The sequence below is a fragment of the Carcharhinus amblyrhynchos genome, chromosome 22 (genome assembly GCF_965287045.1).
Source record: "Carcharhinus amblyrhynchos chromosome 22, sCarAmb.v2.hapA, whole genome shotgun sequence".
Taxonomy (NCBI): Eukaryota; Metazoa; Chordata; class Chondrichthyes; order Carcharhiniformes; family Carcharhinidae; genus Carcharhinus; species Carcharhinus amblyrhynchos.
This window is the reverse complement of record NC_137345.1, coordinates 8,112,986-8,257,164: the sequence shown is the minus strand read 5'-3', so window position 1 is coordinate 8,257,164 and position 144,179 is coordinate 8,112,986. Positions and strand designations below refer to the sequence as shown.

Here is a 144,179-nt window from a genome sequence, read left to right as displayed (position 1 = left end):
CTAACCACAGTGCTACCATGCCATCCCAAAGGTGGATCAGCCATGCTAAAGTACCCCTTAGTGTCAGGAGAACTAGCATGGGGTTGTGGGGATGAGGGCCTGGCTGCAGACTCAATGGGCCGAATGGCCTCCTTCTGCACTGTAGGGATTCTATGATTCTAAGAAAAAGAATGGCACGTAACCATTGATTGTACCCGAATTCAGTTCTAAATTGAATTCTGCTCCGTAGGGTTGCCAAGGCTTCAGAATTGACTTCAGGAATTGAAGGTCACTCTCCAAGTCATTGCGGTGTGCAACCCTGGAGAAAAATTACAGGGTAATCACTGAGCTGGGTAAGGTGATCTTTTGCAGAGTCAGTGCAGACTCGATGGGACGAATGGCCCTCTTCTGCACTGTAGGGATTCTATGATAATTGGCAGTGGGAAGGCAGTACATCACCAGGATGGATGTGTTGGCCAACTAACAACTGGAACGTGAGACAAGTTAGGTGATGAAACCTCCAGGAATGCATTTAATCAAAGTCGGCAACCCTACTGTTCAGCCAAGAAACTCCACAAATCTCTGGTTTAAAAAATACAGCATGAATGAATTAATTAACAAAACACAAACTGTCAACAATCCAAGTGCTGTTTAACAAGTGTAGCATCGACGCCCTGCATTTTTGGCTTTTCATACAAAACATTCTCTGCATTTTTATAGCACCCACGACTTGGAAACGATCATAGTGCAGGAGGCTGCCATTCAGCTCTTCAAGACCACACCGACCACAATCCTACAAAGGTCGTATCCCTGTAACCCCATGTATTTACCCAGCTAGTCTTCCTGACACTAAGGGATGATTTAGCATTGCCAATCCACCTGACCTGCACATCTTTGAACTGTGGGACAAAACCCGCACAGACACGGAGAGAATGTGCAAACGCCACACAGACAGCCACCCGAGGCCGGAATTGAACCTGGGTCCCTGGCGCTGTGAGGCAGCAGTGCTAACCACTGTGCCACCATGCCAATGTTCAAGTTGATTGAGAAGAAGGGAGTAGGAAGGATCTGTGGACTTCTAGACTGCAACTCTTGGAACTACACTTAAAGTTCACTGATTTAATCACATAATCTTGTGCCAATCATAGGTGTACTGTGGTTCTATACAAGCATGGGTTTCTTAATTGGGTGGGAGGGACAGTGAGTTCAAGGGACGCAGTAGATAGATTACAAAAAGTGGAACTACAGGCAGAAAAATATATTTTTAAAAAATCAATCGTAGTTTTGATTTTTCTATATACGGAACACAAAAGCAGAGAGAACATACATCGCTAAATGGAAAGCCCTCATCTGGAATACTGCCTACCAAGAAACTACAAAGGGCTGTGATCGAAGCCCAGTCCGTTACTCAAACTAGCCTCCCACCCATTGACTCTGTCAACACTTCCCATTGCCTCGGAAAAGTAGGCAGCATAATTAAGGATGCCACGCACCCTAAACGTACTCCCTTCCATCAGGAAAAAGATACACAAGTCTGAGTCAACCAACTCAAGAACAGCTTCTTCCCTGCTGCCATCAGACTTTTGAATAGATCTACCTCACATTACGTTGATCTTTCTCTATGACCGTAACACTACATTCCACGCTCTCTCTTTCTTTCTCTAGGAACGGTATGCTTTGTCTGTATAGTGCACAAGAAACAATACTTCTCACTGTACATTGATACATGTAACAATAATAAATCAAATCAAATTCTAGATTGTTGGGGCCCTGGAACTGGGACTGTGACCATTTTCCACAAAAATACAAAGACTGAAGGGTTATACGTGAAAAAAAAAGAGAGGTGGAAAAATTAAAAGCTTTTCCACCGGAACAGGAACGTATAAATGGTGTTTTCAAAAGAATGAACAGTTCTGACACAAAGAAGTGAAGGATTACTTCCCGTGGTCGATGAATCAGTAATAAGCAGATGTAAACTCAGAATTTGCTTTTTTTTTTGCACAGAGGATTACTGGAAGATGGAATGCTTTGCCAAAATGAATACTGACGCAAGTTAAAAGGAATGAATCAAGATTTTGAAAAGAAAGAGTAGTACCAGGAAAGGGCACACAAACAGAATCCCTACAATGGGGTTGGAATAGATGGCTCCAGTTGATGAGTTAACATCAGTACAAGGCAATGGGTCAAGTGTCTTCCCTTCATAATCTATTTTGTATAATTCAATGCTGTTGCAACAAGAGTTTCAGAAAAACAGAAATACATTTGAACTTCAGTGTTGCTTTGAGTACCAACCAAAATGAAGAAAGCAAGTGACTGGCACACCGGAGTAAGAGGAGATGGCAATTGTCACATCAATATTGAACCCGACTTAGCAATGCATACTTTTGGGGTATAGAATCATAGAATCCTACAGTGCAGAAGGAGGCCATTAGGCCCATTGAGACCACAATCCCCCCTCCACAACCCCATGCCTTTACTCTAGCTCGTCCCCCTGATATTAAGGGGCAATTTAGCATGGCCAATCCACCTACCTGCACATCTTTGGACTGTGGGAGGAAACCGGAGCACCCGGAGGAAACCCATGCAGACACGGGGAGAATGTGCAAACTCCACACAGACAGTCACCCAAGCTGGGAATCGAACTCGGGTCCCCGACACTGGAAGGCAGTAGTGCTAACCACCGCGCCCCTTTTAAGCGCGGTGGGCTTTATCTCTGATCCACAAATTAATAAATCTCTTCTGAGTTGTAGAAGAATCCAGCTGCCAATCTATTTTGCGATTGCTGGACTGGTTAGGTTAGACTATTTGCATTGTAAAGATTGCTCAGGGCACAATTCGGGTGTTCCGACATGTTAGCAATGTAGAAAAATACTTCCCTTTATAATGCTGAGCATTTGCAGTAAACCAACCAGTGACTGGAAAGGCAGCCAGTGGCACTGACACCTTCAGTTTCTAGCTCCTCCACAATGTACCATGCTACAGCCAAAATACACTCAGTTATCACTCTCATGAGAACTCACCCCTAAAGACCTGTGTGTCAATGAAAGGACTGTAGGTCTATTTTTACTGACTGAAAGCAGGGGTCAGCTGGTATTCTTCATAAAGTGACTATCTTCTCTGAAATTAGGCACAGTCGCTGCTGAGTCTGCATCTTCCTAACCACATACAATGCTATTCAAAACTGCTGCCCTTAATAAGGTTGGATAGCTCAGTTGGCTGGACGGCTGGTTGGTGATGCAAAGCGATGCCAACAGCACGGGTAGAATTCCTGACGTTGGCTGAGGTTATTCATGGAGGCCCAGCCTTCTCAACCTTGCCCCTTGCCCGAGGTGTGGTGGTCCTCAGATTAACTGACCAGTCAGCTCACTCCATCAAAGGGGGTAAGCAGCCTATGGTCATCTGAGGCTATGGTAACTTTTACCTCTAATATTTACGAAATCTTTTCCACCTCTTGTCTCCAGCACTTGAGGATAACGAACCGCTATTTTTATAGTTAGAGCTATCATTGTGAGCGAGGTGGAGAGGTGGGGGCGAGTAGAGGAGAGAGAGTGGGGGATAGAGGGGTGGGGAGGGGGTGGGGAGAGTCAGATGGGGGGGGAACCAGATTGAAGTGGGGGGGGGGGGGAGGAAGGAAGCCAGATTTTTAGGGAAGGGCTGGGGAGAAGCCAGATTGGAGGGGGGTAGCCAGAGCCAGGGAGTCAGGGAGAGAGAGAGAGAGAGAGAAAGAGACAGCGAGAGAGAATGCGAGAGACAGCGAGAGAATGAAAAGAGTAATACTGAAGCAGGGGCACGTGTCAGACATCTGCACTCCCTCACAAAGCCAGCGGTGCTGTTTGCTTGTTTGTTTTATTCTCCATTGACTCATCAGCTGTTTCCGCCTCTGGGTCTTTCCAAAAGAGAATCCTGTTCAACAATAACCTTCATCTGTGGTTATGTCCTGAAGCCGGAGGGACCAGGTCGGCTCACAGCCGAGCTGCTGCTGTTATTTCCCAGTTCAACCGGACAAAATGAAACCACTGGCCATTTTCTAGCTCTAGGACTGCCTGTCAGATGTACGATACTGTAGCAGTGGTGGAAAGAGAAAATAATATCGTGGCTGGGGAGGCGGGAGGGAAGGGAGAACTTGGCAGGGAGAGAGAGCTTGGTGATGAGAGAGAGAGAGAGGATAGCAGGGAAAGCGGTTGGTGGTGAAAGAAAGAAGGGGTACCGGGGAGAGCCAGAGGGGGGGAAAACAGGGTGGGCAGAGAGAGAGAGACGGCTATTAGAACATCCATTCATCAGAGTTTTTGCAAGTTGCTCGTAGTATCAATATATTGAGATTCCACTGTAGGTGCAGCTGAAAGAACAAAAATTATTCCTATCTGATCGGTAGGTGAAAATCACAAGAGGGCAGAGGTCCCATATTCTGTTGTTCAACACGAAAACAAATAATCCTCACCTAATTGGTATTGTGCTTAGATTCTGACGTTATTCATTGGAAGTCAGGAATAGAGAGATCACAGGCATGGACACAGTAAGTAATCTCACAACACCAGGTTAAAGCCCAACAGGGTTTATTTGGTAGCACGAGCTTTCGGAGTGCTGCCCCTTCCTCAGGCACTCACCTGATGAAGGAGCAGTGCTCTGAAAGCTCGTGCTACCAAATAAACCCTGTTGGGCTTTAACCTGGTGTTGTGAGATTACTTACTGTGCCCACCCCAGTCCAATGCCGGCAACCCCACATCACAGGCACAGGCCTGTGATAAGAAATTCAGTGTGACAATCTGAGCGAGTATTTGCTTGAAATTGTGGTTCTTTGTTAGGAAAAGGACTAAAAAAAAATCATGGAATCACCATTTGAAATTGGAAATCTAGATTTGTCTATTTTTCCAGCTGGCACGGGCAGAAGACACGATAGACAGTCTCCTGTTGTGGCGAGATCTGACTGCGAGCCGTGTTCAACTTCCAGTTCCGATCAGTCCCTCTGCTGCGAGCTGTCACTGATTCTTTCCCCCCACGACTCCCCGCCTCCTTTCCAGAAGCTGATAACCCCAATTTAGCAACTGGACCGCACGGTGGCACAGTGATTAAGCACTGCTGCCTCACAGCGCCAGAGACCCAGGTTCAATTCCTGGATCGGGTCACTGTCTGCGCGGAGTCTGCACTTTCTCCCCGCGTCCACGTGGATTTCCTCCGGGTGCTCCGGCTTCCTCCCACAGTCCGAAAGAGGTGCTGGTTAGGTGGATTGGCCATGCTAAATTCTCCCTCAGTGAGCCCAAACAGGCACCGGAGTGTGGCGACTAAAGATTTTCACAACAACTTAATTGCGGTATTAATGCAAGCCGACTTGTGACACTCATAAATAAAAAGAAACATTCTGCCTGGTATCCTTTCTTTATCCGTACAGGGGGAGATGCTTGTTAGTGATAACAATGATGGTTAATTTGAATCATTTATATGAATAATTTCTGGTCTTTTCTGTATGTTTATGAGGAATAATGATTATTTTGGACTGTAGTAGACTTTGGGGATTTGTGGTGTTTTGTAGAAAATATAAAATGAAAACTTTCAATAAAAATATTTTTAAAAATTCTCATCCTTGTTTTCAAATGCCTCCCTGGCCTCCTCCCTCTTAAACTCAGGAATTTTATCCCTCAACTCCCATCAAGTGGTGGAGAGGTTATTTTGCGCTGGGAAAAGAGACCAATAACTAATCTTGATATCGTGAGCTTTAAAAAAATATTTATTGAAGGGTGGCCCGACGTTCTGAGCACTGCCACCCCCGCCACAGAACTGCCTGAAACACAGGATGTCGCACCCTCCATCCCCGTGTGATTTACAGGCAAGTTCACACTTATCTCTCAGTGCCACGTATCCTGTCACGAGGAGGAAGCTTATTCTCACCGCTGGACTTGACCGCACACACTGGTCAAAGTGCCAGCATTTCAGGTCACACGTGCGAGCTCCACCCCTTTTGTACATTCAATACACAGCCTCAGCTGCACATTTCGCACAGTAACTCTCCGGTCTGCGAGTGAAACAACACTGATTGTATCAAACAGGTGGAGATAACAATGTATATTTTGAGAGAACACAGTACCGGAGAAACAGCACTGGGGCGACGTGGTGGTTCGCACTGCTGCCTCACAGGGACCTGGGTTCAATTCCCGGCTTGGGTCACTGTCTGTACAGAGACTGCACGCCCCCCCTCATGGCTGTGTGGGTTTCCTCCAGGTGCTCTGATTTCCACCCACAGTCCAAAAGATGTGTGGTTAGGTGCGTCGGCTGTGCTAAATTCCCCCTCGGCGTGCCCGAGTGAGGCGACTAGGGCAGTTTCACAGTAACTTCACTGCAGTGTTAATGTAAGCCTACTTGTGACATTAATAAATAAACTTAAACTTAAAAACTTGAGCACTTCAATGAGGCATCAGCCTCGATCATGGTTGTGTTGGAAAACACTTCTTCACACAAAGGTGTGGAGAACACTCTCTTACGTAAATCAGTATGATATTAGCTCAATTGACAATTTTAACTCTGAGGTTGATAATTCTTTTCCCAGCCAAATATATAAAACAATGCGGAGCTAAGGCAGGTGGATGGGAGCCAGGTCAGCCAGGATTATCATAGAATCCTACAGTGCAGAAGGAGGCCATTCGGCCCACTGAGTCTGCACCGACCATAATCCCACCCAGGCCCTAGCCCCGTAGCCCCACATATTTATCCTAGCTAGTCCCCCTGATGCTAAGTGGCAATTTAGCATGACCAATCAACCTAACCCACACATCTTTGGGAGGAAACCGGAACACCCGGAGGAAACCCACACAGACACGGGGGAAACATGCAGACTCCGCACAGACAGTGACCCAAGGCTGGAACTGAACCCAGGTCAACGGCGCTGAGAGGCAGCAGTGCTAACTACTGTGCCGCCCCAGGAGATCAATGAGAACTGACCTCACCGAAATTTTCAAATTCAAGTTATATGAGATGTGGGCTAATTGCCCTTGAACTGAGTGCCTTGCTCAGCCACCTCAAAGGGCATTTCAGAATCAACCATATTGCCTCGGGCTTTGAGTCACATGCTACATCAGATGGGTTTTAAAACAGTTAACAATAATTTCATGGTCATCGTTAATTCCAGACTTTTATTTATTGAATTCCCATTTGACCATCTGCCGTGTTGGGATTTGAACCTGAGTGATATCCTGGGTCTCTGGATTACTAGTCCAGTGACAATACCCACTGTGCCACCACCAACACTTCCCAGAAATGGTGAAACGTAAAAAGCACAAGGTTCTGAATTGAATCATAGAAATTTATAGCATAGAAACAAGCCAATTAGACCATCTGTGCCTGTGCCAGCTCCTAAACAGCAGTTGTGCTGAGTCCCACAACCTCACTTTTTGTCCATAGCCCTTTAATAGTTCATCAGCAAATACCTGCCCAACTCCCTTTCAAACGTGTTTATGGAATCAGCTTCCACCAGTTCCTGCTGTCTCAAGAGTGGGGGATTCGAATCCAGAGCCGCAACCCATATGCGTATTTAGAAATGCTTGACCTTGCAGTTTCCAAGATTTGAATCACGTCCTCTAGTGCCTGAAGTGATTCACACCAGGAGCTGGCTGAAGAACTGTAACTAAGGCCAGCCCAGGTATCTTTACTAGCGTCCCAGTGGTGGATCAGCTGAGTGGGCGGAGATCCCTTCCTGACCTCATTAAATCGCTGTATCAGTGACTGCTGTACAAGATCAACCATCACAGCCAAGTCTGTCCTTATCTCACATCCACGTGTGAATTTATCTTGGAGGGAGGGTGAGACAGCAATTAGGAATCATTTGTCCGCCCTTCCCCCTGGAGGGGGAGTCTAGGATGTCGATATTAGGCAGTATTTACAGTGCAGACACAGTTCGTTCAGTCCTCCTTCATCCAACCCCTATTATTTTCTTCTCCTTTGGCTGGCTAGAAGGTTTATCTAGCCTTCCCCATACACAGACATCCACACTATTCAACTCAAACAATAGATGGAGACGATTGAATTTTCTAAGACTAGAAAAATCAGCAGAGAGGGGCGGCATGGTAGCACAGTGGTTAGCACTGCTGCTTCACAGCTCCAGGGACCTGGGTTCGATTCCCAGCTTGGGTCACTGTCTGTGTGGAGTCTGCACATTCTCCTCGTGTCTGAGTGGGTTTGCTCAGGTTTCCTCCCGCAGGACAAAGATGTGCAGGTTAGGTTGATTGGCCATGCTAAAAAAAAACGCCCTTAGTGTCCAGAGATGCGAAGGTTAGAGGGATTAATGGGTAAATATAGGGACATGGGGGTGGAGCCTGGAGTGGGATTGTGGTCGGTGCAGACTCAATGGGCCAAAAGGCCTCTCTCTGTACTGTAAGGCTTCTATGATTAGTGAATATCCTGTCCTGGGTCGGTCAGACCAGGTTTCTGCACTAATAGGGATATGGAAGAAAAGTTCAAAGACCATTTTTCATTGAATAAATATATCCTCATTTCAGGAAGCTGATTGCGTGGATGGTTAGTGTTTGCAGAAAACCAAATGCCCCCATGCAAAATAGGTTTAAATGATACCTTTTTCTACCCACCAACCGTCAGGACTATATTGCTGCAGAAGCGATGACCTAATGGTATTACCACGAGGCTATTAATCCAGAAACTCAGACTAAAGTTTTGGGGACCTGGGTTCGAATCCTGCCATGGCAGATGGTCGAATTTGTATTCAATAAAAAATATCTGGAATCTACTGATGACCATGAAGCCATTGTTGATTGTCAGAAGAATCCATCTGGGGTTCACTAATTCCTTCTTTAGGGAAGGAAATCTGCCGTCCTTACCTGGTCTGGCCTACATGTAACTGCAGAGGCACAGCAATGTGGCTGACTCTCAACTGCCCCTCTGAACAAGGTGAACTAACGATGGGCAATAAGTGCTGGCGTGCCAGAGATGCCAATGTCCCACGAAGGAATAAAAAAAATTAACACGTTAAGATTCTTCCATGCTTAGGAATCAAATCAAAAATAAACCAGCTCCGCTAAACTAGTTAAATGACGATCTCCTTCTCTTCAGGGGAAAAAGAACACTTGGGGGAGCACATGCATGCACACATACACATGTATATACACACACACACACACACACACACACACACACACACACACACACACACACACACACACACACATATACACACACACTCAGAGGTGCAAAAGCACAGGCCAGTTGCCTGAAATTAAAACTAAAATTAGCAGCTGTACAGGTATTTGAGAGGTTCATAGAAACCCTACAGTGCCAAAGAAGGCCATTTGGCCCATTAAATCTGCACCAACAACAATCCCACACAGGCCCTATCCCTGCTTAGATACCCTGCTAATCCCTCTAACCTATCACATCCTGGGACACTAAGAGTTAATTTAGCATGTCCAAACAACCTAACCCGCACACCTTTGGACAGTGGGAGGAAACTGGAACACCTGGACGAAACCCACGTAGACACAGGGACAACGTGCAAACTCCACACAGACAGTGTTCCAAGTCGGGAATCGAACCCAGGTGCCTGGAGCTGTGAGGCAGCAGTGCTAACCACTGTGTCACCGTGCCGCCCATGATGTTATACCCTTGCATAAACTGGGGAAAGTTAAAAGCTACAAATAGAATCTAACATTTAAATATTTCATACTTTAAAAACAATCAAAAAGAGAAGTTGGTGCCCAAGCTTTATTAACAGAATAAAGTTTGCACAAAATACACTCAGACCGAAAGTAACATGAAGTGTGGAAGTCTGCAGATGTCTGCATATTAGATGCTGCATGTGCTTCATTTTGGAAGAAGAATCTAGTTTTTCCACTGAGCAGTCTAGACATTTTAAAATAAAGGCCGCTATCTAATTACCTAAGCGCTATCTAAAAGAAAGGTCAATTTGAAAGGTTGCGTTACATTTAAAATAATTCTCCTTCCAATATCGTCACAGCATTCACAACTTATTTCTGTGACGAATGATGCCAAGCAGTAATTGTTGAGTTTAGACAGATTGTCGCTCATCAGCAGGCCACAGCTCAGAGCGTTTAGCTACAGGTTCCTGTGCTGTGCCTCAAGGTGTCGTATTTAGCTAAAGGTGCTGCAATAATGCAAGTTGTTGTTGTACTCAATCCGTCCCGTCCGACTGGGGATTGGCATAAGTCTACTGCAGATGTGGTAGATAACTCAGAGTGTCAACTGACCTGCCATTACATCAATGTGGTCAGGCTGCTGGCATTCTGAAACTTCCACCAAGCTCTTAAAAGATGCTGATCGGTGGAAGAAATGAGGGAAAAGTTTCACAACAAGGTGTTTAATGTTCTTATAACCAAAGGGATTAGTCTCCAATGATCCATCGTCAGTCACACTCGCTTCAAATTGTGAATTGCAAACTCAAGAGTGGAAGATAGAACATAGAACATTACAGCGCAGTACAGGCCCTTCGGCCCTCGATGTTGCACCGACCAGTGGAACCAATCTAATGACCCTCTAACCTAAACTATTCCAATGTTATCCATATGCCTATCCACTGACCATTTGAACGCCCTTAAAGTTGGCGAGTCCACAACTGCTGCAGGCAGGGCATTCCACGACCTTATCACCCTGAGTAAAGAACCTACCTCTGACATCAGTCCTATAATTACCACCCCTTAATTTAAAGCTATGTCCCCTTGTGTTAGCCATCACCATCCAAGGTAAAAGGCTCTCACTGTCCACCCTATCCAATCCTTTGATCATCTTGTATGCCTCAATCAGGTCACCTCGTAACCTTCTTCTCTCCAATGAAAATAACCTCAAGTCCCTCAGCCTTTCCTCATAAGACCTTCCCACCATGCCAGGCAACATCCTGGTGAACCTCCTCTGCACCCTTTCCAATGCCTCCACATCCTTCTTATAATGCAGCGAACAGAACTGTGCACAATACTCCAAGTGCGGCCGCACCAGAGTTTTGTACAGTTGTAACATGATCCCACGGCTCCGAAATTCAATCCCTCTACCAATAAAAGCTAACACACTGTACGCCTTCTTAACAACCTTATCAACCTGGGTGCCAACTTTCAGGGAGCTATGCACATGTACCCCAAGATCCCTCTGCTCGTCCACACTACTAAGAGTCCTTCCATTAGCCCTATATTCTGAAATACCACCGTTATTGATGGGATAGCTCTAAGTACAAGGCTTTCTTCTCTTTTAACTTGCCTGGGCAGGTGCAGCCAAGAAGTTTGGTACCATCCGAGACAAACCTGTTCTCTTGGTAGGTGTCTGGACTCATTCCCTCTATCGCAAGCACATTCTGCTTGCAGAAACTTGCCAAGATTACTTCAATAGTGCACTCTGATCACATGACTTCTACTTCCAACAGGGGAACGCCAATGGCTACAAACATCTCTCTACGTCATGCAGCACCCAGAGCCAGACATATACTACCGTTCCTTCACTCCTACTGAAGCACCATCATCGTAAGATCCATAATCCATCACGCAAACCAGCCTCCCATCCATTGACACTATCTACACTTCCCGCTGCCTCGGCAAAGCAGCCAACATACTTAAGGTCCCCACGCACTCCGAACATTCTCTTTTCCACCTTCTTCTGTCGGGAAAAAGATACAAAAGTCCGAGGTCACGTATCAACTGACACAAGAACAACTTCTTCCCTGCTGCTGTCATTCTCTAGAATGGACTTACCTTGCATTATGTTGATCTTTCTCTACACCCTAGCTATGACTGTAACACTGCATTCTGCATTCTCTCCTTTCCTTCTCTATGAATGGTAATGCTTTGTTTGCATAGTGTGCAAGAAACAATACTATATGTTAACACACGTGACAGTAATAAATCAAATCATAGAACAGAATCGGTTCAGAGAGAAGGTCCAACTGGCACTGACAGATCTAACAGAGTGGCAAAGACAGGGTTACACTGAATGACATCAAAAGGTAGCTAAGCAAAAAGCTAAGGTTCTGTTCCTGACCACAGCACAGGAAAACCTCTAGTTCACCCAGTAGCGTGTGGTGAGTGACAGACCTCAGGAAAGGGCAGCTGTAGGGGCACATGAATGTGTTGTGGGCAGGGCGGTAAACTGAGCCAAGTGTTGTCTCCTGATCACAATCTAGTCGTTCCCCACCACTGTAGAGTGACACATTCTTGGAACATAAACAAAATGGTACAATATTGAGAGAGGGTGCAGGAAGCAGATACCCTTTGGCTGCCGTGTTCACAAACCGTCAGTGGTTACAGTCGACAAAGCACGCAACATCCACAGCTCTGTAAGCAGAGGAATAGAGTAAAAACGCAAGGAAGTTACTCTAAGCCTTTATAAAGCACTGTTTTGATCTCCTCTACTGAATTGTATTCAATTCTGGGCAACACACTCTAGAAAGGATGTCAAGATCTTGCAGTGGAGGGAATCGAACAGGTTTACTGGAATGATATCACAGAGACTTCAGTAATGTGGAGAGACTGGGGAAGCTGGGATTGTTTCCCTTAGAGAGAAGGGAATTAAGATTTGGTAAAGGTGTTCAAAATTATGAAGGATTTTGATAGGGTAAATAAAGAGAAACTTTCCACGGACAGGATGATCCTTAACCCGAGGAAACAGATTGAAGATAATTGGTAAAAAGGACTAGAGGGGAAACAAGCAGAGTTTTTTAAACACAGTGAGTGGTTGCGATCTGGAATGTACTGCCTGAAAGGGCAGTGGAAGTAGATACAATTCTCTGGCAGATGGAATTCTCCGCTCTCTCATGCCCCACTGCAACTACCAGTGAGAATGGAAAAGCTCAGCTGAATCTCCAGCTGCAGGCGAGGTCGGAGAATTCCGGCCAAATGTTAAATTTGAAAGGGAATTTGGGTGTATGCTTGAAAAGAAGAAAAGGCTGGGGAAAGAGTAGGAGAGTGAGCCTAATCGGATAGCTCATTCAAACACGTGGCACACAGGCATGACAGATTGAACAGTCCTGGTCAGTGCTGCATGAATCCATGACACCTGAGTGTCCACCAATTTAGAGATGGCTGGGTCACATAAAGTTGTGAAGTTACCTCCGCTCATTCCACAAAGATAGAGACTGAATCTGCTCACAAATGAGGAATAGTGACTTTGACAAAGTGTTGGGGAACGGCTGTAGTTACTCTGGGAAGAGACGATCTTTTCAGCAAAGGCAGATGAGAACTTCGAATGAAAAATCAATGTAAGAATCATAGAATCCATACGTAGAATCCTTAGAGTGCAGAAAGAGGCCATTCAGCCCATCAAGTCTGTACCGACTCTCTGACTGAGTATCTTATCCAGGCCCTTTCCCCGTGATCCATATATTTACTGTAGTTAATCCCCCTAATCTACACATCTTTTTCCCAGAAGGAAAAAAAAAGTATCATAGAATCCCTACAGTGCAGTAAAGGGCCATTCGGCCCATCAATTCGCACCAACTTGCTCTGACAGGGTACCTTACTCAGGTCCTCTCCCCCCATTCTATCCCCACAAACCCACGCATTTACCATAGTTGATCCATCTAACTGACATCTTTGGGCACTAAAGAGCAATTTAGCATGGCCAATCCACCTATCCTGCATATCTGTGGGAGGAAACCGGAGCACCCGGAGGGAATCCATGCGGACACGGGAATTGAACTCAGCACCCTGGCGTTGTGAGACAGCAGTGCTAACCACAGTGCCGCCCTTTAGGAGAGTGTGACATTGATAAAGAAGTTTAAAAAAATGCTTAAGATAAACCAGCCACTTTAACCGTTCTCCAATCAACACCTTTCGTGCTTCTGTACGTTCTCTTTTCTACCATAACAGCACGCCCACAGCTTTTTCATGCTTGCGTTAAGTTCTCCATGCCCACATACAAACCACTTGCTCATGCATTAAAACTTCAGCAAACAACTTACTTCTGTAGAAATTCTTCCAATCCACATATCTTCAGGACAAAGTTGTCAACATTTATGCCACGAAGGTCGTCATAAATGTAACACAGAGTCTGATAGATGATCAGATCCACCGTGGAGCCCCCTGGAAAACACGGCCACATCACAATCCGGCAAACAACAACTTGCATTTACGCAGCGCCTTTATCTTAATAAAAGACCCCTCATGCAGATTTTCAAACAGACATTGACTGCGAGCCAGAAGGATAAGAGAGAGCAGGTGACGAAAAGTCTGCTGAAAAGGGTGGATTTTAATGAGCATCTTAAAAAGGAGTGTAAGTGGAGCAGGAAGTGGAACTCTGAGGAAATTTAGGGGGTGAACTCCAGAGCCTCGGGGTCTTGGGCAGCTGAGGCCAGTGATGGAACCATTAAAGAAACTAGGATTGAGGACTGCAGAGTTTTCAAAGAAAGGGTGTAAGGGCTTAGAGAGATTACAAAATCTCAGCACGGTGGCACAGTGGTTAGCACTGCTGTTTCGCAGCGCCAGAGACCTGGGTTTCAATTATCAAGATTCCCAGCTCGGGTCACTGTCTGTGTGGAATTTGCATGTTCACCCAATGTCTGCGTGGATTTCATCCGGGTGCTCTGGTTTCCTCCCACATCCTGAAAGACGCGCTGGTTAGGGTGTATTGACCCAAACAGGCGCCGGACTCTGGCGACTAGGGGAATTTCACAGTAACTTCATTGCAGTGTTAATGTAAGCCTTACTTGTGACTAATAAATAAACTTTACAAAATAAATGAACTTTACAAAGAAGGGGATGTTCACAGTAACTTCATTGCAGTGTTAATAATGTAAGCCAACTTGCTATTTAATTAGGTCTATTCTAAAGCTGGAGTGTTTTTCAGAAGCTTTCTCTGTTTGCACTACTCAGAAACTGAATTATGTAAACTTTAAACTTAAACTTTGAAACTTTAAACTAGGAGGGAGCGAAGACATTGAGAGATATGAAAACAACAATCAGAATGTTCAAAATCCAGGTTTTGGGAGATGTGCTGAATCCAATATAGGTTGATTAGAGAGGTGAAAGGTGAATTGGGCTGGTTGCAAATTAGAATTTTGGAAAAGTTTATGCAGGGTACAAGATAGAAACCTAACCAGAAGAGTTTATAGGTGACAAAGGTTTGAGGGTCACAGCAGCAACAGATGATCGGAGGGGTGATGCTGCAGAGACGAAGCTAAGAAACCTTTGAAGAAGGCCAGCTTCATATGGGCTGTAGCAGGAAACAGGTGGCGAACAAGCTGGAACTTGGGTGACTTGCCTGTGTGGAGTTTGCACATTCTCCAGCTATGAGGAGAGGCTGAATAAACTAGGCTTGTACTCGTTAGAGTTTAGAAGAATGAGGGGAGATCTCATTGAGACGTATAAGATGATGAATGGGATGGATAGGATAGAGGTGGAAAGACTCTTCCCGCTCAAAAAAGACAGTAGGACTAGGGGGCACAGCCTCAAGATAAAGGGGGGGCGGTTCAGAACGGAGTTGAGGAGGAACTTCTTCACTCAAAGGGTGGTGAATCTCTGGAATTCTCTGCCCGTTGAAGTGGTGGAGGCTGCCTCGCTAAATATTTTTAAGAAGCGGGTTGATGGGTTTTTGATAAGAGAGGGGATTAAGGGTTATGGGGAGAGGGCGGGAAAGTGGAACTGAGCCACGACAGATCAGCCATGATCTTGTTGAATGGCGGGGCAGGCTCGAGGGGCCAGATGGCCTACTCCTGCTCCTATTTCTTATGTTCTTATGTTCTTATGTTCTTATGTTCTTATGTTCTTATGTTCTTATGTTCTTATGTTCTTATGTTCTGCGTGGGTTTCCTCTGGGTGCTCCGGTTTCCCCCCACACTCCAAAGGTGTGCGGATTAGGTGGATTGGCCACGCTAAATTTCCCCCTAGTGTCAGGAGGATTAGTAGACTTGTGGGGACAGGGCCTAGGTGGGATTGTTGTTGATGCAGACTTGGTGGGCCAAATGACCTCCTTATGTACTGTAGGGGTTCTATGATCAGCCATTCTATATCGCATGCCATTTCTCAGGGCGACGCTCCCAAGCTGCACAAACGGCCGGCATTAAGATAGCAGGTTTGTTTTCATTTCAAATGCTATAAACAAAAATTGTACCTAAGCTATTCCAGCATCAGATATTATCCTGCATTCTGTTATTAGCAACTGGTTTATAAAAAGTGCATAGTTTGTCCTACGTGACATGAGCAGAAACCGGGATGATTAAATACATAAACAGCAGCATACCTGATCCGCATTAACTGCCAGCCGAACAGCACACACTTTGCATTTGTTAACACACACACACACACACACACACACACACACACACACACACACACACACACACACACACACACACACACACACAATTAGAATGCAGAGGCAGGGAAAACCAGCAACTGTGTCGCACAGTGAATATTGGCCAGGTTGCATCAATACTGATGAATCAATTTAGATTAGGTGCATAATGAAATTTCCAATATGCACAAAATTATTCCTTGAAGACAATCTCCCTTTTTATAGGCCAATTCTCCTTCTAACGTCGTTAAGCTGACTAAATATGTGGTCAAATGATAGGTCTATTCAAAAATTCCAGTTTTGTGTCTATTTCCAGATGTTAATTTAGTTCCATCGCATTTAACAGATTCAGTAACTGCTTCTTTGCCAGCTCCCTGAGAAAGTCATTACCTCTTGATACTTGAAACAAATTAAAATGTTAATTCCTGGTGAGAGACTGATCCAAAAGGAACATTCATTGTAAAAAAAAAAATCCCTTCTCCAGTGTTTTCCATGCATTATGCTGGAAAGTTTAGATTGATGTCTCAGGAGGGTGTTTGAGTGGCAAGTTCTGGGATCAAGCCATATTCTATACTGATCTGATACCCACACACAGATACCTTTGAGTAGCAATCAAGATAAGAAATCTTAGCAGATTTTGCCACCCAAGCCCAGATGAGCAGAGACAAGTTTTGCTCACCCAACATTGAAGAGTAACAATTTGTCGATGGAAAGTGTCAGTAAGATGTTTCTTTCTTGACTTCATGGACTATAGAGACAATGTTAAGAACTTAGAACTTAAGAACTTGCTTAAGATGAGAGGGGAGAGATATTGAAGGGTCAAGAGGGACAGCTTCTTTCACTCGAGGGTGGTGGGTGTCTGGAACAAGCTGCCAGAGGCAGCGAGTACAATTTTGTCTTTTAAAAAGCATTTAGACATTTAGATAAGACGGGTCTCAAGGGACATGGGCCAAAAGTGGGCAGTTGGGACTAGCTTAGTGGTAAAAACTGGGCAGCAAGGGCAAGTTGGGCCGAAGAGCCTATTTCCATGCTATAAACCTTTATGATTCTCTCTACCAGCAGATCAGCTAAAGCCCTGAATAGTGATATCGTCACTGGACTAGTAATCCCAGGTTACTGCTCTGGGAACCCCAGTTCAAAACCCGTAATGGCAGATGGTGAAATTTTAATTCAGTAAAAATATGGAATTAATGAAACCATTGTCGATTGTTAATAAAAAAATCTGGTTCACTTACACAAGGAAATCTGACTATGGTCTGGCCTACATATGAACTAGCTTGACTCTTAAATGCCCCCTAAAATGCTTTCAATTCACCAATAATTAGGGAAGGACAATAATTGCTGGCCTAGTCAGTGACATCCACATCCCATGAACAAATAGAAAAAAAAAACAACACACAACAAAAATTAAACCGGGGACTTTTCAATCGTATGGTTCAGTCACTCGATGGATTTATTTACTGCGCGGCTGAAATCAACATCTTTAAGAGGATTGGGCCATTTAGCAAGATAGCGCCTGTGGCTAGATTATGGGGTAGCGTTTTAAAAGATGTAATAAATGAGAAATAATTGGTAGCTAATCTGTGCCAGCAATGGTTTGGGATCTTTGCCAATCTAAGCAGATGAATGCTATAATGCTGTTCCTGTCTTGGTTTTGGAGCTCTCCACATCAAATTCATCTGGGGAATGATTCCACTGCACGGCGGGGAAATGTCAAGTAAAGATTAGATGCTCACAATAGTGGAGAAAAAAATCATAGGGTCATAGAATCTCTACAGTGCAGAAAGAGCCCATTTAACCCATCGAATTTGCACCGAGGCCCTATTCCTGGAACACATATTTACCCTGCTAATACCCTGACACTAGGGTTCATTTAGCATGGCCACTCAACCTAACCTGCACATCTTTGGACTGTGGGAGGAAACTGGAGCATCTGGAGGAAACCCACATAGACACGGGGAGAACGTGCAAACTCAACACAGACAGTGATCCGAGGCCGGAATTGACCCGGGTCTCTGGCGCTGTGAGGCAACAGTGCTAACCGTTGTGCCACCGTGCCGCCCTTAGTTATTTGGAGTTATTATTGGCCAATGCTCATTTGTAGATTGCTCATCTCAGGAGAAATAACCTGAGCAAAAATCAGTGAGTGATATATAGAGAAATCAGATAAAAAAACCTAAGGGTGATCAAAAAGTCTTGAAGCAAAAGTAAGTAAATAAATAACATTTGTCATCGAGGGAAAGCAGAGAGATGCCGCATGAAAGTCATGCTCATGACTTAAATTTAAAAGAGAAAACAGTGAAGGAAATAGTTGATGCAATGGATTAATCGGAATCTGCAGAAAATGCTAGGCTGAAACACTTCATGGAGTCTCCCGTCAATAAGCTAGTGACTCAGCAGAAGAAACAGATTTTGCTGATTTATTTTATTGAGCCAGGCAAGAACCATTTCAGCAATAAGATAATTTAATTCAGCTTCTGATTATCTCAGAGAAAGCTTCTGAAAAAAAAACCCCACCTCTACAATAGGCCCAATTAAATAACACTTGCAGGCCTAGCAACATCGATTAGATGTTTTGCAACCGCTGTAATAGCTCTGGTGCCAAGTCCAAAACTCACCATCGCATGTGAATGTGAGTGGTTCTGAAAGACTGCTGGCAGACACAGTGACTTTCAGACTGATACCGTCTCCGTGTTGGTCATTCCGAATCACCACCGGACTCCAGATTAATCCCATGTTTTTTGGGCCGTCACAGGTGTAGCTGCTTCGCAGGCTGCAGCGAGAGAGAGAGAAAACGGTTAGAGATTTCATTTTTCTTCTCCACTGATATTCAACTTAATAAGATTCAATTTAGAGCTGGATTAGTCACCCCACAGTGCACAGACATAAACAACAAATTATTCTGCTATTTACACTATTGTTTAGACTATTGCTTTTTTAATCTAGACATGGGTAATGTGGATCGCGCAGTTATTGAGAAATTCCTTGGTGCAGGTTCCAAGGGTACCCAGATTTATTTTATTCATTTGTGGGACCTGGATGTCACTGGCTGGCCAGCATTTATTGCCCATCCCTAGTTGCCCTTGGTGGTGGTGAATTGCCTTCTTGAATCAATGCAGTCCAAGTGCTGTGAGTTGACCCACAATGTCGTCAGGGAGGGAATTCCAGGACTTTGACCCAGTGATTGCAAAGGAAGAGCAATATATTTCCAAGTCAGGATGGTGAGTGGCTTGGAAGGGAACCTATAGGCGGTGGTGCTCCCCCATGTATCTGCTGCCCTTATCCTTCTAGATGGAAGTGATCGTGGGTTTGGAAGTTCCCCTTTAACACTTCAAACAGAAGTTCGTTCTTCACATGTGGGCGTAGACAACAGGGTGTCACAAGGTTATCAAATCATAGAAAGATGCATCGTAACTGGGCCTAATTATTTCCCTATTACACATCCTTACAGGAACAGTCATGAGACAGCAATTAAGAGATGGAACTCCACCAATATTTCCCATTCATGGCTATAAAGGAAGCAAGAAGTCTCACATCAGGTTAAAGTCCAACAGGTTTATTTGGAATCATGAGCTTTTGGAGCACTGGTCCTTCATCAGGTGAGAGGAGGGAGGTTCACAATATATAGACATATCTTGACAAAGACGCAACGGCAAGTTAATTAGATTGGAATGTGAAGGATGGTTGGAATGCGAGTTTTTACAGGTGGTCAAGTCTTTGCAGATACAAAAAGAGGGTGCATGGAGAGGAGGATAATCACAGGTTAAAGAGGTGCGAATTGTCTCAAACCAGGACAGTCAGTAGGATTTTGACATCCCAGTCCAACACTGGCAAGTCCAACATAAGGAAGCTGAGACTAGTTAACTGAGCACAGTTCTGTAATCAACCTAGAACCAAGAGTGAATGATGATAGTTTCACGTTGTCTTTGCTAACTGAGTCAGAAAAGGAAACTTAAATTCTTGTCAAAAATAAATGGAACCACACACGGACCAGATAAAATGAAAACTCAGCATCTGCTGTTAATTTTATAATTTATAAAAAGCAACATAGATAAATACAATCTATTGTACTGCTGCATTTCCAAATTCAATTCTGAAGGTTACACGAATGAGAGTTGAAGGAACCTTCTGTGCAGCAAAAACAAATTGGATCCAATGGTCCATTTACATGAAATTTTACATAATTGTTCTAAATTTGACTTTGTGAACAGTTACTCTAACTTGCTCTTGATTTGATTGTGTATTTGATTTGATTTATTGTCAAAAGTATTAACATATAGTGAAAAGTATTGTTTCTTGCATGCTATACAGACAAAGCATACCGTTCATAGAGAAGGAAAGGAGAGAGTGGAGAACGTAGTGTTACGGTCACAGCTAGGGTGTAGAGAAAGATCAACTTAATGTAAGGTAGGTCCGTTCAAAAGTCTGCCGGCAGCACGGAAGAAGCTGCTCTTGAGTCGGTTGATACATGAACTCAGACTTTGTATCTTTCTCCCGACGGAAGAAGGTGGAAGAGAGAATGTCCATGATGCGTGAGGTCCTTAAGTACGCTGGCTGCTTTGCCAAGGCAGTGGAAGATGTAGACAGAACCAATGGATGGGAGGCAATGAAGAAGATTTTAAAGAGGGGCAATGGCCTAGTGGTATTATTGCTAAACTATTAATCCAGAAACATAGCTAATTTTTTGGGAACTCAATTTCAAATCCCGTCGTGGCAGACGGCGGAATTTGAATTCAATAAAAAAAAATCTGGAATTAAGAATTTACCATGAAACTATTGCCGATTGTCAGAAAAACCCATCTGGTTCACTAATGTCCTTTAGAGAAGGAAACCTGCCGTCCTTACCTGGTCTGACCTATAGACAAGGCTCCAGAGCCACAGCAATGTGGTTGGTATCAACTGCCCTCTAAGGGGAACTACAGGTGGGCAATAAATGCTGGCCAGACAGTGACGCCCACCCCCCCACAAAAAGTTTATTTATTTGTCACAAGTAAGGTTTACATTAATACTGCAATGAAGTTACTGTGAAATTCCTCTAGTCGCCACACTGTTCGAGCCAATGAACTCTAACCAGCATGTCTTTCAGACTGTGGGAGGAAACTGGAGCACCCGGAGGAATTTCATGCGGAGTTGGGGAGAACGTGCAGACTCCACACAGACAGTGACCCAAGCTGGGGATCGAACCTGGCACTGTGAAGGAACAGTGATAACCACTGTGCTACCGTGCCGCCTCTGTCTCATGAATGAATTTTAAAAAAACTCTCCTGTTACATTTTTAAAGTTAATTTATGGGATGTAGGTGTCATTGGCTTGGTCAGCAGTTTTTGCCCATCCCTAGTTGCCCTTGAGAAGATGGTGGGGAGCTGCCTTCTTGAATGGCTGCAGTCCCTGAGGTGTAGGTACACGCACAGTGCTATTATGAAGTGAATTCCAGGGTTTTGACCCAGCGACAATGAAAGAATGGCAATACATTTCCAAGTCAGGATGCTGAGTGACTTGGAGGGGAACCTCAAGATGGTGGCGTTCTCAAGCATCTGCTGCTCTTGCCCTTCAGGTTTGGAATGTGCTGCCCAAAGAACCTTGGAGTAGACTTGCAGTGCATCCTGTAGATGGTACACACTGAGGCCATTGTCCATTGATGGTAGAGAGATTGAATGTTTATGGAAGGAGTAGCAATCAAGTAGGCTGTTTCACCTCGGATGATGTCAAGCTTCTCGAGTATTGTTGGAGTTGCACTCATCCAGACCAGTGGAGAATATCCCATCACACCCCTAATGTGTACCTTGCAGCTGGTAAAGAGGCTTTGGAGAGTCAGGAGGTGACTTACACACTGCAGGATTCCTCGTCTTTGACCTGTTCTTATAGCTACAATATTTATATGGATAATCCGGTTTCCAGTCAATGGTAATTCCCCAAGGTGATGACACTAGGGGATTCAGTGATGGTAATGCCATTGAATATCAAGGGCCAATGGTCAGATCCTCCCTTCTTGGAGATGGTCATTGCCTGACACTGGTGTGGCATGAGTGTTATAAAATCCAATTTTGATTTCACTTAACCATCAGACTGGTTCTCAATTGCCCTCTCCAAGCCAAGTAGTCTCTGCATCATGGGTTTTGCTCTTCTTTACCTTGGCTTCTCAATAAATCAGAATAGGTCCACACTTAAAGTCAAATTCAATCACCAGCTCCGATCAGTGCCTTCATCTGAATTCCCACTTTGCGGTGTCCTTTACCCAGCTTAATCTGAATTCCTGCATAAGTCAACTTTGTTTTTAAACAAGAGCATGGTTTGAATTATTAAGTAGAATCATAGAATATCTACAAAGCGCAGGAGGTGGCCATTCAGCCCACCCAGTTTGCACCGACTCTCCGGCAGAGCATCTTACCCACTGCCCTATCCCCATAACCCGACATATTTACGCCACTAATCTGCCTAATTACACATCCTGGGACATTAAGGGGCAATTTAGCAAGGCCAATTCACCTACCCTGCACAGAGCATCTGGAGGAAACCCATGCAGACACAGGGAGAATGTGCAAACTCCACTCAGACGACACAGAGACCCAAAGCTGGAATTGAAACCCGGGTCCCTGGAGTTGTGAGGCATCAGTACTAACCACTGTGCCACCACGCTGCCCCTACATCATTGAGACATTTTTTACTCCGTTTAAAAAGGAGAAGCATACAAAAAGGCAGAAAATCTGTCAATATACTCGAGGCGAAAGTGTCTCAAATAAAAAAAATAGATAATTACACATCTAGCATGTGGCAGAATGCTGCAACCTCTTCATTCCGTTCTTCCGAAACCTCCAGTAGCTCGTAGTTCCATGATTCATAATTCTGCTGTAAGGACCCCTGTAACACAAGAAGGGCAATAGTACAGCAACTGACAGATAAATCGTAGCCAATTATAACTTTGCACGACAGCTCAAGAATAAACAGATAAGATGGACCAAGGTGCTCAATTATAAAACAAGTTGCCTTTATTTCTGCTTTGGATAAACTGCTATTTTATTTCTAAGAGTTTGGTGATGAGAGAGCTTTCCATATACCGTAGTATTAGAACCATGCAATTCCTACAGTGCAGAAGGCGGCAATTCAGCCAATCGAGTCTGTACTGACTCCCCGAAAGAGCATCCCACCTGGGCTCTATATCCGTGATCCACTAGGGCCAATCCACCTCATCAGTACATCTTGGGACACTAGTGGTCAATTTAGCATGGCCAGTCCTCTTCACGTGCACATCTTTAGACTGTGGGACGAAGCGGGAGCATCCGGAGGAAACCCACGCAGACACAGGGAGAATGTGCAAACTCCACACAGAGACAGTGACCCAAAGTCAGAAAAGAACTCGGATCCCTGGCGCTGTGAGACAGCAGTGCTAACCACTGTGCCACCATGCTGTCTGCATCACAAACATAACGTTACTCAAAACATGGAAAGGACTTCATGCTTGTCTCTGCTAAAGCAGACTTTATACAGGATAGAATGGCTCAAGAAATACTTAGAAATAAAAACTACAAGAGGTCCCCATCTCCTAAAGTAACTCTGGTGTCACAATAAAAACCACTTCGCTTAGTTCAATATCTGCACAGAAATATAATTCTGCATTTAACCATGAATCACTCTGGTACTTTCCGAACACTAAGAATACCCAGATAATATTTTATCAAGTCAAACCACAAGTGGAACTTTAAAACGTATGAGCGAATTTGGATCGATTGAAGATAAAAACTGCATACAGGCCTTTACATATTGTTCTGCACGTATAACACAACTGTCATCGCTTTTTAGAGCAGCTTTGGCTAGTGTTACATCTGTAACCTATCTCATAATTGATCAGGTACCACACAGGATAGCAAAGATTATGGTATATCAAATTATGGAGACCAAAATGGTTGGGGAGCAAGAAAAGAAACAATGGGTGGGTGACCAAGGAAATTTCTCCAAATGGAAAGGTGTAAATAGAGACGGTGTTCGACAAATTTAAAGTTCATTCTATTATTATCACAAGAAGGCTTACATCAATACTGCAATGCGGTTACTGTGAAAATCCCCTAGTGTCCATATGGAAGTCACGATTGGCCATCATGTTGATTGGCTATGCTAAATTGCCCCTTAGTGTCAGGAGGGTAAATGCCTGGGGTAATGGGGATAGGGCTTGGATGGGATTGTGGTCAGTGCAGACTCAATGAGCTGAATGGCCTCCTTCTGCACTATAGGGATTCTATGAAGCCACTTTATTTACAAAACATACACAAAAATGATCTGGAATTAGGAGTTAGGGAACAACATAGAAATTTTCTGAAGACACCAAATTGGAGGACACTCATAGAATCCCTTATGGTGCAGAAGGAAGCCATTCAGCCCATCGAGTCTGCACCGATTCACTGAAGAGCATCTTATCCAGGTCTACCTGTGCATTTACCATGGCTAGTCCACCTACCCTACAAATCTTTGGGCTGTGGGAGGAAACCAGAGCACCCAGAGGAAACCCACATAGACACGGGGAGAACTTGCAAACTCCACAATGTCCCAAACCAGAATCAAACTCGGATCCCTGGTGCTGTGAGGCAACAGTGCTAACCGCTGTGCCAAAGGTCATGAAAGATTGTTAGGTTTGTTAGCTGAGAAGCAAGATAGCAAATGAAGTTCAATAAAATAATTCAATTTGAAAGAATAGGGACCCTGGACTCCCTGCATCCCATCCCCCACCCCAGCCTTTGCTATAACAATAACAGCTTACTTTAGATAGTGCTTTTTGGGTGGGGAAATACTTAAAGGGCTCCTTCACAGGCATAAGAAATTACATGGGTGCTCACCCACAGAAGTAGATTCTAGGAAAAGTGGCCAAATATTATTTATTGGAGTCAAACAGCATAGGGACTTTGTAGTTTATCACTAAACAGTGAAGTACTGCTAACACTCTCACTATAGCCCAAGAAGAGCACTTAACAATGTGGCCAGTGCGTCAAGATCAGAGAGTCATAGAGGCTTACTGCGTGGAAACAGACCCTTTGGCCTAACTTGTCCACGCTGTCCAGTTTTTAACCACACGGCTAGTCCCAATTGCCTGCATTTGACCCATATCCCTCTATACCCATCTTACCCATGTAACTGTCTAAATGCTTTTTAAGAAGACAAAATTTTACTGGTCTCCACTACTGCCTCTGGCAGCTCATTCCAGACACTCACTACCCTCTGTGAAAAAAAAACAGTCCCTCTGGACACTTTTGTATCTCTCCCCTCTCACCTTAAACCAATGCCCTCTAGTTTTAGACTCCCCTACCTTTGGGAAAAGATGCTGACTATCTAGCTGATAAATGATTCTCATTATTTCACAGACCTCAAGGAACTGTTTAGAATGAGATTTACCAACAAAAGGAGACTCGATCGTAAATCATATAGACCTGTGTTTATTTTTGAAGAGTGAGATAAAAATTAATAACCATCCCATTTCCCCATCGAATTGTTCCAAGGTCTGTTGGTATATGCCTTTCAGCTAGGAGGCATCGCAATGAAGCTCAATTTTGTTCTCCACCAACTTATAGTAAGAGGGTGAACAGTGGCTTAATTTTCCTTTCATCAACTTGCCCCTGCAAGTTCTATGACTTCACTCAGACTAGAAATCAAATCTGTGATTTTTCAGGTCTGTAAATGATTTAAATACTTTGTCAAACAGGTCGTTCTTAGATAAAACACAAACAAGTTCACCACGTGCATCCAAATTTGAATTTTCTGCATTTACCTAAATATAAACAAACTCCCAGAAGGAAACAAAACAGTATCACAGAGTCCCTGCAGCGCATTAAGTCTGCACCAGCTCGCTCTGACAGCGTATCTTACCCAGGTCTTTCTGCTCCATCCTATCCCCGTAAACCGAGACATTTACCATGGATAATCCACATAACCTACACACCTTTGGACTGTGGTTGGAAACCGGAGCACCTGGTGGAAACCCACGCAGACATGGGGAGAACATGCAAACTCCACACAAACGGTCACCCGAGGCTGGAATTAAACCCGGATCCCCGGCGCTGTGAGGGAGCTGTGCTAACCACTGTGCCGCCCTGCTGCACTAAAGTTAAAGTTGATTTATTTGTCACAAGTAGGCTTACACTAACACTGCAATGAAGTTACTGTGAAAATCCCCTAGTCGCCACATTCCGGCACCTGTTTGGGTACACTGAGGGAAGATTTAGCATGGTCAACGCACCTAACCAGCACTGTGGAAGGAAAGCAGAGCACCCGGAGGAAACGCACATAGACGCAGGAAAACATGCTGACTCTGCACAGTGACCCAAGCTGGGAATTGAACCAGGTCCCTGACGTGAAGCAGAAGTGGTTATGTTCTATTTTCTTTCAGCTTGCAACAAAGATTAAAATCTATATTTTTTCTTGATGTAACCAGCAAATTTGCATTTTAAGTTGAATAGCAAAGTTCTAATGTAAACCTTGAAGGAAGAGAAAAATATGTCTCAGTAATGAAGTTAAAATTATGTAATAGAGCAGAGATGATTAAACAAAGGTTCAGAAATGGTTGATAAATCCCTGTTCAGAGATGATGATTAAAGCCCTGTTTTGGTTAGAGATTATTACTAAAACCCTGTTTTTGATTAGAGATTATTAATAAAGCACTGTTTTGGATGAGAGATGGTTAATAAAGCCCTGTTTTGGCTCAGAGATGTTTATTAAAACCCTGCTCAGGTTGAGATGATGAATAAAGCCCTGTTTAGGTTGAGATGATGAATAAAACCCTGTTCAGGTTGAGATGATGAATAAAGCCCTGTTTAGGTTGAGAGATGATTACTAAAGCCCGACTTTGATCAAGAAATGATTATTAAAGCCCTGTTTAGGTCGAGATGATGATTAAAGCCCGGTTAGGTTGAGTGGGACTGGGTTCAGGGTGGTGCGGCCTGCTTACTAGGCCTCACGGTTACCATGGTGCCGCCGGCCGCTTGCAGTCGGTAGAGGCCCAGCATGATCACGTTCAACATTACAGCCAAAGGTGGCCAGCTCCAGCACCACCCCCCCCCCCCGTCGGCCCGGTCCCCTAAGCTGACACCCGGGCACTGAACTGGGCCCACACACAGCGAAATCCCGCACCCCCGGAGAGAGACCCCAAGCCCGGGAGAGGGGGGGATGGGGGATGGGGGAGAATGAGGGGGGTATGGGGGGGGTGGGGTGGGGGAGAATGGGGAGGTGGTGGAAAGAATTGGAGAGTGGGGTGGGGGAATTGGGGGGGGGGAGAATTGGGGGACAAATTGGGAGGGTTCAGAGATGGAATTGGGAGTGGGTTCGGGGGAGAATTGGGGTTGGGGATAATGTGGAGGAGAGAATGGCAGGAAGAATGAACAGAGAAGGGGAGATGTGGGGAGAAGGAGAAGGGGCGAGGGGGAAGCATGTGGGTGCAACAGCAATCATTTGTTGTTCAGAGACAGAAAGAGGGAAGAAAATTTGGGAAACTGGTTTGGGGGTGTGTGCAGAAAAAGTGGTGTTCAGGAAGAAGGAGGAGGAGGGAAAAAGTGGTGGGTGAAGTTTAAGTTTATTTATTAGTGTCACAAGTCGGCTTACATTAACACCACAATGAAGTTACTGTGAAAATCCCCTAGTCGCCACACTCTGGTGCCTGTTCGGGTACACCGAGGGAGAATTTAACACGACCAATGCACCCTAACCAACACATCTTTCGGCCTGTGAGGGGAAACCGGAGCACCCAGAAGAAATCCACGCAGGCTTTGGGAGAACGTGTAAACTCCACAGAGACAGTGACCCAAGTCGGGAAATTGAACCCGGGTCCCTGGCGCTATGAGGCAGCAGTACTAACCACTGTGCCACCCAGTTCCTAAGTTGGACTTAGCAGCATCAGCTCCTGGGGAGGCAGAGGATGGCGAGGAAGGGGATTGGGAGTGAGGGGAAGGGAAGAGTCAAGGGAAAGAATCAGTGACAGCTCACAGCAAAGGGACTTGATCTGAACTGAAAGCTGAGCAAGGCGTGGGCATCGCAGGTGTGAAATGAATCATTACAGAGCTGCGGCACACACGGGCTGGCGAGAAGCAAGCGAGATTAGTGGCACAGTATGCGCCACATGCCTGGGTCGGTGGGAGATAATTCCACACAGCAGTGAAAGTGTGAGACAACCAGGGACACAGCGTAAATGATGGAATGAACAATCCAAATGGGAAATAATTGTCAGCAGAACAGTAACCAAAAGTAAATGCATGATCCGTAATCACGGAATGATGCACAATGCCAGACCCCTGGGCAGGTGGCAGCACTGTGTACACACATCTCTGGTCCACTCAGTGAAGTACTTCACACACACACACAAACGTTGAAAGCACAGCTGACTGGGCCCACAGTTGCGCGTTACAGTCACAGTCTATAAAATGCAACACTGGACCACTGATCTAATGCGGTTTGTCACGCTGGCCGTACATGATTCATTGGAGTCAACAAGCGTACAGAGGCTTCCCATAGTTTTCCATTAAGTAGCAGAGGGACACTAACACTCGCACTGTAGCCTAAGAATGCATTTGATGGGGTGGCCTGTGCACCACCCTCCCAAAAAATCAAGCCAGAGCTACGAACAGAAGCGGCGGAGACCTGATCACAAACCACATGGAGCAGAGTCGATTATTTAACGAACAAGTCCACAATCTAATTAGCTGCTGTCCAATTTCCACCCCCCCCCCCCCCGAGGAAATCCTCTTGAGGGAATTCAAAATCAAATCACGTTTCTTTTCTGTGTGTTGTGATGGTCTTCATTTTTGTGCCCAAGGGATTGCTTGTACTATTGTTACCAGCCCCAAAATTCGGGGATTTTCATGATCTGCCAGGGGAAACCTCCATTGTGGCAAATTACGAGATGTTGCATTGTGTATCAGAATAAACCAATTCTTTGAACCGAAATGAGTCACACTTGGCAGGCATGGCTGGGCATTCTTTTAACTGGTCGAAGGAATTCTATAGCACGGAGGTGTTTATGAGCCTAATGAATAGGCTGCTTCCCACTCACAAAGTCTGAGCTCACAGCGCCGTACGTGTGTGTTTGTGATTGTTGTGGTTGTCGTCCTTCCCCAACCCGTTCTCCTAATCAGGGTGACTTTTTCCCTGAGTACACAAGACCTGGGCATAATAAGACAGCTTATTCAAAGAACAGACGGAGCAGGAAGGAATCCGATCCAAGACTATAACGTTTGTAACTTCAGTATTTTCCAGATCGTGTATCTTTTTTAATCGCCCCAGTGTTGACTAATTAGCTTCCCCCCCACCACCTCACCCTTTAATCTACTAAAACTAACTCCAAATCTTTTATTCGAGTGGGAATCAGGCAGAACCTTGGACTGCAAGAATCACCTCTTCCCTTCAACAAAACCCTTTGGTTTCACTCTCCACAAATGGTACTTGTCCCATGTTGAGCGTTTCCTGCATATTCTGCTTTTATTTCACGTTCCAGTATCTGCAGTGTTTTGCTTTTGATCCAGTGTTCTGCTGAGGCACAGTGGTTAGCACTGCTGCCTCACAGCACCAGGGACCCAGGTTCAATTCCAGCCTTGGGTGATTGCATGGAGTTTGAACAACGTCCCCGTGTCTGCACGGATTTCTTCCCTGTGCCCTGGTTTCCTCCCACAACCCAAAGATGTGTGGGTTAGGTTATTTGATTTGATTTATTATTGTCACATGTATTAACATACAGTGAAAAGTATTATTTCTTGCCTGCTATACAGACAAAGCATCCCGTACATTGAGAAGGAAATGAGAGAATATAGTGTTACAGTCATAGCTAGGGCGTAGAGAAAGATCAACTTAATGCACGGCAAGTCCATTCACAACTCTGATAGCAGCAGGGAAGAAGCTGTTCTTGTGTCAGATGGTATGTGACCTCATGGCCATGTTAAATTGCCTCTTAGTGTCAGGAGGGTTAGCCAGGTAAATGGGGCTATGGGGATAGGGTCTGGGGATAGGATTGTTATCGGCGCAGACTTGATGGGCGGAATGGTCTCCTTCTGCAGTATAGGGATTCGATGATTCTTGTAACTGCCTGTTTCAGTTGAACCATAGTGTTTCAATGTCTATGAGGTCCTTCTGTAAATTTGGTAGTGACCTAAGACGAGCTAAATAACACAAAACCATGAGCAATTCTAGCATCTCTCTCCCCGTGAAACATCAAAATCTTTGTGAAAATAGAGGTGCTGAAGACGTTGTTACAGCTGTGTAGGGACACAGATCCACTGTACGTTAAAGATTTGTGCTTTCCCTGCTGCACAATTGCTCAGGTGTCAGCCAGGGGCTCAGTTGGTAGCACTCTTGCCCAGGAGTCAGAAGGTTGTGGAGTCACATCTCACTCCAGGGACTTGAACATGTGCTCGAAGCTGACACTCCAGTGCATTACTGAAACAGGGCTGCGCTGATAAGGGGCTGCCTTTTGGAAGCGACGTGAAAACTGAGACTGCATCTTCCCTCCCTGGTGAATGGAAATGATCCCATGGCACTTTTTCAAAGAAGAACAAAGAACAGTACAGCACAGGAACAGGCCCTTCGGCCCTCCAAGTTTATGCCTAAACTAAAACTGTATACACTTATGAAGCCCATATCCTTCCATTCCCATCCTATTCATCTCGATGCCCCTTAAATACTATCATACCTGCTCCCACCACCTCCCCCGGCAGCGCGTTCTAGACATTCACCACCCTTTATGTGAAAAAACTTGCCTCGCACATCTCCACTAAACTTTTCTCCACGCACCTTAAACCTATATCCCCTAGTACTTAACTTCTTCCACCCTAGGAAACAGCATCTGGCTATCCACTCTTTCCACACTACTCATAACCTTGTTAACCTCTATCAGGTCACCCCACAACCTCCGACGTTCCAGTGAGAACAAACCGAGTTTATCCAACCTCCCCTCATGGCTAATACCCTCCAGGCCAGGCAACATCTTGGTAAACCTCTTCTGTACCCTATCCAAAACATCCACATTCTTCTACCAGAAGAATTGTACATAATATTCCAAATGAATACTCCAAGTGAAGGGAGTTCTTTCTTTTGCGTTGACCAATAATCACCCCTCGACCAACATCACTAAAACCGATTATCTGATCATTGTCACGTTGCCATTTGGGAGATCTTGCCCTATGGTAAATTGGTTGTTGCATTTATTGCACTGTAGCTGTACTTCAAAAGTATTTAATTGGTGGTAAGGCCCTGAGGTTCTGAAAGACAGTCTTAGCACATTGGAACAAGAGTAAGTCATTCAGTACAGCAGGCCTATTCCACCATTAAGAGAGGTTGTGGCTGATTTCTAACCCAATTCCATTTGCCTGCTTCTGCCTCATATCTACTGTGCTTGGGCGACACGGTAGCACAGTGGTTAGCACTGCTGCTTCACAGCTCCAGGGACCTGGGTTCGATTCCCGGCTCGGATCACTGTCTGTGTGGAGTTTGCATTTTCTCCTCGTGTCCGCATGGGTCTCTTCTCATAGTCCAAAGATGTGCTGGTTAGGTTGATTGGCCATGCTAAAATTGCCCCTTAGTGTTCTGAGATGCTTAGGTTAGAGGGATTAGTGGGTAAAATATCTAGGGATATGGGGGTAGGGCCTGGGTGGGATTGTGGTCAGTGCAGACTTGATGGGCCGAAAGGCCTCTTTCTGCATTGTAGGGTTCTATCATTCTATGATTCTCTCTCTTAGTACCTTTGGTTAACAAAAGTCTCATCAATATGTAATGATATTGTGCCTTTAAGAAATATATTTTAATTATATTCTTTGCAGGATGTTTCTAGCAGGCCCTGGGAGTTATCAGCACTGAGATTTCTGTGACCAGTGTCCATTATTGCTGCTGGGGCAGTATAATTGATATCATGTTGATTTTAATCTGGATTAATGTTCTGGGGTTTCATGGTCATTTGGAGATTGCTGGGCGCAGCTTGATTTGGGGGTGATTGATAAATCAGGTGCTATGTCTGGGGACAGTTTCTTTTTCCAAAGAAAAATCCAAGTTTTAGTTTCATTTTCTCCGCTGCTGTCAGAAGCTGGTGGAAAAGGCAGTACCTCTCTCTCCAGAGTCTTTGCTGTAAGTCCCAGGACTGGGAAGCTTCAGGGATTTGATCCAACGTTCAAAAGACCAATTCGCAGCAGGTGTTAAAAAGCTGCAAATCCATCATCAAGTGAGCGTACTTGTTTCTGTGCTAAGTCTGAAGAAGGGTGTATATTTGTGGAATGGGTTCAACTTGGAACAGCAGAAATAGCTAGCTATTAGGAATTATACTGTGTTGTGTTTAAATGTTGTAATTGGTAAAAAAAAACGCATTTCTTTTTGTTATATTTTACGGCATTCTTAAATAAACTTTGTTTAATAAAATCTTCCTAGTGGGTCACTTGGATCAACACCTTATACTCACCCTCATGCCAAAGTCAAATGTAAAACTTAGGGTCTAGGCTAACTTCATAAAACACCTTGGAGTTTTTTATCTAGATCTTAACAAATACCCATCTAGAAATCTACTTATGTAGCAAGGAAGTTATAATAGACCTTTTATAAAGAGATTTGACCTCATTCAGAGTATTATGTCCAATTCTGAGCTCCACTCTTTGGGAAAAATGTGAAAGCTTTTTAGAGAGACTGCAGAAAAGACTTATGAGAGCGGTTCTAGGGCTAAAAGACTTCAGTCATGTGGATAAGTCGGAGAAACTGAAGCTGTTCTTCTCAGAGAAGCAAAGGCTAAGAGGAGATTTGATGGAGGAGTTCAAAATTCCTGAGGCCTAGATAGATAGAAGTAAATTGTTTCCATTGGCTGAAAAGTGGAGAATCAGATCACATCAATTTAAGATGCTGGCAAAAGGACCAAAAACAGCAAGAGGAAACTATTTTTACACAGCAAATGGAATGCACTCCCTAAGGAGGTGTTAGAGGTAGTTTCAATCGAGGCTCTCCAAAAGGAAATTGGATAAGCACCAGAAGGGAAAATGCTTACAGGCTTACAGGAAAAAGGCAGAGGAGCGAGACAAGCTGAAGCATACTTTCCGAGAGCTGGCATGGACTAGATGGGCCGAATTATGTCCTGAGCTCTATGATTAGCTTCGGAATGCACTTACTTGGACCAACTGAAGTATCAGTCAATGAATTATCACCGCAGAAAATTTATAGTGGCATTATGTAAGTTGGCAGAATATAGAACGATGCCCATCCTATACTGACGTACAGTTGGTACAGAGCTTTTTCTGTTCCAGCATACAATGCATTACCAAAGCAATGTGGTCAGATGTAAGGGAAAGAAACTTGTATAGCTTGGCCCAGCTCCAAAAGAGCAGGCCAGGCACAGGAGAACAATCATCCTGGGTTTGTTCAGCTATATACTAAAGCATTAACAAAACCCTGGCTTGGTCAAATCTAATTAGAAGCTAGCCTCACATCGGATAATCCCTGGTCCCTTCCACTCACATTGATGTGTTAGCATCTGTTGCATTGAATAAACTCTGCATCACATGCAATAACACATTAGCATCACGTCAAAAGAAAATAATATCTATGAGAGAGGGAGTATGTGTGCTGGTACAGTGCTCCTCTTCTGTCTTTATAAAATGGGTTACCAAGGCAATAGCAGCAAGCAGAAGGGGCATGGAAACTTGTTACTTGGCACAGTTCCAAAATGGCATGTCTGGCACAGGGACAGCCAGCAGTCTTGGGCCATTCAAAAGTTTACTTTAGAAAAGAGACATGTTTCAAGGCTCCCCCTGAATGCCTCAGTTGTAAACACACTGCCAAGCGAGAAGACTGAGCCTTATAAGCCATCACGTTCGATTTCCCATCTGTACTGGAAACCGTATTGCCAAATGACACCCTGCCTGCACAGCACAGCACATGAGGAACCTCAGACCAAAGCTGCACCCATCGGACGGGGCGACCGGAACGGGAGGAATATCGCACTGTTAAATTGGCGAAGGTGGTGGGGAGGAAAGAGGAGGTGGTCAATACGAACGGAGAGAAAGGCAAAGCAGTCGGTGCAAACTCGATGGGCCAAATGGCTGCCTCCTGCACTGTAAGGACTCTATGGAAATTCAAAGAGACTACAAGCATGAACTGGAAGGTTAGTGGATAACTTTGGGGGCGGTTGGGTTAGGGAGAAAAAGAAGCAAAAGACTTCCAGAATGAACAGTGTAGAGCGTACGGGAAGAAAAATGTTTCTATGTCAACATGACAAAGGCATTTAAAATAAATCAACGTGCACCACTGCATATCAACATTGGCTTGCAATTATTCTACAAGAAACGAGCGGGCAGACTTGAAAATCTCCCATTAGAGAGAGTGATGGAATGTTAGGTAGTTACAACAAGCTGCTGCTCTTTCAGTCTTAACCCGACATTGTAGCTTCTACATTAAATAGAGTGACACAGAATTGCAGCACAGAAACATGGCATTCAGCCTGATTTCAATGCTGGTGTTTATGTCCTACATAAACCTCTTCCCATCCCTGCGCCATCTAATCCTTTCAGCATATGCAGGTTAGGCTGATTGGCCACGCTAAAAATTGCCTCTTAGTGTCCTGAGATGCGTAGGTTAGAGGGGTTAGTGGGTAAAATATGTAGGGACGTCGGGGTAAGGCCTGGGTGGGATTGTGGTCGGTGCAGACTCGATGGGCCAAAGGGCCTCTTTCTGCACTGTAGGGTTCTACGATCATTATATCCCTTTCTCTCTCATATACTCACGTGAGCATTGAATTCAGGAACAGGAATAGGTCATTCGGCTCTTCAAGACTGATCCACCCCATTCATCTTGATCATCAAATTCAATACCTTGATCCTCCCTTCCCCCTTGATCCCTTCAGCTCCAACAGGCATATTTAATTTCTTCTTGAAATCAGATAATTCTTTGGCCTCAACTACATTCTGTGCTAGTGAATTCCAAACATTAGCACCCTCTGGGTGAAGAAATTTCTCCTCACCTCAGTTCTAAAAGGTTTACCTCATCCTCAAATTATGGTCTCTAGTTCTGGACTCCCCCCACCACTGGGAACATTCTTTCTGAATCCAGCCTGTCTAACCCTGATAGAATTTTACTCACTCAACTTCCCCTCAAAGGTGACTTAGTGTTTTTCACCTCAATTATTCTTTGCGGTAGCAACTTCCATATTCTAACTGCTTGCTGGACAAAGAAGTTAAAATCATAACGATGGAACATTCTGCTTTTCTGGAGCCGTCAGGTCAGCTTTTGTTAGTTCAGGCCATGTCAAGACTCTAAATCCATCTCCTCAACTGCGACCACCCACGACCCTGATTAAAAAGAAAACAAACTCAAAATACTCTCACCAGATAACCCAAGGTTGGGAGGGCGTGTGTACAATTCAACGAGACACACTTATGATAAAGCTTCACAAGCCTTTTGCTTAGCTACTCGCGAAGGGAAAAAAGTCTCTTCGGGTTAGAGGTTTCATCCATCTCATGGGCACCTTCTGAAACCCTGACAGAAGGACATATACATACAGGGAACGAGAGAGTGAAGCTTTAAGTTTCATACACAGCTCTTCACAAATAGGAAGAATAAATGACAAGGTTTAGGAAGAGAATGGATGTTGGTTGTATTTTAGTCGATTGCCACCGACCAACAAAACACATTCTGTTCCTGGCGTCAGAGTACTCAAAACTTTGTTAAATATATTTAAATGCCACGAGTGCGGAGTTCGTGATGTTGCCAATATTCTCGAGAACTGCAGTTTATGAATACACCTTGGCACAAGCTACCACTTTGTTGGTATTTGAATCTGTTACAGATTAGTGGTTACAAGAAAGGCACCAGTTTTGCTTTTTCTCCATCGCACAGGAGCAGAATACCGTGCTACTTTGTGAGATACCATGGACAGTCGCCCAGCCCCGCAGTTCTCAGAGCCACATTCACATCCAGTTGTCACATCAAACCAGCTGTGAGGTTTTATTTCTGCAAACACCCTCCCAATGTACAGAGCAGGTGCACATCAACAGGGGAAGATCCCATTACGAATCTTTGCGGCTTCAAGTCCCACTCTTTTCTCGACACAAACCCTTCGCTAAAGTTCATCTCAAGGGATTTAATAAGAATTAAACTGGGTCCTTTAAGGCATGGTTTCCTGTGTTAAAACGGTCAGCACACTTCAAGAATATTTCACTGGCTTTGAAGCACTTCGGAACGTTCTGACATCATGAAAGGCGACAAACGAAAAAAAATTCCATGTTTCTGAATCAATTTTGTCTTACAATGCAACCTACATATTTTGTACTATTCAATGAAGCCAAATTGTACACACAGAGCTATGTTACCAACTCTCCATAATTACCATAAGAGCAGAATTAGGCCACTCGGCCCATCGAGTATGCTCCGCCATTCAATCATGGCTGATATTTTTCTCATCCTCATTCTCCTGCCTCTTCTCCATAACCCCTGGATCGCCTTATTAATCAAGAACCTATCTATCTACCTGGGGGGGGGTCTTTCACGATGGGGTATGAACCTGTCAGGCACTGCCATTAGGCACCCAAAGTAACTTTGTTCAACACGACAGCACCCTACTCCCCCAACGCCTGCCACCAACCCTCCCCTCCAACCTCTCATAATCACTGCTTCTGTTAGAGAGGAACCAGTTCTGGATGTGAATGGAAACAGGAACCAGCTTGTGGAGGAACAGTCAAGAGTTCAGATGTTGGGGTGGGGAGGAAGAGATTGACAGAATGGGAGAAGTGTGGCTACATTGGACTTGGGGGGGGAGCGGTGCAGTGTCTGGGTAGAAGGGGTATATAAAGGAGACTAGGGAATGGAATGGGCTTAGGGAAACTTTGGTGAATAGAGGTTGCCCTGAGAGTGTTCCAGCAACTAAGAAAAAGGGCAAAATCAAACCTGGCGACATTATGGTGAACAATTGCTTCAGCTTGTGACCCAATGGGGAAGATGACTTCCAGGATTCTGGAAGAACCAAGGACATAAAGGGGGAAGGAAAATAAAAATCACAACTGATCTGGTGATGGTCATACCAACTTCATAGACTGATACAGCACATGAGGCCATTCTGTCCATCATATGGGTGCCGGTTCTGTTTCAGAGCTATCCAATTTGTCCAGCAATTTCCCGACCGCCCTGCAAATTTTCCCTTCCAAAATGTTTTTTTTGAAGTTGCTTTTGAATCTGCTTCCACTGCCCTTTTGTATCAAAACACCAAATTTAAGTATTTGCACAGCTGTAAATTCCCCCCACTCGCAATTATTGGGACAAGTTTCTAAATCTCACCGGATCAACGGAGACCCTTCGATTCTTGGACTGATGGACAGCGTTGTTCTGGTTTCCATATTTGGACATGTAGGTCCGCGGAGGTACCTGAGGAGGGAGAGTCTTACTTCGACTGACTGGCTTCCCGGAGGTTTCCCCCTTCTTGTCTTTCCTCTTGCAGATGGAGTTAGGGCCAATGCTCCCAACTCTGATCAGCTTTGTATTTTCCCCATAGGTAGACATTAAATTCAGTTTCGTTATGGCATCATTCAAGTCATCGTAATCAATGAGCTCAAACTCTTCATCAGAAATCCTTTGGCCAGGGTAAATGTTTGGTGGTTCTACGATTTTGCCATTCGAATCATCGTTGCTCGGAGAGAACAGATTGATGTCATTCGGAATGGACAGTTTCTTGATGCTGTGGCTGGGCAGTCCCTTGGACCAATGGTCTGTCAACGTGGTGTTTCGGCTGGTCCCGAGAGGGACTCGCGGTGGGACTGGTGGAGCATAGTCAATGATAGAATAGTCTTGTTGGCAAGATGTCCCATCAGAAGTGAGGAGCACTGGATGGGTTGGTTGCTGTGTGGAGCCACTGATGGAGGAGTTTGTGGTGGTGGTGGTGGCAGTTGTTGCCGTGGTAACATCCTTCCACAAGGAATAGTACTCTGGGTCCTCTTGGCACTGCTGGTCCGGAGGCCCAGGAACTGAGGTAGTGGATGAGCTTGCAGTGCCTCGATTTGATAAAGAGGAGCCTTTGTTATAATTGAGACCGGGGTCTGACCCCGAAAGGCCGTGCGACCCCTTAATGGCATTGCGGTCATTCCTCAGTTGGCTGTAATCCAGTAAAGGCTCCTCAAATGAAATCAGCTGCATGCTGTTAATGTGTTTGGGCTTGCCGTCGTCTCTCGATGTCGTGCTGCTCTGTCGAAGCCTCGAAAGGGCATCGTACTCCATCTGAAGAGCCTCCGCCAGGGCCAGCTCCTGCCGGCTGATCCCAGAGAACTCCCAGGGTTTCCAGTGTTCCTTGCTGCCCGTGGGTTGCGACATCCTAACGGCTGGTGTGGGGTGGACCTTACTTCTGGAACAGGTGACCAACGAACAGAGTCATAATGGATTGCACCTAAAAAAAAGGAAAAGAACAAAAGGCTTTAAACCAATCTCTTCCGAAGCCATTCCAAGGCCAGATCTGTGGTGTAAGTGGAGAAGTAACATTATGTTCTGCATCCTCTCCTTCTCCCCTTAGTACTCTCTGAATGGAGCATTTTGTCTGTATAGCACACAAGAAACAATACTTTTCACTGTATCCCAGTACATGTGACAATAATAAATCAAATCAAACAGGTAAATGACCTGGGTTCAAATCCCGGCTCAGGTGGAGTTTGCACATTCTCCCCGTGTCTGCGTGGGTTTCCTCCGGGTGCTCCAGTTTCCTCCCATAGTCCAAAGATGTGTGGGCTAGGTTGATTGGTCATTCTAAATTGCCCCTTAGTGTCTTGGGATGCATAGGTTAGAGAGATTAGTGGGTAAGTATGTAGACTGATTCCAGAGTTGAGAGGGTTGCTTATGAGCACAGACTGAGGCTACACTCAATGGAGTTCTGAACAACGAGGGGAGATCTTATAGAGACATGCAAGATTATGAAGGGAATAGATAAGATAGAAGCAGGGAAGTTGTTTCCACTGGCGAGTGAAACTAGAACTAGCGGCATGGCCTCAAAATAAGGGGGAGCAGATTTAGGACTGAGTTGAGGAGGAACTTCTTCACATAAAGGGTTGTGAATCTATGGGATTTCCTGCCCAGTGAAGCAGTTGAGGCTACCTCATTGAATATTTTTAAAGCAAGGATAGATACATTTTTGAACAGTAAAGGAATTAAGGCTTATGATGAGCGGGCAGTTAAGTGGAGCTGAGTCCATGAAAAGATCAGCCATGATCTTATTGAATGGCGGAGCTGACTCAAGGGGCCAGATGGCCTACTCCTGCTCCTAGTGCTTATGTTTTGTACTGTAGGGATTCTATGATCCACTTCCAGCTTCATATTTGTGCCAACACTATTTTCACCTCCATAACATGGCCTGACTTTGCCTGTCTCAGCTCATCTGATGCTGAAACATTCATTCATGCTGTTGCTATGTCCAGACTTCATAATTTTATTACATTCCTTACTCACATTCTATTCTGTAAAACTGAGATCATCCCAAAACTCTGCTGCCCTAGTGTAACACGCACCAAGTCCTTTTGCTCTTTTGCTTTCTGACCTGCACTGACTCCTGGTCAAGTTTAGCCTTGTCTTTCATAGAATCGCTAAAGCCCATCAGGTCTATACCAACTCTGTGACAGAGTATCGTACCCACATCCTCTCCCTTCTGCCCTATCCCTGTACCCTCACACTCTTACCAATGACTACTTCATCTAACCTACACCTCTTCGGGCACCAAGGTCCAATTTTACCACAGCCGATCCACCTAACATGCACATCTTTGGATTTTCATTCATCCTTGTTCCAAAAGTCAAGAAACATCTTGATTTTAAAATTCTCAATCTCATTTTCGAAGTGACCATTCCCCTTCCCATCTCTGTCAGCTCCTCCGAGATTACCCATAACCTTCAGAAATATATAACTTACATTGGAGAGTGGCTGTCACTAGGCAGTCTCTTCTACCAATGGTCTGTTTAAGGAGACCAATACTGTACACAATGCTCCAGATCTGGTCTCATTTATGTCCTGTACAACTGAATAAATTTGTATTAAGTTTCCTTTGCAATAAATGATAATTCTTTTAACTCTCCTACTCAATGGCCATACCTTCATAGTAGGCTTGTTTGATTCATGGACTAGATCACCCAGATCCCTCTGCAATCTCTCAACACTTGGATAATTTGCCTTTTTTTAAACGCTAAAACGGACAAATTCACATTTTCTCACATTACACTCCATTTACTGGATCTTTACCCATTCATTTAACCTATCTCCATCACTTTGTAGCTTCTTGATGTCCTCTTCACTATTTACTTCCCTACCTATCTTTGTGTCATCAGCATATTTCGCAACCATACCTCATTTATATAAGTTGTAAAAGGTCAAGGCCCCAGCCCTGATCTGTGATATGCCACTCATCACATCTTGACAACCAGAAAAAGACTCATTTATGCTTACTCTGTTTCCTGTAAGCTAGCCAATCTTCGATCCATGATAATATGCTACCTCCTATGTCATGAGCTTTCAATTTCTGCAATAACCTTTGATGTGGCAGCTTATCAAATGCCTTACGGAAATCTATGTACAGTACATCCACTAGTTCCCCTTTATCAAAAGCATATTATTTTTTCAAAGAACTTCAACAAATTGGCAAAAGATAATTTCTCTCCCATAAAACCATGTGTACTCTGCCTGATTATCGTGAATTTATTTATGTGCCCTGCTATAATGTCTTTAATCATAGCTTCTAACATTTTCCCTGTGACAGAAGTTAAGCTCACAGGCCTGTAGTTTCCTGCTTTCTGTCTCCCTTTTTGAATACAGGAGTTACATTCGCTATTTGCAATGTAAAGAATTCCTGCCCACAATGTGCAGCAATGTCTAATTGCTTGCAGGAGCTGGGTATCTGAAGAGCTAGAAGTAATGCTGAGGGGGAAGAATTAGCAGTGATGCTGTCTCCCAACCACAAACACACTCCTGGAAACGCTGACAAAATACAGCTGATCGCATACATATGTATCAATGCGTACTATTCTTCCATGTAAGAGAATGTACACTTTAAATGGTTCAGAGTTCTACCCCATTCTAAAAATAGGAAAGTGATGCTACTGCTGTAGCATCTTAGTTAGTTAGACTACTTCTGGAGCACGATGTAAACTTTTGGTCTGCCCAATTAAAAATCATAGAATCCCTACAGTGCAAAAAGAGGCTGTTTGGCCCATCGAGTCTGCACCGACCACAATCCCACCCAGGCCCTACCCCCACATCCCTACACATTTACCCACTAATCCCTCTAACCTATGCACCTCAGGACACTAAAAGGCTGTTTTTTTTTTAGCATGGCCAATCAACCTAACCCGCACATCTTTGGACTGTGGGAGGAAATTGGAGCACCCGGACTAAACCCACACAGACACGAGGAGAATGTGCAAACTCCACAAAGACAGTAACCCAAGCCGGGAATCGAACCCAGGTCTCTGGAGCTGTGAAGCAGCAGTGCTAACCATGCCACCCAGCACAGGAAGAAAGGTTACTATATCAAAAGCAGTTCAGAGAAGGTTCGCTAACTTTATTCCCGAGATGAAGGATTTATCTTATGAAGTAGGTGGCATGGTGACACAATGGTTAGCATTGCTGCCTCAGTGATAGGGACCCAGGTTCAATTCCGCTTGGGTCACTGTCTGTGTGGAGTTTGCACGTTCTCCCTGTGTCTGTGGGTTTCCTCCGGGTGCTCGGGTTTCTTCCCACAGTCCAAAGATGTGCGCGTTCGGTGGATCGGCCATGCTAAGTTGCCCCTTAATGTTAGGGGGAGCTAGGGAGTTACAGGGATAGGGTCTGGGTGGGATTGCAGTCAGTGCAGATGTGATGGGCCAACTAACCTCCTTCTGCACTGTAGGATTCTATGATCTATGAAAGTTTAGGCCTAAACCCAGTGGTGTACAGAAATTAGAAATGTGGGAAGTGATATCATAGAAACACAGAGGGAACTTGGCAGGGGGGATCTGAGAGGATGTTTCCACTTATGGGGGAAGTACAGTTTTAAAATTAGAGGTCACCCATTCATGATGAGATAAGGAGAATTTATTTCTCTCAGAAGGTCATTAGTCTGTGGAATTTTCATCCCAGAGAGAAGTGGAGGTAAAGTCATTGAAAATATTCAAGGCTGAGTTGGATATATTTTTGATTGACAGTGGAGTCAAGGGTTTAGGGGAAGGGGAGGGGGAAGGGGAGGGGGGAGGGGGGCGGGGAAGGGGAGGGGGGCGGGGACATGGAGTTGAGGCCACAATTGGATCAGTCATGATCTTATCAAATGGCGGAGCAGGCTTAAGAGACTGAATGGCTCACTCCTGCCACTAAATTCTTGAGTTCTAGTCATCGGAAAAAGATAAAGAACTACTATTTTCAACTCCAAAAGAAAACTACTAAAATAGCACACAGAGAAATCTGATGCATTGACCACTTCACTCAAGAAGGTTGAAAAACAAAGTCTCATCCCAGGGGAAGCAGCAGTTTGGGATTTAAAAGTTTATTGTTGTAGGGGGAAGGGAAAGCTGATGAAGATGCTGGAAGCAGCAGAGGCAAAATATTGCAGACTCTGGAAACCTGACTGAAAACAAAATGCTGGTGACGCACCTCAGGTCAGGCAGCATCTGTCTAGAGAGAAGCAGAGTTAACACTTCAAGTTGCTCCGTAGATGCTGCTGGGCATTTCCTGTTAGAGTAGTATGTGATGAATCTTCATCTCAACAGAGGGGAGGATAAGGAACAAATCAGATTCTGAAGGGAATAAGGTAAGATAGAAGCAGGGAAGTTGTTTCCACCGGTGGGGCATGGCCTCAAAATAAGGGGGACCAGATTTAGGATTGAGTTGAGGAGGAACTTCTTCACACAAAGGGTTGTGAATCTATGGAATTCCCTGCCCAATGAAGCAGTTGAGGCTACCTCATTGAATGTTTTTAAGGCAATTTTTGAACGGCAGGTTCGAGGGGTCGGATGGCCTACTCCTGCTTCCAGTTTGTAGGTTTTTATGTTCTCATGTGAGACATAGTTGGACAGAGTCTGGGATAAAAACGGAAACAGTGACCAAAGTTTTATCAGCAAAACAGAAGCACAAAAAGGTCTGCAACAGAGTGGTGAAAAATAAACGTCTCGCACAAACCTTAAGCTTTCACTTCCTCCACCACCGGCATCCAGTAGCAAAGTGCACCAGATGCACTGCAGTAACTTGCCAAGGCACCTTTGAAAAACCCACGATCCCTACCACCGAGAAGAACAAGAGAAGCAGACTCATGGAACACCACCACAGGACAGTGGGCGTCAATGGAATAATCCCCCAAACATGACTTAGCCTTATATAGAACCTTAAAGACATCCTGAGGTTCTTCGCAGCTGGGGGTCAGATGCAAGCAAGAATTGGAATCATTTGGAGTGGACAAGGGGTACCATTGGAAGGGGGCGGTTCTAACGGGGCATTCGAACTAGGAGATGGAAGTGATCTTATAGAGATCTATAAAAATAATGAGGGGCATAGATTTCTTGTTAGAAGTTAGATTTCCTGTTAAAGGTAGGGAAGTCTAAAACTAGAGGGCATCAGTTTAAGGTGAGAGTGGAGAGATACAAAAGTGTCCAGAGGGGCAATTGTTTCACACACAGGGTGGTGAGTGTCTGGAACAAGCTGCCAGAAGTAGTAAAGGCAGGTATAATTTTGTCTTTTAAAAAGCATTTAGACAGTTACATGGGTAAGATGGGTATAGAGGGATTTATGCCAAATGCAGACAATTGGGACTAGCTTTGAGGTTTTAAAATAAGGCAACATGGACAAGTTGGGCCAAAGAGCCTATTTCCAAGCTGTAAACCTCTATGACTATGATTCTATAAGTGGAAGAATTTAATACAGTGGCGAGTTTGGCAAAAGAATTTCAGAGAGTTGGGACTAGGTGATAGTCAAAGTTCAAGTTTATTTATTAGTCACAAGTAGTCTTACATTAATCTTGTAGTGAAGTTATTGTGAAAATCCCCTAAGTTGAAAAAATTCCCTAAGTGGCTGAAGGATCTGCCATTCATGGAGAAGTGCGAGGGAGAAGGGAATGATCAAATTTGGTGAGGTGAACAGAGAGGAAAGGCTGAAGGAGATTGCAGTTGATTGGGACAAAACAAGGACCCAAAGAGATGTTAACTTAAGGAACCGGTTGAGCAGTACTTGAGGTTCCGCCCTCCTCGAGTTTAGCTTGAGCAACTTCCAGGAAAAGGGTGTGAAGTTTCTGACTGGGAGACAAACATTACAGGAGGGAAAGTTCAAGATGATCTTAAACAACACATGGGATATTTTGCTTTGGCAAAGGTGCCAAGAAGTTTTATAGAAGCATTATCAAACACAAGCAGATATTAGGACAGGTGACTAATAGTTGATTAAAGAGGGTAGATTTTAAGGAACATCTGAAAAGGAGCAGAGGGAAGGGGAGAACAGGCAGCCAAGAGGTACACTGATTAGCATTGCTGCCTCACTGTGCCTGGGGCCCAGGTTCAATTCCAGTCTCAGGTCACTGTCTGTGTGGAGTTTGCACATTCTCCCCGAGTCTGGGTTTCCTCCGAGCGCTCCGGTTTCCTCCCACAGTCCAAAGATGTGCGGGTTAGGTTGATTGGCCATGCTAAATTGACCTCGGTAAAGTACGTGGGGTTACAGGACTAGGGCCTGGGTGGTCAGTGCAGACACAATGGGCCGAATGGCCTCCTTTTGCACTGTAGGGTTTCTACACTTTTTTTAATTTGATGAATTCCAGAGCAAATTATCTTAACAGCTGAAAGCAACCACCAATGGTGGAGTGATGATAATGGCAGATATGCAAGAGACTAGAATTGTAAGGGATTAAAGATCTCAGAAGTTTGTAGGGTTGGAGCAGATTATTGAGACAGGGAGAGGTGAGGCCATCGCAGGGTTTCAAATCAAGGATGAGAATTCTAAAGCTGAAGGGCTAACAGATCAGGAGAGAAAAATTTATAAAGTTCATTTACTACTGCCACAAGAGGCCTTACATAAACACACTAATGACGTCACTGTGAAAATCCCCCAGTCTCCACACTCCAGTGCCTGTTTGGATATATTGAGGGAGAATTTAGCATGGCCAATGCACCTAACCAGCACATCTTTCCAACAGTGGGAGGAAACTGGAACACCTGGGGGAAACCCATGCAGACATGGGGAGAACGTGCAAACTCCACACAGACAGTGATCCAAGCTGAGAATCGAACTGGGTCCCTGGCGCTGAGAAGCAGCAATGCTAACCACCGTGCCACAATGTCACCCCAGCAAGCATAGAGGTGATGGGCGGATGAGACCTTTGTAAATTAGGATATGGGCAGTTGAGTTTTGGATCAGCACAAGTTTATTAGGTCGGCCATCAGAATGTAGTTAAATCTGGATATGACAAAGGCATGGATGAGGGGTTCAGCAACAAAGGAGTTGAGGAATGGGCATAATTAGTCGTGTTAGAGAGGTGGAAGGAGGTGGCCTGGATAATGGTGTAGATGTGTGGTCAGCAGCTCATCTTGAGATCAAGTGCCCTGGAAACATAGGATCCCGACAGTGCAGAAGAAGGCCATTCGGCCCAATGAGTTTGCATTGGTTTCCTCCTACACTCCAGAGGTTTGTGGGTTGGGTTGATTGGTCATGATAAATTGTCCCCTACTGTCAGGAGGATTAGGAGGGTAAATATGTGGGGTTTTGGGGATAGGATCTCAGTGGGATTGTTGTCAGTGCAGACTCGATGGACCAAATGGCCTCATTCTGCACTATTGATTCGATGATCGACTCTCCAAAAGAGTATCTTACCCAGGTCCACCCCACTGTCCTATCTGTAACCCCACCCATTTAGCATGGCTTATCCATCTATCCTGCGCATCTTTGAACTGTGGGAGGAAACCAGATTCTACAAAATGCATCAACAACGACTTGATTCAACTTTGCAGCTTATTGTTTGACATCTCATACCTCGATAGGAATTCGGAGCAGAAATCAGCAAATTTAGCCCTTCAAGCCTGCTCCACCATTCAATCAGATCATGGTTGATCTTTCCCTGGTCTCAAATCCACCCCCAACCTGTTCCCCATTTCTCCTTATCCTTTTTTAAAAATTAGAAATATATTTATCACCATCATGAAACAATTCAACGATTCAGGCTCCACTGCGCTCTGGGGCAGCGAATTCCACAAATTCACCACCCTCTGCAAGAAGTAGTTTCTCCTCATCTCAGTTTTAAATCTACTGCCTCTCAACCTGTACCTGTGACTTCTTGTTCCAGATTGCCCCACAACAGGAAACACATTTGGTCTACACTTACTTTATCAATCCTTTTAAAATTTTATATACCTCGATCAGTTCCCCTCTCATCCTTCTAAACTCCAGCGAGTACAAGCCCAAACTGTTTAATCTCTCCTCATACATCAACCTCTTTATCCCCGGAATCAATTTGGCGAACCTCCTCTGAACTGCTTCCAATGCCACCACATCCTTCCTCAAATAAGGAGGCCAAAACTGAACACAATATTCCAGATGTAGTATCATCAACACTGTATACAATTGCAACAACACTTCTCTATTTTTTATTTCCCAGTCTCTCTGCAATAAGATATCATCATCCCATTTGCCTTTTTCATAGCATGTGTACTGAATTTCTGTAATGTTAACATGTAACATTAAAGGGCCGTTACCTGGATGCTACCATTTTAAAGAAACACTGCTTGCTTCTCTCCATTTCCTGTGAAGAGGGGGTGCGTGTTAGGTTTTGGATCCACCAGCTTGTGAATTTCATTTAACTGGCCAACTCCGAGCAGTGGAGTGTTGGCCGCTTCTTCAAATCGGGAAAAAAACATGAAAAACCAGCTCAAACTGCCCTCATCCATGGCACACTCCATCCAGGCAATTAGCAGAGATCAGGAAAGGAAACCTTGCACTTGATCTTGTTTCTCCTTTGGCTGGTGCTTAAGCTGAGACCCCACGTCTCCACTGCCTTCAGAATGGAGATCAACTGATTCAGCAAATAAACTCCTGAGATCTTCCTTCACATATGCACTATTCATTGGCTTAACCAACTAAACCATTGAGGAATTAGACTGACTATAAATAATCATCTTTCGAGGACTGTGATTATCCCTGGGAATTATATAAATCAGCTTCCCTGATCTTGCAAAAAGAATCAGATCAAGTGCAGCATGCAAACATGTGCCAAGAGTATAATATCCACACACAAAGTAGAATTCCATAAGTTATGACATATGTACCAAACCTCAATGGGCCAAATAGTCTCTTTCTGTGCTGTTCTATGACGGCAAGTGCTCAGGATACGCAATGCACAGCCTGAGAAAGGGTAGGCTTTCAAAAGGAATTAAGTTGATTTTTCTCTACACCCTAGCTATGATTGTAACACAACATTCTGCACCCTCTCCTTTCCTTAGATAGGACATAGAACATTATAGCGCAGTACAGGCCCTTCGGCCCTTGACGTTGCACCGACCAGTGGAACCAATCTAATGATCCTCTAACCTAAACTATTCCAATATTATCCATATGTCTAGCCAATGACCATATACCATATCCAATTTCCTTGTCTATGTACGGTACGCTTTGCCTGTATAGCGTGCAAGAAACAATACTTTTCATAGTGTACCAACACACGTGACAATAAGTCAAATCACATCAAAAGATTCACAAGCAGGGAAGGCAATGACCTACTGGTATTATTGCTAGACTATCAATCCAGAAACTCGGCTAATGTTCTGGAACCCGGGTTCAAATCCCGCCACAGCAGATGATGTAATTTAAATTCAATCAAAAAAAGATCTGGAATTAAGAATCTATTGACAACCATGTAACCATTGCCGATTGTTGGGAAAACCCATCTGGTTCACTAATGTCCTTTAGGGAAGGAAATTTGCCATCCTTACCTGCTCTGGCCTACATGTGACTTCAGAGCCACAGCAATGTGGTTGACTCTCAATTGCTTTCACGCAACTAAGGATGGGCAATAAATGTTGGCCAGTCAGTGATACCCATGTCCCACAAATGGATTTAAAAAAGCACCTGAAATGAAAATATCTGTGGGGTTACATTAAAAGCATGGAATGGGAGGAACTAAATTGTGCTCACACGGGGCTGGCATGAACTCAATGGGCCAAATAGTCTCTTTCTCTGCTGTAACTCTATGAATCAATGATTTGTGGCTATGGAACATGGCTGGCACAGAGTGGCAGCTGCATTTTCCCAAACTGACACTTCACCGCAAAGGGCTACTGGCTACACATCATTTTATTTCTGTGCAAAACAGGGAAATCAACAGCCCCTCTCACATCCCTCCCTATATTTTATCTTGATTGAGGCCAATGCAATAACATTTAAGACATATAAACAAGCTACAAATCACTTGCAATGACTTCATACTTTCACAAAACGTCAAGATCAGCCCCAAAGCATGAAGTACTTTGAAAATGTGAGAAAATAGGATATAAATGTAGATTATTTAGACGAATCTCAGATTGGGTATTAGGACTAAGATTTCAGCTACAAGGCTACAGTCAATTTCTTTGACAAAGGAAGCCAACAGGATATTTAGTTGAGATGTATAAAATTATGATACACCAAGATAGGAGTGGTTAGGGAGGGGGGACAATTTTCCATTTGCAGCGAGGTCAATAACAAGGGACATAGATTTAAAGTAACTTGCAAAAGGATTAGAGGTGAGTTGAGAATTATTTTCACCCAGAGGATGGTAGAAACACTGAAAATTACCACGTGAAAAGGTTGCGGCGACATAAAAGTGGTTGGATATACCATAATCCACAAAGCTACAGACCAGAGTCGGAATGTGGGAATAGGTAGATCTCTCTTTGTCCAACAAGTGGACATGGTGGGCAGAATGGCCTCCATAGAACCATAGAACTACAGAAACCCTACAGTGCAGAAGGAGGCCATTGAACCCATCAAGTCTGCACAAACCTGAGGGGAAGGTGGTGGCATCATGGCATTGTCGCTGTACTAGTAATCCAGAAGCCCAAGGTAATGTTCTGGGGACCCAGGTTCAAATCCCACACGGCTGATGGTGAAATTTGAATTCAATAAAAAAATCTGAAATTTAAAGTCTAATGTTGGTCATTGTCGATTGTTGTGAAAACCCATCTAGTTCACTAATGTCCATTAGGGAAGGAAATCAACTGTCCTTACCTGGTCTGGCCTTCATGTGACTCCAGACCCACAGCAATGTGGTTGACTCTTAAATATCCTGGGCAATAAATGCTGACACAGCCAGCAATGCCTATATCCCATGAACAAATAGAAAAAGAACTTCTCCAAAAGAGCATCTCACCCAAGACCTATTCCCATAAACCTACACATTTACCATGACCAATCCACTTAAACTACCCACCTTTGAAATCTAAGGGGCAATTTAGCACGGCCAATCCAACCAACCTACCCAACTTTGGAATCTAAGGGATAATTTAGCATGGCCAATAACCTATACATTTTTGGAATCTAAGGGGCAATTTCCCATGGCCAATCCACCTAACCACCCACCATCTTTGGACTTCCGTATCATAAATTTTCCATGTTCCTAAGTAGTTTAGTGCGTAATATATCACTGGGGTATTATCGGATTTGATCAGAATGACCAACTCTACAGCTCTTTTCACAGAGCCTGCGACTCCCATCACAAACTAACAATGAACAACAACAACTTGGAACACCAAATATAAACATGACTTCAACAGAAGGTTATTCACAAACTTTCCAGCCAGGATGCTCCACACAATTACATGACCTTTTGTGCCCTATGAAATCATAAACAGAAGGTATAAAAAAAATGTCAGTTTGTCCCGAGTTGAATAAATGTAGAGAACCGACCAATGGTTAAAAGCGAGAGCTCTGTCTGCTTGGGCGCTCGCTAAAGATGTGGAGATCCCCTGTCTAACCAACTGCACTTGGATTTCAATCTACCACAGAAAAATTAAAGAAACAGGTGAATTGGCTTTAAAGAGGGTAAAGAAACATTTCACAGAATGGATCTAGGGATGAGGGACTATACTTACATGGATTGATTAGAGGAGGAAGGGCTGTGCACCTTAAGAGAAGGTTAAGGAGAAATTTGATAGACCCGCGAGGAGTCTAGTCAGACTAGATTGAGAGAAACCGTTCCCACTTGCAGAAGGGTTGAGAACCGGAGTGAACAGGTTTAAGGTGATTACCAAAAGAATCAAAAGGTGACATGAGGAAAATCATTGCAATACAGCAAGTGGTCAGGATATGGCAATGCAGAGCCTGAGCGAGGGTGGGCTTTCAAAAAGAATTGAGTTGATCTTTCTTTGCACTGTAACACTATGTTTCTGCACCCTCTCCTTTCTTTCTCTATGAACGGTATGCTTTGTACAGCGTGCAAGAAACAATGCTTTTCACTGTATACCAACACATGACAATAATAAATCAAATCATAGAAACATAGAAGATAGGAGCAGGAGGCGGCCATTTGGCCCTTCGAGCCTGCTCCGCCATTCATCATGACTGATCATCCAACTCAATAGCCTAATCCTGCTTTTTCCCCATAACCTTTGATCCCATTTGCCCTAAGTGTTATATCCAACAGCCTCTTGAGTACATTCAATGTTTTGGCATCACCTACTTCCGGTGGAAATGAACTGCATATAAATCATATCAAAAGAATTAAGAAGCACCCGAAAAGAAAATATCCATGGAGTTACAATGAAAAGCGTGGAATGGGAGGAACTAAATTGTGCTTACACAGGGCTGTCATGAACTTCATGGGCCAAATAGACTCTTTCTGTGCTGTAACAGTTCTATGAATCTATGATCTGGTGGCTATGGAACGTGACTGGCACAGAATGGCAGCTGTATTTTCCCAAACTGACACTTCTCTGCAAAAGGCTGCTGGCTATACATCATTTTGTTTGTGTGGAAAACAGGGAAATCAGATCCCTCCCTATATTTTATCTTGATTGAGGCCAATGCAATAACATTTAAGAGATATAAAGCTACAACTCACTTGCGATGACTTTATACGTCCACAAAACGTCAAGATCAGCCCCATAGCATGAAGTATTTTGAAGATGTGATAAAATGCATACTATTGAGACAAACCTCAGATTGGGTATTACTCAAAAATGCACATCCTATTAGGTATAGTTACAGATAAGGCCCGTCTCCTGCATGTTACCATATTAAAATCAGGACACTCCTACTCTAGTTCATTATCCCACAGGATCTCACAGATTCCATGTAGATGTATGAATTAGGAACAGGAGTAGGCCACTCAGCCTCCTGAGTCTGCTCTGTCATTCAGTAAGATCATGGGTCATCAGATTATAATCTCAAACCCACGTTCCTGCCTTCTCCGAATGACCTTTCAGTCTACCTAGTTCTACCTTAAAAATATTCAAAGACTCCACTTCCACTGCCTTTTGAGGAAGAATCACAACCCTCGGAAAATATTTCTACTTGTATCTGCCTTAAACAGGCCACCCCATGTTTTTAAAAAGCGACCTCTGGTTTTAGATCCTCCCACAAATATCCTCCCCACATCCACCCTGTCAATATCCCTCAGGATCTTAAAGGTTTCAATGAAGTCACCTCTTACTCTTCTAAACTCCCGCGGATAGAAGCCTAGTCTGTCCAAACTTTCCACAAAGGGGAACCCATCCATTCCTGGTATCAGTTCAGTAAACTGTTTCTGAACAGCTGCTAATGTATTTACATATTTCTTTAAATAAGGAAGCCAATACTGTACACAACACTCCAGATGCGGTCTCACCCATGCCCAGTATAAAATGAAGTCTGACCTCCCCTTCTTTTGTAATAAATTTCCCTCACAATAAATTATAACATTCTATTAGCCTTCCTAATTACCTGCTGTACCTGTATATTAAGCTTTTGTGATTCACGGACTAGGACATTGAGATCTCTCTGAATCTCAGAGCTCTGCAACATCTTACCATTTAGATAATATGTTTCTTCTTTATTCTTCCTGCCAAAATGAACAATATCACATTTGCCCACGTTATACTCCATTTGCCAGATCTTTGCCCACTCACCTAACTTATCTGTACCCCTTTGTGGCCTCCCTCTGTCCTCTTCCCAATTTACTTTCCTACTTATCTGTTTATCCTCAGCAAATTTTGCAACTGAAGCTTTGGTCCCTTCATTCAAGGGACGGCACAGTGGGCGACATGGTGGCACAGTGGTTAGCACTGCTGCCTCACAGGGCTAGGGGTCCGGGTTCGATTCCGGCCTTGGGTCACTGTCTGCATGGAGTTTGCACGTTCTCCCCGTGTCTGCGTGGGGGTGCTCCAGTTTCCTCCCACAGTCCAAAGACGTGTGGGTTAGATTGATTGACCATGCTGAACTGCCCCTAGTGTCAGGGATTAACAGGGTTAATATGTTAGGGTTACGAGGATAGGGTCTGGGTGGGACTGTGGTCGGTGCGGACTCGATGGGCTGAATGGCCTCCTCCTGCACTGTAGGGATTCTACAAAGTTAATCGTGTAAATTGTAAAAGGTTGAGGCACCAGCACCGCTTCCTGAGGTACACCACTTATTACATCCTGTCAACCAGAAGAAGACCCATTTATGCCAACTGTTTCCTGTTATTTAGCCAATCTTCAATCAACTCCAAATGTTACACCCTACACCATGAGCTTTTATTTTAATCAGTAACCTTTCATGAGGCACCTCATCAAATCAGTACATCCACCGGTTCCCCTTTATCCACAGCACGTGTTTTTTTTTCAAGGAACACCAATAAGTTGGTTAAATATAATTATTCTCTCAGAAAACTGCATTGACTCTGCCGGATTGCCCAGAATTTCCAATCTAATGGCATCTTTCCCAAGTCCAGGGAATTTTGGAAAATTAAGATCAATGCATCAAATATCTCCCCAGCCATTTATTTCAAGATTCTACGCTAAAGTCCATCTGGATCAAGGGACTTGTCAGTTTATAGCTCCAATTATTTACTCAATACCATTTCCCTGGTGTTTGTAATTTTTTGAGCCCCTACCTCCCTTCCATTTCCTTATCTCACTTTGTTTTCCTACAATATTTTGCTCTGCAAAACTCCTGCTTGGCATCACCTATGGTGGGTAGCACAACAGATAGCACTGTTGCCTTACAATGCCAGAGATCTGGGTTTGATTCCCGGCTCAGTTCACTGACTGTGCGGAGTTTGCGCATTCTTCCCGTGTCTGCGTGGATTTCCTCCGAGCGCTCCAAAGATGTGCAGGTTAAGTGGATTGGCCATGCTAAATTGGTCCTTAGTGTCGGGGGAATTAGCTAGAGTAAATGCATAGAGTTATGGGGATACTGCCTGGGTAGGACTGTGGTCAGTGCAAACTCAATGGGCCAAATGGCCTCCTTCTGCACTGTCGGATTCTCTGATTCTATGATTTCATGTTTTATCCCAATAAATTATGCAGCACAGCTTTCTTCTCTCCTTCGGCCATCCCTCGGGGATCGAGGATGATTTGCTTCCACATCAGTCTGATGGGTTCTGGGATGGCTGGCAAGTCCAATGCAAGATCTGCAGATTCTGCCACATGCAGATGGTATTAGAAGGCAGATGAGTTGTTTGGAGGATTGTGCACTCTCCTCACTTCAAACATCACCTCTTCTTCTCAGCAACTAAGTCTGGTTCATGAACGAACCTTCTCCATTTTGGTTGGTCGCAAGCCAGATTTCCCATGAGCCAGTGCAGATCACAGAATCCTACAGTGCAGAAGGAGGCCATTCGGCCCATTGAGTCTGCACCAACTGCAATCCCATCCAGGCCGTATTTCCACAACCCCATGCACTTATCCTAGTTTGTCCTCCTGACACTAAGGGGCAACTTAGCATGGCCAATCCTCCCAACCTGCACATCTTTGTGGAGTGTGGGAGGAAACTGGGGCACCCGGAGGAAACCCATGCAGACACGTAGAGAATGTGCTGACTCCACGCAGACAGTGACCCAAGCCGGGAATCGAGCCCTGGTCCCTGGCGTTGTGAGGCAGAAATGCTAACCACGGTGCCACCACGCCACCCAGATCTTTGACCTCTTCAGGGATGTTGTGAGGGCAGACCTAAACCACTTCCACCACCCTCCTGGGAGTCTCCTGCCGTAATCGAGTTCCGAGCAGAGGAATCGCTTCGGGATAAAAGCAAATTATTGCAGATGATGGAATCTGAAACAAAAAAAACCCCCCAGAAAATGCTGGAAAATCTCAGCAGGTCTGACCGCATCTCTGGAGAGAGAACGGAGCCAACATTTCAAGCCTGGATGGCTCTCCACAGACGCTGTCAGACCTGCTGAGATTTTTCCACTGCTTTGGGAGGCTGGTGTCAGGTGTAGGGACATGTGTTGCCAAGTGGAGCTGTGTTTAGGTGATTAGCACCTCAACGCTGGGCAAACTGGCTTGGGAGAGGACACTGCTGTGTGACCACCTTTCTTGCCTTTGGATGTGGAGGATCTCAAAAAGGCAACCACTCTTCTGCAAGTGCTTGAAGGTGTCTGCCCACTGGAGGTTGTCCTAGCCTCTCAAAGCACATAGGAGTAGCACAGAGAATCACTGCTGCCTGGCTGATCTCCGAGGCAGCACAGTGCAACTTATTAAGCCCATCTTGTGCCTGTGCCAATATTTTTGACCAATGCCATCCAATCTCTTCCCCATTTCCCTGTATTTTTTTTAATCCCTTTTGAAAATCGCAACTGAATCTGCTTTAAGACAAGTGCACAATTCGCTGCTCTCAAAAAAAAATCTCATCCCTCTCCCCCTTTCGTTCGTTTGCCAATTATCATCCACCTTCCTTCCTTATTTTATAATATGGTATTGCCTCCCCTCCCAGTTTTTTTTTCAATAAACAACCCCCTCCCTCCCCCTCTTATCCCAGTCAAGCTCTGCAATCGTAAGTGAAATTGACACAGAAACTGGTCACAGATGCAAGAATTTCCAGAGCAACCCTTTCATTTTCTCCCTCTCTCACACACACACATACCGACCTTCCCTATCATGTTAAGACTGCCCCGTCCCCAAATCAGAAAACCCAGCGAATAAATCCGTGCTTAATTCCACCCACCCCCCCAATGTGAGGCGCAATCCCCACGATTTACCACCCAGTCTCATCCAGAAAACAGACTAAACTCGCTACCATACACACACACCGACAGAGATCTGCATCACCTCCCTCCCTCTCTCTCTCACACACACACAAACACACACACAGCACAATGAAACAAATGTGTATCAGTCCCAAGTATCCATCCACCTGCAGCGCAGTCGCTACATTGGGGAGATTCTCAGGACAGAGAGGAAATCTCTCGCACCTCTTCGCAATGCTTTCAATCTCTGCCTCCCCTCTCCAACCCCCAACACAGGCTCAATGCAGAGTAAATCTCCTAAAACCCGCACGGCTCTCAGCAATAACTGCAGTAAACCCGCCCAGAATAAACCAGAATTAATTTACCTTCTTTCTTTCTCTCTCTCTCTCCTTCTCAGTACAAAGCCAGGCTATCAAACAGCTTCTCGTCTTCCTCCCATTTAAAGTCCCCGATGGGATCAAAACATTCTAGCCATCTCTTGGCTCTTTTGCGCTCTCCATTTCTCCAGCTACACAATTAACATACACAAAGTGTGTGTGTGTGTGTGTATGAGAGAGAAAACCTTTTCCGGTCTGCGAAAACGGGAGATGAATGACAGATAGAGATGGTTAAGAGAAAACTGGCCTCTGCTGGACAAGCTCAGGATCTGCAGTAGGGACAACGTGAGGTGGGGTTTGTTTCAATTCAGAAGTCCTTCCCCCTGAACTCACACTTGTCCTTTGGACTGAGACTCGCCCTCTAACTAACCTCAAGAATAAGCAGAGAGCCACCCGGATAAACGTGACCCCATACTCAAATTTCAATTTTTATTAGTGTCACAAGTAGGCTAATATTAACACTGCAATGAAGTTGCTGTGAAAATCCCCTGGTTGCCACACTCTGGCACCTGCTCGGGTACACTGCGGGAGAATTTAGCACGGCCAACGCACCTAACCTGCACGACTTTCGGACTGTGGGAGGAAACCCATGCAGACACGGGGAGAACATGCAGACTCCACACAGACTAACCGGGAATTGAACCCAGGTCCCTGGCACAGTGAGGCAGCAGTGCTAACCACTGTGCCATCATAGAAAGGAAGGACTTACATTTATATCCACCACCACAGGAAACACCGCAACCTCCCCCCCCCCCGAAAGTGGTTTACGGTCAGTGAATAACTTCTTGAAGTCATAGAATCCCCACAGCACAAAAGGAGGCTATTCAGCCCATCAAGTCTGTACCGACCACAATCCCACCTATTCCCATAACCTTCACTTACCCTGTTAATCCCCCTGACACTACAGTCAATTTAACATGGCCAATCAACTTAACCCGCACATCTTTAGAAGTGTAGTCACTGTTGTGATGTAAGTCATATAGCAGCCCACTAGTGCACAGGAAGCTCCCACAAACAGCAACATTATCATGTCCAGCTAACTCAGTGAGTTTTGAGGTTTAAAATATTGTCCCAGGACACTAGTAGAATCATAAAATCATAAGGCACAGAAGAGGCCCTTTGGCCCATCAAGTCCACACCGTCACCTGAGAAATACCTGACCTCCCATCTAATCCCATCTGCCAGCACTTGGCCCATGGCCTTGAATGTTAAGATGTGCCAAGTGTTCATCCAGATTCTTTTTAAAAGACGTGAGGCATCCCACCTCCACCCACCCTCCCAGGCAGTGCATTCCAGACCATCTCTGGGTAAAAAAGCTTTTCCTCACATTCTGCCACCCCCCCCAAACCTCCCTCCACTCCATCTTGAACCTATGTCCCTTCATGACTGACCCTTCAACTAAGGGGAACAGCTGATCCCTATCCACCCTGTCCATGACCCTCAGAATCTTGAACACCTGAGGTCGTCCCTCAGTCTTTTCTGCTCCAATGCCAGCATCTCCACACCAATGTAAACGACCCAAGCTTACCGAACCTCCCTTTCTAACGTAAATGTTCCATTCCAGGCAGCATCCTGGTGAATGTCCTCTGCACCCCCTCCAGTGCAATCATGTCCTTCCTATAATGTGGCAACCAGAACTGCACACAGTACTCTAGCTGTGGCCTCACCAAAGTTCTATACAGCTCCCAACAACTCCAACCGGGAGAGAACTCCCTAGTTCTTTAAAATACTGCCATGGAATTCTTTATACTATCCCAAGAGGACAGATGGGTCTCACTTTAATGTTTGTTTATTCATTCATGGACATCTCCGGCTGGGCTAATATTTATTACTTTGAAGGCCAGTGTGTCAAGCTGGCACAACTCAATGGGCACCTCCTTGTCCCAGGGGCAGGGGGGCCTCAATGGCCTCTTGGGGGGGGGTGACACTAGCCGGCCTGGAGACTACCGTCCCTGGCCCGCTAATCATACGGAAATAGCAATTTTCATATGGTAGTCACCTCCACACCAATTTGTGGCGTGGGGCTGATTATGTGGAGATTCGTAATTACCCGGACACCGGTCGCAAGTCCCTCTACAGGCCCTCCTCTGATGTCTCCCAGCCTACTGTGCTAGTGGGCAGAAAGAATCCTGACACCTCCAGAAGTGCAGCACACTCTCAGCTGCTCAGGTCTTAGTTATGATGCTTGAATTCCACCATCTTTATTGAAGATAAAGGGGTTCGGTATTCTTATTTAAAAAAAGGTTTCAAGTTTTAATGGATGGAAGCTGAGAAAATGCAGGAGGTGTGTTTTTTAAAATGGAAGTGCCTTGGTATGTGAGGTTATGTTCTGCAATAATCCTGCCAAATGTTTGTTAACAGATTGGAACCACTTGCTTAATACAGTTTTGAATAAGACACTGCCCCTTTAAAAGATCAAACATGTTAGTCTTGTTACAGAGAGCTGGGAGGGGACATTGTCAATAGCCGCAGTTTGTCATCAACAGAGGATTCTTAGCTTACCTTGAGCATTTGCCTTTGTTCTACTGACATTATCTTTGGGCATCGCATGAGTTGTGATGAAAGATTGGAGTAGAGATTTCATTCTATGTGGTCATGAGCAGATTGTGAGATTTCTGAGCTTTGCAACGCTGAAGAAAATGGTAAAGCTGGGAAGGGATTTGTAGACAGGGAGTAGAATTTTAAAATCCAGAGGAATGGGGGTGGGGGTTCAATTTAAACAGCATTAATCTCTCCACTTACCACCCACCCCTGAACAGAAGAGTGTTTTTGATTTATTTCCCTCTTCATAAGTGGTGGTGTATTTCCCAACACCACCCCTGTTTTCGTGTCACCCAATTTTCTACTAATAACCCCACAGCAGATAGAATGAACTCAGAGGGTTAGTTTCTTTGCACATACCCAAAACTCAGGAAGACGGTCACGATATCGCCTCCACATTCAGACAGTAAACAGAGGGATGAAGGAAAGAAGGATTTACATTACAGAGCGCACAGAGAAAAGAAAAAATGATTCATATGGGTTCCAGAGTCTAAATCAAAGTCCAATTAGGTATTCCTTCACAGAATCAGTTGCTGTCGATAGTGGTGGAGGCGAACTCATTGGGGTCTTTTAAGAGACTTCTGGATGAGTACATGGGATTTAATGGGATTGAAGGTTATAGGTAGGCCTAGTAGGTAGGGATATGATCAGCGCAACTTGTGGGCCGAAGGGCCTGTTTGTGCTGCAGTGTTCTATGTTCTATGTTCTAAGCCGGTGTACTGAAAAATCGATGAGGTATAATTTACCTTTCTGGTGGTGTTGACTTTGCATGATGAGATAGGTACACAGAGAAGAATCAATTTTGGAAGTGATGATGTAGAAGTATAGAAGCAGTATAGATAGGGCCAAGTGTCCAACCTGGGCAGGAGCCTGTTCTCTATGAGGTTGCTAGTCAGATAGTAAAAAAACAGACCCAGACATTGTAGTTCACACAGGCAATATTACTGGTTCCACAAGCCAAAGGCCCATGTCACATAACTACCACCTCTCCACACTCTATATGACAAAGGACACGTATCCCTCATCTGGGTCCCTGAAATTGTTAAATGTCTCAACTGCTAAGAATAGAAAGGAAGGTTGTAGCAACCTTTGACTTAGCAGATAAGCAGACTTCTGCTGGCTAGCTTGGCTTATGAAATGCAGATAGCCTTTGTATAGCTCTCTTTGAATTTGGTCTGTGCAGCCTACGGGGTGGGTGGGAGAGTTGTTAGTGTCTCCTCAGGGATGGTGAGATGTGAGTTTTCCTGATATTGGCAGGTAGCTTCTCTTTTTCAGGATAGCTTATATCTGCTGGAGTTTTGGCTAAGATCAAGTGTAGTATTGACATGCATGCTTGGTTCAAGTCATTAGGTTACATTTTAGCCTCATTTGAAGCAATTTTTAAAAGCGGCATCTTGGCCTTTTGGCTAAGATGCAAGTGAGATCAAGCCTTGGAGGAGGAGCTATGCCTACTCCAATTAGCTTGGATCATGTAGATCAAGCCCAAGACAGGAGCTGAGAGCCCTGTCTTGTCAGCTTGGATCAGGAATGTCTCAACTTGTTGGGACTCTGAATTGGACTTGATTTGATTGAATTGGAATAAAAACAAAAAAAAATCTGTGAAAAAAAGAGAAAAGAGGCAACTTAATTGAAACATATCGGAACTTTGAGGGATCTGAACAGGGTGGATGTGGAAAGGATCTTTCTTCTTATGAAAGGATCTAGAACTAGAGGTCACTCAGGGGTTAGCCATTTAAGACAGAAATGAGGAGAATGTTGTTCCCTCAGAGGGTCATGAGGCTTTGGAATTCTCTTCCTCAGAAGGCAGTGGAAGCAGGGTCTTTGAATATTTTTAAAGCAAAGATAGGTAGAGTCTTGAAAAGAAAGGGATGAATGGTTATTGGGAATGTGGAGTCAGGGTTGAGAATGTGTTGGGAATGTTGACTTGGGAATGTGAGGTAGGGGTTGGGAACGTGGAGCTGAGAATGTGGAGCTTGGGTGGGGAATGTGGATTGGGAATGTGGAGTTGAGAACATCGAGTTGGGAATGTGGAGTTAGGAATGTGGCGTTTGGGTTGGGAATGTGCATTGAGAATGTAGAGTTGAGAACATTGAGTTGGGAATGTGGAGTTGAGAATGTGGAGTTGGTGTTGGGAATGTGGAGTTGGGAATGTGGAATTGGGAATGTGGAGTTGGGAATGTGGAGTTGGGAATATGGAGTTTGGAATGTGGAGTTTGGATTGGGAATGTGGAATTGTTGTTACAATCAGATGAGGCATGATCTCAGCGAATGGCTGAACCAGGCTAAGTGGCCTACTCCTGCTTCTGATTCCTATGACATTGATTAGTGAGACGTGACTTTGGTTGGAGCAATTCCAACAATGATTAACCAGAAAGATAGGCACAGACTTGACAGCCAAATGCATTTCAACAACTTTGGAGGGGAAAAGGAGGTCAGAGATGGGGTTCAGCTTTGGAAGGACAGAATTAGGGATTTTTGAGGAGGGAGAGCAGATTTGAAAAGGAGGACAAAGTATCAGAGGCAAAGTGAAGCATTTACATTAGCACCTGATGTGAAGACCAGGAAGGGAAGTTAGATGGCCAGTGGTCTATCAGAAATAAGATCGAGGTGGAGTCTCATGGACAAGATGACCTTGGAGAGGGGAGATAGGAGAGAAATGAGAGAAAGATATAAGTTCTGGGCTAGGATAAGCGATAGGAAGTTGGACAAAGCAAGGGGAAGGGAGAGAAACAGCAGGTATATCTGAATGGGTGACCTCAATCTAAGTTCAGATGCTGGTTGCTGTTGGACGTGAGGGAAATCTCCATGTTCTGAAGAAAGATAAGGATGTGAAATAGCAGCTACCTTGCATTTTTTCAGCAAATACAGCATGACCTACTGAGTATCTCTGGGGTTTTTTTTTGGGTCACATTCAGTATTTTGTATGAAATCTCACATTAACCATTACTCTTGACCCATTATTTCACCCAAAAAATAGAACTACAGAATGGTTACAGTACAGAGGGAGGCCATTCAGTCCATCATGTCTGCATTGGCTCTCTGAAGGACCAAAGTACCTTGTGCCACTTCCTCACCTTCTCGCTGCAGTCCTGCAAATTCTTCCTTTGCAGTTAACCATCCAATTCCCCCTTGAAAGCCTTGATTAAATCTGTCCACCATATCCTCAGGCAGTGCATTCCAGATCCTAACCAATTGCTGAATGAGAATATTTCCCTCATGTTGCCGTCTATTGCCAATTACCTTAAATCTTGTTCCTAATCTTGCCATCAATGGGAATAGTTTTTCTCTAACTATCCTGTCCAGACCCCTCATGACATTGGACCTCTCCATGAAATCTCCAAAGAAAACAATCCTAATCTCTCCAATCTATCTCATAACTGGAGTTTCCCATCCCTGGAACCAATTTCATGATTTTTTTCTGCACTCTCTCTCTAATGTTTTCACATCTTCCTAATGTGTGGGGTAAAAATATTTTATAAGGTATTCTATTCCTCCTGTCCTCATCAAAGCTTCCCTGCACCTTCCTTATTCTCCACATGCGAGAGTGCGGGCAGGCATCTTGCCGCACTTTGGAGTATGAGCTCCTTGATTGAGGTCATGCATTTTGGTCGGAAAAATGAGAAGGTGACTTATTATCTAAATGGGGAGAGATTTTGGGGTGCTCTGGTGCAGAGGGATCTGGGTGTCCTCATTCATGAGTCACAGAAAATTGTTTTTTTTCCACTGGTCCCAAACTAGCCACTGAGGGTACTGTTTTTCTACATATAGATGTTATACTGTCTGAGGTGACAAGTGGCTTTTTGACTCAGGTTCTACCGTCAGACGTACCTAATGCTAGGAGACACTGGACCCAGCAACAAAGGAATGTGATATAGGAGAGAATTGCATTTATAAATGACCTTGCCTCGTTGCTGAAACGCTTAAAATTCATCACCCATGAATTATTGGTGGAGTACCGTGACAGTAATGTAGCAAAAGATAATGCAACATTATGTATTGACATAAAATAACCAAAGGGCCTAATGCTGTACTCCGGTTCTTATGCTCCGAAGCTATAGGTTAGAGAAAAATTTTGGCCTAAACTAAATACAGATTTTTATAGAAGTTAAAAAAACATTAAATTACAGGGATATTTTATCCCTTGGCTCCATCGTTTGTTAGAAGCCTGGCACAAATCTTCAGCTGGATGGCGGGGTAGGTATTATCTTTCAGTCTTGTGAGAAGTATTGCCAACAGACAATGGCTGCCTGCCATTATCCAGTCTGACTTGCAGCACCACTCGAAAAGGGTTTCCATTAGCAATGCTTTTTGGAAGAGTTAAATTTTGTTGGCTGATATGTCACATTAAGAGCTTCATTCTGCTGCCGCGTGATCTTGCCAATGGCACTATGTTCAAGTATTGGCGCTCCCTCAGCAGCTTTCTGTCAGGAGTTCTTGGAGGCATTCCTACGCTCGCTCTGCCCTCCGTCCTCCAAGTTTTTTTGCATCCAAGAGGCCTCGGTGAGTTGCTGCAGGGCATCTTGTAAATAGTGTGTGTGGCTACAACATGTAGTATCTGCAGGATTCTCTTCGGCAAGTCTTCTTTGACACCTCCCAAACCTCTGCCACCTAGAAGGGCAAGGATGGCTGCAGACATTACAAAAGACAAGCACCTCTGAATCTCGCTCCTATTTCTAACTCGGATATTCACTCCTGTCCATTCAACATTGCTGGGTTAAAATCCTGGAACTGTCTATCTCCTGGTACTGTGGAGGCACCGTTGCCACATGGACTGTTGCATGTCATAGTATCAGAGAGTCATAGGGGCACAGAGCACAGAAAAAGACCCTTCGGCCCATCGCATCTCCGTCTGTCAAAGACAAACCACCTAACTCTTGCAATCCCACTTCCCAGCACTTATCCTTGTGTGCCTTGGCATTGCAAGTGTACATCTAAACACTTCTTAAACGTAATGAGGGTCTCTGCCTCCCCCATCATGTCAAGAAAGCAGCTCTCCACCATCCTCTCGAGTGCGGCTAGGCTAATAATAGTTGGCCTCGCCAGTAAATACACATCCCAAAAATTAAAATTTAAGAAGTCCTACATTGGTTAAGTGTAATGAATTCTATGATGCACGTGAGGTTGGCCTTTTGGAGTATGAGCTCCCTGATTGAGGTCATGCATTTTGGTCAGAAAAAATGGGAAGGCAACTTATTATCTAAATGGGGAGACACTTTGGGGTACTCCGGTGGAGCGGGATGAGGGTGTCCTTGTTCATGCGTCACAGAAAACTAGCAGGCAGGTACAGCAGATAATAAAGAAAGTGAATGGAATGTTGGCATTTAAAACAACAACAAAGAACAAAATCAGCCCGGGAAACAGGCCCTTCGGCCCAACGAGCCCGCGCTGCCATCTCAACACCACCAGTCCCCCTCTCCACCCAGATAAATTAGTCACAGGTGGGTGGTGAAAAAGCATTTATTTACCATAAAGGTGGTTAAATAAGATGTTCTAGCGTAACAACTTGTGAACAGAAAATGCTAATATTCTTAAATATCTTTCTAACTAGTGCAGCCCTTCATGCATGACATCTCAGTACAAATACAACTCCCAAACTTTACTACTACATCTCAGTGACTCCCCAGAATGTATTTCAGAGGTGGAGGGGGCCAACTGCCTACCTCGCCCCATTGCCTGTGATATGTGTGGCAAGCGTCCTCTGGAGGCCCTGGATATTGAGGGCCCTGGCCTGCTTCCAGGTGTCTGGGATGTTTCCATGACACTCGGTTCATCTCACTGCTCCTGCGATGCCCCGGTGTCAAAAAGGGATGAGTCAGGAGGTATAGCCACAGCCACAGTCCCCTGGCTGGAAGGCCCTGGAATGGGCTCAAGCCCTTCCTCCTCCCTTGGGGTTCCTGTGGGCCCCTGGTCAGTCCATGGGACAGTGATGCTTCTGCAATGGGCTCCAGAAGCTCTAGCATCACCTGGCACTGCCAGTCCTGGAGGACCACCCGTGTCCGACCCATCGGGTGCGATGGCCACTTGAGTCAGAGGCCACCTCTCAATGGCCACAACAAGTGCCCTCTGAGATTGGGCATTGCTCTGCAACACCTCAGTCATGGCCCTCTGAGACTGGGCCACGTTCTCAAGGGCTGCTGCCGTAGCCCGTGTGTCTCAGCACAGGGTCTCCTGCAAGCTCTTGAGCCTCTCAGCCATGGGCCACAGAATCTTGAGAGGTCTGTTCAGTCCCTCCCATTGCCCAGATCGATCGTGGCCCCCTGACCCCCTTCCCCACCACCGATCACCCGCAGAGTGGCAGCGGACCCCCCCCCCCATCAATCTGGCCCGCCTCCCTCTTCCTCATACCCCCCCACCCCCCCACCAGAGAACAATCTGACCCACCTTCCTCCTTCTACTCCCGGCCCCCCCTCACCCCCTTTCCCACCAGAGCCGTTGGAAGCTCTGAACTTACCTCCTCAGAAGCTGGAGCACCTCAAACAGACCTTTGACAATAAGGTTCGCTTCGCGCCGCATCTGGACTGATGAACACGATGGTAAGGGGGGAAATGCTGGTAAGTTTGGGCGTCCTGTCCATTGAGTCAATTTAAATGCATGCATTTAAGGGCCCGGCTTTATCAAGTTTCCGCACCCGAAACGGGGTGCAACTTGTTGGTAAAACCGGGCCCTTAGAATCAAAATGGTAGAATGGGGCCCACGCTGTGTTGAATCTGAGCTGTTGAAAATAAATTGGGATATTTGAATCATTGTTGCCCCCTGCTGGCATGCAAAAGCATATTCCCAGGATCAATGACTGAGGCCAGGATTTTCCAGTCATTCACACCCGACTTCCTCTGCAAGCGAGGATGGAGAATTTAGCGCTTAGCCAAATCTCCGTTCGCTGCAGCGGGACTGGAGAATCCCGCTGGCCTGAACAACTGGAAAACTCTGCCCTGAATTTCAGCACTTTCAATCATACTGGGGCGTACTTGGGAGGCAACGGCCTGGTGGTATTATCGCTAGACTATTAATCTAGAAGCTCAGCTCACGTTCTAGGGACCCGAGTTCGAATCCTGCCATAGCAGATGGTGGAATTTGAAAAAATATCTGGAATTAAGAATCTACTGATAACCATGTAACCATTGTCAATTGTTATAAAAACCTATCTGGTTCACTCACGCCCTTTAGGGAAGGAAATCTGCCATCCTTACCCAGTCTGGCCTACATGTGACTCCAGAGCAACAGCAATGTGGTTGACTCTGAACTGCCCTCTGAGCAAGGGGAACTAGGGATGGGCAATAAATGCTGGTCAGCCAGCAACACCCATGACCAATGAGTTAATAAAAAAAACACTAGTTGCCTTCGCTCCCTTAGGGGACCTGGGTTCGATTCCCGGCTTGGGTCACTATCTGTGTGGAGTTTGCACATTCTCCTTGCGTCTGCGTGGGTTTCCTTCCACAGTTCAAAGATGTGCGGGTTAGGGATTGGCCGTGATAAATTGCCCCTTCGTGTCTGGGGATGAGCTGGGGTAATTATGGGGTATGGCCTGGGTGGGATTATGATCAGTGCCGACCCAATGGGCCAAATGGCCCCCTCCTGCACTGTAGGGATTCTATGATCATATCCTCTTAAAATAACAGAACTAATGCCAAGTGTGTCTCACACCAGTTGGCGCAGACATGATGGGTTGAATGGCTTCTTTCTGTGCCATAACCTTTCTATGGTCGATGGTTCTACCAGGGACAACATCTAGGCTGAAACTCCCTGTGCAGTACCCAGGGGATGCTACAATGTTGTGGGTTCTGTCTTCTAGATGAGAAGCTAAACTGAGATCCTGAAGGCTCTCTCAGGTGGATCTAAAAGATTTCAAGGCACTTTTACAAAGAAGAATATTTTTCCTTCCGCCAACATCAATAAAACAGATTGACTGTTTGTGAGACTTGATTTGATTTGATTTATTATTGTTACATGTATTGGGACACAGTGAAAAATATTGTTCCTTGCGTGCTATACAGACAAAGCATACCGCTCATGAAGTACAGAGGGGTGAAGGAAAAGGATAGTGTGCAGAATTTAGTGTTGCAGCTAGAGGTAGGGTGAAGAGAAAGATCAGCTTAATGTATGATAGGACTGTTCAAAGGTCAGATGACAGCAGGGAAGAAGCTGTTCTTGAATCTATTGGTATGTGTTCTCAGACTTTTTATCTTTGCTATGCAGAGAATGGCTGTCATATCAACAATAATTCAATCTCTTCAGATACTATTCTGTAAGGAGCTTTCACTGGCAGCTATCAACTTGCATTGGTTCATGGCCATTCACGGCAAGGTTCTGTGGTGGCTGGCTATTACCTTCAGTAGCCGACCAGGAGACTCTCCCCCCCACCATATTGGCAGGATTTATAGGTTGGCAATCACCCAGTTTGGACACATTATGAACACACCTGCCTTGGCTATCAAGTCCTGGAATGGGACTCGAACCCAGAGCTTCTGGCTCAGAGGCAGGGACTCAACCCACTGTGCCACAAGGCCTCCCTCGCTACAGCAATTGCACTTCCAAAGTTCTTCTTTGGCTTTGGCTGGCACAGTGCCACAGTGGTTGGCACAGCTCTAGGGACCCTGGTTCGATTCCCGGCTTGGGTCACTGTCTGTGCGGAGTCTGCACGTTCTCCCTCGGTCTGCGTGGGTTTCCTCCAGATGCTCCAATTTCCTCCCAAGTCTGAAAGACGTGCTGGTTAGATGCATTGGCCATGCTGAATTCTCCCTCAGTGTACCCAAACAGGCACCAGAGTGTGGCGATTAGGGGATTTTCACAGTAACTTCATTGCAGTGTTAATGTAAGCTTTACTTGTGACTGATAAATAAACTTTAACTTTTAACTTTAGATGGCAATTTTCAAAAGGGAACTGTATATATACGCATTAAAAAATAACATTGCAGGGCTTTTAGAGAAATGAGTAAGGGAAGGGGACTTATTGGATAGTTATTTCAAAATTGCAATTCTGGCAGAGACATAGATGGGATAAATGGCCTCCATTTGTGCTATATGTTCATATGAATAGCATGAAATAGATGAGTGAGGATGGTTTCTGCTCTTTCTTTACTCTGGCTGTGGGGTGAGCTATTGCATGTTTCAGGGGTTAACTCAGTGTGAGGTCTGCATCTTGTCCAAGATAATCATAGAAGCTGGTTAACAATCTCCATTACACCTTCTGACGAAGAGTCATCTGGATTTAAAATGTTGGCTCTGTTCTCTTTCCACAGATGCTGTCAGACCTGCTGAGGTTTTCCAGCATTTTCTGTTTTCCAGTTTTTCACCAACTCTTTAAGTTGGGTGAAAACTCTCTAGGGCGGCACAATAGCACAGTGGTTAGCACTGCTGTTTCACAGCTCCAGAGACCTGGGTTTGATTTCCGGCTTGGGTCACTGTGTGTGGAGTTTGCACATTCTCCCCGTCTCTGCGAGGGTTTCCCCCGGGTGCTCTGGTTTCCTCCCACAGTCCAAAGATGTGAGGGTTAGGTTGATTGGCCATGCTAAAAAAAATTGCCTCTTAGTGTTCTGAGATGCTTAGGTTAAAGGGATTAGCAAGTAAATATGTAGGGATAGCGGGGTAAGGCCTGAGTGGGATTCTGGTTGGTGCAGACTCGAAGGGCCAAATGGCCCCATTCTGCCCTGTAGGGTTTCTATGATCCTTCCCAACAACAGTGTCTTTTTATTCATACGTGGGACATGGGCTTCGCGGGCTGGCCAGCATTTATGGCTTACCCCTAATTGCCCGAGGGCAGTTGACAGTCAACCACATTGCTGTGGCCCTGGAGTCATGTGTAAGCCAGACCAGGTAAGAATGGCAGATTTCCTTCCCTAAAGGACATTAGTGAACCAGATTGATTTTTCCGACAATTGATAATGTGTCAGGATCAGCAGTAGATACTTAATTCCAGACTTTTTATTGAATTCAAATTCCACCATCTGCTGTGGCGGGATTTGAACCCAGGTCCCCTGAACATTAGCTGATTTTCTGGATTAACAGTCTAGCGATAATACCACTAGGCCATTGACTCCCTCTGCCTCACGCTCCCAGTGTGCCTCTATGCTAGCGCAAAATAAAACAAAAAAAAATGATGTCGGATGCTTCAAACTCAAGTTCTGTGCTGCAAAATCCTATGAAACATAAAGAGATCCCATGTCACCATCTGTGAGTGCCTGGTTCCCTTTGCACTGGTGTACACATCTGCATGGGCTGACGTCGAGATTCTAGTCACTCAGACCTTACTCGACAGACAATGTTGTGCAAATACAATCCTTTAGTATGAACAAACCACCTAATAAAATCATCCAGAGTGGATCCTGGGTGTTTTTCAGTTGTGTAATTATTTACCTGCTCACATTACCTGCTGGGTTCAGGACTGGCAGAGATTTTCCAAGAGGCCCATTGGACTGTGGACCTCTCTGTGCAATGGGCGTTGAGCTATCACAGGTTCGCATGTCTCCAGTGTTGTGGCAGAACGCCCTCGGACTCCAGTCAGTGCAAGCGTCTCCTTGGAATCACTGCAGTGAGGAAGCTCGGAGAGTTTGGACTTTGTTCTTGAATTAATGTCGCAGTTCTTTAAAAACATACAACTCCAGGTTTGACCGACCAGATTAAAGCAAGCTTGGATTCTCGGCAAGTACACATTCGAAACTCAGCCAGGTACTGAAGATTTTATGTTATATTTTAGACTCTTTAACAGGTTTACTTGATGGATAAGTGCCTTACGCAGTAGTAACCACTGAGGGAGGAAAATTATTTGGTGAGCAGTTTGTTTGCTGGTGTATACAAAGAACAAAGTATACTACAACACAGGAACAGGCCCTCTAGCCCACCAAGCCTGTGCTGATACATGGTTTCTATCTCTCTGATCACCTCCTATTCATGTGTCTATCAAGATCCACTTTGAACATTGCTTCCAGCATCTCCACTGGCAGTGCGTTCCAGGCACCCACCACCCCCTGTCTGAAAAGATTTCCCTGTACGTCTCCTCTAAACTTACCACCTCTCACCTTGAACTCCTTGTAGTCAACCCTTCCATCCTGGGAAAAAGCACCTGACTATTTACCCTTTCTATGTCTCTCGTAATGTTGTACACTTTTATCAGATTGTCTCTCAACCTCCATCTTTCTAGTGAAATGTGTGTGTGATACATACATGAGTGTGTGTGTGTGTATAATATATGTAAGTATGTGCTGTTTATACATAAGAAGTGGAAGCTGCTGGAGGCTATTCCATCCTTCAAGCGTGCTTTGCCATTCAGTAAGACCATAATTGATCTTCTCACATTATCATCATACCTCACGATTCCTTTAGTGTCCAAAAATATATGGATTCAAATCCTGACACATTCATTGACTGGGATAGAGAATTCTAAAAGATCACAGCACTCCGAGTGAAGAAAATTCTCCTCGCCTCAGTCCTAAATGGTTGCAGCTTTGTTCTAAGATAGTGACCCCTAGTTCCACACTATCCAGCTGAGCAAATCATATACTTTGTCAAACATCATAAGAATTTTTACTGTGTGTGTGTGCGTGTGAATATATGTGTGTGTGTGTGTGTGTGTGTGATTGTGTATGTGTGTGAGTGTGTGTGTGTGTGAGTATATGTGTGTGTGGGTGAGTATGAGTATACGTCTGTGTGTGAGTGTGAGTGTGTGTGTATGATTGTGTATGTGTGTGAGTGTGTGTGTGTGTGAGTATATGTGTGTGTGGGTGAGTATGAGTATATGTCTGTGTGTGAATGTGTGTCTGTGTGTGTGTGAGTGTGTGTGTGATTGTGTATGTGTGTGAGTGTGTGTGTGTGTGAGTATGTGTGTGTGTGGGTGAGTATGAGTATATGTCTGTGTGTGAGTGTGTGTCTGTGTGTGAGTGTGTGTGATTGTGTATGTGTGTGAGTGTGTGTGTGTGAGTATATGGGTGTGTGAGTGAGTATGAGTATATATCTGTGTGTGAGTGTGTCTGTGTGCGCAAGTGTCTGTGTGTGAGAATGTGTGTGTGGGTGAGTATATGTGTGTGTGTGAGTATATGTGCGTGTGTGTGTGTGTGAGTAAATGTGTGTGTGAGTATAAGTATGTGTCTGTGTGTGAGTGTGTCTGTGTGAGTGTGCGTGTTGTGAGAGTGTGAGTGTGTGTGTGAGAGTGTGTCTGTGTTGTGTGAGTGTCTGTGTGAAAGTGTGTGTGTGTGAGTGTGTGTGTGTGACTGTATGTGTGAGTGTCTGTGTGAAAGTGTGTGTGTGTGTGTGTCTTGTGAGTGTGCGTGTTGTGAGAGTGTGAGTGTGTGTGAGAGTGTGTGTGTGTGAGTGTGTGTGTGTGAGTGTGTGTGTGTGAATGTCTGTGTGAGAGTGTGTGTGTGTTGTGTGTGTGTGTGAGTGTGCGTGTGTGTGAATGTCTGTGTGAAAGTATGAGTGTGTGTGTGTGTGTGACTGTGTGTGAGAGTGTGTGTGTGTGTGTGTGTGCGTGTGTGTGTGTGTGTGACTGTGTGTGTGTCTGTGTGAGAGTGTGTGAGTGTGTGTGTGACTGTGTGTGAGAGTGTGTGTGTATGTGTGTGTGTGTCTGTGTGAGAGTGTGTGTGTGTGTGTGTGCGTGTGTGTGTGTGTGTGTGACTGTGTGTGTGTGTGTGACTGTGTGTGAGAGTGTGTGTGTGCGTGTGTGTGTGTGTGACTGTGTGTGTGTGTCTGTGTGAGTGTGTGTGTCTGTGTGAGTGTGTGTGTGTGTTTGTGTGTGCGTGTGTATGAGAGTGCATGTGAGTCAGACATGCTGCTGAGAGACATAACACCACAGGCCCACCAACATCCCAGTTTCTCACTTCGACCCAATTTCCCCAAAAGATGCTGATTCCTTGTTGCTGCGATATAGGGTAGCACAGTGGTTAGCACTGCTGCTTCACAGCTCCAGGGACCTGGGTTCAATTCCCAGCTCAGGTCACTGTCTGCGTGGAGTTTGCACATTCTCCTCGTGTCTGCGTGGGTTTCCTCCGGGTGCTCCGATTTCCTTCCATAGTCCAAAGATGTGTGGGTTAGGTTGATTGGCCATGCTAAAATTGCCCTTTAGTGTCCTAAGATGCTTCAGTTAGAGGGATTAGCGGATGAAATATGTAGGGATATGGGGGTGGGGCCTGGATGGGTTTGTGTTCGGTGCAGACTCGATGGGCCAAAGGGCCTCTTTCTGCACTGTAGGGTTCTATGATTCTAAAAGCAGAATTGATCTGGGTTTGTAAAGCCCCAGGCTGACCGTTCCACTGACCGATTGTCCAGATTCATCAGGCAAGAGCTGTGACACCTGCACCAAAGCCTGAGCAAGTGACCTGGTGAGAGAAGGAGGGCATCAAAATGAAGGACAGAAAATACTCAGCCATGCTTTCTCAATAGGCTGTTCATTGTGATGATGTTTGCTGAAGTATAAAATGCAAGCTAGAGGGAAGGAGGAAGGAAATCCTTTTCTTCTTTATTAGCCTCGAACTTTCCATAAAAGGATTCAATACAGGAGGAAGTTATTCAGCCTATGATGCCTGTGCCAGCTGTTTCAAAGAGCTATCCACAGTGTGGAACTTTACCAGGGTAATCTTTACACGCAGGCCAGGAGCAAAAGGAAGTTCCCCACCCTGACGGTCTGTGAGTTCTGCTCACCTCTACGGTCTTCCCTGAGGTGTCGAAACGCCCGGAGATATGCAGGATAGTTGAAGTGGCCGTGCTAAATTGCCCCTTACTTTCCCAAGATGTGTAAATTAGGGAGATTAACCATGGGAAAATGTATGGAGTTAGGGGGATAAGGCAGGGTGGCGGCGGGCCTGGGTAAGATGCTCTATCAGAGAGTTGGTGCAGACTTGATGGGCCAAATGGCCTCCTCCTGCACTGTAGGAATTTGATGATTCGATGATAAGTGGCCAATTAAGAGGCTGCCCCATGGTGGGGGGGGGGATCCCAATCCAATTTGGTATGGGAATGGGAGCCAATGGGACCACCCAAGGCTCTGGATGATCTGCAGCCCCACTGGGTGAGTTGGGCACTGCCAATGTTGCGGGAAGATAGTGGGCGCTGGGTGGGCCAATATTCCTGAAGACGTAAAAATTTGCCACTGCTGCCAGGTCATCGTGGTGGAGGGAAGCAAGATGGCCTACAGTGACTGACAGCGTGTACCTCTGACAGATACGGTCTGGGGGATCAGTAGGTAATGGAAGCCTCGCTGGCCCCCCGCTGACCTGCCATCAAGCCTGTCCTGTCATCAGCCTGGCTTTAGCCTCATCAGGGGGCCCTTCCCCAGCAATAATATCCATGCGGTGATGGTAATTTGGACCCAGGTGACCACTACATTGCCATCATTGGCTACACATCACTACCAAGCACGTGCTGATATGACTCCACCTTTAGTACGATAATTTGGAGAGGAAGTGAGTAAGGTAGCTAACACCCAATTTATAACAGGTTTATTTGATAGCATGAGCTTTCAGAGCGCTGCTCCTTCATCAGGTGAGAGCCTATGAAGGAGCAACTCTCCCGATGGAGGAGCAGTGCTCCGAAAGCTCGTACTACCAAGTAAATCTGTTGGACTTTAACCTGGTGTTGTGAAGTTGCTTACAAAACTTCCCTGAATCTTCCCTGCTCCAAAGGGAACAACCCCAGATTCTCCACTTAACCAAAGACCCTGAACTCCTTTCATTTTAACTCTTAATTTCTTCCTCTTATCCTTATTTCATTTGCATAAAGTTTATTTATTAGTGTCATAATTAGGCTTACATTAACACTGCAATGAAGTTACTGTGAAAGTCCCCTAGTCGCCACAGTCCGGCAACTGTTCAGGTACACTGAAGGAGAATTTAGCATGGCCAATGCACCTAACCAATATCTCTTTTGGACTGTGGAAGGAAACTGGTGCACCCGGAGGAAACCCAAAATGATGTTACTGCAGAGAAATAAGCTGATAGAGGCTCCCGTTTTAAGTATCCTGAATGACACTGTTAATAACAGGATATTCTGACCAATATTTATTCCTCAAGCAACATCACTCAAACAGATTAGCTCGTTATTATCATGCTGCAGTATTATAAAATCATAAAATCCCTGCAGTTCAGAAGAAGGCCATTTGGCCCATCAAGTATGTACTGACCACAACCCACCCAGGCCCTATACCCGTAACTCTGCACGTTTACCCTGCTAATCCCCCCATGCTAGGGTCAATTTAGCATGACCAATCAGCCTAATCTGCTCATCTTTGGACTGTGGGAGGAAACTGGAGCAGCTGGAAGAAACCCACGCAGACATGGGGAGAAAGTGCACAGACAGTGACCTAAGGCTGGATTTGAACCTGGGTCCCTGGCGCAGTGAGGCAGCAGCGTTAACCACTGTGCTACCCATATATGGAAGATTGAGTGAAAATTAGTTGCTAAATATGGCTTTGTCGACACACACACACATGTATACTCGCACACACACACACACACACACACACACACACACCTCTTTTTTGATGATAAACTTCACCTTCTCCAACATGAACAGACTTGAATTATTGTACCTTTTTGGTAACTCTACCTACAGAAGGAAGAGTTATCAATGCAGAAACACTAAGTGCTGACAACATTCAAGATCTTTGGTTACTCATCAATAATCTTTGGTGTGGCCTTCATAGCGAGAGGATTTGAGTATAGGGATGTTTTGCTGCAATTGTATAGGGCGTTGGTGAGGCCACACCTGGAGTATTGTGTGCAGTTTTGGTGTTCTTATCTGAGGAAGGATGTCCTTGCTATAGAGGGAGTACAGCAAAGGTTTACCAGGCTGTTTCCTGGGATGGCAGGTCTATCACATGAGGAGAGACTAAGTCAGTTAGGATCATATTCACTGGAGTTTAGAAGAATGAGCGGGGAATCTCATAGAAACTTATAAAATTCTAACAGGGTTAGACAGGGTAGATTCAGAAAAATGTTTCCAATGGTGGGAGGAGTCTGGAACTAGGGGTCATAGTTTGAGGATAAGGGGTAAACCTTTTAGAGCTGAGGTGAGGAGAAATTTCTTCACCCAGAGGGCGGTGAATGTGTGGAATTCACTCCCACAGAATATGGTTGAGGCCAAAACATTGTCTGATTTCAAGAAGAAATTAGATGTAGCGCTTGGGGCCAAAGGGATCAAGGGGTATGGGGGGAAGCTTTTGAATTTGATGATCAGCCATGATCAAAATGAATGGCGGAGCAGGCTCGAAGGGCCAAATGGCCGACCCCTGCTTCTAGTTTCTATGTTTCCAAAATGCTTAAAATAGCCAGGAAAAAGCACGGGAAATCTTAGAGAAGTTGATGAAGATTGCAGGATTGAAGTGGCCACCCCTGAGACAGTGTGGCTTCCATCAGGTGTGGCAGTGCTAGGGGAAACCTTGGATACGCTTCACTAGTCTTCCTAAGGTCACAGACAGATTTGAGGTGATTGAGTCAGGGATGCCAGCCAGTTCCACTGAGCGCAGACGCTTCGTGGCTTTTAATTGAATTCAGGTTTTTCCACAAATTTTTCCGGATTTTGCGATTTGAAGTCTTGCCACCAACTTTGGTTCTAAACTGAATTTTCCTGACCGACTTTCCATTGGTGCCTAAAGACAGGATGAGAGCAGGAAATGTACAGAAGTGAGGCTGTTGAAGGAGTCTGCATGGGTTTCCCCCAGGTGCTCCGGCTTCCTCCCAGTCCAAAGATGTGTAGGTTAGGTGGATTGGTCATGATAAATTACCTCTTTGTATCACAGGGATTAAAAGGGTAAATACATGGGGTTACAGAGATAGGACCTGGGTGGGATTGTTGCCAGTGTAGGCTCGATGGGCCAAATGGCCTCCTTCTGCACTGCAGGGATTTTATGATTCTATTATCTGGTTTATTATTAAAGTGCTAGTATTCATTGGTAGAACTCTAACCTCTGAGTCTGAAAGATTCAAGTCTCAGTCTGGAAATCTTTAGCCTGAAACTCCCATTGCAGCACTGAGGGAGTGCAGCACTGTTGGAAGTGCCATCCTCTGGGTGAGATAATTAACCCAAAGTCCTGTCATTGCCCTTGGATGGACATGAAAAAATCTGTGCCACTATTTAATAGAAGAATAGGGGAGCCCTCCCAAATGTGTTGGCTAAATAACACTATGTCATTATTGCATTCAGTGTGTGGGATCTTTCTGTGCACAAATTGGCTGCTGTGTTTCCTGTATCACAACAGTTAAGACACTTAAGAAACTATTTAATTGGCAGAATAGTACTTTATGATAGAATCATGGAAACATACAACAGAGAATGACGCCATTCAGCCCATTTTGCTTGTGCTAGCTCCTCGAGAGAGCTATCCGATTAATCCAATTCCCTCTTTCTTCATTGAGCCACAGTTTGTTTCCCTTTAAACTATAATCCATTTCCATTTTGGAATTTATAATTGGATCTGCTTCCACCGACCTCTCTGGCTGTGCATGGCCGGAAGTCATCAGCGGCGCTACATAAATGCAAGGTCATTGCATTTTCCCACCTTACAACGGTGACTACACTTCAAAAGAACAAAGAAAGTCAGGCTGTAAAGTCCTACATTATCTGTAAAGTGCTTCCTGAGGTTATGGAAGATGCTTTATAAATGCAAGTCTTTCTTGCTTAATGTCATCCACTTCACTGCGCCATCGGTAACCACAAAGGTGACATTCTCAGAAGGCTGTGGCTCAGACCTCCAGTAAGTCTCTGCTATGAGGCCAGATATATCCAGAAGGGAAAAAGCTTCCCTGATTGTTGGCTCTTACAGACATTGTTAATAATGACGTAGAAATCTCTGCTGCAACAGGAAGCAACACCACAACTATTGAAAGGAAATTAATTTTATTGTGGTGTGTCAGGGCTGGTGAACGATTGTATCCACGTAATCTATTAGGTACAAAGGTAACCTATGCAATAACATGGTAGAAATGATAAGTGAGTCATAACATCATGCAGAGAGGCCAAAGCTCTGTTAACTCCTGGCCTTCCACAGACAGCTTTCACAGAGTTTCCAATAGACACACACAGTTCATCAAGCTAAAAGCTGATCGCCCCGAACTCTCCCCCCATCCCAAGTCTGACTGATATTTCCAGTGAACATATGAGTAACGGGGTAGGGCCAGGTGAGCCCAGGTCTCGTGAACTCCAAGTGCATTTGTTAAGCCACTGTCCCCAAAAAGATATGATGTGGAGATGCGGCATTGGACTGGGGTGAAAACAATGAGAAGCCTCAACACCAGGTTAAAGTCCAACAGGTTTATTTGGTAGCAAAAGCCACCAGCTTTCGGAGCGCTTGCTGCCCCTTCGTCAGGTGAACTCCCACTCACCTGACAAAGGGGCAGCAAGCGCTCCAAAAGCTAGTGGCTTTTGCTACCAAATAAACCTGTTGGACTTTAACCAGATATTGTGAGACTTCTAACTGTGCTCACCCCAAAAAGATATACATGTCTAACTCAAGTGCTTCCTGAGGTTGTGGAAGATGCTTTATAAATGCAAATCTTTCTTGCTTAATGTCAACCACTTCACTGTGCTATTGGTAACCATAAAGGTGACATTCTCAGAGAGCTGTGACTCAGACCTCCATTAAGTCTCTGCTACGAAGCCGGTTACATCGAGAAGAGAAAAAGCTTCCCTGATTGTTGCCTCTTACAGACAGTGTTGATAATGATGTAGAAATCTCTGCTGCAACAGGGAAGCAATGCCACATCAATCATTATAATTTATTTGTTAATTTATGGAATTTTATTTCTGCTTTTGTCTTCGTCTCAAGATCTTGATTCTTGTTGGGGAGCAGAGAGGACAGTGCTTCTGTCTCTCGCCCACGTACCCATTCTGGATGCGCTGGGGTGTGGGCAGTGAGTGTCTGTCAGGCAGTTAGTCAATGAGGGACATCTCACTCAGGCGAGACCGGAAATTCCTGCCCGGAGATTTCCGTTGCTGGCTCTCGCCCACGTCAATTCCGTGGTGGGCGAAGTGGTAAAGTTCCAGCCAAGGTGCCAGCTGCACTCGGTCGCACTCTCACCTCTGAGCCAGCAGTTTAGTTTAGTTTAGCTTATTTATTAGTGTAACAAGTAGGTTTACATTAACACTGCGATGAAGTTACTGTGAAAATCCCCCAGTCGCCACACACCGGCGCTTGTTCGGGTACAATCGTTCACCAGCCCTGACACACCTCAATAAAATTAATTTCCTTTCAATAATTGTGGCGTTGCTTCCTCTTGCAGCAGGGATTTCTACGTCATTATTAACAATGTCTGTAAGAGCCAACAATCAGGAAAGCTTTTTCCCTTCTGGATATATCTGGCCTCTTAGCAGAGACTTAATGGAGGGTGAATTTAACATGGCCAATGCACCTAACCAGTACGTCTTTCAGACTATGGGAGGAAACCCACACAGACATGGGGAGAACATGCAAACTCCACACAGACAGTGACCCAAGCCGAGAATTGAACCCAGATCCCTGGTGCCGTGAGGCAGCAGTGCTAACCACTGAGTAACCTTGCCACACTCCAGGTTGTGGAGTCAAAACTTGACCACATAATCTGGACTGACTGACCATCTCGTGAAGGATTGAGGAAGTGCTGCACTATCAGAGGTGCTGTCTTTCGGTTGAGATGTTAACCTGTCTGCGCTCTCAGGTGGTCATTCAAGATCTCATAGTGCCAATCAAAGCAGAGCAGAGGAAGTGCCATGGTGTCCAACCACTAGGAACCCCTCGACCAATTCTGGCAACCTAATCCCACTGCAGAGACTTGAGGTCATCATCTAGGCTGATACTCTTGTGTGGTACTGGGGAATGCTACACTGTTAGAGGTGTTGTCATTCAGATGAAACATTAACTCCATGGTCCAGTCTACCCTCTCAGATGGCTCTCCTGGCACTGTTCAAAGAAGGGAGTTCTCCCTGTGTCCTGGCCAACATTTATCCCTTGGCCAAAAATCTTGCCTTTAACTCATTACTGTTTCTGGAACCTTTCTGTGCTCACATATAGGGACTTTGGCCTTTACTTGCGGTTCACTGCATTATCATAATTACTACACTTCAAAAATACTTCATTGGCTGTAAAGTGCATTCATTTTTCTTGGAAAGGGTTATAACGATCCAAACTCATTCTTAACATCATTAATTTGTAAATCACGTAGAGAGAGGCACACATTGTACAGTCCTATACAGCTCCCCACCCCAACATTTTTGAAGTTCTGAAGAAGCTATAGTTTCATAGATTCATAGAGTCCCTACAGTGTAGAAGGAGGCCATGTGGCCCATTGAGCCTGCACTGACCACAATCCCACCCACGCCCTATTCCCGTCATGCCACATATTTACCCTGCTAATCCCCCTGACACTAGGGTCAACTCAGCATGACCAATCAACCTAATCTGCCCATCTTTGGACCGTAGAAGGAAACTGGAACCCTCCCGGAGGAAACCCACGCAGACATGGGGAGACTATGCAAATTCCACACAGTCACCCGAGGCCGGAATTGATTTGATTTGATGTGGTTTGATTTATCATTGTCGCATGTATTAGCGCACAGTGAAAAGTATTATCTTTTGTGTGCTATATTGACAAAGCATACCATTCACAGAGAAGGAAACGAGACAGTGCAGAATGTAGTTTTACAGTCATAGCTAGGGTATAGAAAAAGATCAACTTAATACAAGGTAGGTCCATTCAAAAGTCTGACAGCAGCAGGGGAGAAGCTGTTCTTGAGTCGGTTGGCATGTGACCTCAGACTTTTGTATCTTTTTCCTGACGGAAGAAGGTGGAAGACAGAATGTCCAGGGTGCATGGTGTCCTTAAGTATGCTGATTGCTCTGCCGAGGCAGTGGGAAGTGTAGACGGAGTCAATGGATGGGAGGCTGTTTTGAGTGATGGAGAGGCTGGTTTGTGTGATGGATTTGAACCCGGGTCCCCGGCATTGTGAGGCAGCAGTGCTCGCGACTGTGCCACTGTGTTACCCGTTTCTTCTCTATCTTCTTCAATCTCCTCTTTGCTAAAACCCATCTCTTTGACCAATGTATTGATCATGCTTCCAAACCTTCTTTTATTTATTTTCGCCTTTTCCCCATACCTTTTGTGGATTAGGATTCGTTTTTCTGCATTGAGTTGAATGTTGTTGAGTTGCTGACGTGAATCTTTAGCAAAAGGATCTGCTGTGACAGTTATCAGACAGTCGGATGTTTGGAATGAATGTTCTCAAAAACTGAGGGGCGGATGTGTGGGGGATGGCAAATGTTTCTATTTTCTATGAATGGTAAAAGCCCCAGATGAAGTTACGTTTGATATCTAACTCCCAGTATGAATCAATCAAAAGCACAAAAATACGCCCACACAAATACCAATTGATAATCTCTTTTCAAAACATTGCAATTTGGCTGCTTTGGGAGGTTAAAAAATGTCAGACTTGTGAGACTAGAGCTGAGAGGGTGGCCAACCCTTCAGGATTGGCCTGAATTGTCTAAGAATTGCAGGTCAATCTCCTGTTGACATTACAAAGGATTTTTTTTGTCATTTTCTCTTTACTAGATAGGAACTCATAGGAAATGGGAGAAACAAGGCTGATTGGCTGACAGTCAAGCATCATCCAATTGGGTAATGAAGCTTTTTGCTCTCCAATTGGCTTATGAAGGCAGCATGTCACAAGGATGGATACATTGGCCAACTATTGGCTGGAGCTTGGAGACAAGTCATGGTGATGAAACTTCCAGGAATAGATTTAATCACAGTTGGCAACCCTCATTGTTGGGTGCAAGTTAAGGGAGCTTTAACTTGTATCTAAGCTGTCCTGGGAGTCTTGCTAACACCTTATTGGAAAGCTCTATAGAAAATACAACCAACCAACCAACCACTCCCTATCAGCTTCTATCCTCTGCATCCAATTTGTCATCACCATTATCCCATTCCTTGTTGAAATTCACAATAAGAAAACCATAATTAGAAACTAGTTAGTATCCTTCAACTGATCTTTCATAAAGGCAATCAATGTGGAGTATTGTAAGATTTTAAATGAAGGAATGGATGGACCTTGATGTACAAACCTGCAGGTCATTGGAGGTGACAGTGGGGATGGGTAAGTGTAAATAAATAGCCTTGAGTCTGTATCCAGAGGCACAGAATATATTAGTGTATTCTTCCCATTTATTACTGGGGGGGGGAACGCATGGTGGCACAGTGGTTAGCACTACTGCCTCACAGCAGTAGGGTCCCAGGTTCAATTCTCAGATGCGTCAGAGTGGAGTTTGCTTTTCTCCCTGTATTTGTGTGGGTTTCCTCCCACAGTCTGAAAGATGCGTTGGTTCGAAGCATTGGCCTTGCTAAATTCTCCCTTGTATCCGAACAGATGCCAGAGTGTGGTGACTAGGGTGTTTTCGCAGTAGCTACATTGCAGTGTTAATGTAAGCCTACTGTGATGCTAAAAATTAACCAAACTAAACTGCTTCTGTGCTTTAATTTTTTATATAACTTATTTTGGAATAAACATAAAACATACCAGCACAATGGAGGTAGCTGTGACTTTGGGGATATATTGTAAAATGGGTGGTATCTATCTTCATTTTCAATTTCATTGATCCAATATCAGTTAATTATCTGACACCTTAAGCTGTTGCCTAAAATGGTTGGATTGTTGAATTTTCTCAAGGCTGAGTTAAGATTTTCAATAGACGAGAATTATAGGTGACAGACAGGAAAGTGGATTTGAGAGCAGAACTGGAGCGATCATGATTTTACATAATATGCCCCATGTTTGGTGTAATTTAATGGAAATCAGGATATTGAATTTGATCAGCCATGATCAAAATGAGATAGGCATAGTAAGTAGTCTCACAGCCCCAGGTTAAAGTCTAACAGATTTGTTTGATACCACAAGTTTCAGAGCACTGCTCCATCATCAGGTGAGTCCCACTCTGAAGGAACAGCTCTTGATATCAAATTAACCTATTGGACTCTAGCCTGATGTTGTGAGGCTTCTTACTCTGATCAAAATGAATGGTGGAGCAGTCTCAAAGGGCTGAATGGCCTTCTGCTCTTTGTCCCTTTAAAAACATAGAAACTAAGTTGATGGTATTTTAGTTGCAAGCAGATGACCTCGGAAATAGGAGCACGACTGGGACATATTGCTTCTTGACTCTACTTTGTCGTTTAATGGCTGAATTTCTGCATCAATTCCACTGCCCTGCCCTATCTCTTTTTACCATAAGAAGTAAAAAGGTAAAGTTGTCCGTGTCCCAGATGACTGTAGGCTGCTCTCTCCTTTGAGGGGGAAAGCTGGTGGTGATTTAACCTGAGGATCGCAACACCTCGGGCTGGGGGTAAGGTTAAGAATGCAGGTTCTTCATGAATAACCTCAGCCTGTATGGGGATTGAAACTGCATTGTTGGCATTGCTCTGCATCACAAGGCAACCATCCAATCAACTGACCTAAATCATCCCTGTGCGCTAAGAAGTAAAGTGCTAAGGTGAGTCACCTGGATTTGAACCCGTAACCTCATGATCTGCAGTTAAATGCTCCACCAATGAGTTATCCCCCTCTCAAATAAGGAAGGCTGTGATGGAGTGGTTATATCACTGTGTTAGTAATCCAGAGCCCAGCCTAATACTCAGGGACACAGGTTTACATCCCATCACAGCAGCTGGTGGGAATTAGAATTTAATTAATTGGATCACAGGTCATAGAATCCTACAGTGCAGAAGGAGGCCATTTGGTCCATCAAGTCTGCACTGACCACAATCCCACCTGGTCCTATCCCCATAACCCCATGCATTTACCCTAGCTAGTCCCCCTGACACTAAGGAGCAATGTAGCATGGCCAATCCACCTAACCTGCCCATCGTTGGAGTGTGGGAGGAAACTGGAACACCCAGAGGAAACATACGCAGACATGGAGGAGAACATACAAGCTCTACACAGGCAGTGACCCAAGCTGCAAATTGAACCCAGGTTCCTGGCATTGTGAGGCAGCAGTGCTGACCACTGCTCAGTGACCATGAAACTATCGTTGGTGGCCATAAAAACCCATCTGAGTCACTAATATTCTCTAGGGAAGAAAATCTGCTGTCCTTACCTGATCTGGCCAATTTTTGACTCCAGACCCACTGCAGTGTGGTTTGACTCTTGACTGCCTTCTGAAATGGCCCGGCAAGCGATTCAGTACATGGGGCAACAAATGTTGGCCTTGCCAGTGACACGCACATCCCCAAAAGTCATTAAGTCTGTGTTTGTTTGGGCTGGACGGTCAGGAAACAAGTGAGTGAGGAGGACAAAAAGGGTGGCATTGACCAAATGCCTGGGAAAGAATTCCATCCCACAATTCCTCTAGCCAGAGTCACCAGCATTTTCTGGAGAGAGAATGGGGAGAAGTGAGAATGGGGAGACATCCTTGTCTCATGGTTAATATACCTGATTCCATTTTCCCCTAAAAAAAAGTGACATTTTTGAGTCAAAGTTGTTTAGACTGTCTCACTACCATTGTCTCAATGACAACTACAGATGGGCAGTAAATGCTGGCCTAGCTAGCAATGCCCACATCACGAGGATGAACAAAGGACGATAACATTTACTGCTGTTTTATTCCTTTATTTGTATTCAAGGTACAGGTTGAAGCTGTTTAAGTGCAAATCATTATAGGGGTGTGTGCTTTGTAGCTGCCAGATCACCTGGAATGTGGTCAATAGGACTTTTCCATTATGTATTTTTTCACCCTGTTTTAGAAGGGTCCTCTTTCCTGCTGCAACATGACATTTCCATTTCTCAGTGCTCCTTGTAGACCGAGTCTGGTTGCAAACTTGTGGTCAGTTTTGTGACAAAACTGGGCTGAAGGTGCCCAGTCAAGATCTATTTGGATGCTGCTGGGACTTGATGGTTTGAGTTATAAAGAGAGGCTGGAGAGACTGGGACATTTTTTCCTGGAGTGTAGGACACTTAGGGGTGATCTTATAGAGGTCTATAAAATAATGAAGGATGTAGATAATGTAGGGGAGTTTGAAACTGGAGGGTATAGGTTTTAAGGTGAGAAGGGAAAGATACAGAAGAGTCCAGAGGGGCCGGTTTTTCACTCAGAGGTTGTTGAGTGTCTGGAACGAGCTGCCAGAGGTGGTAGTAGTAGAGGCATGAACAATTTTGTCTTTTAAAAAGCATTTAGACAATTATATGGGTAAGATGGGTATAGAGGGATATGGGCCAGGGGACCGAGGTTCGAAGCCCGTAACGGCAGTTGGTGGAATTCAAATTCAATTTAAAAACAAAAACTGGATTTAACAATCTAATGATGACCATAAAGCCATTGCCAGTTATCAGAAAGACCCATCTGGTTCACTAACGTCCTTTGGGGAAGGAAATGTGCCGTCCTTACCCAGTCTGGTCTCCAGAGCCACAGCAAACTGGTTAACTCTTAACTGGTCTCTAAGGGGCAACTAAGGATGGGCAATAAACGCTGGCCAGCCAGCAACGCCTGTGTATCACAAATAAAAAAAGATTGGAAGGAGCAAGGAGGACTAAAAACACTTGAATGAGAATTTGAAAACCGAGGGTTGGGGTTCTCTGACTGGTCATGCCCCCTGCTGCTGCCAGTGAAGATGGAGAATTTGGCACTTAGCCAAGTCGCCGTTCACTGCTGTAGGATGGGAGGATCCAGGCTGCGAGTGAGGTTGGAGGACTTGGCCCCAAGTTGCTTCTGCAACACGAACCACTGCATGTCAGTGAACACTTTGTCTTTGTGACTTTGTGGATGTGAGGTTACAGGCAGTTGAGGTTTGGTTGCTCGTGTGTTTCTGCAGAGCACAATGTGGGAGGTGGGCTGGGATGCTAAAGGTAAGCAAAGCTTTCATTTTAGTTATCTGACGTGCAAAATAACAGAAGCAAAGGAAGAAGGAAAGAAATTGTACACCTCTCTGCACCTCCCTTTCAATACAGTACCCAGTCAGGGGATGCACACAAGGCATGCAAAAGGTGCAGGGGGGAAAATGCTGGAGGGTAGGGGGCCCAGTTCAATTCGGTGAGTGGGGAGAAGGGGATGGGGTGGCGGGAGGAAATCGGTGTGGCTGGGGAGGGAAGCAGAGAAATGCATTGGGGCAGCGACTGTGGTGTGACGATGGTGGAGGAAGTGAAAGATGTGAGTCATCTTATCTCACTGAACATCATGTACTGGGTGTTAGCTCTATGTAATCAATGCAATAGAAACTTGATACTTACCTCAAAAGACATAGAACAACAAGAACGGTTATAGCTTGATCCCCCACTGCGAGGTCACACATTAACAACTGAGACCGGTGCAAAGAGAAAATACGTCTTCAGAACCATATCATTCAAGTCTATGCAGGCCTGACTTTGGAAGTTTATTCAGAACATCATACGGTCGGCACAATGGTTAGCATTGCTGCCTCACAGCTCCAGGGACCTGGGTTCGATTCCAGCCTCGGGCCACTGTCTGTGTGGAGTTTGCACATTCTCCCTATGACTGCGTGCGTTTCCTCCAGGTGCTCAGGTTTCCTCCCACAGTCCAAAAATGTTCAGGTCAGGTGAATTGGCCGTGCTAAATTGTCTCTTAGTGTCCCGGGATGCGTAGGTTAGAGGGGTTAGCAGGGTAAACTTGTAGGGATAGAGCCTGGGGTGGGATTATTGTTGGTGCAGACTCAATGGGCTGAATGGCCTCCTTCTGCACCGTAGGGTTTCTCAGATACTGGGAGTTTATTTTGATCTGTATTTAGTGGACTGTGAGTTTACGGTGTCCTGTAAATAGAACTCTTGACGTGTGGAGGCTTGTGGTACTTTAGCTGGTGTCTGAAATTGAATAGGTTCTGTATGTAGAGTGCAATATAGACAGTCTTAGCTGCTCCTGTGCATTAGACAACACTTCCTCAACAGTGTTGTACTTACTCAGTAGGAGGATTATTTCAATACAAGACATCCTCCAGGATTCAGGCAATCCAATGCAAACACAAAAACTGGATTGACACTTAGAACCAATTGCCCACTTGCTGAGGCTAAGTGTGAGGACACCATGGTCAGCATGGACCGCTTGGGCTGAAGGGCCTGTTTCCGTGCTGTATTGCTTTTTGACTCCAGCCAGAACTGCTCTTTTACATCAAACAAATAAACTAACTCAAATTAACTTGGCCACAAAGTAAAAGGGGCAGCTCTCCAAAAGGAGGAGGAAGAGCAGCCTGAACAAAACCAAAGTACTAAGGAAAGTTAAAATATTAAATCATAATGTGATTATCGGGGTTTATAATACACTCCAGCCTCTGCGGTGCCCAAAGGGTCCAAGGAATCAGGAACTTCAGAACTTCTTAATTAAAATCAATCATTAACCACGCGGAGTTATGGAAACTGGGCAGGTTACCAATTAAAATTCCAAACTCAGTATAAAGAGCTTGCAGCTAAATATACACAGCCCACTTCAGTGAATATTGGAAATGAGATTCCTTCAGGAATGAATACTACATTTTCCATCCGTGTCAAGTAAGATTTTTTTTGATGACTTTAGATTGGATTAAAACACTTCGACAACTTAGTGTTTAAGGACTCCTGGACTTGGGCATTCTGCTTGATTTACTTGGCTCTTCCTTGTGTTTCAGTCAGAGTGCTCGAATCTAGAAGCATTGGCTAAACAATCCTGGTGCCAGAAACGTGGCTGCAGTCCAGGGCGTAAGTTGGCAGCAGGTCTTGCTCACCTCTCTTCCCACCGCCCCATCCAGACCTGCCTCACCCCTCCAACCCAGCTTCTCTCGCAACAGTTACTCCCCGTCCCTACTCTCCCTCTGGCATTGGTGTGTCGGCCCATCGAGTCTGCACTGAACACAATCCCACCCAGGCCCTATCCCCATTTCCTACATATTTTACCCACTAATCCCTCTAACCTATGCGTGCAATTTCTTAGCATAGCCAATCAACCTAACCTGCACATCTTTGGACTGTGGGAGGAAACCAGAGTACCCAGAGGAAACCCACACAGACATGAGGGGAACATGCGAACTCCACACAGACAGTGACCCAACCAGGAATTGAACCCAGGATCCTGGAGCTGTGAAGCAGCAGTGCTAACCACTGTGCCGCCCAGTTAGTCCCACTTGCCCACTATCTTCCCATAGTCCTTCATTTATTTTTCGTTCTCGCACAGTGTCCTCCGGGTGGTCTGGTTTCCTCCCACAGTCGCGGTAAACAGCCATGTGATGCAGGGCAATATATCCGCTCTGTGGACCAGACACTGCTTGTACGTGATGTTTGTCACTTAGCATTGATAGATGGAATTCCACTTGGTGCTCATTTCAGGGGTGAGGTGTTTCCATGGGGATACTGAGTAAACTGATTATCTCTGGATCCTTGCTCTCTCAACCCTGTTGTCCCATCTCCAAACATCCCAGCCCAAAGGGGATCGTTTGGGACTGAGTAGCACAGCAATTTAAGATTCTGCTCTTTCACCTCCAAGATTTCAGTTTAAATCCACCCAAGACTGCGGCTACAGCCTGTAAAGGAAAGTTGTGGCTCCTTGGATAACACTCCCATCTCTCAACCAGATATTTTGTCAGTTCGAAACCCACTCTAATGGCGTGTGACTATAAACTAGGCCGATGCTGCCAATGCAGCACTGATGGACAGCTCCACTGTCGGGGCGCTGCTTTTTGGCTAGAATAGTAAGCTGAAGGGCAGCATGGTGGCACAGTGGTTAGCACTGCTGCATCACTACACCAGGGACCCAAGTTCGATTCCTGGCTTGGGTCACTGTGCGGAGTCTGCACATTCTCCCCATGTCTGTGCGGGTTTCCTCTGGGTGCTCTAGTTTCCTCACACAGTCTGAAAGATGTGCTGGTTAGATGGTTTGGTCATGCTAAATTCTCCCTCAGTGTACCTGAACAGGCGCCAGAGTGTGGCAACTAGGGTATTTTTGCAATAATTTCATTGCAGTGGTCATGTAAGCCTATTTGTGACACTAATAAATAAACTTTTTTACTTTAAGCCCCATCTACCCTCTCAGGCAGGTGGAAACAATTCCAAAACACTATCTGAAGAAACCACAGGAGTATTAGCCCATCAACCCACACAGTAATAACAACAACTTAGCACCTTTAACATAACAAAGTGTCTCAATGCACTTCACAGGGGCATTGTAAAATGAAACTTGATATCACATCAGAAAAACAAATACTGGGCAAGAGATATCTGGCTATTTATTTAATTGTGGCTTGTGGGAGTTTTCTTTGTGCAAACTGGCTGCTGTGTTGAACACTGCTCGACAATCGCCAGGCAAGGCTGTCCCCTTCCTGTTGGGAAACTCTTCAGCGGTCACAGGAATTCAGCCTCTGATTTTTGGGTAAACGTTCTCCAAGACGGCCTTCATGACACACAACAGCGCAGAGTTGCTGAGCAGAGACTGATAGCCAAGTTCCTCAACCGGGATCTTGGGTTCCTGTCACACTATCTGTAACCCCCATGACTTGTCTGGACTTGCAAAATCTCACTAACTGTCCCGGCTGGAGACAATACACATCTCTTTAACCTGTGCTTAACGCCAAGTCCACTCACATTGTCTGTACCTTTAAGACTTGATTAGCTGTAAAGACTTGCATTCCAATCACTATTCATGTAAATTGAGTTTGTGTATTTATATGCCCTGTCTGTGATCAGAACTCCCACTCACCTGACGAAGGAGCAGCACTCTGAAAGCTAGTGGCATTTTCTACCAAATAAACCTGTTGGACTTTAATCTGGTGTTGTGAGAATTCTTACTGTGTTTTCTACATCACAACAATGATTATACTTCAGAAGTATTTATTATAGAATCCCTACAGTGCAGAAGGAGGCCATTTGGCCCATCAGTTTGCACTGACTATCCGACAGAGCATCTTACCGGGCCTGCCCACCCACCACCCTATCTCTGGAGCCCCACATATTTACCCCACTAATCCCCTTAATCTACACATCTTGAGACATGAAGGGACAGTCTAGCATTGCCAATCAACCTATGCTGCAGAACTTTGTGGGAGGAAACCGGAGCACCCAGAGGAGACCCACACGGATACAGGATGTGTAAACACTCACAGTCACCCAAGGCTGGAATTGAACCGGGGTCCCCGGTGCTGTGAGGCAGCAGTGCTAACCACTGTGCCACCATGCCACCTATTTATCACAGAGTATAGAATTATACAGCTCAGAAGGAGCCTAATATCCCTGTGCCAGCTCTTTGAATGAGTCTCACTCCCTTACTCTTCCCAATATCCTTGCAAATCTTTCTCTTTCTGATCTTCTTGCTTATTAACTGAAGCTTGCTCCTGGCGTTTATCATAAGCATCCTTTCTCTGTTTTATTTTAACTTGTATTTAATTTGATACCCACGGCACATTAGCTTTGGATGTTCTATTGTCTTTCAAAATAATATGTATAATTTTTACCTAATTATTGCCCTGTGTTTAAAGGACATTGTGCGTGAACGCCAGGCAAGATGCGCAGGCTGACAACAAGTAAATTGCCAAGGCACACATGATGATTGGCCACATAGATGAGATAATGGAATGGTGCCACTAATAAGTTGGCACCTTCTCGAGGAACAGTTAAAAGCACAAGAAGAAATGAACATAAAAATGGGACTGCTATGATTCTGGCTGGCCTTAAAATTGTGAACAAATGGCTAAGTGGTCATACAGTGAGATATTGGCTGATATTCTCTGATCTCGCACACCTCGCTATCCCTGCCAGCAAGTATGGAGAAGTTGGTGCTCAGACAAAACTCTGCTCATTGCAGCGAGACCGGAGAATTCCAGCCAAGAGTGGGGTTGGAGAGTTTCGCCATTGCGTTCCACCTTGGCACGTCATAACATTCAAGGCTTGGGCCAAGTGTTTGTAGATGGGATTAGGTGGGAGTTCAGGTGTTTCTCGCATTTTGGTGCAAACTAGATGGGCTGAAGAGCCTCTTCTGCACAGTATGATTCCATGATTCTATGATATAAAAAGGATAGTTGAAAATGAAACTTTTAATAGAATTTTGCAATGCAGAAGATGCCATTCAACCCATTATGCCTCTACTAGCTCTTTGAAGGTTGCGCGTTCAAGTCCCATTCCAGACGCTGGAGCACAAGATCTAGGCTGGCACTCCTGTGCGGTACCCCACAAGGTTGTGACCTCCGACCCCTACTATACTGCTTATACACCTATGACCGTGTGGCTAAATTCCCCTCCAATTCAATTTTCAAATTTGCTGACGACACCACCGTAGAGATGGGCTGGATCTCAAACAATGATGAAACTTAGCACTGCTGCCTCACAGTGCCAGGGACCTGGGTTCAATTCCCATCTTGGGTCACTGCCTGTGTGGAGTCTGCATGTTCTCTGCGTGGGTTTCCTCCGGATGATCCGGTTTCCTCCCACAGACCGAAAGACGCACTGTTTGGGTGGATTAGCCATGCTAAATTTGCAGGGTTACGGGGATAGGATGGGGTGGGGATTGGGACTGGGCATGGTGGGAGTGGGCTGGTTAAGATGTTCTTTTGGAGAGTGGGTACAGACATGATGGGCTGAATGGCCTGCTTCCGCACGGTAGGATTCTATGGTGTCTATGGACAGTTTAGATATGATGCAAAAGCATCGGTCCCGTGACAGATGAGAGCAACTTACTCATCAAAAGAATCCATACAGTGCAGAAGAGGCCATTCAGCCTATCAAGTCTGCATCTACTCTCTGGGAGAGTATCTTACCCAGGCTCATTTCCCCAGAAGATAAGTGGCTGGATGGTGCAGAGTGAGTGTCGATCTTTGTAGCTTCTGGACAGAAAGTTGCTCAAGAGTTGAAGCATTAGGGAGCACTTCCTTTCCAGGGATCCTCCTCCATTTGGAAATCAGGCAGCTGTCTTCAAGCGTTCCTTAATATACTTTATTTCGAGTGGCTGTTTATTTGCCCTACGTCAATCGAATAGCTCTGCTCAATGATCAGGATGGCCCACTGGTACAGTGGTTAGCACTGTTGCCTCACAGCACCAGGGATCCAGGTTCGATTCCTGGCTTGATTCACCTCTGCGCGGAGTTTGCATGTTCTCCTTGTGTCTGTTTGGGTTTCGTCTGGGTGCTTGGGTTTCCTCCCACAGTCCAAAGACGTGCTAGTTAGGTTGCTTGGCCATGCTAAACTGACTCTAGTGTCAGGGGTCTAGCTAGGGTAAATGCATGGGATTACGGGGATAGGGCCTGGGTGGGATTGAGATCAGTGCTTACTTGATGGGCCAAATGGCCTCCTTCTGCACTGTAGGGATTCTATGACCACAGGACAGGTACCTGGGTTGTCATCATGTCCTCTATCCATCTTCTAGTTTACTTCATTCTGAGAGCTCTATTCACCAGGCTTTATTTGGGACTTATATGGATAGGAGAAGACAAGACACCATCATTTCAACTTTAGAATGTCAATATGGAAACTTGAACCAGGAGAACTCAACATTTCTAGGGACTGTTTATGGAGAGAGAACTGAAACAACGGTTCTGTCAACTGGTCTCACGCTGTGTCTCCATAAGATTTGATCTGATTTATTATTGTCACATATATTAGTATACAGTGAAAAATATTGTGCGCTACACAAACAGAACATACCGTTCATGGAGAAGGAAAGGAGAGAGTGCAGAATGGAGTGTTATAGTCATGACTAGGGTATAGAGAACAATCAACTTAATGAAAGGTAGAACAAAGAGCAAAGACCCAAAGAAAATTACAGCAGAGGAACAGGCCCTTCGGTCCTCCAAGCCTACACCGACCATCCTACCTGACTGAACTAAGTAAATAGTCTCACAACACCAGATTAAAGTCCAACAGGTTTATTGGTGCTACCAAATAACTTTAACCTGGTGTGGTGAGACTACTTAATGTGCCTACCCCAGTCCAACACTGGCAACTCCAAATCACGGTTGAACTTACCCTTCCAAGGACCATATCCCTCTATTCCCATCCTAATGGTGTATTTGTCAAGATGCTCCTTAAAAGTCACGATTGTATCTGCTTCCACTACTCCCTCAACAGCGAGTTCCAAGCACCCAACACACTCTGTGTAAAAAAACTTGCCTTGTACATGTCCTTTAAACCTTGCCCCTTGCATCTTAAGCCTATGTTCTTTAGTAATTGACTCTTCCACCATGGGAAAAAGGTCTATTCAAAAGTCTGATGGCAGCAGGGAAGAAGCTGTTCCTGAGTTGGTTGATACGTGTCCTCAGGCTTTTGTATCTTCTTCCTGATGGGAGAAGTGGAAGAGAGAGTGTCTGGGGTGCATGGGGTCCTTCATTATGCTGGCTGTTTTTCCAAGGCAGTAGGCAGTGTAGACAGAGTCAAAACAACTAATACTTTGTTTGAGGGGAATGTTTAAAAATTCAGCTAGCTGCTACAGGTAGATGGTGTGTCTGGGGGGAAATGCAGCTTAGATTTTGAAAGAACAAGATAATTACTCATTTCAAACTTCATTTGAAGTAGAGTTAATGGACTTTTGTTTACTTAAGTTCAGGTGTGTGACGAAGGAACAGCGTTTCTGAAAGCTTGTGGGTTTACTATCAAATAAACTGGTTGAACTTCAACCTGGTGTTGTGAGACTTCTTACTTTAAGCTGGACATACAGGGATAGAGAGAGGGTAAACGGACTAGTTGGATTACTCCACAGATAATCAACATGGACCCAATGGACCAGATTGCCTCTTTCCGTGTTGTAATGATTCTGTTTTCTCATACAGTTCTTCACTAAGTACATGGAAAAATGATGTCTTTGCCATTCCCTCAGCCACAAATTTACCTCAATATTTACTGCAATACCAGGGCTGGAGTTATCTGGCTATTCATGCCAGCGGGATTCTCCAGTCCCGCTGCAGTGAATGGAGATTTGGCCGAGCACCGAATTCTCCATCCTCGCTTGCGGTGGTGATGAGGCATGAACGGCTAGAAAATCCCGGCCCATAATCACCAGCAACGAGTCTCAGCCTGAGATATGGATGAGTTATTTTTGTCCTTAACTCTTTCTTGTCTTCTCCCTACCCTATTTTCTCCTTCCACATCCAACCCCCTTCTCATATCCAGACTCCTTCTTGCAACTCCTTTCTGAAGTAAATTTTAAGGTTTACTCATTTCCTTTTCAGGTTCCTAATCAGTGACAGCAATGTATGGAGATTACGGCAATCGACGCATTCCAAGTCACGGTGAAAACTACTCCCAGCCCAAGTACGTCTCTGAGTTTACACTTAATGAACAATACTAATATCTGCAACTTATAATAGGTAATTGTGGCTGATAAACTATAGTCTGCGAGGGACCAAAGGTATCTCTTTCATAGAATCATGGAATCCTTACAGTACAGAAGGAGGCCATTCAGCCCATTGAGTTTGCACCAACAACAACCCTGCCCAGACCCTATTCCTGTAACTCTCATTTACCCTGTTAATCCCCCTGACACTAGGGTCAATTTAGCATGGTCAATCAGCCTAATCTGCACATCTTTGAACTGCGGAAGGAAACCAGAGCACTCGGAGGAAACCCATGCAGACTGTGACCCGAGGCTGGAATTGAACCCGGGTCCCTGATGCTCTGAGGCAGCAGTGCTAACCACTGTGCCACCATTCCGTCCCATTGGAGAGGGAGGGAGATGAGCAGTATCTCGGTTGAGGGGTGCCATTCTGCATGAAACTTGTGGCAAGGCAAGGAGGTAGACATCCATGAACTGGCACAGCCAAAACAGGGATTGAACCCATTCTGTTGGCATCATTAAAGGGACATTAACTGATCTGGGGCAAACATTACATGTCTAAAATATAGCGATATCAAGACTACCAATGACAGGAAGGGTCAAAACAAAAGAACCATTAGGAGTGTTCAACTCTGGTCACCGCACTTCCAGAAGGATGTGGAGGCTTTGGAGAGGGTACAGAAAAGATTTAACCAGGATGTTGCCTGGCATGGAAGGCATTAGCTATGAGGAGAGGTCGAAGAAACTTGGTTTATTCTCACTGGAATGACGGAGGTTGAGGGGGCGATCAGATAGAAGTCTACAAGATTGTGGGGGGCATGGACAGAGTGGATAGTCAGAAGCTTTTTCCCAGGGTGGAAGAGTCAATTACTAGGGGGGCACAGGTTTAAGGTGCGAGGGGCAAGGTTTAAAGGAGATGGATGAGGCAAGGTTTTTACACAGAAGGTGGTGAGTACCTGGAAGCCGGGGGAGGTAGTGGAAGCGGATATGATAGTGAGTTTTAAGGAGCATCTGGACAAATACACAAATAGGATGGGAATAGAGGGATATGGTCCCTGGAAGGGTGGAGGGTTTTAGTTCAGTTGGGCAGCATGGTCGGTGCAGGATTGGAGGGCCGAAGGGCCTGTTCCTGTGCTGTAGTTTTCTTTGTTCTTTGAGAGTTATAAGAACATAAGAACATAAGAACATAAGAAATAGGAGCAGGAGTAGGCCATCTGGCCCTTCGAGCCTGCCCCGCCATTCAATAAGATCATGGCTGATCTGTCGTGGCTCAGTTCCACTTTCCCGCCCTCTCCCCATAACCCTTAATCCCCTCTCTTATCAAAAACCCATCAACCCGCTTCTTAAAAATATTTAGCGAGGCAGCCTCCACCACTTCAACGGGCAGAGAATTCCAGAGATTCACCACCCTTTGAGTGAAGAAGTTCCTCCTCAACTCCGTTCTGAACTGCCCCCCCTTTATCTTGAGGCTGTGCCCCCTAGTCCTACTGTCTTTTTTGAGCGGTGTGTCATGTCTCACTAGACACTTGAGGGATGCATGTGAGACAGAAAGCCTTTTCAAAATTAATTCACCACAATAAAATGGTTGCACAATGGTTAGCACTGTTGCCTCAAAGTGCCAGGGACTCGGGTTCAATTCCCGGCTTGGGTCACTGACTGTGCGGAGTCTGCACAATCTCCCAATGTCTGCATGGGTTTCCTCCGGGTGCTCCGGTTTCCTCCCACAGTCAGACAGATGTGCTGGTTAGGTGCAATGGCCATACTAAATTCTCCCTCAGTGTACTGAAGCCCCTCAGTATACCAAACAGGCATAGGACTGTGGCAGCTAGGGAATTTTCACAGTAACTTCATTGCCATGTTAATGTAAGCTGACTTGTGACAAAAAAAAGCTTGACCTTATTCCCATCACGCACTCTATGAACTGAACAGGACAGAACACAAAGGCCGCGTTCCTCCGATCTTGCCCCCGGCTGGGATTCTCCAGCCCCGCTGCAGTGAATGAAGTTTTGTCTGAGCGCCCAAGTCTCCGTCCTCACTGGCAGCAGTGGCGGGGCACGCGAGACCAACCGGAGAATTCCGACCAACATTCCTCGTGCAAAGGGCAATGTTTCTAAAATAAACCTGCTGAACATGCTGAGGCTATAACCATCTGATCAGGAGATATGGCAGAGATATTAGGTAAGCAGGAGCAGACTTTAAAAATAGTAATTGCAATAAAATATTACAACACTTGGAGATAAATCAGGACAATTTAATGGAAGTCAGCAAATCTACCAATTAGCAGTTTGCCTCTCCCTCCACAGCTCCTTTAGCCATGGTTCAATCCCGTGAACCCCCCCCCAGCTCCCGTCCCGTGATCTTTTAATATTGCCAATTCATGCGGCCTGGCATTCATTCAGCGGTGTTAATCATTGTTTTTACAAGTTAAGAATTAATTTAATATCATGTGCCTTTCATTTCGCTATTGAGTTTGGAATCGGACAAGGGAAACCCTTGTGTTCACAGAAACATGGAAACTAGAAGGAGGACAAGGCCATTCAGCTCTTCGAGCCTGCTCCACCATTCATTTTGATCATGGTTGATAATCAAATTCAATATCCTGATGCCCCCCTTCTTCCCATATCTCTTGAGCCCTTTAGCCCCAAAACCTTATCTAATTTCTTCTGGAAATCAGACGTTTTGGCCTCAACTGCATTCTGTGGTAGTGAATTCCACATGTTCACCACCCTCTGGGTGAAGAAATTTCTCCTCACTTCAGTTCTAAAAGGTTTACCCCTTATTCCCAAAGGATCTTTCACCTCCTTGGGTCATGCCCCAGAACATGTCTCAACGGATCAATTTCTTTAGATGTGTAGTAACTGCCTTTGCTTTATGGTGACCAATTTGCACACAGCAAACTCCCACAAGTGGGGTGAGTGGCTAGTTGTTGGCTTTGGCTGGTGTGGGTTAGATGAAGAATGATTGGGATTTTGGTCTCCCTGTATAGGGGTGCTCATTGGACTTACAACCATGTGAACAGGTAGATGAGGCTTTGCTGTCCCACCCAGGAGCTGGCTTCTCCAGTAATCCAGCACTTCATGGATACCCTCTTGTCAGCCTAGACTTCACGCCCAACTTTTGAGCTTCAACTCACAAACCTTCTACCAGTGAGACAAGAATGCCACCAACTCAGCCAAGCTCATTCCTGCGTAGAAAAGCAACAGAAAACACAGGAATGAAAGCTCCATCATTGCCAGGACTTATAACACAGGATAAATGTGACTTACAACAATAAATTAGTTCATTATTTTAAATGATAAATTCACAATTATTCATTCTGGTTTATTGCCTCCAATAAACATCCTGTTGCATGGAACTATTGGCACTGTAGTAAGCACTCTGTCAGATAGAATCATTGATCCCATCCTTTTCCTTTCTAGTGGGGAAATGCATGGTGATTTGATCAAAAGCAATTGCACACCAATTGGTAAATCACTAGAGTGAAACACATTGGATGGGATTATAAGGCCTCACTCATCCCGAAACCATAACATCCCGCCCGAGGTCAACAGACCTTTCATGGTCCACCCCTCGTCCGCTCCGATTCCCGTGGCTGGAGGGATGGTAAAATTTCGGCCATCCTCTCACTCTGTGGTGTCAATAGGATCCAAGCTGGTTGGTGTAGGCATAATCAAGACACAAAGCTTTGCTTTATGGAGAGAGTATATTCACCTGGTGTCCTTGTACACCAGCCACTGAATGTTAGCATGCTGGTGCAACAGGCGGTAAAGAAGGCAAAAAGTATGTTGGCCTTCATAGCGAGAGGATTTGAATAAGGAGCAGGAATGTCTTGCTGCAGTTACACAGGGCCTTGGGGAGGCCACACCTAGAATATTGTGCACAGTTTTGATCTCCTTATCTGAGGAAGGATGTTCTTACTCTGGAGCGAGTGCAGAGAAGGTTTACCAGACTGATTCCTGGGATAGCGGGACCGATGTACAAGAAGATATAGAGTCGGTTAGGATTGTATTCACTGGAGTTTAGGAGAATGAGGAGAAAATCTAATAGAAACCTATTAAATTCTAATGGGACTAGACAGAGTAGATGCAGGAAGGATGTTCCCAATGGCATGGGAGTCAAGAAGCAGGAATCACAGTCTAAGGATACGGGGTAAACTATTTTGGAAGGAGATGAGGTGAAATTTCTTCACCCAGTGAGTGGTGAGCCGATGAAATTACCTATCACAGAAATCAGTTGAGGTCAAAATATTGTGAGAATTTTCCTGTCCCACCTGCCTTAGGAATCGTAGTGGGGGGAGGGAGGGCGGCAGTGATGGACCATGCAAATATCCATTGACCTTGGGTGGATTCTCCAGTTTTGGGGCAAGCATGGCCAGAAAATCCCACCCTGAATGTTTTCAAGAAGGAGTTAGATGTAGCTCTTGGGGCAAAAAGGATCAAAGGATATGGGGAGAAAGCTGGAAGAGGTCATGATCGTAATGAACGGCGGAGAAGTTCAAAGGGCCGAATGGCCTACTCCTGCTCCTATTTCCTAAGTTTCTATATTTCAGTCTCACAGCTCTCCTACCACTCAACCCAGTGCCCCAGCTGTCCCTTACTTATATGTGCTTAAAGACAATTAATACCCATTAGCTGTTTCTTTTAACCGTAACAATGTAATTGACATTAACAAATCTTAACAGTGCAGTTGATAAGACACTAAATGTGGCACTGCATGTTGAGGTCTTCAAGATATTATGGGGAACGGGTAAGGGAAGTTTGCAAAATGATTTCCACTGGTTGGAGAGTCTAGGAATAGGGAGCATCGTCACTAAACATGTCAGGTATGAAATTAAGAAACAGTTCTTCCTGAAAGTGATGATGGAAATTATTTTAAGGAAAATGGGACAAAAGGCACCAGGTATGAAGTTAAATCACAAATCAGTTATCATAGAGCAGGGTTGAGGGGCTAAATGGCCTCAACCTATTCCTATCCCGTGGTGCTGAGATTGTCCTCTAGTGAGATGTCTCTGTGGTTTTGGACCCTGGACAAAGATCTACATAATGCAGCAGTGTTTGTTTCTTAAGTACCTCAATTTCCTTTCCAATAAAGATTCCACAGAGGAAACACTGTGCTACCAATGGAAAAACTGCCAAGTGAGCCAGTCTGTGTGATTATTTTGGACCACAAGCTAGCTTGTGGTAGAGAGTTAATCCTGGATACTGGCCAGTGTGTGTGATTTACTAAATAGCTGACAGATGGTAAGAGTGGACAATGGGGGGTAGGTTTAAACGGAGGCAGAGTGGACAACGGGGAAATTTGGTTGTGGGAATTGATTTAGTTGCTGGGGAGGTAGAGATTTGGCTGAGATACCCTGCAGGAGATTAGGAAGATGAAGACTTTCGAAGTCACAATTATAATGTAAGGAACAGCCAACTCGCCCATGACAATCTCCCACTAACAACAATATAATTAATAATCTGTTCATATAATGTTAATTAAGAGATTAATATTGATTAGGACAGACCCAGATCCCTGGTGCTGTGAGACAGCAATGCTAACCACTGTGCTGCCCCACATGATCATGGTGGGAGACCATTTTGCCCACTGGGTCTGCTCCGACTCTCCGATGGAGCATCCCACCCAGGCCCTATCCCGGTAACCCCATGGATTTACTCCGCTGATTCCTCTGACCTATACATCTTGGGACACTAAGGGGCAATTTAGCATGGTCAATCCACCTAACCTGCACATCTTTGGAGTGTGGGAGGAAACCGGAGCACCCAGAGGAAACCCATGCAGACACAAGGAGAATGTGCAAACTCCAAACAGTCACCCATGGCCGGAATTGAACCTGGGTCCCTGGCGCTGTTAGGCAGCAGTGCTAACCAGTGTGCCACCATGCTGTCCTTGTGTGCAAAAGTAGATTTTATAGGCTGGTATCTCACTGGATCAGACAATGGATGGGATTTTACAGTCTTGCTTGGGCGAGACCGGAAATTCCCCACCAAGGTCAAAGGAGATTTCTGTTGTTGGACCCTTGCCCGCTCCAATTCTGTAGGAGGTTGGGGGGTGGGCGGTGCGAGGTGATAGAGTTCTGGCTACAACTCCTGCACGGCGCTGTAAACATTAATGCAAAATGCTACTCTACGTTCACTTTAGATCAGGAGCCATTTCAGTACCAAGATTTACTGCTTTCACTTTCTTCACTAATTGAGGCATTACATTTCAGGATGTGTACACATTATCCAGGCTGACATTTGGGTGCACTATTAAAGGGTTCAACACAGCCAGAAAGTTCAAATAACAGATAAAAGCAAATTACACACTGCTGCCACTATTCATACAGGTGGTGGAGGAATTAAATATTTGTTGGAAGAGTAACAATCAAACAGGATGCTTTATCCTGGATGATGTCAAACTTATTGAGTATTGTTGGAGCTGCACTCAGCCTGGCAAATGGAGAGTTTTCCCTTACACTCCCGACTCATGCTCTGTAGTTGGTGGACAGGCTTTGGAGAGTCAGGAGGTAAATTATTCTTCATAGGATTCCCTGCGATGATAGCCACAGTATTTATATGGCTAGTCCGGTTGAGTTTCCGGTGAATGGTAACTCCCAGGATGTTGATAGTGGGGGATTTAGTGATGGTAATGTCATTGAATGTCAAGGAATGATGGTTAGATCCTCTCTTTTTAGAGATAGTCATTGCCTGGCATTTGTGTGGTATGAATATTACTGGTCACTTGTCAGCCCAAGTCTGGATATTGTCCAGGTCTTGTTTCATTTGGACTTTCACTGCTTCAGCACCTGAGGAGTCGCAAATGATATTGAACATTGTGGAGTCATCAGTGAACATCCCCTGTTGTGACCTTATGATGGAAGGAAGGTCACTGATGAAGCAGCTGAAGATGACTGGGCCTAGAACACTGCCCTGAGGAACGCTGGTAGTGATGTTTTGGAGCTGAGATGATTGAATGCAGCTAAAATAGAATGGAAAAACACAGCAGATCTTACAGCGTCTGTGGAGAGAAAATAGAGCCAATGGCCAAGATTTTACAATCTCGCTCGGGTGAGGCTTGTAAAATCCTGCTTGAGGCCAGTGGACAATTCCATTCTGTGAGCCTTGCCTACCCTGGAGGGCAAGCTTGCCAGTAAAATTCCGGCCAGTGTTTTGAGTCTGGATGAACCTTTGTCAGAGGTTGAATGCAGATCTTTCTCTTATTGTCAATTTCAGACGAACAATCTCAGGTACACCAAAGCAATTTCTAATTAATTAGGTGGTAAAATTGACATGTAATATTAATCTTAAGCTAGATTATCCTTGTAACAACCAGCCCCTAATTGTAATTAATAGTTCAAGATGGTATGTCTCACTGCTTGATTCTATGGGTTAGCGCATGAACTAGGTTATAAACTGCTGCTAAAGGCTTAGCAAACAACCTTCCAGTTATAATGTTCAATGTTTACAAACTTGTTCAGTCACATCTGTTGATAGTGAAATGCTATTTACAAAGGGTACAACAGGATGTGTTGATAATCATGTGTCTGTCATTTTTTCCAACTTGAGAAAGCCTGTCTGTAAATGCTGGATTTATCCAAACTAACTAACAAAACCTTAGATTGAAAAAAAAAATCAGTTTCACATTATATAAGTGTTTTGGTTTGCTGTTTTGTGTCTCTCTAGTGGGTTTCCTCCTGAAAAAGCTCCAATCCAAAAACCCCAAAGCACCTCCAAAAGACCGAGCGCAAAAACAATTTACCGTAAGTGATCGATTTTTGTTACCTGTTTCATAATTACAAGGGCATCTGGACTGGAGTCAAAGCAATGCGTGTATCGCGGATCTTTAGCATCACAACTGGGGTCTGAGGCATTTATTGTGCCCAGGGTCCTCAGCCATTTCTTGGTATCTGTGAAATTGGTTGAAGACTGATGTCTATGGTAGTGGCAAACTTAGGAGGATGTCAAGAAGGGTCAGCCACTCAGAACATCAGACTGAAAATAGATACTTCAGTGCTGACACATTCTGGGCGCTGCCACTGTTAATAATGTCAGATGTATGGAGCATCCTCCTCCGCTTGTTAGTCGCTTCATTGCCCACCTCCATTCGCAATTGGGTTTGGCAGAGTTGCAGACTTTGGACTTTATTCACAGGTTGTGGGATTGCTTCGTTCCATGCTGCTTGCGCTTTTGAGCACATCTGTAATCTTGTGCTGTGTTTCTCCAGATTTGACATCATATTTTCAGTGGTCTTCTACATTCCTCAATCAGTGTTCCCCACTTTGCTTGACCGCCACAGAGGAGTGAAGGAGTTGCTGGGCCTTGAGGACACAGATTGTGCTGGTATATTAGTCTAAGGCTGATGATGGCCCTTCGATCTAGGACATAAGAAATAGGAATAGAATAGGCAAGTTAAGAGCACAAAAACTAGGAGCAGGAATAGGCCATCTGGCCCCTCGAGCCTGCTTCACCATTCAATAAGATCATGGCTGATCTTTTCATGGGCTCAGCTCCACTTATCCGCCCACTCACCATAACCCTTAATTTCTTTACTGTTCAAAAATTTATCTATCCTTGCCCTAAAAACATTCAATGAGGTAGCCTCAACTGCTTCACAGGGCAGGGAATTCCACAGATTCACAACCCTTTGTGTGAAGAAGTTCCTCCTCAACTCAGTCCTAAATCTGCTCCCCCTTATTCTGAGGCCATTCCCCCTAGTTCTAGTTTCACCTGCCACTGGAAACAACCTCTCTGCTTCTAGCTTATCTATTCCCTTCATAATCTTACATGTTTCTAGAAGATCTCCCCTCATTCTTCTGAATTCTAGTGAGTATAGCCCCAGTCTACTCATTCTCTCCTCAAAAGTCAACCCTCTCAACTCTGGAATTTAGTCCTTTAAAACTGCTTTGCCATTCAACAAGAGTGTGGCTGATTTTCTACCCCAATCCCTGCACTATCCCAATATCCCTTCATTCCATTAGTACTCCAAAAGTAATAGACCTCAGTCTTGAATATACTGAATGACTGGGCATCCATGGGCCTCCAGGGTAGACAATCCAAAACTCACACTGTTTAAGTTAAGATATTTCTCCTCATCTCGATCCTAAATGTCCAACTCCTTATTCTGACACTGTGACCCCATGTTTTATGTTCCCTAGCAAGGGGAGGGGGAGGGGAACCTTCTTTCCAGCATCTACCTCATCAAGTTGCCTAAGAATTTTATAAGTTTGAAACAGATCATTGACAATATGATGAGTAAATGGCCAATCTTTCAGCAGCTTGCCCACTGATGCCCCTCCCAACTTGGGCTTAGAGATTGTGCAGAATTTTCCCATCCTGCTTGCCACGGGAATCACAGCAAGCAAGGGGATGGACCATGCAAAGGTCCGTTGACCGATTAAGCGGGATTTTTCTGATTTTGGGGCAGCGCAGCTGGAAAATCCCGCCCTATGTATCAGTGTGCTCTCCGAGCATGAAAACCCAGTGTTCAAAACCTTTGCAACTTGTCAGCTCATGAGGCAGTACATGCCTGGGTGCAGCAAGATCTGGACAACATCCAGGGTTGGACTGACAACATAGCATCCTGGTCCACGCAGTGACCATCTCCCATAGGAGAGAATCAGGCCATCCCCTTCTCATCTTCAACAGCATCACCATCACCAAATCCTCCACCATCAACATTCTGGGAGTTACCATTGACCAGAAACTGAACAGGACCAGTCGTATAAATACTATGGCTACAAGGGCAAGTTAGAGGTTGGGAATACTGCAGAGAGTAACTCAATTCCTGACAACCCAAAAACTCTCCACCATCTACAAGCTACAAGTCAGGAGTGTGATGGCATACTCTCCGCTTGCCTGGATGAGCGCAGCTCCAACAACACTCAAGAAGCTCGATACCGCCCAGGACAAAGCAGCCCCACCTGATTGGCACCCCACCCAGCTTCTTAAACATTCACTCCTGTCACCAGTGACATACAGTAGCAGCAGTTTATCACCTACAAGATGCACTGTAGAAACTCATCAAACCTCCTTCAACTGCATCCTGCAAACTTATGACCATCTAGAAAGACAAGGAAGGCGGATGCATTGGAACGTCACCACCTGCACATTCTGCTCCATGTTGCACGCCAACCTGACTTGGAACAATATTGTCATTCCTTCACTATTACAGGGTCAAACTCCTGGCACTCCCTCTCTAAGAGCACTGTGGCTGTACCTACACCACTTAGACTGCAGCCGTTCAAGAAGGTTGACCACTACCACCTTCTTGAGGCCAATTAGGGATGGACAATAAATGCTGCCCTTGTCAGTGAAGCCCACATCCCACAAAATAAAAAATGTATCATTGCCAAGTCCCATGTTTTATCTATTATTCACCATGAAATTTGGCATGTCAGCTACGACTCTCACCAACTTTTACAGATGCACCATAAAAAGCATTCTTTCTGGTTATATCACAGCTTGGTTCCTGCTCTGATCAAGACCGCAATGCAAGAAACCATAAAAGGTGTGAATGTGCCCAATCCATCATGCAAACCAGTCTCCCATCCACTGACTCTGTCTACACTTCCCGCTGCCTCGGCAAAGCAGCCGGCATAATTAAGAACCCCATGCACCTGGAGGAAACCCAGGCAGACACAGGGAAAACATGCAAACTCCACACAGACAGTAACCCAAGCCAAGAATGCACTCTTCCACTTGCTTCAGTCGGGAAAAAGATACAAAAATCGTAGGTTACGTACCAACTGACACAAGCCAGCACACTTTTGAATGGGCATACCCTGGGTTAAGTTGATCTTTCTCTACACCCTAGCTATGACTGTAACACTACATTCTGCACTGTCTCATTTCCTTCTCTATGTACGGTATGCTTTGTCTGTCTAGCACGCAAAAGACAATACTTTTCACTGTATACTAATACATGTGACAATAATAAATCAAATCAAATGTGCAGGGATCAATGAATTGTGAACATTACAAGGACCTTGGCTGATGTCAGCTCTGTGTGATACTCAGTTAGTACAATGGCCCAGTGCAATACAGCAAGCGATAGAGTAAAGCAACTCTGCGCCAATATTGCTGATCTACTGCAAAAAGCTTTGCTAATGCAATGGGGATGATGGCACAAAGGAGTGAAACATTTCTTCATGAATAATGAATCTTCAGGAAGACCAGAAATGTCTTGAAATTAGCTCCAAACCTTTTAGTGACCTCTAAGTCACATTTTCATTCTAATTTAACACAATTTTAAATACAAAAAAGGTGATATCACAGGGAGGCCTTTTTTTCATTCATTCATGGGACATGGCCATCGCTGGCTAGGCCAGCATTTATTGCCCATCCCTCGTTGCCCGAAGGCATTTGAGAGTCAACCACATTGCTGTGGTCCTGGAGTCACATGTAGGCCAGACCGGGTAAGGACAACAGATTTCCTTCCCTAAAGGATATGACTGAACCAGATGGTTTTTCCAACAATCGACAATGGTTTTCATGGTCATCAGTAGATTCTTAATTCCAGATTTTTTTTACTGAACTCTAATTCCATTATTTGCTGTGGCAGTATTTGAACCCGGGTCCCCTGAACATTAGCTGAGTTTTTGGATTAATATTAATCATAGAATCCCTAAAGTGAAGAAGAAGGCCATTTGGCCCATCAAGTCTGCAATGACCACAATCCCACCCAGGCCCTATTCCCATAATCGCATATATTCCTATTCCCCGACACGAAGAGGCAATTTAGCACGGCCAATCAATCTAAACCGCACATCTTTGAACTGTGGGAGGAAACCAGAGTACCCAGAAAAAAAGCACACAGACGCGGGGAGAATGTACAAATGCCACACAGGCAGTGACCTGACACCACAACACCATAAGACATTGAAAGGGATTAGGCCACTCGCCCCATCGAGTCTGCTCAACAATTCAGTCATGGCTGATATTTTTCCTCATCCCCATTCTTCTGCCTTTTCCCCATAACCCCTGATCCCTTTATTAATCAAGAAGACCGGAATTGAACTCGGGATCCTAGCTCTGTGAGGCAGCAGTGCTAACCGCTGTGCCACTGTACTGCCCTTCTCTAGTGACAATACCACAAGGTCTTTGCCTCCCCTACCTCACAGATTGTAAGCTGACTTCATGTACGGGGTGGCATGGTGGCACAGTGGTTAATACTGCTGTCTCACAGTCCCAGAGAGCTGGGTTTGATTCCCGACTTGGGTCACTGTCTGCGTGGAGTTTGCATGTTCTCCCTGAGTCTGCGTGGTTTCCCTCCGGGTGCTCTGGTTTCCTCCCACAGTCTGAAAGACGTGCTGGTTAGGTCCATTGACCCGAACAAGCGGTGGAGTGTGGCAAGTAGGGGAATTTCACAGTAACTTCATTGCAGTGTTAATGTAAGCCTACTTGTGACACTGATAAATAAACTTTACTTAGTTTGTGTCCCGTCATGTTGGCCGCTGCTGTGTAGTTATTGCTATCTGAGTCTTCAATACATTCTCATCATCTCTCTCTCTCTCCATTCAACAGAGCAAAGAAAAGCCTATGCACTGTCACTTAGCAACGCAGAGGATCCCGTGCAGTATCGTGTTGAGGTTTGTGTTACAGATAGTTATTAAATGATTTTTCTTTCAAGTGAATCAGTACAGTATTATGGATCAGACACAGTGCAATGTTATAATTTGACACAATCACTGTAATATATAAAGAATCGGCAGTGGTTCAGTTGGTTGTACTCTCGCTTCCGAGTTAGAGGACAATGTGATCGTGATATCCCCTGCTGCTATAATATGGTATTACAAGCACAGTATAATATAGAATCATAGACACGCAGTATGATGGCCATACCAAATTCACTCTAATATTATGGCAGTACATCTTCAATATATGCCAGTTATAATGTTATATTATAATAAAAGTCTTCAGATCTTATGGATGAAAGGTTCCCTACCAACTGAATGTTAGACCTAGCCCAATCCCTATATAAGACTCCAGGCCGCCCTTTGCCAGGGCTGCTGGACTGAGCAACCCCTCCCTTCCACCACTGGCTAAGCATCTTGTTACATGTATTTTTCAGAGCAATGCAGAAATGCCAGCAGTTTCTAAATGTCCAGGAACTTACATCAAATAGTTCAAGGTTACAGGGAGTGTGACCCAAGATCCTGGTTGAGGCCGTCTTCTTGTGTGCAGAACTTGGCTGTCAGTCTCTGTTCAGCGATTCTGCTAGTTGAGTGAAGGAAAGGAGAAACAGTATCCAATTAAAGAAAGCACTGTGGGAAGCAAATGTTCAGTAAAGTGGGCTGAGGTGTGACCTTGATGATTGAAGAGAGCTAAGGAGAAGGCTTAAAGATCCAAGAAGGTGGCTGAATGTTAGTGACTCCATACTGTGAGCTGTTAGGACAAAGGTACCTCTTTGGAGCAGAAATGTTCTGCAGGCATAGTCAAAAAGCTGAAATTGTGATTGTAATGTTGGCGACACGGTGGCACAGTGGTTAGCACTACTGCTTCGCAGTGTCAGGGACCAGGGTTCGATTCCTGGTTTGGGTCACTGTCTGTGTGCACAGTCTCCCCAAGTCTGTGTGGGTTTCCTTCGGGTGCTCTGGTTTCCTCCCACAGTCTGAAAGATGTGCTGGTTAGGTGCAGTGAGCCGAACAGAGTGTGGCGACTAGGGGAATTTCACAGTAACTTCATTGCAGTGTCAACGTAAGCCTTACTTGTGACTAATAAATAAACTTTAATTTGGTGCTGATGTGTGGCAGGCACACATAACCAGACACAGAAACAACTGAATCATTGAACATTACAGACTCTGAGAGAAACCACCTAATGGAGCGGACAGCTTCCAACATTGACAGAAGGGGGTTGGAGGGGTGTGAAAATTGAATAAAAAGGAGAATCAAGAAAGGAGTGTAACAGGCAGTCATTATAATATCGCCAGTTGAAGATGAAAATTCCAATGAGGGAATGGGTCCCAGGAAAAGAGACAAGGACATAGTTCAGTCAATGGTGTACCAGGAAGTATACTGCAGCTCGCTGTAACTCTTCACAGCTTTTACTGTTCCAACATTGACGTGATATTTGCTTCAACTGTTTTCTGAATTTTGTGTGCAGCACCTCATCACATGTGACCTTGGCTCCAAGGATATGATGACTTTGGGTCATTGTATCAACAAGTTTAAGCTGCTGGATGCCAAGGGTAAAATCTGGGGACAAGATATGATTCTGCAGCTGAATGACACCACTTTCAAAATGGCAGAAATTGAGACCAAGGTAAAGGATTTGGAAGGGATTTAGCTGTGTGTAACTGTCATTGTAGTGTGAGGGGTGGAGAGTGGGAATTCGAACAGCTTTCAACTTCCCACCTGAATTATCATCTCTGTTGAAAAAAACTGCAGATGAGATCCTCAGGTGCTTACAAGTAAAATACCAGAGTAATCTCATGGTTAGTTGGGGATGGCACGGTGGCACAGTGGTTATCACTGCTGCCTCACAGCGCCAGGGACCTGGGTTTGATTCCCGACTTGGGGTCACTTGGAGTTTGCATGTTCTCCCGTGTCTACATGGGTTTCCTCCGGATGCTCTGGTTTCCTCCCACAGTCCAAAGGTGTGCTGGTTAGGGTTCATTGGCCATGCTAAATTCTCCCTCAGTGTACCCGAACAGGCGCCGAAGTGTGGCAACTAGGGGATTTTCCCAGTAGCTTCATTGCAGTGTTAAATGTAAGCCTACTTGTGACTACTACATAAGTAAACTGTTGCCAGAGACTTTGCCGGGGGGGGGGGGGTGTGAGGATCATAAATTGGGGGTCTGGTAGAAGGTTGAAGAATCGAGAGGTGTTCTCAAGTGGGAAGTGAAGCGTCCGACAACATCCACTGCCCGTGACCATTGATCTCCCTGACTTGTGCTTGTAAATCCCGACTCTGGCTCCTGCTTGAAACCAAATCAAATCACCACTGGAGGGTGGGAATCAAAATTAATGGTCTTGGGTGGGATGAGGTGTGCCAGTCGCAGCTACACCCTCACTGGAGACCCATGGACCCAAGGGTTGAGGGGACGAGTTGGGGGGATGAATGTAGGGGTAGAATTCAAAGTTTGTAATCAGAAGAAGTAAGGAGGAGCCTGGAACAAGGGAGACCTAAGAGGTCTTTATGAAACCAGGAAGAACACTCCTGGCCCACAAGCTAGTTTACGAGTTGATTTAATGGACTTACCTGATCCTTCTTCCTCCTTGATAATCTGTCCGAACCTCAGCACTCCTAGAATTAGACACATTCAATACGGTCTTGGCTACATTACATTCCGTGTGAGTATCAGATATTGTAATAGGTTTCAATAGAATACAAGGGAAAGAACTACTACTAGAGATATCAGGAGCTGACACTTGTGTGACATTTATCCATCTGCTATTTTAATGGAGCCATTAGCCCATGGGAAATGAATTGAAAGCAATGGTCAAATTGTAGCACAGTGTGTAGTGTCCTTACCTCAGAGCCAGAAGCTCTGGGCTCGGGGCTGCACAGTAGTTAGCACTGCTGCCTCACAGTGCCAGCAAATGGGTTCAATTCCTGGTTTGGGTCACTGTTTGTGGAATCTGCACATTCTCCCTGTGTCTGTGTGGGTTTCATTCAAGTGAATCATAGAATCATCGAACCCTACAGTGCAGAAAGAGGCCCTTCAGCCCATCAAGTCTGCACCGAACACAATCCCACCCAAGCCCTACACATTATACCCAATAATCCCTCTAACCTACGCATCCCTGGACACTAAGGGGCAATTTCTTAGCATGGCCAATCAACCTGACCCGCACATCTTTGGACTGTGGGAGGAAACCGGAGTACCTGGAGGAAACCCACGCAGACACGAGGAGAATGTGCAAACTCCACGCAGGCAGTGACCCGAACCGGGAATCAAAGCCAGAACCCTGGAGTTGTGAAGCAGCAGTGCTAACCACTGTGCCACCGTGCTCTGGTTTCCTCCCACAATCCAAAGATTAGGTGGATTGGCCATGCTAAATTGCCGTTTAGTTTACCCACATATTTTACTTAGTAAACCCTTACTTTACCCACATATTTACCCTGCTAATCCCTTGACACTAGGGTCAATTTAGCATGGCCAATCACCCTAACCTGCACATCTTTGGACTGTGGGAGGAAACTGAGGCATCCAGAAGAAACCCAAATGGACGTGAGGAGAATGTGCAGACTCCGCACACTCACTAGCCCAAGTCTGGAATCAAACCCAGGTCCCTGGCGCTGTGAGGCAGCAATGCTAACCACTGTGCCACCGTGTTGCCTATAATGTATGTGAATGTCATTATCACCATAGTGCCTCCAAAAAGATTAAAGAGGGGAAAATGTTTTAAAAACCTAATTGAAAGGCCCTGTCTGTTTTGTGTGCAATTGCAAAATGGGCAGTTGCTTGAACCTGCTTTCATTTGCCCCTTTGGCTTTTCTCCAGGATGAATTGGAACTCTTCCCCATTGAGGCTGTGGAAGACTGCCAGGCCGTGTCACTCAACTCTGCCTACGATTCAGTGCTGGCAGTCACCATCAAAGAAAGGGCCAAGAGGAAGACCAGTGTCTACCTGTTCAACTGTGAGGAGGTCTCCGTGAGTATCCATTGTCAACAAAGGTTGGGGGAAAGAGGATGGGTAGTCACTTGAAGAAATGGTGAGCAATGATGGGGGATGGCACAGATTCAAACAAAATGCATTTTCAACATTCAAATCTCCCCATAGAACACAGTGGATATGGAGGAAATACAAGATAATGGGAACAGTTGCCGGACTTCATAAAACGTGTAAATATTCCAGCTTGTGCACACTCTTTTCCTCTTTGGAGAATAGTGTGTCCAAGGGATACATTGGCTGATACATAGGAACATAGAAAATGAGAGCAGGAGGAGGCCATTTGGCCCTTCGAGCCTGCTCCTCTACTCATTATGATCATGGCTGATACATCTTACATCCTTTAACACTTGTTATACAGCTTAAAATTTGAATGCCTTCCAAGCATTCCAGTTTAATCAGACAAGCAAGGTCATTAGTTTAATTATTTTCTTATCTTCCAGTACCAGTTCAAACATAAACTCATTAACTTTTTACTGAACTTTAACTCTAACTGAACACCAACGTTCAACTGAAGTTTAACTCTTAAACTGCATATTAACTTTAACGGAGCATCAACTTTAACTACTTAACTGAAAACAAATTTTACCGAGCTTAGGAAAACTTTGGCCAAGAAATATCCTCGATAAATTGACCAAGAAATCTCAGCATGCTTAACTCTCAGCCAGAAAAGCCATTTTAATGCCACTATTGTTAAATCGTTGTTGTAGCTGTTCTTTCTCTGCTGCTTTCCATAGCCATCCTGGAGTGCGATTTGAACCTACAACCATTAAGATGCTGCCAGCTGAGTCACAGGGATTATCACTGTTAGCAAACGTGTATACACAGCGAACGATCCAGAGCAGTAGGAACTGAGGCTTAATCCACAGTAGTTAGGCTAGCCAGCAGAGACAGTAATTGGTCTCAGTTTGTGCCCACTGATTTCAGTTAATTGAACGAGGGTGAGGATAACTGGACTGTGATACTGCCCACCATTGAATGGCCTTCCATGCTTATTGTCCAAGCTCGTTCTTGTTGAATGGTTTCTTGATGAGGCACTGAAGAAATTTAGTCTCCATGGAACTGCGCAAGAGAACAGAGGAGAAATAAACACCAGCTTAACCCTTCCTCAAACCAACTGCAATCTGCTCTGTACTGTAATCTCTACCCGATTTTTTTAAACATTGAGGATTCCTCCGACGTACACATAGGGGGACTAGCGGGGTAAGTGCGTGGCATTGCAGGAATAGAGTGGGGATGGGGGGGAGGGTGGGCCAGGGTGCGATGCTCTGTCAAAGAATCGGTGCAGACCCGATGGGCCAAATGGCCTCCCTCTGCACTCTAGAGGTTCTATGATTATATGACATGCTTGTGCGCACATGCACACACACAACACACACACATACACACAACACACACACACACACACACACGCGCAGAACCACACACACAGAAACACGTGTGCAAAGCACTCATACACTGAGAGACACATACGTGAACAAACACATGCACACAGAAATACACACATGCAAAATACACACACATACTGAAGCACAAGCAGACAGACATAGAAGTCCACACGCCATATTGCACACGACACACACAGCACATTTTTTCTCCTTCATGGCAACTTCTGGAGCCAAATTTAGCATACTTTACAAACTGAGATTTTCATAGAATCTCTACAGTGCAGAGGCCGTTCGGCCCATCTAGTTCACACTGACAACAATCCCACCCAGGCCCTTTCCCTGTAACCCCACGTATTTACTCCACTAATCCCCCGACACTCAGGAGCAATTTAGCATGGCCAATCAACATAACCTACATATCATTGGACTGTGGGAGGAAACAGGAGCATCTGGAGGAAACAGTCATGAGGACTGCAGACATGAGGAGAACGTGCAGATGCCGCACAGTCACCCAAGGTCAGAATTGAACCCAGGTCCCTGGCACTGTGAGACAGCCGTGCTAACCACTGTGCTACTGTGCTGCCCCTGTTCTTAAATTTACAGTGGACATTTTACAGTTCATCTCCAGCAAAGCAGGAGCTCCATCTTGTGGAGCCAATGGTCTCATTGTTCCATTCCTTTAAAGAAGATGAATAAAGTGAGGATAAAACACCAAACTTCTCTTCTGGCTCACTCAGTTCAATGAGACATCATATATGCACTTGCTCAGTCATTGGCAGGTCTTCCCACAACCACATTCATGCATGTTGGAACCTTGCTTGAAAACAGATTAACTTCAGTGGTGATGCCTGGAGTAACTGAGCTTGACACTAAGGGGCAATTTAGCATGGCCAATCCACCTAACCTACACATCTTTGGACACTAAGGGGCAATTTAGCATGGCCAATCCACCTAACCTACACATCTTTGGACACTAAGGGGCAATTTAGCATGGCCAATCCACCTAACCTACACATCTTTGGACACTAAGGGGCAATTTAGCATGGCCAATCCACCTAACCTGCACATCTTTGGACGCTGCTTAATTGCTGATGTGAAGCATGGACAATTCACCAAGGTACCCAAGGGAATCCAGTGCCTGTATTGCAGGGACCAGTGATCAGACCCCCTGAGTGAGAAAAGGTGAAAATGGGCAGAAAAAGCAGGAAGGACAGGGAGATGAAACAATGAGGATGCAAAGCCAAGGAGAGGAGTTCAAATTAGATTGTGACTCTTCAAGGAGAATGGATCAGAATCTGGCAGATGGAGTTTAATATGGATAAGTTTATTTATTAAGTTCATTTATTAATGTCACGAGTAGGCTTACATTAACACTGCAATGAAGTTACTGTGAAAATCCCCCCAGTCGCCTGTTCGGGTACACTGAGAGAGAATTTAGCATGACCGACGCAACTAACCAATCTTTCAGACAGTGGGAGGAAACCAGAGCACTCAGAGGAAACCCACACAGACATGGGGAGAATGTGCAGATGCCGCACAGACTGCGATCCAAGCTGGGAAACGAACCTGGCACTGTAAAGCAGCAGTACTAACCATTGTGCCACCTCGACAAGTGCAAATTTATCCATTTTGTCTGGAAAAGTCAAAACAGCAAATTATTACTTAAATGGGAAGCAGATTCAAAGTGGATCAGTGCAGAGGGATCTGAGTGTCATTGTGTATGAATTGCTGAAAGTGGGTAAGCAAGTGCAACATATGATAAGAAAGGCATATGGAATTTGACATTTATTTCCAAAGGACTGGATTTTAAAAGTAAAGAAGTGTTGTTATAATTGTATAAGGCATTGGTGAGACCACAGATGGAGTATTGAGTCCAGTTTTGGTCTCCCTAATTGAGGAAGGATGTGGTGGCACTGGAAGCAGTTCAAAGAAGGTTCAATAAATTGATTCCAGGGATGAAAGGGCTGTCGTACGAGGAGGGCTGAGTAACTTGTACTCGCTGGCGTTCAGAAGTATTAGGACGTGGGGGGATTTATAAGGTGAATGTTGAACAGATGAACAGATGAACAGATGTTCCCTCTTTTGGGACAGTCTAGAACAAGAGGTTAGAGCTATAAGGGGGAATCCTCCAGTCCTGCTGGCCATGGGAAGCATTGTGGGCAGGGAGGGGGCAGACCACGCAAAGGTCCATTGATGTCAGGCAGGATTCTCTGGTTTTGGGGCAAATGCGACCAGAGAATCCCACCCGTCGAGTGAGAGCAGGTAGGTTCAAAGCTGATGAGGAGAAACTATTTCTTTCAGAAGGTTGTGAATCTGTGGAACTCATTGACCCAGAGTGCGGTGGAGGTAGAACTAATCAACAGATTCGGGAAAGAGATCGATATGTTTCTGATGGAGAGCAAGATAAAGGGCAATGGGGAACAGGCAGGAAAGTGGAGTTGAGACCAGGATAAGATTAGGCATGATGGTGTTAAATAGTGGAGCGGGCTCGAGGGGCTGGAGTGCCCAGTCCCGCTCCTAATTCCTGTGTTCGTACCTGATTGTGCCAGTCCTGGCTTTCTGTTAGAGTGAAAGCCCGATCTTCAGTTCACTTCACAGCTCGTACCTTTTCAAATTTCCTTTTTTAAGTATTTATGCATTCCACGTTAGAAGCTTTTATGCGTCCTGGTTAATGTAGGCATCGACCCACTCACTGTGTTAACTGATGCCAAGTTGCTAAAAGCACTGAGTGAGGAATGCTATTTGGTCCATTTGAGACTTCTTCCGTTTGACATTGATCAAGAACACTCTCCTGCTGCACCCCACAGCCCCACCACCCACGTTGGAGACCCCGCGGCATCCCCAGTGGCATCCTATTTCTTAACATTCGCATTAGATACGTAACTTTGTCATCGATCGAAAGAGGGAGTTACATTTATATAGCGCCTGGCTTCAGGGGGTCACCAGGCATTTCAAAGGCCAGGCACAGGCACAATGGCTGATTGGCCTTTTTCAATGCTGTACCATTCCATGGATGCATCAACATTAACCACTGGGGTATATTAACATTGAAATGTAGGAGTCAATCTGCGCACAGCAAGACCCAACAAAGAGAGACGTGTTCAGAACCAAAGGGATGGTGATTGCAGTGGCCGCAATTCTCCATGAGGAAACCTAAGTGCTGCCACCAGCGGGAAACTCGGTGTGCTTCACATTGGTGCTGGCAGCGTTTGACAAGTGGCATTCAAGATGGCTTCACAGAGATCGGGGTGCCCGTTAAAGATGGCGGCCCGGTCTCAGGCTCATGTTTCAAGCACTCTCTCTCTCTTGTTGGCAAGGTGTATACCCCCAATCCCTCACCACTGAGCAGCTACCTCCTCCCCGCTCCTCAAGGAACAGATTACCACACCCCCGCCCCACACACATCAATATCATGCAGGCATGGGGATGATCCAACCCCTTCCTTGTGGGAGAAGGAGGCCTGTCACCTCCTCCTCCCACAACCTCCCTCCCTCAGCAGGAGAGGTGCACCAATGTGGGGTCACTGGTGCATTTCATTGCCAGGATGTCATTGCCAGGGCGACAATGCAGGTATGTCTTTCCAGCGTGAGAGAATGACAGAATCCCTACAGTGAAGAAGGAGGCCATTCGGCCCAATGACCACAATCCTATCCAGGCTTGATCCCCATAGCCCCATGCATTTATCCTAGCTAGTTTCGCTGACACTAAGGGGCAATTTATCATGGCCAATCCATCTAACCCGCACATCTTCGGAGCACCCAAAGAAAACCCACGCAGTCGCGGGAAGAATGTGCAAACTCCTCACAGATAGTGACCCAAGCCAGGAATTAAACCGGGGTCCCTGGCACTGTGAGCCAGCAGTGCTAACCACTGTGCCATCATGCCACCCGCAGAGGTTGAAGAAGATGCACTATGATAAAGAAAATCAGCTAAGGTTTTCAGAACAAAGAGCAAGCCTGTTTTAAATAAACTGATTGGAAAAGAGGACATACCTCCAATTCAATTAACTGTGAAGGGAAACAGAAACAAACAAAGCTACTGCCTGCTGTGAAATTACATGGACCTGTCAATCAGGAATCTCTTAAAAGATGCTGAAGTGTGATACTGAATAAACATTTCAAAGCCTTTCAGCTTTCTAGGAAGGCTCAGGAACAGCAAAGACTTCAGTGCTAAAGAAAGGAGCTGAGTGAGCAGCTGCGGTAAAAAGAGAAAGTATTTGAGGCTTATTGGAATGTGATCTGATTATATCAATAATGAACAGTGTGATTTGTGCTGAAGCTGTCAAACAAAGTAGTTCAATGTGGTCAGGTAGCATCTATGGCTCATCCAGGCTGCAAAAGAGAATTGTCCTAGTGAAAGTGACATTTCCTCTCCGTCAGGGGACTTCAAAGGGGTTTGCTGCCACCTGGGGCTTTTGACAGGGAGCAAGGGAATCCCTTCTATAGAATGGAGTGCTGCTGTGATTTTAAAGGCTCCCTGGTGTCATGGATATTAAAGTGACCAGGCCACTTTAAAGGTTTCACAGTACACAGACAAAAGTGAAGATTGTTAGCAGAATACTGCCTGAGATCGACATGCTAAGAGTGATCTCCACTTTTCCCAGGGAAAGAAAGGGAAGTCTAGCCACAAGACACCATCTCAGGGGAGTGTCTGAGATCAACTCTTTCCCCAACAACCCGTGTTCACCCAACATTCAGGTACCTGGCGGGATCCTGCCCCTGCAGCCTGGCAGAGTGACAAGTGGGCTCATAACTTACCTCTTTGCTTCCCCTCAAAGTCCAAGGCACCAGGTCCATGTTTGTCAAGGCCTGTACTGTTTGGCGCCTGGTGGAATTCCTGCTGAGGATGTGGGTGCATCTCAGGAATCCAGAGAATCGAACTCCTGGCCTGTTAATAACGTTCAAAATAGGAAGCATGAATGGCAATGAGGTTTCCACTCAGGATGGGAACCTGATGGGGGCCAGTGTGGTGGGCAGACAGACTTGGCAATGGGTTTGATGCCTGGTGAGAATCCCATTTTGGTCTTCACCCAATTCAACAGGGCAATTGCGCCTGCTAACAGGAGTGAAGAATCACCCCTAATATCTTGGATATTCCTTTGAAGTCCCAAGCTCTTTTACCAGATAGTGCGGTGGAATCTTTCACAGGATATTGATTCAACATCTCATCAAAATGTCCATGTCTCCAATCATTCAGCACTCCCTTGGTACTCAATTGAGGAATCAATCTGTGAATCTTTATGCATGGTCTCCAAAATGGGACTTGAACCCAGAACCTTCTAAATCAGAACTAAGAGTCCAACCAACTAAGTCACAATAAGCTTGCTGGCAATGAACGAGTAGATGCTTGAATGGCAGCCCATTGGCCAACTTAAACTATTACTCCCTCTACAAGATGCCCTGCAGCAACTTGTCAACTCCCCTTCAGCAGCACCTTCCAAAGGGGTGGCACGGTGGTTAGCACTGGTGCCTCACAGCGCCAGGGACCCGGGTTCGATTCCCGGTTTGGATCACTGTTTGAATGGAATTTGCACGTTCTCCCCCCGTATCTGTGTGGGTTTCCTCCGATTTCCTCCCACAATTCAAAGATGCGCAGGTTAGGTGGGTTGGCCATGCCTTCATGTCCTAGGATGTGCCCCAAGACTCACAGTTTCCTCCCACAGTCTGAAGACGTGCAGATTAGGTGAATTGGCCATGCCAAATTCTCCCTCAGTATACCCAAACAGGTGCCAGAGTGTGGCATCTAGGGGATTTTCACAGTAACTTCATTGCAGTGTTAATGTAAGCCTACATGTGACTAATAAAGAAATAAACTTTTTTAAATGAACCTGTGACCTCTACCACCTTGAAGGACAAGGGCAGTAGAGGCATGGGAACAGCACCACCTTCATGATCCCTCCAGGGCACAGGGAATCCTCAATTTGGAATAATGTCTTCATTCCTTCACAGTTGTTGGGTCAAAATGGTGGAACCGTCTTACCAACTGCGGTGTACCTGCTCCAGGTGGACTGCAGCGGTTCAAGAAGGGAGCTCACCACAATCTCCTGGCGGATAATTTAGGAATGAGCGACAAATGCTGGCCTTGCAGCAATGCCCGCATCCCGTGAAAGAATAAATAAAAGAAAAACACGGGAAATTCAACTGGTAAAACTATACATTTGAATGAATTACTCTTGAATTCTCATCATCCCTGTCCTGATGGGAGCAAGGCATAAGATCACTGTGTCCTTAATAAGGTCAAATGTTCGGACGTCTTTATAGAATGTGTTTATCTCTGTTTTCATTCGAATAGGCTGACCTGATACAAATCGATGTTAGTAACTTGATCAAAGGAAAGAAAGAGGAACGAGGAAACCAGGACATGCTCAGGTTGGTAGTTCACAAGAACATAGAAAGCGGGAGCATCAGTAGGCCATAAGTCCACTGTGTTGTTTAATAAGATAATGGCTTATCACATCTGCACTTTCCCTCCCTCCTCCCATCTCTAGAATCTGTCAGTGCTGGAAAAAAAATTAACCTGAGGCTTGAATTTATTCAATAACCGACAACCACAAAATTCACAACTCCCTGAGTGGGAAAATTTCTCCTCATCTCAGTCCAAAATGGCCGACGCCATATTCTGAGATTCTGATCCCCATTTCTAGACTCTCAACGCAGGAAGAAACTCTTTTGTCCAAATTCTCCGGCTGTCCACACTCTGTCTGCCACTGCCAGTGAGAACGGAGAATTTGGCTCAGAGACAAGTCTCCGTTGAGTGCAACGGGACTGGAGAATCCCAGCTGTGGGCAAGGGTGGAGAATCCGATCCACCACCTACTCTGTCAAGCCCACTAAAAGTTTTACATGTTTTCATTGAGATCATTTCTCAATCCCAAGGAATATAGGCCCGTCTACTCAATCTCTCCTCATAGGCCACCACTCCCATCACAGGTATCAGCCCAGCGAACATTCGCTCTAGGGAAAGCCTATTCTTCCATAAGTAAGAAAACCAGAACTGTACACAATAATCCAGATGTGGTCTCAACAAAGATCTACATTACTGCAGCGAGACTTCCTAACTCCTACACTCCACAGAATAACAACAGGGACAGAGTGGTTGATTGGGTTTTAAACGTCATCTGAATTTTGTTTAAATTCATGTGGACATTGCTGGCAAGGTCAGCATTTATTACCAATCCTTAAATGGCCTTGAGAAGGTGGTGGTAGCCATTTTTTTGAATAGAACTGAGTAAATTTCAAAGTAAGAAGTCTCACAACAACAGGTTAAAGTCCAACAGGTTTACTTGGTAGCAAAATCCACCAGCTTTCGGAGCGCTGCTCCTTCGTCAGGCTCCGAAAGCTAATGGATTTTGCTACCAAATAAACCTGTTGGACTTTAACCTGGTGTTGTGAGACTTCTTACTGTGTTTACCTCAGTCCAACACCGGCATCTCCACATCATAAATTTCAAAGGACAGCTTGGAGTCAACTACATTGCAATGGGCCTAGAATGACATGTGGATCAGACTAGATGAGGATTCCCTCAAATAAGTTGTGAACCGGAAGAGCTTAAACAACGGTCCAATTGTTTATAGACACCATTACTGACTTTCCCCGCAATTCCAGGATCTATTTCATTCACTGAATTGAACGTAGCAGCCTGGGTGGGATTTGAGTTTATGACTTTGGATCATTTGTCCAGACCTCTGGGTTAATAATCCAGCATCATAACCATTAAGTGGTCACACCTGCACAGAAACATTGAAAATTGGAGCAGGAGGAGGCCATTCGGCCTGTCAAGCCTGCTCACTAGCCATTATGATCATATCTGATCATCCATCCCAATAGCCAGATCCCACCTTCCCCCCAAATCCTTTGATCTCCAAGTGCAATATCTAATTGTTTCTTGAAAACGTTCAATGTTTCGACCTCGACTACTTTCTGAGGTAATGACCGCAGGCTGACCGCTCTCTGGGTGAAGAAATTTCTCTTCACTTCTGTCCTAAACTGTCTACCCTGTATCGTCCCCTGGTCTTGGCACCCCCAGCATCACAAAAACCCTACCCTGTCTATTCCTGATAGAATTTTCTAGGTTTCAAGAAATTCCCCCTCGTTCTTCTGAACTCTCGGGAACATAATCCTGACTGACACAATCTCTCCTAATATGTCAGCCCTGCCATCCCAGGAATCAGTCCAGTATTCCACACTAAAATCCCAAGAAAAGTACACCAAAGACAGCAGGCTAATAATAAGAAGAAACACTACATCGTAAAAGCTGTATTTACATGTCATGACTCAGATTAAAGGGTGAAGAAAGCAGATTCAATAAAAACTTTTACAAAGAAATTCAACAAATCCTTGAAAAGGAAGAAAAAAGCTAGGTTGCAGGGAAAGGGCACAGAAGTGCGACTAATTGGAATAGTTCTTTCAAAGACCTGGCACATGGACAATGGTCTGAAAGGCCTTTTTCTGTGCTGTATCATTCTATGAATACATAATTACTAACAACAGGGGTCTATTAATAGTTTCAATTGATGACATTATGCTTTGGTTGTGTATCACCTTACTTAGTTCAACAATAGTCATCGTTGGCTTTTGACAGATGAGGTATCAGGCCTAGTAGCAATTAGACTTGAGTGTGACAGGTTTTGTGTGAGGTTACACTATTGTCTGCTTCTCCTCAGGCTGTACTGTTAGCTGCCTTAATTACAAGCCATTGCATTCAGTCACTGTCCCTGCTATTATGCAGTAGTCAGGCTCTCTCTGAAACATCTACAGAAACAACCTGGAGACTATGCTGTCTCACCATTCTCAGCCACGTTATGGGAATTCCGCAATGCTGCCCCCCCAGGATAAATGGACACTGCCCGACGATAATAAGTCTGTACATCCTGCAATGTCTGAATATGAAAGTTGGACAGACCAACAGTCCAGGACACCATCTGAATACGGTATGCCCTTGACTCAGTTAATTCCTGTTTTGTTCGTATTGCCTTGCCCTGAGACCTTTAATCCGATTCCAATATCATTTCATTATGAACATAGATTCGAAGCTCGGCAGCGATGATACAGAGAAGGCAATTCCGCAACATGTGGTTACACAAAGTTATACGGTGAGTAAACGTTCGCTCCAAAAGAATTATTTCATCGGGGGCAACGCGGTGGCACAGTGGTTAGCGCTGCTGCCTCACAGGGCCAGGGATCCCGGTTCAATTCCGGCCTCAGATCACTGTCCGTACGGAGTCTGACACATTCTGCCCATGTCTGCATGGGTTTCCTCCCACAGTCCAAAGATGCGCGGGTTAGGTGGATTGCCCCTTAGTGCCAGAGGGAACTAGTGGGTATAATATTTGGGGGTTACAGGGGTAAGCCTGGGTGGGATTGTGGTCGGTGCAGACTCGATAGGACAAGTGGCCTTCTCCTGCACTGTAGGGATTCTATGATTCTCCACTATCTTTTCTTCAGTTGAGTAACTCGATAACTATTTGCATTTGTGAAAATCTCTGTCTTCATTCTGCTGTGTGCTTGCTGAGCTACCTTGCCTCCTGGTCTAACATTACTTCAATGTTAAAAATTCCCACCCTTGTCTTTAAATCCCTTTGCGGCCTCAGCCCATCCCTGTCTCTGTAAACTCCTTCAGTCATAAAGTCCTCTGGGATTTCTGAGGTTCCCGCTTACTCTGGGCTCTTGAGCCTCCTTGTGTTTATGGGAAGAACAAAGTGCTGTCTCATAGCGCCAGGGACCCAGGTTCAATTCCGGCCTCGATTCACCATCTGCGGAGTCTGCACGTACTCCCTGTGTCTGCGTGGGTTTTCTCCAGGTGCTCTGGTTTCCTCCCATAGTCCAAAGATGTGCGTGTTAGATTGATTGGCCATGCTAAATTGACCCTAATGTCAGGAGGATTAGCAGGATAAATATGTGGGGTTACAGGAATAGGGCCTGGGTGGGATTGTGGTCAGTGTAGACTTGATGGGCTGAATGGCCTCCTTCTACACTGTAGGGATTCTTTGATTCTTCACCTGCGTTCCACCCATTTCACATTGAACTCTGGAACTTTCTCTCGACACCTCTTGCTTCTCTCCCATCCTTCTTTAAATGCTGCTTAAAACATCTGATCTGTGCCGCTGCTCCTACAAAATTTCTTCCTCTCCTCTCTCGAGGGTGTTGGGTCACATTGGGGTGCAACCCCAGAGGCACAGATTTGGATTCTGCTGTGCGGTTGGCACAATGATTAGCATTGCTGCCTCACAGCACCAGGCCCTGGGTTCAATTCCGGCCTTGGGTCACTGTCTATGTGGAGACTGCACATTCCCCCTGTGTCTGCATGGGTTTCCTCCAGGTGATCCAGTTTCCCGCCTCACTCCAAAGATGCGTAGGTTAGATGAATTGACCATGCCAAATTGCCCCTTGGTGTCCCAAAATGTGCAGATTAGGATGATTAGCGGTGGGGTTGCGGGGATTGTGAGGGTGGGGGATGAGCCTGGATAGTATGGTCTTTCAGACAGCTCATGTGGACCCAATGGGCCAAATGGCCTCCTTCTGCACTGTAGAGATTCTATAATTCTATCTTGCATTGTGACTATTCTTGTGCGAGTCCAACTAATCAGTTCCAGCATCCTATGTTGGATAGCCAGTCCTCTCCTTCTATCATATCCCCACTGAAGTTATGAGCAGGTGTTGCGTTACAGCACTTTATCAGGGAGACAAAGTTCCTCTGACAACATACACTTTTATCAATATGTTGCAGTCTAGAGTTATAAATAGTGATGGTATCGGCTCCAACTTCATGCCCATCACTTCGCTAATCATTCCCTTGCACTCTTACCACCTATTATTGAAGCATAGAAACTAGAAACAGGAGTAGGCCATTCAGCCCTTTGAGTCTGTTCCCCTTCATTTTGATCATGGCTGATCCCCTCTTCCTCCCATATCCCTTTATCTCTTTAGTCCAAAGAACTATATCTAATTTCTTCTTGAAATCACACAGCATTTTGGCTTCAACTACTTTCTGTGGTAGTGAATTCCACATACTCACCACCCTCTGGGTGAAGAAATTTCTCCTCACCTCTGTTCTAAAAGGTTTACCCCTTACCCTCATACCATGACCCCTGGAGCGTGTTGGAAGGACTTGCTGATCGATACTCAATTTGTTTGGCCACATTGTGAACACACCTTCCTTGCTCATCAAGGCCTGGCGGTTGGGGAGAACCCGGAGCTTCTGGTTCAGAAACAGGGATGCTACCCACTGGATTAATAGCCTATTTTTTATAGGCTATTAATCCAGAAATTCAATTAATGTTCTGGGGACCCTGGTTCGAATCCTGCCATGACAGCTGGTGGAATTTGGATTCAATAAAAAATATCTGGAATTAAGTATCTACTGATGACCATGAAACCATTGTGGATTGTTGGAAAAACCCATCTGGTTCACTAATGTCCTTTAGGGAAGGAAATATACTGTTCTTACCTGGTCTGGCCTACATGTGACTTCAGAGCCATAGCAATGCGGTTGACTCTCAACTGCCCTCGGGCAACTAGGCTTAACCATAAATGCTGGCCAGCCAGTGACACCCATGAGTCATGAATGAATGAAAAGAATACAAAAAGTGTTCCCCTGTTCTTGATTTCCCCGCAACAGAACACAGTTTCTCTGTATCCCCTACCAATTTTTTTAACACTTGAAATATCTTGATCAGACTTAATCCTCTTATGTTCAAGGGAACACAAGCCATGTGGAGTCCTCTGTCTAAATGTATCAACTTTACAATGGGCTGGCTAAAAGCAGCCAACATTGCCAGAGCTTTCGAGTACAGGAGTAGGGTTGTGTTGTTGCAATTATACAGGGCCTTGGTGAGGCCACACCTAGAGTATTGTGTGCAGTTTTTGTCTCCTTCTCTGAGGAAGGATGTTCTTGCTCTTGAGGGAGTGCAGCGAAGGTTTACCAGGCTGATTCTGGGGATGGCAGGACTGATATATGAGGAGAGCTTGATTAGGTTAGTATTGGAGTTCAGACGAATGAGAAAGGATCTCACAGAGGCTTATAATACTAACAGGACTAGACAAGGTGGGTAGATGCAGGGAGGATGTTCCCGATGTTGGGGGAGTCCAAAACCAACAGTCACAGTCTGAGGATTCAGGGTAGACCAATTAGGACAGAGGTGAGGAGACATTTCTTCACCCAAAGAGTGGTGAGCCTATGGAATTTATTACCATTGAATTCACAACATTAAATACAGGAGTTGGAATGTCTTGTTGAAGTTGTACAAAGCATTGGTAAGGCCACACTTGGAATACTGTGTGCAATTCTGGTCACTCTATTATAGAAAGGATATTATTAAACGAGAAAGAGTGCAGAAAAGATTTACTAGGATGGTACCGGGATTGAGTTATGGATTGAGTTATAAGGAGAGGCTGGTTAGACTGGGACTTTTTTCTCTGAAGCATAGGAGGCTGAGGGGTGATCTTATAAAGGTCTATAAAATAATGAAGGGCACAGATCAGCTAGATAGTCAATATCCTTTCACAAAGGTAGAGAAGTCTAAAACTAGAGGGCATAGTTTTAAGGTGAAGAGGAGAGACACAAAAGTGTCCAGAGGGGCAATTTTTTCACACAGAAGGTGGTGAGTGTCTGGAACAAGCTGCCAGAGTAATACTGGGGAAGGTACAATTTTGTCTTTTGAAAAGCCTTTAGATAGTTACATGGGTACGATGGATGTAAAGGGATATGGGCCAAATGCGGGCAATTGGGATTAGCTTAGGGGTTTTAAAAAAGAAAGGATGGCCTGGACAGGTTGGGCCGAAGGGCCTGTTTCCATGCTGCAAACGTCTATGAATCTATGACCACAGAAAGTAGTTGATGCCAAAACATTGAACGTATACAAGAGGCCTCTAGATGTAGCACTTGGGGCGAATGGGATCAAATGTTATGAAGAGAAAGCAGGACTTGGCTATTGAGTTGGGCGATCAGCCATGGTCATAACGAATGGTGAAGCAGGCTCGAAGGGCCAAATGGCCTCCTCCTGCCCCTATCTTCTATGTTTCTATGTAACACAGCACAAAGCAGGGCTTGAATCTGGGCACTGTGGTGTGACCATTGCAATTAAACAAAGCCTTCGTTGTTACATTTCTGATGCTGAAGGTTCTGATTCACCGTGAATCCATAAAAGCTGAATGGAATATTCTGGAAGGAACCATCTTCACCTGAGAATAACGCCAAACCTTGTAGTCACTGTGATGGTGACTTAAACCTCTTCTGTGGCAAAGGTTCCAGCTCAAGCCCTTCTGTGTTGAAATAAAATTATAAAATTCTAACAGGGTTAGGCAGAGTAGATTCAGAAAGAATGTTCCCAATGATGGGGGAGTCCAGAACCAGGGGTCATAGTTTGAGGACAAGCACATAAGTCAGCTCAATTTTTAAGGGAGTGCTGCACTACTGGGGGTGCTGTCTTGTTGGTGAGATATTAAACCCAGGCCCTTTTGGGTGATATAAAAAGTTCTATGAAAACACCAGGAGAAAAGCAGGGAAGTCCTGACCAAGACTTACTCCAAAACTTATACCAAAACTCTGAAAGATGTGCTGGTTAGGTGCATTGACTCGACAAGAGCCGGACTGTGGCGACTAGGGGAATTTCACAGAAACTTCATTGCACCATTAATGTAAGCCTTACTTATGACTAATAAATAAATAAACTTTATCACCACAAAACAGATGATCTGATTATCAACAAAAAATGTTGGGGAATCTTAACAGGTCTGACAGGTCTGTCCGTGGAGAGAGAATTTCGAGTCAGGACAATCCCATCCAAAAAAATCATTGGCTCTATTCTCTCCACAGATGCTGTCAGACCTGCTGAGATTTTCCAGCATTTTCTGTTTTTGTTTCAGTTTCCAGCACCCGCAGTATTTTTGCCTTTATCTGAGTTTATGCACTTATTTATTGGTGTCTCAAGTAGGCTTATATTAACACTGCAATGAGGTTATTGTGAAAATCCCCTCGTTGCCACACTCTGACACCTGTTTGGGTACACTGAGGGAGAACTTAGTATAGCCAATGCACCCAACCAGCATGTCTTTCAGACTGTGGGCGGAAACTGGAGCACCGGGAGGGAACCCACGCAGACACGGAGAGAACATGCAGACTCCGCACAGACAGTGACCCAAGCCAGGAATTGAACCTGGGTCCCTGGCGCTGTGAGGCAGCAGTGCTAACCACTGTGCCACCGTGTCATCCACTGTTGCTATGTTACTATAAACACGGTTTGTGGGAACTTGCTGTGTGAAAACTGGCTGCGTTTTGCGACATTACATTAGGTTGCGAAAGGCAATGGATAAATGCAAGGCCTTCAAGGTTAAAATAGCAGCCGATGGAATTACATTTCAATCTGCTACAAGCTTGTTATTGAAATCATCCAAGGCAACTACATACAGTCATTGCGCACGTTGAATGTCTGCTGATAAACTTTCCATCTGAGCTGTGGTGTCTTTCCTTCCTAACAGGATATCCTCAATCACATCCTGGATGACGTTGAGCAATTTAATGAAAAAATTATTCAGGCCATCGGCGGCAAGTCTCAGAAAGAACAGAAGAAAATTAAGAAATCCAAAAGGCATAAAGGTACTTTTAATAGTGACTTTTAAGGGGCATTTGGGCAAATACATGAAAAGGATGGGAATAGGGGGATATAATTCCTGGAAGGGTAAAGGGGTTTTAGTTCAGTCGGGCAGCATGGTCGGTGCAGGCGTGGAGGGCCGAAGGAATGTTCTTGTGCTGTAATTTTCTTTGTTCTTTCTTCACTTTCTTTGCAATTATCTGTAATGGAGTGTGCCTTGTATTCCTGATTTAGTTACGATAGTGATGGCTTCAAGTAGGCTAGCTATATCGAGTTCAAAGAACAGCAGCAGAGTCTTTTAACAGATCCCGATCCCACCCCATCCCACAGATATCTTTTAATAATTAAAACTCGCATCAGCCATGGCTCAGTTGGCAGTGCTCTTGCTTATGGGTCAGAAGGTTGTGCGATTACGTTCCACTCCAGTGCCTAGTGTCTTGAGGTCACGTACGAACCAACTCAAGAATAGCTCTCTCCCTGCTGCCATCAGACTTTTGAGTGGACCAGCACCCGGGGGAAACCCACACAGAGGATGTGTGGACTCCGCACAGACAGTGACCCAAGCTAGGAATCAAACCCAGGTCCCTGGCACTGTGAGGCAGCAGCGCTAACAACTGTGGCACCTCCCTGAGAGCTCCCAGGCCAGGTTGGGAAGGGTAATAAATACAGTTGCGAGTGTCGCTACTAAATGGGCAAGTAATTACTGTCATCCTTTGACCATTCACTAACTGGGTTTTTTGTATATCTTTCTTTAGAATTACTCCCTCCTGAGGAAGAGTATGTGGACTGTCTGCAGAAGATAAAATACGCCTTCAATTTGCTGGTAAGTACCGGAATTGAGATCTTGCCATCATTACGGTGGAAGAGGGAAATCAATCTCTGAAACCTACACGTGTAAACATCCCTGATTATCTTTTAAGAAGATTCACTAGCCTGATACCTGAACTGAGAGGCTCCACCTGTCTGGAATGATGGAACAAGCTCGGGTTCCTTTCTCTAGAAAAGAGAAGTTTGAACAGTAAATTGATTGAGAAGGTTAGCACTGCTGCCTCATGGCGCCAGGATCCAGATTCAATACTGGTCTCGGGTGACTGTCTGTTTGAGTCTGCATGTTCCTCTCCCCCTCCCCCCGTGTCTATGTAGGTTTCCTCCTGGTGCTCTGGTTTCCTCCTACTGCCTAAAGATGTGCTGGTTAGGTGGATTAACCATGCTAAATTGCCCCTTAGTGTCCTAAGATGTGAACCTTAGGTGGCTAAGCCATGGCGAATATGTGGGCTTACAGTGATAGAGTAGGGGAAAGGGCCTAGGCAAGGTACTCTGTCAGAGAGTCAGTGCAGACTTGATGGGCCAAATAGCCTCCAAGCTGCACTGTAGGGATTCTATTCTATTCTATGATCTTTGAGGGTTTGATGAGGGAGATATAGAGGAGTTGTTTGCACTTGTGTAAGGGACTAAAACCAAAGGCCCTAAATGTGATAATCTCTGATACATCCAATAAGAAATTCAGCAGAATTGTCTTTGCCCAGGGAATGGTTAGAACGTGGAACGTGCTATCATATGGTGACGTTGAGATGATGAGTACAGGTGCGTTTGAGAGTAAGCTAGTTAGACACAAAATGAAGCATGGGATAGAAGGTGACACTGCTAAGGTTAGCTGGGACAAGACATGGGACAAGGTTTATGTGAAGCATAAACACCAGAATTGATTAGTTGGGCCGAATGGCCTGTTTCTGTGCTGTACATTCTATATGTCTTGTGAACATGTGTGGCTGTGAGTTTGCTGCAGTGCAGCATCCACTGATCCTGGATCTCCTTTGCAAGCAAATTCCTACTTTATACCAAACTAGAAGGAATCTGGTGGAATTGGGCTATGACTATTCCAGATGCTCATTATATTGGACAGGCAGGGGCAATCTTCATTCTGTCAGCCTGGGCTGGATTGGAACCAGATTCCAAAACCTCTGGAATAACTCAGTCCAACAGATCCTAGAACCAACAGGATCAGTCACCCCAACAGATCCCAGAATAGCAAGATCACTCACTCCACCAGATCACAGAACCAGTGAAATATCTCACTTCACTAGATCCCTAGAAGCAGTACTAACTAGTCCACCATCAGAGCTGTAAATTAGTGTGTTAACTCAATACAATTCCTGAGCTCTTATTGGGTTCAGTCTTCATCTCGGTAGGACACGTCCAAAATTCCAGACTAATCCCAGGATTTGATCCCAAATCAAGCTTTGACAAAGGGTCATCTGGACTCGAAACGTCGACTCTTTTCTCTCCTAACAAATGCTGCCAGACCTGCTGAGAAAGTACTGGCCTTGCCAGTGACACATACATCCCGTGAAAGAACTAAAAACAAAATTGGTTGCGAGGCATAGCTTTTCACAAAGAAGTACAAATGTGAAAACAAAAACTAGAAGAGAAATTTCTCCTTCTTTAGAAACCGGTAGCACATAACAAAGAACAATCAATCTGTCTTAAAAGGCATTCAAATAAATGCTTCCATACAACTGTTGGGCCGAATGGCCTGTTTCTGGACAGTAAATAGGATGGAAATATTCCTTGAGTTTTACATTGATCCAATTGCAGGCAGACGTTACATGTGAGTGGTGCTATTAATTACCAAATTCCTCAGGGTGATGATGAATTCTGTTTCCTCGTTAGAGCAAGTTGGAATCTCAACTCCATGATCCCAGTGCTGCAGACCTGGTACACATTTTGTTCGGGATTCTTGAATTAGTGAGTAATATTTTCTACCTCTCTGACTTGGCTTCATTCAGAGAAGCTTTTCTGGAGCAGCAGACATTGTGATGGGCACTCTCAGTACAATACACTATGACATGAGGACAAATATGACAGGATGTGTGTATGTGTGTGCATCTACACACATACATGCATGTGCGTACACATGTCCATATGTGTGTGTATGTGCGTGTGTGTGTGTTTTTGTATATGTGTGTGTGTGTGGGCATGCGTATGCATGTGTGTATATATATACGTGTGTGTGTATATATGTGTGTGCAAATGAATGCGTGTGTGCGTGCAAGTGTATGCATGTGTGTGTACATATGTATTTGTGCGTGTATGTGCGTGTGCACACACTGTCGCCGGGTCAAAAGCACCAGATGCCCTCCGTGACGGCACTTTGGGTGTACCTGCACTGGATGGAGAGCAATGGGTCACCAAGGTGGCACATCACCATCACCATCTTTGCAAGGGCAATTAGAAATGGGCAATAAATTTTGCCGTTCCCTCAGGCACAGCCCAGCAGGTAGCACCCTTGTTTCTGAATCAGAGGGTTGTGGGTTCAAATCACTCCAGCGATTTTGGCACATAATCTAGGTCTTTGCTTCAATCCTGCAACCAGGGAGTATTGCTTTTAGATAATCCTCAGATGGAAGCCCCCCACTCCGAATGGTGAAGACTCCAGAGCCAAACTGATGATAATCCCAAAATGATTATTCGAGAGAACTGAGATAGTGTTTGGTAAGAGATCAATTCAAAAAACAGCAGGGAAGTTGTTCCAGGCGTCCTGGTCAATATACAGCCAGCATCAATAAAATATAATTACCTGATTGGCTAGGAAATGCTCTGCGCCATTCTCAGGTCATGAAAGGTGCTATATAAATTCAAGCTTTTCTTTATCTCCGAGGTAAAGACCGACCACTAAAACCCACTCCCTTTACTAGGTTTTTGGGCACCGTTCTTCAGTTCTGAATGGCAGGGCTGTTTAGAAAAAGATCAATGGAATGTTATTTGCTTTCCAAATAACTGAAGCTTGCGAGTAAAAGTGAGGCATTGCCACAGCTATTATCATAGAATATTGTAGTTCAAAACAAAACCATTTGGCCCATCGCAACAGTCTAGCCCTTTGCCAGATCAATGCAAAATTATTCTCATCATCCTACTTCCTTCAATTTTCCTCAATTTAAAAATTTATCCAATTTCCCCCAAAGATTTAATGGTCCCAGCTCTTAACTGCTGCTGACACTAAATCACTTCATTCGACCAAAATCTCCTCCCTCACTCACTGAGGCACAGTAAGAGGTCTCACAACACCAAGCTACTGTCCAATAGGTTTATTTGGAATCGCAAGCTTTTGGAAGCACCGTTTCGCTCACCTGATGAAGGAGCAGCGCTCCGAAAGCTCGTGATTCCAAATAAACCTGTTGGACTTTAACCTGGTGCTGTGAGACTTCTTACTGTGCCTGCCCCAGTCCAACACCGGCATCTCCACATCATGGCTACTCTCTGAAGGACTGTTTTAGGTTGGCAATCTCTTGTCAATGACGCCATACCTGGTTTAGTTATCAGAATGCTTCACCGAATGATACACAGAATGCATCCAGGACCTTCTTGGTATCAAGTATTTGAACTGGAATTTCCGAGTCCCTCCCACACCCATCCCCGCGATGTGTCTTGTGATGATGGAGGCTGGCAGGCAGTGGGATCTTCCTGTGCTAACAATGGGGGTTTCCCATTGTGTGCACCCTCCAGAGTCAGGGAACCCCGCGGCAGGGGAGTCGTCATCGGCGGGATCGGAAGATCCAACTGCTGGAAAATCCCACACGTGGTATCCCCAAGGTCTACTTGCTTCCCTTGCTGAAACACATGTCTTTCTCCTCAGATACGGAAGAACATCCCCAGGTCAGATTTGGCGCAGAATGTGATTGTCCCTTTCCTGGTCCCAAGCGCCATACAGCTCATTAGCTCAAACGTGAATTCAAAGGAGCGGAAGACCTGGAAGCATCTCGGGGCTGCATGGAACACTCCAAGGTTGGTGCAACAAAAAACATCCAGATGTGCATTGTCTGCCATTATTAATCATTAATGAGTAAGCTTAGCACATCATAGGAGGGCATTGGAGGGGGTGCTGAGGAGATTCGCCAGGATGGAACATGTAAGTTATGAAGAGAGGTTGGATAGGCTTGGGTTATTTTCTTTGGAGCAGAGAAGACTGAGGAGATGACCTGATTGAGGTGTTCAAGATTATGAGGGGCATGGGCAGGATGGATTGAGGGCATCTGGTTCTCCTTAGTTGAAGGGCCAGTTACGAGGGGACACAAGTTAAAAGCGAAGGGTGGGAGGTTTGGGGGGAATTTGAGGAAAACCTTTTTACCCAAAGGATGATGATGGTCTGGATGCAGTGCCCGGGAGGGTGCCACACATTCTTTAAAAAGTACCTGGGTGAGTATTCGGCACGCCATAACATTCAAGGCTATGGGCCAAGTGCTGGGAAGTGCTGGTGGGCAGGTCAGGGCCTTTCAGTGCGTTGGCATGGATTTGATGGGCCGAAGGGCCTCTTCTGCACTGTAGTATTCTGCAATTCTGTGAGATGGAGAGACTTTGAATAGTAGAAGGCGGGGGAGTGGGGGTGGTGGTGGTGGTGGTGGTGGTGGGTGAGGGGGTGGGGGTAGTGGGGGGTAGGGCACAATTTCCCCTCATATTCTACAATGAGAATTACTCTACTGGCACAGTGATAAGGTCATTGGGACTGGTAATCCAGAGGCCCAAATGCTCTGACGATATATGTTCAAATCCCATCACGGCAGCTGGTGGAATTTCGATTCAGTTAATAAAATCTAGAATTGATAGTTAACCTCAATCATGGTGACCGTGGCAGCTATAATTGGTTGTCATGGAAAGCCCATCTGGTTCACTAATGCCCTTCAGGGAAGGAAGTCTGCCGTCTTTGCCTGGTCTGGCCTACATGTGACTCCAGAGCCACAGCCATGTGGTTGACTCTGAAATGGGGCGAGCGGGGCCAGCTCAAGGGCAATTAGACATAGGCAACAGACGCTGGCCCTGCCAACGGCATCCACATTCCGTGAAAGAATAAATAAATAAACCTCAGTGATGTGACTGCTCTAAACTGACTTGTTGCAACGTGGGAGCTCAGGCCCGTCAGCGCTTGTTGGAGACGACTGATTGTACAACAAATCTTTTTCAGCACTCGATGAAACAACTTCGCCCTGGTGGCTGTCTCCTGTGGGCAGAGTTCCAGGTCTGGGTTCCCATTGCACTAATAACCCCTTCCCACAGGTCAGCCTAACAATGTGCTGAGCACCTTCGGTCTGTGCACAATCAGGACCCCGACCTTCCGCTTGCTTGCCATTTTAGCGCATGATCCTGCTCCCGTGCCCACATGTCTGTCCTTGGCCTGCTGCAGTGTTCCAGTGAAGCTCAACGCAAACTGGAGGAGCAGCATCTCACATTCCAGCTCGGCACTTTACAGCCTTCCCGTCTCAATATCGAATTCAACAATTTCAGATGATTAGCTCTATCCCACCTCAACACCCTTGTTTTCACTTTATTTTATTTTTAACTATTCCCTTTTATTTATTTATTTTATTAATACCTTTCATTGTCTTTCTTCATTTTTCTTTGCCCCAATTTTATCCCCCTTTCCTTAACTTTTCTTCCCCTTTGCTTCCCCTTTCCCCCCTTTTTCTAAATTTAACTCTCTCCCGTGCACTCTCCCCCCCCACTCCACATCTTTATCTGTCACAGTTTACCCTCTGGTATCAGCCGTTTGGCCACTTACACCCTTTATTCTCTCTATGGGACTGCCATTAGCAGCCTTTCCCCTTGTCTCTGTGGCTGACTCATCTTTCATTCCCTCGCCCTGCAGTTTAAGCATCTTCCATTTTCTTTGCCTTTTAGCTTCAACAAAGGGTCATCTAGGCTCAAAACATCAGCTCTTTTCTCTCCTTACAGACACTGCTGGACCTGCTGAGATTTTCCAGCATTTTCTCTTTTGGTTGCAGATTCCAGCATCTGCAGTAGTTTGCTTTTATTCTGACAACATGCTCCCTGTCCAAAATCAGAACCACTCAGACAGACTTATGCTAATTCTGCCAAGGCTGGTGTAATGCCCACAATGAGGCCCATGAGGTTGGTGCCTTGGAGTATGAGCTCCCTGATTGAAAATATGATTACCTGCCCAATCAGGAAGTCTATAGGATTCTAACTTTGTACCTGAAACACTCTTAGGAGTGGCGATACGTTTGTAAATAAAGGGAATCTGGTGAAGGTAGTACTAAGTACTAGGGGATTAAGCTCTAGGGGACATATGGTTAAGGTGCATGGGGAAAAGTTTAGACGAAAAAGTTAACGTTTATTTATTAGTCACAGGAAAGGCTTACATTAACACTGCACTGAAGTTACTGTGAAATTCCCCTCCTCGCCACACTCCAGCGCCTGCTCAGGTCAATGCACCTAACCAGCATGTCTTTCAGATTATGGGGGAAACCGGAGCACCCAGAGGAAACCCACGCAGACACAGGGGGAATGTGCAAACTCCACACAGACAATGACCCAAGACCGGGAATCGAACCTGGGTCCCTGGTGCTGTGAGGCAGCAGTGTAAGCCACGGTGCCACCATGCCACCCCAGTCGTGCAAGACATGTTTTTTATACAGAGGGTGGTGAGTGTCTGGAAAATGCTGCCCGGGGAGCTGGTGGGGGCAGGTGTGTTAGTGGCATTTAAGGGGCAACTAGACGAATATGTGAATAGGAAGGAAAGGGAAGGATACAAACTCCATAAGTACGGTTTTAGTTTAGGCAGGCATCATGATAGGCGCAGGCTTGGAGGGCTGAAGGGTCTGTTCCTGTGCTGTACTGTTCTTTGTTCTTTGAAGGGACACCAGTCTCCAAGGAGTTATTTCAGCTGCCTTTAAGGGAAGCGTTTACTGATGATGGAAGTTCATTGACCTGAAACATTTCCTCTGTTTCTCTCTCCAAAGATGCTGCTTTGTCAAGTTGAGTTCTTCCTCCAAGACATTCCTGTTCTTGTCACTATCTAACTGTTTTCAAATGCAGATCGGATTGGCCGAGCGGTGCGGACTTTGAGGATTACGTTCCCACGTTCTCCAATGGTTGGCAACCATCTACCTCACTGTTGGAATCATCCCCAGAGCCCAGCCAGCACAATAGCAAGGAGGGCTCCATGCTGAAAGAGCAGGTACCCCCACCCCCCACCCCAAACTGGACATAAAACTTTTAATTGCTCTGTTGCTTTTATTAAATAAATGTCTTATTGTGTGGTAAGGAACTCTGACAACATCCTGGGTGCTCCAAACCAGCAAGGGTTAAGGAATTATAGTATGGTTGATTGTTGCGTTGTGTCTATGGTTCACCACATGACAAGATTCGCCTCTGAACCAGAAGTTCATTGGTTCAAGTTCCGGAAGCTTGAGCACAAAATCTAGGCTAACACATCGAGTGAAGCACTGAGGGAGTGCAGTACTGTCAGAGGATCATAGAATCCCTACAGTGCAGAAGGAGGCCACTCAGCCCATCGAGTCTGCACCGACCAAAATCCCACTCAGGCCCTATCCCCATAACCCCATGCATTTACCCTAACTAGTCTCCCTGACACTAAGGGGCAATTTAGCATGGCCAATCCACCTAACCTTAACATCTTTGGACTATGGGAGGAAACCAGAGCACCCGGAGGAAACCCATACAAACATGGGGAGAGCATGCAGACTCAGCACAGACAGCGACCCAAGGCGAAAATCAAACCAGGGCCCCTGGCACTGCGAGGCAGCAATGCTAACCACTGTGCCACCATGCCGCCCTCGCATATATTGGTATACAGTTTCTTGTGCACTATATTAGTATATTAGTTTCTTGCGCACTATACAGACAAAGCATACTGCATATAGAGAAGAAACAGAGAGTGCAGAACGTAATGTTAGTCATAGCTAGGGTGTGGTAAAAGATCAACTTAATACGAGGTAGGTCCATTCAAAAGTCTGACAAAGCAGGGAAGAAGCTATTCTTGAGTCGGTTGGTACGTGACCTCAGACTTTTGTATCTTTTCCCTGACGGAAGAAGGAAGTGCATGAGGAGAACGTGCAGACTCCGTACAGAGAGTGATCCAAACTCTCAAAAGGGAATCGAACCCGGGTCCCTGGCACTGTGAGGCAGCAGCGTTAACCACTGTGCCACTGTTGCCACCTCTCTGACGGATGTGATAGAGTTTAGAATTTCCCCTGCCATTTCAGTGAGCCATTGCAAGGACATTGAAAGCCACATAACTCCGAGCGATTCTAGGGCACAAATAAGCTCACCTGTGATTCCCAACCCAGTTGTCAAATACTTTGAACTCACATCTGAGAAATGACCAGATGGAATAAACTCCAGCAGGAGTCGGAATCTTCGGGGGGGGGGGGCCATTACAAGTTTAAATAAAGGGTAGGACATGTTGAGTAGCTCAGTGGGTATGTGGTAAGGGTCACTACTCCTGCTCTTACATTCCATGTAAGAAGTCTCACAACACCAGGTTAAAGTCCAACCAGTTTATTTGATAGTAATCCCACAAGCTTTCGGAAACGGTGTTCCTTCATCAGGTATGTGGAAGTTCCGAAAGTTTGTGGGATTACTATCAAATAAACTAGTTAGTCTTTAACCTGGTGTTGTGAGACTTCTTACTGTGCTTACCCCAGTCCAACGCCGGCATCTCTACATCATGATTTACATTCCATGACCATAGATACACAGGTCTGCTGGTGTTGATGAGATACTTAAATATGAACTGGTGACTCAACACGGGCTGAGAAATGTTTTAAAAAATTACTCTCCTTCAAAGGTGCCCATTTGCTTTTCATTTGACTTCTTGAAATCCATTCTGTAATCTAGCCCATATGGCAAACTCACCCCATTTAAATTCATAAATCTCTTAATTGTGATGGGCGGCCCTTTGCAATTCATGAGGCAGAATTTGAGGTTGACTGTCAGAGTCTAAAGTGTCCATTAAACTACCTGGAAGATCAGGTACCCACACATTTCAGTGTGAATGAAGAATATTGTAGAATCCCATTGAGAAGCTGCCCTCCTGTGGCACCTCTGGTGAATAGCTCAATAAGAAGTCTCACAATACCAGGTTAAAGTCCAACAGGTTTATTTGGCAGCACAAGCTTTTGGAGTCTCACTCCTTGATCAGATGAGTGAGGACTTATGCTCACAAGCAAGGCGTATAAAGACACAAACTCAACTTACAAGATAATGGTTGGAATGCGAGTCTTTACAGGTAATCAAGTCTTAAAGGTACAGACAATGTGAGTGGGGAGAGGGCCAAGCATAGGATAAAGGGTATTTGTGTATTGTCTCCAGCCAAGACAGTTTGTGAGACTTTGCAAGCCACGGCAAGTTGTGGGGGTTACAGATAGGGTGACATGAAGCCAAGATCCCGGTTGAGGTTGTCCTCATGTGTGCGGAACTTGGCTATCAGTTTCTGCTCAGCAATTCTGCACTATTGTGTGTCGTGAAGGCTGCCTTGGACAACGCTTTCCGATAGATCAGAGGCTGAATGCCCGTGACTGCTGAAATGTTCCCCAACTGGAAGGGAACACTCCTGCCTGGAGATTGTCGAGCAGTGTTCATTCAGCTGTTGCCACAGTGTCTGCATGGTCTCCTTTGTCTGTACCTTTAAGACTTGATTACCTGGAAAGACTCTCATTCCAACCATTATCTTGTACGTTGAGTTTGTGACTATATATATGCCCTGTTTGTGAACACAATCCTGCTCACCTGATGAAGGGGCAGTGCTCCGAAAGCTTGTGCTGCCAAATAAACCAGTTGGACTTTAAGCTGGTGTTGTGAGACTTCTTACTGTGCTTAGCCCAGTCCAACACCGGCATCATGAACAGCTCAATATGACAGGACATTGGGAAGCTTACAGGAACCGAGGGGTCTTGGGGTAATTAGGCACTGATTCCTGAAGGTGGCAGATCAGGTAAATAGGATAGTTAAGAAGGCGTATGGGTACTTGCTGTCATCAGTCGTGGTATAAGACCAAGGAGATAATAATGGAGTTGAACAGAGTGTTGGGTTAGGCCACAGCTGGAGTACTATGTGCAGTACTGGTCATCTCACTATAGGAAGGATGTGATCAAATTACAGGGGATACAGAGGACACTCACCAGGATGCTGCCTGGAGTGAAACATTTGAGCTTTAAGGAGAGATTGGATAGGTTTGGATTGTTTTCTCTAGAGCAGAGAAGGCTGAGTGGGGACATGATTGAGGTGTATAAGATTATGAGGGGTATGGATGGTCTGAGTGGATCGGATGAGTAGGGAACAGCTATTCCCCTTGGCTGAGGGGTTAATCAGAAGGGGACATAGTTTTAGGGTAAGGGACAAGAGATTGAGAGGGGATTTGGGAAAAAAAATCACTCAGAGGGTGTTGGGAATCTGGAATGTGCTGCGTGGGAAGGTAGTGGAAGCTGGAAACCTTACAACCTTTAGAAAATATTTGGATGAGCACTTGAAATATCACAGCATTCGATGATATGGGACAAGTGCAGGAAAATGGGATTAGCATGCCTCTCATAGTAGATGTGTCAGTGCAGATTGAATGGTCCTTTTCTGCACTGTATGACTATGACTCTGTAATGTAGAATAACAACAACTTGTCTGTATATAGCACCTTCAATTCAGTTTAAAAGTTCCACATTGCTTTCCATTAGCGTTACCAAACATATTTGCTACAGAAGGAGAAACTAGGATAGGTGAGCAAAAGGTTTAAGGGGAACCGAGAGGTAAAGAAATGGAGTGGCTTAGAGCACACGTCCCAGGACTTAGGGCGCAGGCAGCAGAAGGGATGGCTGCCACTGGTGGTGTGATATAAATCAAGCATCTGCCAGTATTGGAAATACATTGAGATCTTGTTGGACTGGAGAGGTAGTCAGACAAATGTAGGTGCCTGATCATCCAAAGAGTTTAATGGGATACTTTGGACTCTGATAGTCAACTCAAATCCAATTTCACGGAATTGTAAAGGAACATCCATTGTGAACATCATAATTGGGAGGTTTATTCAGTTAAATAGCGTGAGCTTGTCGTGTGGGCCAGACTCCAGAATGGATAAGTGCAATGTGGGAGCTTTGCCAATAAGCCAAATGTGATTTGAATTCCTTTGATGTTATCTGCTTTCAATGCATCATCAGAACGTACTAATTAGGGTAATAAATGACAATAATCAAAGGGATAAAATTAGAGCTGAATTTCTACTGAATTTTGAAAATTATGTCACAAAATGCTTTCATCTTGTTGAATGCTGTTTTTTTGTTCTTCTTGTAGATGGAAGACGCATATGGTGCACCCTACGAGAAGTGAGTATAATATCACAAAGTGATCATGGATGAGGAAGGCTTTTCGGCCTATTTTTATTCACCTACCTAATATTCGTACAATCATAGAAGCCCTCCAGTGCAGAAGGAGGCCACTTGGCCCATCGAGTCTGCACAGACCACAATCCCACCCAGGCCTTATCCCCATAACCCCACCTGTCCAGCTTGCCAGTCCCCCGACACTAAGAAGCAACTTAGCACGGCCAATCAGCCTAGCGCACACGTTTTTGGACTGTGGGAGGAGACCAGAGCACCCGGGGGAAACCCACGCTGACACGGGGAGAACGTGCAGACTCCACATAGACAGTCAGCCACCCAAGGCATGGACTCGAACCCGGGTCCCTGGCACTGTGAGGCAGCAGTGCTAACCACTGTGCCACCGCGTCACCCTTTATTCCTACCATTCTATCCACTTTGGCTGTTCAGAGGCACCTGGGCTTTTTTCCTTCCTGGATTCAGACGGGGTACTGAGGAAATTTACCAGGATGGTACCAGAATGAGGGGCTTAAGTAACGTAGAGTGATTAGTGAAGCTGGGCTTATTCTCCACTGAGCAGAGAAGATTAAGGAGGGATTTAATAATGATGTTAAAAGTTATGAGCTGTATTGATAAATAAAGATAATTTATTTTCAGTGGTGGGAGGTTTGGTAACCAGAAGCACTTATTTAACATAATTGGCAAAAAAGAACATGAGGAAATGTTTTTTTTAGTTGGTGAGTTGTTATGATTTGCAAAGTTTCAACAGTAACTTAGAAGGAGGAACTGTACACTTAAAAAGGAACAAGTTTGAGGCTTGTGGTGATTGTCACTTTAAGAGCAACATAAGCCATGTGACTTTTACTCTGCCATGTTGCCCTTCAAGGGACAATCAGCAGGGTGGCACAGTGGTTAGCATTGCTGCCTCACAGTGCCTGGAAGCCAGGTTCAATTCCGGCCTTGGGTGATTGTCTGTATGGAGTTTGCACATTCTCCTCATGTCTGCGTGGGTTTCTTCCGGGTGCTCGGGTTTCCTCTCACAGATGTGCAGGTTAGGTGGATTGGCCAATGTAAATTGCCCTTTAGTGTCCCAAGATGTGTAGGTTAGATGGATTTGTCAAGGTAAAGGGGAAAGTGCGATGAGAGTGGATGAATTGGATAACTCATTCAAAAAAAACCAGTGTAAGTGAGGCTGCGAGTTCTCATTCACTGTTGTATCGTTCTATGATTCACTCCCCTATTCAAGTGTTCCAAGAAAGAATTACTAAGGAAAGCCATTTGGACAATGCTCCCCCCTCCCTGAATACCAATCCCGACATTTAATCATTATAGTATCCAGGAATTTCTACTATGAGATAAGTACCTTGGACAGAGTCATCCTCCTGCCCATTCTAAGTGTGAATCAATTTTTATATCAAGCAATTCCTGACATTGAGAGACTCCAATGCTCCCATTTCAATTCGAGCTTCTCAGGCTGAAGTGGATAAAATACATGTCCTGTTCTCAGCAATATAAACTCTGGGAAAGTTTCCCCTTCTGGCTTTACCTACATAGTTAGCATTCAATTTCCCCTTTAACCCCACTGCCCGCCACTTCCCCAACCAAAGGATTGAGGATTGAGCAGCCGGTTCCATAGAATCCCTACAGTGCAGCTGGAGGCCATTCAGCCCATCGAGTTTGTACCAAGTCTTAAAAAGAGCATGTTACCCAGACCTATCTCCCCACCCTATTTTTGTAATCCTATGCATTTACCATGGCCAATCCCCCTAACCGACACATCTTTGGATACTAAGGGGCAATTTATCATGGCCAATCTACCTAACCTACACATCTTTGGACATTTGGGGTAATGTAGCCTGGTGAATCCACCTAATCTATGCATCTTTGGACATTAAGGGGCAACTTAGTCAGGCAAATCCACCTAACCTACACATCTTTAAACATTAAGGGGCAACTTAGCCAGGTGAATCCACCTAAACTACACATCTTGGGACACTAAGAGGCAATTTAGCACGGCCAATCTACCTAACCTGCACATCTTTGGAGTGTGGGAGGAAACTGGAGCACCTGGAGGAAACCCACACAGACACGGGGAGAATGTAAACTCCTCACAGTCATCATCCTAGGCCGGAATCAAACTCGAGTCCCTGGCACAGTTGGTTACCAGGGAACTGGTGCTCAGGTAAGTTGCAGCTTTTGTTGGGTTGCTCCAATCCTCGTTCCACAAGGTTAGTCCAATGGGAGACCCACAGTGCCCCCGCCACGCCTCTCTGGCCTCTGCTTGTAAAGAGGTCTCTGTCTAGCGGTCATGAGTTGAGATTCAGCTGGTGGGCTGCTGGAAGGCAGCTGGACAATGAGGAGGGTCTCCCAGGTGATACACTCTCTGCCAAATAAATGGGGTTAATGTCCCGCCACATTGTTTGATGAATAAGGAGAACATGCCAAGGTGAAGTAACAAGCTGATTTCTGCTTGGTCACAACAGGCTACACAAGAATCCTCAGTTGGTGAAGGCAATGTACGATTTCACAAAAAGAAATACCAGGGAACTTACAGTATCAAAAGGAGATGTTCTTGAGGTAGGTAATGTGTACTGTGCACTGTTCTGACCTTAAAGTTATAAAAGGGAGAGTGTGCAACCAAGATTTACAAAGTTGAAAACAGACACAAATATTATATCCTTCAGGAAAGATTGGAAGATCTGATATTGGTTTCCTAAGAGCAGGCTGAGAGGTGACCCATTGGAGGAGCTCAAGGTTATGGAGAAGTTGGATAGCAGAAACATGGACAAAATCTTTCCACTTGCCGAGGAATTCAAATTGGGGGCAGCACAGTGGCACAGTGGTTAGCACTGCTGCCTCTCAGTCCCAGGGACCTGGGTTTGATTCCCGCCTTGGGTCACTGTGTGGAGTTTGCACGTTCTCCCCGTGTCTGCGTGGGTTTCCTCTGGATGCTCTGGTTTCCTCCCACTGTCTGAAAGATGTCTGGTTAGGTGCATCAATCCGAACAGGCATGTGGCGACTAGAGGAATTTCATAGTAACTTCATTGCAATGTTAGTGTTAGCCTTACTTGTGACTAATAAATAAACTTTAACTTGACTTAGAAGCCATAAATACAAGAGTCACAAATAAAGTTTAAGTTTATTTATTAGTGTCACAACTAGGCTCACATTAACGCTGCAATGAAGTTACTGTGAAAATCCCCTAATCACCACACTCCGGTGCCTGTTCGGGTACACTGAGAGAGAATTTAGCATGGCCAATGCACCCAACCAGTGCATCTTTCAGAATGTAGGAGGAAACCAGAGCACCCGGAGAAAATCCATGCAAACATGGGGGGGTGTGCAGGCTCCGCATAGACACTAACCCAAGCTGAGAATCAAACCCAGATTCCTAGCATTGTGAGGCAGCAGAGCTAACCGCTGTGCCACCGTGCCACCCTAAACCCAACAAGGAATTCAGAAGAAACTTTTAAGAAAGGAAGATTGCAATTAGCGCTTTTCATGTTCTCTGGACACTCCGAAGCAATTCTCCAACCAATTACGTACTTTCTGAAGTGCAATGCAGGAAATTTGGCACTCCATTTGGGCACAGCAAGATCCCACAAACATCAACGTGATAACAAACAGATAATCTGCCTTTGTGATGTTCATTCAAGGATAAATGTTGGTCAGGACACTGGGGATAACTCCTCTGTTCTTTTTTCAGTATAGCACCAGAGGACCCTTTAAATCCACCTGTGAGGACCCCAGTTTAGCATCTCACCACCGAGAAAGCTTGTCCAAAGCCCCTTCAGTCTGGAGTTTATCACTTAAATCTTGGAGTGGGAATTGTACCCCCAGCTTTCTGTGCAAGAAGTCAGGGTGAAGTCAGTTGTGCCACATATAGCGCGGCTTGAAGAAGTGGTTAGAATGTGGAAGTTGCAACCACATGGAATAGTCAAGGTTAATAGCACAAACACACTTAAGGAGAAGCTTAGACAAATACACATAATGGGTAGGGAAGAGAGATGGCACAATTCACAGGAAGAGAATTATATGTCCAAGAGATTAAAGGGGGCGACATGGTGGTACAGTTGGTTAGCACTGCTGCCTCACAGCGCCAGGGACCCAGGTTCAAATCTGGCCTCGGGTGACTGTCTGTGTGAAATCTGCACGTTCTCCCTGTGTCTGCGTGGGTTTCCTTCCACAGTCCAAAAGATGTGCGGATTAGGCTGATTGGCCATGCTAAACTGCCCCATAGTGTCAATGAGAGGAGCCGGGTAAATATGTAAGGTTGAGGGGATAGAGCTTGGGTGGGATCGTCATCGGTGTGGACTCGATGGGCTGAATGGCCTCCTTCTGCTCTGCTGGGATTTTATGAATGGATGGTTGTGCTGATGGGGCCAGATGGAGTGAAACTTCAGGAACCTCCTGGCATTTTAGGGATGGGGGGTGATCACATTGCTTGGTGCAATTAATTACTGACTTCTCTCCAGATTGGGTGGTAGGGTGGGGGAGAGGGTCTGGATAAAATACTCGATGGGCCTCCTTCTGCATTGTAAGGATTCTATGATGAAAACACCAGCGTCCATCTGTTGGTTTGAATGGAGAGTTTCTGCTGTAAATATGTGGCAACTCCGTAAACAGACAAACCCTTTCCTGCATGCATAGGAATGAATTCCTTTCCTATATCAGATTATGAATGGTCCAAATGCAGCAGAAATTGAGTGGAGATTGTTCAAACCAGGGATAGCCAGAGGAGACTCTGATTCCGCCACTTTAGTCTCCGATTCTAACCTACCGAACATAACCCTGCCTAACCATCATGTTCTTGTGGCCACTGGGATCTCTCTGACTCATCAAGGTGGCTTAACAACCGTGTAATCCAAGTGAGCCTCACAGATGCACTTTTATGTTTCAGGTCCTGGAGGCCACCAAGCAGTGGTGGAAAGTAAAGGATCAGTCTGGCTACATTGGTTACGTACCTTCCAATATCTTGCAAGCAATAAGTCAGGGCGAATCTCTTCCTCCGGTAAGAAAACCTTGCAACCTCGGACAAAACAAAGTGTTGTCAATTGCTGATATATATATTTTCTAAAGTTTATTTATTAGTGTCGCAAGCAGGCTTACATTAACACTGCAATGAAGTTACTGTGAGAATTCCCTAGTCGCCACACTCTGGTGCCTTTTCGGGTACACTGAAGGAGAAATTAGCATGGCCAACGCACCTAACCAGCACGTATTTTGGACTGCGGGAGGAAACAAGGACACCCGGTGGAAATCCACATTGACACTTGGTGAACATGCAAACTCCACACAGACAGTGACCCAAGCCAGGCATCGAACCTGGGTCCCTGGCAATGAGAGGCAGCCTCGTAACCACTGTGCCACCATGCTGCCCTGTATAACTGGGCAGATCTGCAAATCACAGTTGACCAATCTGCACCTTTGGTTGGAGAACCGAATGGGAAGTCATATAAGAGCCTCTCCCTTGCTGATCATGGCCACCCTCTTCCTCTCCTCCTTGGGATTGTGGCCTTTTCCAGTTGGTTTCTCCGATCACGGTCTCCCCTTCCGATCCCTGCTGTCACCCCCCCACCCCCCATTGTCCCTTTGCTATGACCTCATGCTGCTGGTACTTTCTCCATCTGGCTGGCTACCAGGTGAGAGATTGTGCTAAAAAGTGTTAACATGTCCTTGCAGTTAACTTTGGCATGGCCTCCCAGATCTTGCTGGATTCTTTGGTTGTTTTCAGCTTCCCCTATCTCCTCTTGGGGGGGGGCGGGGGGGCATTCATTTGATTCTTCCTCTGTCCCTAATTGTCCTGGACGAGCTCAGTTGAGGTTTGAACTGTGACGCCGTGTTAACTGTATGATAACATCTTCATAAGTTTGTGTCATCTCCTGTTGTGATCTTTCATGCAACTTCTCATTTTTCATAGCAGCACGATAACCATCATGGTTTCCATTATCCCTCCTATGCTGACGCTCCTGACCTGACAGTAAACTCCACACCCAGTGAGGTGGCAAGCTGGCTTGAGAGTAAAGGTTTCTCAAGAATGTAAGTACAGGTCATACTGCATTCCAGACTCAACCAGTTTCTAAATAGCCTATTTTCATCTCTCCTCTTCATTCCTGTATTCCTCATACTTAAACTCATTATGAAAAGAATCCTTCACAGCCCGAATCTTCAATCCTTGCAAGATTTGCTCCTCACCTGTTTCTACTTTTGGTGCCAACTATTTTCTCTGAAGACTAAGGAAATTTGACACGACTCTCACCAACTTTTACAGATGCACCATTCAAAGCATTCTTTCTGGTTGTGTCACAGCTCCTGCTCTGCCCTAGACCGCAAGGAACTACAAAAGATTGTGAATGTAGCCCAACCCATCACACAAACCAGCCACCCACCCATTGACTCTGTCCACACTTCCCACTGCCTAGGCAAAGCAGCCAGCATAATTAAGGACCCCGGACATTCTCTCTTCCACCTTCTTCCTTTGGGAAAAAGATACAAAAGTCTGAGATCAGGTACCAACCAACTCAAGAACAGCTTCTTCCTTGCTGCTGTCAGACTTTTGAATGGACCTACCTCACACTAAGATGTCTTTCTCTACACCCTAGCTATGACTGTAACACTACATTGTGCACTCTCCCCTTGCCTTCTCTATGAACAGTATGCCTTGTCTGTATAGCGTGCAAGAAATGACACTTTTCACTGTACGTTAATACACGTGACAATAATGAACCAAATCAAGTCCAGTATATCTCTCTCTGAACTCTGATCATGAGTTTTATTCATTGTATTTTACTTTGTCTTCTCCCACAGCACTGTGAAATCTCTGGGAGTTCTCACTGGTTCTCAGTTATTGAGTCTAACTAAGGACGAGTTGAAGTTGGTGTCTGGACCAGAGGGTCAGATTGTCTACAGTGAGATTCATGGGGGGTAAGGAAACATTGTTGTCCCGCACTCCACCCAACTCAGATATTATATTTATTCAAACTACTTGTGATGCTGGTTGAAACTTTAAAGTAAGAAGTCTCACGACACCAGGTTAAAGTCCAATAGGTTTATTTGGTAGCTCAAGCTTTCAGTCTTGCTCTTTCTTCTGGAAGAAGGAGCAAGACTGCGAAAGCTTGTGCAACCAAATAAACCTGTTGGACTTTA

General features: G+C 45.1%; 2 protein-coding genes across 2 annotated transcripts in view; one reads left to right on the top strand and one right to left on the bottom strand.

The window, feature by feature from the left end:
- pik3c2b (phosphatidylinositol-4-phosphate 3-kinase, catalytic subunit type 2 beta) overlaps positions 1-55,787 on the bottom strand; it is a 167,577-nt gene extending 111,790 nt beyond the window's left edge. The window contains exons 1-5 of the mRNA XM_080209785.1: positions 55,624-55,787; positions 37,456-38,554; positions 22,958-23,058; positions 18,819-18,973; positions 13,871-13,991 (exon numbers count right to left, since the gene is read on the bottom strand). Coding sequence (XP_080065911.1) covers positions 13,871-13,991; positions 18,819-18,973; positions 22,958-23,058; positions 37,456-38,481 — 1,403 coding nt within the window. The 5' untranslated portion in view covers positions 38,482-38,554; positions 55,624-55,787. The remainder of the gene's footprint in view (positions 1-13,870; positions 13,992-18,818; positions 18,974-22,957; positions 23,059-37,455; positions 38,555-55,623) is intronic.
- Positions 55,788-68,602: 12,815 nt separating this feature from the next.
- Positions 68,603-143,961, top strand: LOC145356863 (epidermal growth factor receptor kinase substrate 8-like). Its single transcript, XM_080209821.1, has 19 exons — positions 68,603-68,838; positions 92,241-92,322; positions 100,009-100,085; positions 104,848-104,912; positions 106,429-106,587; positions 108,773-108,922; positions 116,620-116,696; positions 119,084-119,256; positions 119,351-119,418; positions 124,802-124,919; positions 125,670-125,737; positions 127,585-127,659; positions 129,548-129,696; positions 132,742-132,883; positions 137,008-137,039; positions 139,517-139,610; positions 141,934-142,044; positions 142,954-143,072; positions 143,841-143,961. Exons 2-19 carry the CDS (start codon positions 92,261-92,263, stop codon positions 143,959-143,961), a joined length of 1,860 nt encoding a protein of 619 aa, XP_080065947.1. The 5' UTR covers positions 68,603-68,838; positions 92,241-92,260.
- The last annotated feature ends 218 nt before the right edge of the window (positions 143,962-144,179 follow it).

Excerpts from the sequence above, each read along its gene's own strand:
- LOC145356863 (XM_080209821.1), top strand. The coding sequence starts at position 92,261 with ATGTATGGAGATTACGGCAATCGACGCATTCCAAGTCACGGTGAAAAC. Across the intron at positions 127,660-129,547 it reads TGTTCGGGATTCTTGAATTA|ATACGGAAGAACATCCCCAG; the intron begins GTGAGTAATATT and ends CTTTCTCCTCAG. Across the intron at positions 142,045-142,953 it reads AGGGCGAATCTCTTCCTCCG|CAGCACGATAACCATCATGG; the intron begins GTAAGAAAACCT and ends CATTTTTCATAG.